Source organism: Solanum verrucosum, unplaced genomic scaffold (assembly GCF_900185275.1).
Source record: "Solanum verrucosum unplaced genomic scaffold, falcon-dt-bn FXZP01000062.1, whole genome shotgun sequence".
In the NCBI taxonomy this organism is placed as follows: domain Eukaryota; kingdom Viridiplantae; phylum Streptophyta; class Magnoliopsida; order Solanales; family Solanaceae; genus Solanum; species Solanum verrucosum.
In genome coordinates this window covers 8,218,885-8,363,063 of record NW_026020477.1, presented here as the reverse complement: position 1 = coordinate 8,363,063, position 144,179 = coordinate 8,218,885, and the positions used below count along the sequence as shown (strand labels likewise).

The 144,179-nt window shown below is 34.7% G+C and overlaps 8 protein-coding genes and 2 pseudogenes across 9 annotated transcripts in view; 3 read left to right on the top strand and 7 right to left on the bottom strand.

Moving 5' to 3' along the window:
* The window catches only part of LOC125809215 (nitrate reductase [NADH]), a 4,461-nt gene extending 2,387 nt beyond the window's left edge, over positions 1–2,074 (top strand). The window contains exons 3-4 of the mRNA XM_049488876.1: positions 1–42; positions 452–2,074. The exon at positions 1–42 is cut by the window's left edge and continues 191 nt beyond it. Of these exons, the coding sequence (XP_049344833.1) occupies positions 1–42; positions 452–1,786 (1,377 nt within the window). The 3' untranslated portion in view covers positions 1,787–2,074. The remainder of the gene's footprint in view (positions 43–451) is intronic.
* A 20,430-nt stretch (positions 2,075–22,504) lies between these two features.
* LOC125809141 (uncharacterized) lies at positions 22,505–27,861 on the bottom strand. The gene is made up of 5 exons (XM_049488794.1): positions 27,548–27,861; positions 26,628–27,367; positions 26,452–26,541; positions 23,517–24,290; positions 22,505–23,102 (listed from the first exon to the last, which is right to left on the bottom strand). Exons 1-5 carry the CDS (start codon positions 27,654–27,656, stop codon positions 22,968–22,970), a joined length of 1,848 nt encoding a protein of 615 aa, XP_049344751.1. The 5' UTR covers positions 27,657–27,861; the 3' UTR covers positions 22,505–22,967.
* Positions 27,862–36,407: 8,546 nt separating this feature from the next.
* Positions 36,408–37,594, top strand: LOC125809455 (uncharacterized; annotated as a pseudogene).
* Positions 37,595–42,752: 5,158 nt separating this feature from the next.
* Positions 42,753–47,279, bottom strand: LOC125809212 (disease resistance protein RPV1-like). The gene is made up of 5 exons (XM_049488874.1): positions 46,719–47,279; positions 44,946–46,044; positions 44,433–44,858; positions 43,376–44,326; positions 42,753–43,276 (listed from the first exon to the last, which is right to left on the bottom strand). Exons 1-5 carry the CDS (start codon positions 47,159–47,161, stop codon positions 42,770–42,772), a joined length of 3,426 nt encoding a protein of 1,141 aa, XP_049344831.1. The 5' UTR covers positions 47,162–47,279; the 3' UTR covers positions 42,753–42,769.
* Positions 47,280–57,435: 10,156 nt separating this feature from the next.
* On the bottom strand, positions 57,436–65,846 carry LOC125809454 (katanin p60 ATPase-containing subunit A1-like; annotated as a pseudogene).
* A 15,878-nt stretch (positions 65,847–81,724) lies between these two features.
* On the top strand, positions 81,725–82,816 carry LOC125809453 (uncharacterized). Its single transcript, XM_049489086.1, has 4 exons — positions 81,725–81,896; positions 81,963–82,150; positions 82,305–82,418; positions 82,475–82,816. The coding sequence occupies exons 1-4, from the start codon at positions 81,725–81,727 to the stop codon at positions 82,814–82,816; spliced, it is 816 nt and encodes a 271-aa protein (XP_049345043.1).
* Positions 82,817–88,844: 6,028 nt separating this feature from the next.
* On the bottom strand, positions 88,845–89,696 carry LOC125809451 (probable transcription factor At5g61620). Its single transcript, XM_049489085.1, has 2 exons — positions 89,268–89,696; positions 88,845–89,012 (listed from the first exon to the last, which is right to left on the bottom strand). Exons 1-2 carry the CDS (start codon positions 89,694–89,696, stop codon positions 88,845–88,847), a joined length of 597 nt encoding a protein of 198 aa, XP_049345042.1.
* A 10,655-nt stretch (positions 89,697–100,351) lies between these two features.
* Positions 100,352–100,984, bottom strand: LOC125809450 (probable transcription factor At5g61620). Its single transcript, XM_049489084.1, has one exon. The coding sequence runs from the start codon at positions 100,982–100,984 to the stop codon at positions 100,352–100,354; it is 633 nt and encodes a 210-aa protein (XP_049345041.1).
* A 1,669-nt stretch (positions 100,985–102,653) lies between these two features.
* LOC125809202 (uncharacterized) lies at positions 102,654–111,440 on the bottom strand. Its single transcript, XM_049488861.1, has 4 exons — positions 111,202–111,440; positions 110,906–110,993; positions 103,447–103,599; positions 102,654–102,879 (listed from the first exon to the last, which is right to left on the bottom strand). The coding sequence occupies exons 1-4, from the start codon at positions 111,332–111,334 to the stop codon at positions 102,843–102,845; spliced, it is 411 nt and encodes a 136-aa protein (XP_049344818.1). The 5' UTR covers positions 111,335–111,440; the 3' UTR covers positions 102,654–102,842.
* Positions 111,441–114,029: 2,589 nt separating this feature from the next.
* On the bottom strand, positions 114,030–139,539 carry LOC125809128 (uncharacterized). 2 transcript variants are annotated; one of them, XM_049488766.1, is made up of 19 exons: positions 138,105–139,539; positions 134,491–134,576; positions 133,894–134,277; positions 133,404–133,487; positions 132,870–133,250; positions 128,681–128,741; positions 120,584–120,710; positions 120,390–120,475; positions 120,064–120,309; positions 119,636–119,883; positions 119,286–119,504; positions 118,986–119,213; positions 118,835–118,888; positions 118,650–118,715; positions 118,424–118,564; positions 118,280–118,333; positions 116,336–116,395; positions 114,711–115,103; positions 114,030–114,564 (listed from the first exon to the last, which is right to left on the bottom strand). In XM_049488766.1, exons 1-19 carry the CDS (start codon positions 139,432–139,434, stop codon positions 114,397–114,399), a joined length of 4,416 nt encoding a protein of 1,471 aa, XP_049344723.1. In that variant the 5' UTR covers positions 139,435–139,539; the 3' UTR covers positions 114,030–114,396. The 2 variants fall into 2 exon arrangements, with proteins under 2 accessions (XP_049344723.1, XP_049344724.1); XM_049488767.1 differs by having other exon boundaries at positions 120,390–120,424.
* Between the last annotated feature and the right edge of the window lie 4,640 nt (positions 139,540–144,179).

Genomic DNA, 144,179 nt, shown 5'->3' with positions numbered 1-144,179 from the left:
ACCCACAATACTCAACCCGAGAAGCTTATTTGGAACGTTATGGTAAATTCACTTTAACTTTTTACAAGTTCTTTGAATTGATGGCGTAAAGTCAAATATATGTAACTAGTCCTTGATGAAAAGTAATTTTCAGTCCTTTTCAACTTTACTCTTTATGATTACTTTACAATATGCAGATTGATAGAGCATGTGATTTCATATGCCAAAACAAATAAACTAGAAAACAAAAAAATTTCATTGGTTATAGTTTTAGATTCTTTTTTTTGAGGTGTGGTCCATAGATGATCAATTTAAGCCACAGACGTACCGAATAATGAAAATTCCTATTACGTAAGCAGATGCATGATAACATGACTTGTCAGACCTCTTATTTTAATTTGACTTGATAGTGTTAGTGAGTAACTTGTTTTACAATTTTCTAACTTTATGTGATGGATGTTGTAATGTTCAGGGAATGATGAACAATTGTTGGTTTCGAGTGAAGATGAATGTGTGCAAGCCTCACAAGGGAGAGATTGGTATAGTGTTTGAGCACCCGACCCAACCTGGAAACCAATCAGGTGGATGGATGGCAAAGGAGAGACACTTGGAGATATCAGCAGTGGCTCCTCCAACACTAAAGAAGAGTATTTCAACTCCTTTCATGAACACAGCTTCGAAGATGTATTCCATGTCTGAGGTGAGGAAGCACAACTCTTCAGACTCTGCTTGGATCATAGTCCATGGACATATCTACGATGCCTCACGTTTCTTGAAAGACCATCCTGGTGGTGTTGACAGCATTCTCATCAATGCTGGAACTGATTGTACTGAGGAATTTGATGCAATTCATTCTGATAAGGCTAAGAAGCTATTGGAGGACTTTAGGATTGGTGAACTCATAACTACTGGTTACACGTCTGATTCGTCTCCAAACACTTCTGTACATGGATCCTCTTCCATTAGTAGCTTCTTAGCACCTATTAAGGAACTTGTTCAAACACCAACAAGGAGTGTAGCCCTCATCCCAAGGGAAAAAATCCCTTGCAAACTCGTCGACAAGCAATCCATCTCCCATGATGTTAGAAAATTCAAATTTGCATTACCCTCTGAGGATCAAGTCTTAGGTTTACCTGTTGGCAAACACATTTTCCTCTGTGCCACAGTTGATGACAAACTCTGCATGCGTGCCTACACACCTACTAGCACAGTCGATGAAGTAGGGTTCTTCGAGTTGGTTGTCAAAATCTACTTCAAAGGTGTTCACCCTAAATTCCCTAATGGAGGTCAAATGTCACAACATCTTGATTCTCTCCCAATAGGTGCATTCCTCGACGTTAAAGGTCCATTAGGTCACATTGAATACCAAGGCAGGGGTAATTTCTTAGTCCATGGTAAACAAAAGTTTGCCAAGAAGTTAGCTATGATAGCTGGTGGAACAGGTATAACTCCTGTATATCAAGTAATGCAATCAATTTTGAAAGATCCAGAAGACGACACAGAAATGTATGTGGTGTATGCAAACAGAACAGAGGACGATATTTTGCTCAAAGAGGAACTCGATGCATGGGCAGAGCAAATCCCAGATAGAGTTAAAGTTTGGTATGTCGTTCAAGAATCAATTACAGAAGGATGGAAGTATAGTACAGGATTTGTTACAGAAGCAATTCTCAGAGAACATATACCTCAACCATCTCATACAACATTGGCATTAGCATGTGGACCACCTCCTATGATACAATTTGCTATTAATCCAAACTTGGAGAAAATGGGATATGACATTAAGGAGGAATTATTGGTGTTCTAAATTGGATGATGATCATATATTTCTGGTGGAATAAATTCCTTTTTGTTTTTCATTTGTACATATTGTACTTCTTGTAGTTCTTACATTTTAATTTTCTATTTTTTCTTGTTAACTTTAGGTATAAAATGTTGTACTCTCTACTAGTATGTGTGTGTCAAAATTAAGTTGTAATATTCATCATGGAATTATAGTAACTTTTATGGTGACATTCCAAGTCTTGTTGTAAGAGATTTTTACCAAATCAATGTATATATATAGTAAATTGCAACTTTTGTGTGTGTGTATTTATTTTTCTCTGAACTTCAAAACTACAATGTTGCTCTTTATTCAATATTAGTGGTGTAATTAGTACTCCATATTACAAGACTAAAGGATAGTAAATGACTGCAATAAGTTTTCTTTGTCCTTTTTCATAAAATTATTATATATTTTTTCTCATAAAAATCGCACAACTTTATTTTGTAACGTAAAAATTACGCAAGACACGTGACAAAAAAGTCATTATGGCCGTATACCCAACTCTTTCAATGCACATAAAAAAAATGGCCGTATAAGGACCTTATTTTTTTCTAATCATCTTTCTTCTTGATTCCTAATTTCCTTTAATAAAAAAAATGACTTTGTGACATACTCCTAACAACTATGTGACTATCTGAGAAGTCAAACTCCTTATTGCATAGGCTTTCTAAATTCTCAAAAGTTGAATTAATGGGATCAAAATACATAATCGTAATCTTATATCATGTTTATACACACATAGTTTTACATGTTTATACAAACAATAAGACCATATATAGGCAACTATATGGTCTATGGCTCTAAAATGGAATAAGAAAATCTACCTCATATATTGTTGAAAATTTAATTAAATAATAAAAATGTGTTCTTTCTAAAAGTTTAAACTTTTAGATGAGATGGACACATAATTCAACATGATATCAGTCTATCAGAGCCGACAGAAGTCCTGAGATCGAATCATCAGTTCACTCGAAAGTAACCTTATTTTACATATATATATTATATACCCTATAGTGCTAAACTTCACGAAAAGACATTTTATCTTGACTTCTCTGCGATCGAAGTGTGACATTGCAAATGTTTAATATAACATGTTCTTTTTATCCGCTATAAAGAGATGGGCATTAGATATACATACTATATATAGATATATCATGTTGTACACACTATATAAAGAAGAAGAGATTTATATTTCGTCCTTTATATATTATTGTCACTTCCCTAAATATTACTTATTAGACTTCTTACGTATATATAGTTCAATTTCATAACAATATTTTTTTTATTACAAGTTTTCTGTACAAAGTAGGCGTTTATAATTTAGACACGAATCTTGTGATATTTGAGAAATGATAGTATTCGAAGTTAAAGCTTTAAAGGGTACAATATTTAAAAACTAAAATTATATTTTAACATGCATTTCACTTGAAAAAGTTATCAGAAGTTTTGTATATAAATATTTTTTTATGGAAAAGTTTGAATCATATTTTCAAACTTAAAAAACTCAATTCCATGTTGAAGTGAAAAAATTGAATACAATATGTAACCAAACAATTGATTATTTGAAAACGATATAAGTTGGCGAAAAACCAAAAAGATTATTAAGATGAAAATGATATTTCTATTTGACTTTATCAATGATTTAGATATTTCTCTAACTTTTTTATAAGGGAAAAATGTTTGAAATATATTCGAACTTTAACTGAAATTGCTGTTATGATATCGAACTTTGGAAATGACCTTTTACCCCTCTGCACTATTTAATAGTGTATTTTAAAGGTACATATGTGTCCACGTGGACATCATAAATATTGCATCATTATAAATATTAATGTGTCCACGTGGGCACATATATACCTTTAAAATACAATATTAAATAGTGCAGGGGGTAAAAGGTCCTCCATAAAGTTGGTATCGTAACAACAATTTCGGTCAAAGTTGGAGTATTTTTCAGACCCTTTTCCCTTTTTAAAACATAATATTTTCGTAATATAAAAAAAACAATTATTATATTAACCTTTTTTTTTGTTTGGGCATCATGAATAATGATTTAAGGTATTTTTTTCTCATTTTGAATAATTTATTTTAAATCATTTTAAAAAAAGATTCTATTATCAAAACATGGATTTAAAAAAAAAAAATGCCAAGCCAAAGGTCGACTAGAAAACAGTATATTTTGCAAGAAATGCCATAATAACACAATGAATTTCTTAATCTCGATCAATAAGACTAATTCCTATTGTTTCATATATATAACAGGTAGGAAAAGTATAATCAATTGAGAAGACTTTAAAGATATTTAATTTTTTTAATGTTGTAATTAAATATATTTCCCCATCAAATATTTTACTCTAATTTTATATACTCAAAGAAAATGGGAAAAGTAAAGGCATGCAGCTAGCATTACTTTTTCTTTTTCATATTAATAGTAATAATTTGTCTCTTTCCCATCTTTTTTGTGACTATAACTTATGATTTAAATATATGTGCAAAAATATCTTTTATGTAATGCAATCAAAATAAATTATTAAAAGTTGAACTAGCTACTAGCTAGTGAAACTACATTGGTTGTGTGAAGGAATAGAAGTCAAAAGAAGGAGAAGAAAGAGATGCATGGTGAATATAAACCATTACATCAAATTCACAATGTAACAAATTATCTATGAACCTTCTCATACAAATCATAGCAACCATTTTTAGGGTTGTTTGATTGGTAGGATCAGAATAATAATTTTAAGTTTTTTTTATCAAATTATTTTATTCTGCTTTTGATACTAAATATTATTTAGATGTAAATTATTTTATCCTATCATTTTAATATAAATGATGGGATAAGTGCTCCCATATAAAAAACAAAACGAAATAATCTCATGAAATGTATCAACTCATACAATATCCTTATTTATTTAGCAATACGAAATTGATTATCGAACATCCAACCTTAAAGAATTGTTAACCATATATATAAGTAACATTAATGATTGATTTAGATGTGTTGATTGATCTATATCGACGAATTCAATCATAATGTTAGAAATTAAGAGTGAAATTTTAATTGTTATACTGATTAATTTCTCTAAAAAATAACATGTCAAATATTAAACAAATTATATACATATTTACCAAAATATCTTCAACTTCAATATATCATTATCAAATTACCAAATACCATACGAAAACTTTCTTATCCGAATCAAACTTTAATAAGTTGATATTTGATACATCTTGTTTGATTTACCAGAATAATCTTAATAGTTCAAATGATTGACCACTAAACTGTTATCTTTTTGATGAAAGTTCAATTTATTTCCTTGTAAACATGAGGTGGTGAGGTGAGACTAGTAGATTTTTTGGAGATAGCAAATGTCCATGCCATGAGACTCAAGAAAAATATCAAAAGAAAAGATGGATGAACAAGTGGGTAAGGGTCCCACTCAATAAACAAATGTTTAGAAGAGAGTATTGGCTAGTTAAGGATTGGAGGGGCAAATGGAAGAAGCACACAAGCATTTGCATTGTTTTACCCCTCATTCTTTGGAAAGGCCATTCCAACATGTCTCCGCGGCCCCCAATTGCCTTGACCCCTACTTTTTTCTATAATTCATATGTCTCTCTTCTCACAATATTCAGAAGTTTATTAGTCTGATTAATTTTGATTTGAATCTTGATAATTACTATATGTGAATTTGTTAGTATGGTTGTTCAATTTCATGACGTGTATTGTTTACTATGATCTAATGATAAATCTTAAGGATTTAACTTTTGGCTATGTATGTTATCATCGAGTATAAAAATATGTGTGTCATGTGAATTTGTGTTATGCATTTATAAAGCCTTTAACTTTGATTTCCTCTCTCAAGAGGTGAGATTCACCAAAATCGTCATGTTTCATCCCTTTTTTGAAAATAAAAATTTGCACGCCGAGAAGTCTGACATACCTTCTTTTTATATCTCCCCTCGTCAACCCATCCTTTCATCCCGAGCGTCACCCACCCCCCTACCCACCCACCATCACCACCACCGTCATCACCAAAGTTTGCCCGCTACCATTCTAAGGGAGCTTTAGGCTCTAATATCATATTTATTACAGACTAAGGGCCTATTTAGATGGACTTATAAAAAGTAATGTACAAGTCAAAAATTAAAAGTCATAAGTAGAGGATATCCTACTTTTGGCTTTTGACTTTTTTTTAAAAAAAAAAATTGATCTAAAAGTGAGTGCTTAAAAACACTTTTTAACATTTCCAAACAAACTTCAAAACTAAAAAAGTGCGTAAAAGTAAAAAGTACCTAAAATTAAGTTAATCTGAATGGACACTAAACCCTGTAAACTTGTCTAATACCACTGGAGTTAAAGAATTAGTATAGCTATTCCGCTTAAAATGAGAATGGACTAAGAGGTCGTTTGATAGAGTGTATAAGAATAATATTAAATAAAGTGTATTAGTAATGCTTACATTAGCAATGCAGTTTTTAGTTATGCTTGCATTAATTATGTATAGATTATTTTTATGCATTGTTTGGTTTGATGCATTAAACATAGCATGCATTGCATAAAAAAATTATTTACAAAGATACCCTCCACTATTATGGTTGAAAAGATGTAAAAAAAAAAGTTTTGAAGGGCAATTGAGTCTTTAATAATGTTAATGCATGCATTAAAACCATTGCATTGCTCCTACCAAGAAATCCATGGTATTAGTAATACACACATTAATACACAATAGAGTGTATAATTAATGCAAGCATTAGTTATACATAGATTGGAAAAGAGTATCAAACAAGATACTAGTAATACACAAGGCTAATGCATGCATTATCTTTCCTAATACATTCTACCAAACGACCCCTAAGATTATAAACTTATAATTTGATGATTGAGTCGATTTCATGATTATAAATTCATTCATACCGCACCAAGTTGGAATAGAAATTTCAATAATACAATAAACATGGAAAAACATAGGAATATGGATCCATGTAAGAATGAATAAAGGGCTTGATAGGCTAATTTGATTCCATGCCAAGCATCAAGGCATGATCAGTCTTACTGTGGGGTGGGGTTGGGTGACAGGTGAGGACAGTGGCGGAGCTACATATACTTGAGAGGTGTCTGTTAAAGTGTATCATGTGCATCTCTTCTAATACTAAAACTTGTTTGCCTTAAAGTTAATTAGTCAATCCTTCACTTTGACACGCCTTCGTTTCATTTATTAGCGCCAATATTAGTTAAGGCCAAACAATAATCATGGGCTAAAGAGATTGAATTAAGTGCTAAGTAATATATGAGCTTCACTACAAAACTAATCACTAGTATAATTTATTTTTGCTTTCCCAAAATGCTTGCAGTGAATATTTCATGCATGTAGTTTGTGTATTACAAATAAGTTTTTGACTTTTATTCTCATAGTTTAATTTTTTTTCAGAATTAATCCTTTAAGTAACTATAGGTACCTACCTATCTGAAAAAAAGAATATGACCAATAACCTAAAAGATAAAAACATATTTGTTAGATATTGCAACAACAAAGATAACAATATTATATTCAGTGTAATTTTACATAAGAAAGATAGATAGATTGTTCCGACCAGACCCGTGAAATATGTTGACTTTCAAAACTCAATAAGATAGGGATATAAAAAAGAAAGTCTCGCTAATTCTTTTATTATGGATATGACTATGAAATTCGCCTATGAAGATTAATGACCAAAGCTTGGTTTGTATTATATATTGCAATAGGTTAAATACACTAATACTTTCAAAAAAAATCTTTATCTAAACAAAATAAGAACTCAAATTTTTTTTATTAACAAAAACATTTTAATTTTATATACACAAGTGACTAAGGAATAGTAGGGATTACTTCACAAAATTAATGATTGTCTTGAAAGCGAAACGAAATTAATTGTGTACAAATTAAATATTCTAATTTATCTCATATCTATTTCTTAAAACATGATTAGTTTCAACTCTCTAAATTTTAATTTTATATAATTAAAATAAACTAATCTAAAGTCCAAACTTCCAAAATATGTTTTACTATTTACAATTGCCAACCGACAAGATTCGTTTTTCCTATATGTATGTGCACCTTTTTCATAGAATATAGGATAGTATATTATAAAAATTAAAATAAATAGCTACACATTTCACTTTCAGAGATCCAAGGAGTTGGTCCAAAGATTCTTCAATTGTTTAATTTATGTCATGCTATAATTATTAGTTATTCCAACAATGAACAAATCAACAATCAACACACACGTGTCTATGTTACACATAGTTATCATCATCATTTTCTCTTCTTCTTTCTTTTAATTCACGTTAAAGATAAAATAACAATCCTAAAAGAACGTAATTCACAATAATATAATAGTTTTTAGCAGCAATAAATATGCATATTAACAAAGAATATTAAAATCCTTTTTTCGCCATTATAAAAACTTTTGAGTTATTTAAAAAAACTAAGAAAACATAATTGTCACTAATTGCCTCTGAAAGAAAATATATCTATTGAACCAATATAGACAATATATGTCCAAAAGATAATCCAAATCTAGATTTAATTTAATTTTTCATCAATAATTATATAAGAGAGATGAAATTTTATTACTAAAACTCAAAAATTAATTAATGTCAAATTTATTTATCACAATAAAATTCTGAGATCCACTCTAGATATTTTGGCCTTTCACAATTTAATTGGGACAATGTCTCCTCCAATTGAAAACTAATTGCTTCATTTTCGTGTAGATTTTTCTTCCATCATTGAAAGAAAATTTCAAGATTTAATATGAATTAATTTTTTTTGTTAACAGCTCATCTAAAAAATTTTCTTAATATTTGACCTGACATCAGCTCCCAAATATATAGTACAGTACATAAATTATATATTTGCATTTTATAAAACCCTATTTAATTAAAAGATTCCATCCAAAACTCTCTCATTCGTTAGATTATTATTAAATAAATATATGTAATACAAATTTAACGGCTGGAATAAACATGATTGCCGTACAAAAATTTGACTCTTCTAATCCAACATCACTAGTGCATTAATGATTCAACAAATTGACTAAATAGATATTTTATAAATGCAAGTAGGTATTTTCATTAAAGACCATTTGTCCATAAAAAAATATTCACTTTTTTTCCGAAATAATCTACTTTATTTAAAAGTTAGTGTTTGGTCATGATATTTTCAAATCCAACTTTGTATTTCAAAATTCAAAAAATAACTTATAATTTATTTTTTGACTGACTTTCATTTTTGAAGTTGTATTTAAGTAAAGTCATTTTTGAAGCTGTATTTAAGTATCACAAATATGTAATAATTTTCTAAGTCATTTTTCTTGTATTGCGTTATTTTCGACGTTTAGAGCGTTTCTTTAGCGATCTCGAGTTATTTATGACTTTTTGGGACTGACTGTTCGGTCACCTGGTCGTTCTTTTGATTTTTTATGCAGGTTTTTGTGTTTTAGAGCTTTTGAAATTTGAACAGTAGACTTCGGTCAAAACTTCTGGTAAACAGCCAAATAATACAATTTTGATGGTTATGTTAGCTCCGAAACGTCAAGTTAGGTCTTGGTGAACCTTTGGTGCAGGCCCCAAGGCTTCCGAACTCATTTCGAGCTATTTTGTGGATTTTGCCTTAAAATGGAGCTGGAATATAGAACACACTTTTATCGAGACGATCTCTGTTGAAAGTTTCGATAAAATATTATCCTAAACATAACTCCACCTTTATTCAAACTCTATAAATTTCAAATAAAGTAAAAAATATTTAAAATTTATCGTCAAATGCCGATTAATTAATTTTTTTAAAATAATAATAATAATAATAATAAATAAAAAATAAAAAAAATAAAAAAATCCTCTACTCTCGTCCCTCCGCATCACCATCCCTACAGAACTTAAAAAGTAAAGAGATGTTAGAGAATATATTTCATTGTCCATAGAGTTTGGGAAAGGGGGCCTCATCCCTAAACATTGGGTGGTTATATTAATATTAAACTCAAATATCTATTAAAATTTTTACAATGTCTTTGGAACATAATGTATGCAAAGCTGTCTTTAGGACAATGACAAATTTATTTGTGCTGTCATTTTCTTTTATAAATTTATTTATATTTTTGAAGAGGTCCGATCCATAGTCCTTTTTTTTTCCTTTAGAAATAACTTGATCAACTCTATTCCTTAAATTAAAATTAATAGATCATAGTAGTAGGTCATGACTCTAAGGAAATTTTCCTTATTTAATTCGTGGGAAGCATGAGTTAATATGTACTCATTATTTGGCAAGTATTAAGAATAGTATTTTATCTGTTCATTTTTACTTGTTCATTATATCAATTAGGAATGTTTAGTTTGAAAAATTAAGAAATAATTTATTAGTTTATATTTCTGCTCGGGGCGGAGTGGAAGAAGGGGGGGATTCTCGAACGCGGAAAATGATCCAATGAATTCGTTTTATGGAATTGAACTCTTTATTCCATATTTCTTTTCTTACTGATTGAATGAAACTTATGTAGTCGATCATGATGGGAAGATCCCGCTAGGATCTCGGCACCCCTCCGCATTCTGGTGGTAAAACCGACGACTACACGGCTCTATACCAAGTCATGAGCGATAGCGAAGCCAAGCCGCCGTCTATAGGCGAAGGGACGAAAGCTATCTTAAGAATTATTATGTCAAGTTAAACATGAAAAAGTAAAAATGAACGGAGGAGGAAGTGTCTATATATATATATATATATATATATATATCCATCCTAATTACACAAGTAAATAATGAATCACTTATTTGGAGGGCACATGAATAATTCCCAAGAGCATATTTTTTTCTTCTTCTTTAGAGTATAATTTGATCAAATTGTAATTAAAATGTCAACTAAGAAAGCTCTTGTTTAATCTTGTAAGTTGTAGCGTTATGGAGTCCAAATTTTAATTCAGAAAAGAATAATGGATAAACTTACATATATGGTTTTTTATTAGTACGTATTCACATTTTTATTTTAACCAATTACATCAAAGAGATGTGACAACTAATATAGTAAAGAATTAACCTGGCATTGGAATATATACTTTCTTATCATTACGTTTTTATATGATATATAGTGTAATTATTGGATATGAAAATTCACATGCTAATTTTACTAGTAATAGTGATAGCATAAGAAAAATATAAGTATCATAATTCAAAAAAGTAGTAAATTAGGGTACATAATTTTTAGTTTGGTTAAAAGAGGAGGTATTATATCGTACCATTAAGCATCGATACAAACAAAGATGGTTGTATTACTAACGCACGATTGTTCAAGCACATAATGAGGTTACAATTAAATTTACATTGAGGCTTATTAGGCCTTAGAAAGAAAAATTTCTACTTTTTCTGCTTCTAGTATCTTCCAAACAAACATAGATGGAACTTTCCATTCCTCAAAAAGCTAGTCCAATTTCATCCTCTGGCTTTCTTTAGCTAGTAGGTCTGCCATCTTATTTTTTCGAGGCTCATACCTGATTAATCAACTCCTTGCATTCATTTAAAATATTTGTGTGAGTATGCCTTGAAAAAAGTTAATTATCTCGAGTGAGTCTGTTGCTATCTCCAAGTGTTGACCTTCAGTTTTTCAACTAAAAGAAGATGAGGGTACATTAGCATTTACCTATATGAATTTTTCTAGTAAGCTCTGCATTTGGGCTCAGCTCTAATATGTCTAGTATCCTTAGCTCATGTTTGGCCCATTAGAATAAAGGAAAATTCATGCCATATACACATTTAAGAGTAAATTTTACGGGTTTTAAACATACTTTTAAACAATTCTTACTTATAACAATTTATTTACGGGTTATGACATATCAATTAAATTTAATTTAATTTAAAAATCAATTTCAATTTATTTAATAAATGATTAATCTGTTTATATTTTATATATTATTAATTAATAATATTTAATTAATTTGATTTCAATTCCTTTTTTAAAACTGAAATCATCAGTTACACATATTAAGGGATTTACATAGATTACACTTCCTTGTTTACTGTTACACTCCAAACCTCTCATACCTCAATCCCACCACCCTCCACCCATGCCTATTCAAATCTACACGCCATCACCCCCACTACCCCACTTTCACCTTGTCTCTCCCATTTTTCTCACCAGCCAACTACACCATTTTCACAATCGTTCGTCCAATTAAATTTTTCAACAAATCATGTCTAAGAAATCCATTGAAACGCCTCGAAAGAGTCCCAGATTGGTTAAAGGAACTTCTACTTATGAAGTTCATGCTCCAACTTTCAATATATTAACTCAAACACCCCCGTCTAAAATTGTTGAAAATCAGGCGACGGGTGATTCATCTCAGTTGAAGGATCAGAAAGAGAAAAAAAATGAAGCAAAGAAAAGGGCGACCCAGACAAATCAAAAGGGAAAGAAGATTATTGAATGAATATTGGCTTAAAAATAAACGTTCATGAACAGTGCATTAAACAAATTGATAGAATGAAATTTATAAACATTCTGTATATATTAAAAACATTTTTAATGGCTTTTCATTTGGTAACAACATGTTAATACCATTATGTATTATTTGCGAAAGAAGGCAAAGTACTCTCCAATATCACTATCATACAGTACAGTTGACTATTGGTTTATGACGTGGGTCGATAACATTGAGAAACAGTGGAGAGAGTCAAATTGCGACATGAGGTCCATTTCTCCCGACCACGATGTTGGACAGTGCATTAGAGGCTTCAAACTGCTTGCCAACATTCCTTGGGACAGTGTTGACGATGTCATTATTCCTGTCAGTATTAGTGAGAAATTTCATTGATTTTTTGTTGTATTCCGAATCAAGCTTAGATGTCTACATGTATATGATTCAATGAGGGGAGGATCTGTTCACACCAAGTTAGTCAATGAAGTTGTTGGTAAACTTGCAACAATGATACCACTACAAGAAATTTGAAATAGTTGATTGCACCTTCTACTTTTTTAGAATTACATGCTATTTTTTTTTACTTTTGGACAATTTTTTTGTGTTTAAGTATTTCATGATATATAATACCATATGTTTTCTTCCAATCAGATATCATCTACATATGAATTACTGTTTGGTTATTATAACTTCAGGATACTAGTAATATACAGACTTCATACCATTTGGATTCACTATTTTAAAATATCAGTGTGTATTCAAATTGTACAATTAATGGATGAAATGTGTGTGAAATTTGATTAATATGTGTATGACACTGAATTTAATGTTTGATGGTTGGATATTGTATTAATTGTGATATAATATTGGTATACAAATGATATGCATTGTGTGATTATATGAAATTGATTTATTGTTGGTATAATATGTGTGATATAAGCTGAAGTTCGTGTTGGAATGAAACTTGAATAAGATTGGTATAAAGTTTGTTATATGTTTACACTATCTTATATATTAATCTGGAACACATTTTATTTCCAAGTATATTAAATTTGTATGAATAATTAATGAATCGCGTATATGAAATCTGGAATCTGAAATCTGTACAAATATTTACACTATCTTATATATTAATCTGGAATAAATTTTATTTCCAAGTATATGAAATCTGTATGAATAATTAATGAATCACATCTATGAAATCTGGAATCTGAAATCGGAAACTTGTACAAATATTTATACTATCTTATATATTAATTTGGAATAAATTTTATTTCCAAGTATTGAAATCGTAAAGAAATCTACATTAGCTTTCTTTTGATCTAAAAAAACCCGCACACCAACATCATTGTGGATACTAACAGGGGGACATCTATCACTAACTATATATTTTATCTCTATAATGTGAATATTAGCATCTATCATTAGCTGCGATGTTATCGCACTTACTAGACCACTATAAAGACTAGAATACTCATATATAATCCCCTCCATCTGAAAACCAACATATTTCCCTGTTTCATTAAAAAAAAAAATAACAATTAGTCTTACATAATACAAAAAAATAAAAATAAAATTATACACACTTATCATTATTTTTTCATACAAAAATCATTCAGACAGTAAACTACAAACAGATCTCATTAAAAAATAAAATTTCAGATTTCATACCCACTTAAATACAAATTTCATACATACAATCATCATTTATACCAAATTTATACATTTCTCATACCAAATTGTTCATTCCTTTCACACAAATTTATACATAATTGACAAAACTTATATAAACAATAACATTTCAAATTTCATACCAACTTAAAACATTTTTCATACAATTATTCAAAATTCTAAATAACTTTTTTTACTAACTAGTTAACACACTTTCATACCAACTTAAAACAACTGTCATACAATTCTTCAAAATTCTAAATAACCTTTTTTTCACATTAGTGATACACTTTCATACCAAATTCATTACACTTATACTAACAAATTCATTCAAAACTATACATTTTAATTTATTTTTTCAGGAAAAAAAACAGTAATCAATATTATAATTTTGATCTACGTACCCAATCTACAACGATAAAAATATTTATATGTTATACATTTATACTCAAATCTTTCATATATTGCGGCAACTTCTCACGAAATCATTGTTTTGCCTGTATAAAAAATAACCAAAAAACAAAAAATATAGTGACATTAAACCCCTACCAAAAAACAGAAACTTACCAAGAAAATTACTAATATTACAGTTTCACAACAACTAATACGTATTATGAACAAAACGTATTTTTTATACAAAAAAACATATCACATTCAATATAGTGACGATGTACAAAAACAAAATCACAAAATGTGATTTACAGTTTCATTTTTTTTTATTTCACTGAAATCCAAATACAAATAGTAAACAATTAAAAATACTAACCTGAAGGATCACATCTTCCTCCATGTTTAATTAATATTGATATGTAGTTGTTCATCACAAAAAAATAGGATTTTTCAAACAAAAAAAAAACTTCAATTAGTCGCCAGTGACAAAATTTGACGAAGAAAATTGAAGAGAGAAACGTGGAAGAAAAATGGATAAAATCAGATTTTTGAATTAATTTTAACAAATTAGAGTGAATTAAGGAAACTGAATATTCTTAATTAGTTTGAGATTCCTTAATTCATGCTAATTAATAATTATCTTAAATTAATTCAAATTTAATTGACACCCCTATTCCGTTTTTTTCATTTTTTTCTTATTAATTAATAATAAAAAACCATAAATAGATTAATCATTTATTAAATAAATGGAAATTGATTTTTAAAATCAGATTTTTGAATTAATTTTAACAAATTAGAGTGAATTAAGGAAACTGAATATTCTTAATTAGTTTGGATCCCTTATTTCATGCTAATCATTAATTATCTACAATACATTCAAATTAAATTACAACTCACAATTTCAGTTTTTTACTTTATTATTTCTAATTCAGTTTTTTTTTTAAAAAAATTGTTTATCTTTTTATTTATTTTTTAAGTTTTTTCCAATTAATAAAAACATTTCTTTTTTTTTAACTTGTTATAACCTGAAATTTTTAATGTTATAGATTGAAAGTTTAAATCTACTGTTATAGCTTGAAAATAGTACTATAATATATGTCATATATGAAATTTACACTAGAATAAACATACTGTTTATGTCTATTTGCATATGTTAGGGTTTGCAATGACGATGGTAAGGACTAGGCGACAATTAGGATTGTGAATTGTGAGTATTTGCTATACTTTTACTACACTAAGTAAAACTTTTGTACTCAATGAGTAATTTAATTTCTCTCTTTTTTATTTCATATCAGATTGTTGAACAAGTCATATATATATTTATTTTGAAAGCATTTTCTTATTGGTTAAACCGAAAACCGAACCGTTAAACACCAAAAACTGATAGCAAATATCTTATTTGGTTTGGTTATCAATTTAGCATATTTAAAAACCAAAAACCGATAATATTTAAAACCGAACCGACCGTTACACACTCATATATATCAGGTATATCAATGAAAATTCGTGTTTGATATAACATGTAATACATTAGTGCAGTGATGCTTTTCCCTGTTGACTTCAGCTCTGTATTTTGACTTCCAAACCAACATCCAATCTTCTTCACATTTTGTATAATTTCATCTAAGTATTACCAATGAATTACAACCATCAGTTCGTTTTTATTTCCATTGCATAATCAACAACAAGAAAGATTCTATTGATTTGCGGCATACAGTGGAAGTATGAAGTTACAGAAAAAAAGTATTTGGTTTATGCATAAAACTCAAAAGAAACGATAAAAATCCAAAATGTGATTTAACACCTAATCTTTGGTTCTTATCTATCAGTAATTAACATCACTGCAATTACACCGGAAAGCAGATTCACAAGAAACCCCGTGTAGATAACAACAGGTGTTGCAGCCCCACAAAGTATCTTCGATTCATCTCCGTAGGGTTCGCTAGATAGCCGAGCTCAAGATGTTAGAAACTGCAAAAATAAATGTATGTAGGAGCTGCTATTGAATCTGGTCTTATTAGATTGTTGGATTTTTCTTTACTTCCCAATGGCTACAACTAATAAAAGGTAAACATAAACATACTCTAGATGTCTCTAGCTACTCTACTGGACAATGTACCAACAAATAGCTGGAATTCTCAGTACCTTTATTCCTCTCTTCATAATTAATGGAAGGAACTCCGTGTGAATCGAAGACGAACAAGTCTTTTGGTTCAAATTAGCTGGAAGTGATCCCAAAGGATAGCCATCCCAGACAAACCAAAGTAGATCTGTCAAAAAAGATTGTCTTCCTGTTTTTTTTAGTAGCAAATGGGGAAAGTAGCACAAAAATCTATTACAAGTCAAATGCCCTCATGCAGGTGTTTGTGTTATTGCACTAGCAGTTTCTTGGGGAGCACCACTGTCAAATTTAAGGTACCGTTCAGGTTAGGTCGTTTCAAAGAAAAGTGTTGCAAGTAAACGAAACTTTGTTTGCTAAGCAATTTATTCCATATTTTTGTTTTCTAAAGTACATTTTTTTGCTGTTGCTTCTATTATAGTAAAACCAAAATGATTCATTGCAAGAGCAGGATACTAGAAGAAAAAATGATTTCCATTTATTCAATAGGCCCTTGGATTGTTAAAGAACTAAGTAATATTGCATTGTTTAGCTTACTTACTTGTATTGTTGATCATCACCACACCATGGTCTCCGATGTTCTCCATTCTCCAAGATCATTTTCATAGTAACTACATATCTACCCATATCTTGTATCCAATCATGCATTTCAATTGTATATTCTCCGGAGAAGAAAACGAGACTTTTCATGCATTTCAATTGTATATTCCACTGAGATGAACACAAGAAAAACAACCACGAAATTTTTCAATTAGGACACTCAATCCAATAGCAAATTCAAATCCAGAACTCACAAGGATTTTAATTTTTTATGATGTAATATTCATCATACCCTCTAAAGAAATATACTATATCTAGAAATACCTCTTGCTCTATGGACTCCACTCCATAGCTTATTTTGAGTTGTCCAACAATTTCTTATCCCAAGTTTTTCTTCATTCTCTCTTTAGCACTACATTGTGTAGTTACACCTTTCCTATGCACGAAAGAAACCCACACTTTCAAGGCTAAAAGGAAGGTCTTTAGCATGATTTACTGTTTCCCATGGGAGTTTCTCAAAACTCTTTACTAGAATTTCTTTTTGAAAGCATATTGATTGAGCGATAGAATAACTTCATGGTCAATCTTTGTGAGCAATCGATTCTCTGGCACCATATTTGTTACACCGGGATTCCAAACCATGAACGCAATCCAAAATTGATCGCATTATTCTTTCTATGATTTCTAAATCAATTTAGGGAGCAAATGTAACTCAGGCTTGAGAGGATACAACTGCTCCCAGAAAACCTAGTTTTTGCTCTCATTAGAGTTTCTCCTCCTCTAATGGCGAGATTTCACATTTGGACTCTTATCAAAGAATCCATGGCTACATACATAGCATTTTTTAATCAAAGTATAGTCACTTCATATACTATGACATCCTTCCCTATCAAACGCTTGTCTCTAGTTGTTGCAATAATTCTACTGCTATTACCAAACCAACCACTCAACCTCGAGAGGATACAAATGCTCCAAGAAACAAACCTACGTTTCACTCTATACTATGACATTCTTCCCTATCAAACGTTTGTCTCTAGTTGTTGCAATAATTCTACTGCCATTACCAAACCAACCAACCAATATCAAGAGGATACACATGCTCCAAGAAACAAACCTATGTTTCGCTCTGATTGAAGTTTCTCCTCCTCTACTATTGAGATTTCACATTTGAACTCTTATCAAATCATCCATGACTACACTCAAAATGTTTTTTAATCTAAGTGTAGTCACTTCATATACTACGACATTTTTCGCTATCAAATGCTTGTCTCTAGTTGTTGCAGTAATTCTGCTGTCATTACCAAACCAACTAGGATTCCTCGCGAAGAACGCATTCTGTTTTTGCATTCTCTAACATCCGCAAGAAAACAAAAATCATTATCTTTCCAACTCCTTCCATACCCCAAATACCAACAATTCGAATATCATTAATACTCATCCATAGCAAGGATTTCACTTGCGGTAAAACAACATTTATACCCCCAACATCTCGGGAAGATGATAAGAGAAGCTTACATAATGAAGACATTTGGCCAACAATCCATTTAATGCTCCCTGATTCAACCCTACAACAAAACCAACAAGATTGTTAACAAGATTTAGAACTACTTTCCTATAATTGGCATCCATAAATCAGACAAAAGTTTAATCACATCAATATGATAAAAGGATAAAATCGAATTAAATGAATGAAAGTATAACTTCCAATTGACAAGACACATGTATAATCTCTCTATTCTTAGATGATTTAGTGCTGATTCTGTTTAATTAACTCATTTCAAACTGTTCTCAAGTTTCAACAAACAAATCTACAAATTATACCAGTTACAGTATTTTTTTAACTCACCGATTGAGTATGTCACAGCCTTTTAGATTGGCCATTTCTGATGGATCCAAATCGTATTTACATGGAGGAACTTGTGAAACACTTGCAAAAGAAGAAGATGTCATGGATTGGATTGTCGATTGATTGAGTTAGGGTTTGAGTTGCTACAGGATGGGGAAAATCAGATCTGAAAATGGAGAAATGGAGTTTGATTCTGATTTTTGGTAAAAGGCATGATGACTATATATCCACAAGGAAAAATGACTATAATACCCTGTAATTCACTTTACTCAATGCACAACTAAAAGTGGAGTACAAGCCAATGAAGCTGAAATTTTTTTAAAAAAACTTATATTTTAAAATATGATTTAAACCACCAATTTCTTAAAACTAAGGGAATCATTCAGCCGGATGAATCGGGCGGATAATTTTGATTAACGGTTTGGCCTATTGGAAATCGGGTTTTAAATTTACTTGTCTGCTATCCAAACTATTAGATATTAGTTGGTTTGATAATGGATTAGCACTTATCGGACGGTCATCAAATAGTGTATCGGCCAATCTCTATAATTTTTCTCCATGACTGAACCTTTTAAAAAGATTACTTTTAAGTGCAATTAAACTATAAAATTCTTCTATATTATAAAAAAAATATAGACTATAGTAATGTAATAGTTAATAATGAAAAAGTAAATAGGTATTCAAATTTTTGGCTTTAAGACTTTAGGACTAACAATATATAATTATATATTACGGAAAAATAATAAATGATGTTGATATACCTAAGTTAAAATTGTAAGTATATATGGTAACTCTTAACGGGTTACCGGTTTATCCGGTAAGGAAATAAAATTATTCGCCCCCACACCAATAAGCCGTTAATTATAAAATTCTAATTCGTTCACCAACCGTTTATTCGATAATTCAATACCAATAAGCCAATAAGATAATTTTACGGCTGGCTTATCAGTTACGGTTCGATTTTGAACACCTTTATGCCAGGGTGAATATTGCAGACTAGAGGATCTGGTGATCGACAATCGTTCAGGCTATTAGTTCAGTAGTAGAGCATGCCCTTGAAAATTATGTCGTTGTGCCTGGACAATGAGGGCTCAAGTCTATTCATAATTCCTTCCTTCACCATCAGAAAGATGAACAAATAGAGAAGAGGAAATAGAGGTCAAATCTATTACTCCTATCCAAAATTAAATTATTTTGGCAGAAGCAAAACGAGCAGCCACACCCCGAATCATTTTGCTATAAGCTAAAATCAAACAGCAAATTTTCATTAAATGGCTACCATATATGCATTTACCAAGTTCAACTTTGATGACTTTTTTTTTTTTTTTAGGGATCAACTTTGATGACTAACATGAAAAAATAAGCATCACCAATCAATCTCTCTTTCAAAAATTGATAAAGGAAATGCAAAAGCTTAAACAACGCCAACATCATAGGATTATTAAGTAAATATTGAATTAATAATGTAATAATAGCTGAAATAAATGGGATTTTTTCGTAAAATAAAAAAGTTGGGACAATAATTAAAAACAAAGTAATGGTTAAAAAGTGAAAACATATTATTGAATTATTTTCAACTAATACAACTTAAAATAGTATTTAAAAACAATTTTTTATGAATAGAGTAAAAAAAATTCATAGTGAAACAACTACTTTGACCATATTCCCCTTTGACTTGGAGAATGTAGATTGGTCAAGAGCAACAACTACACCAACACCACTGATCAATCTACATATGATTGTGAAACTTCCCCTAAGTTGATCACTTTGATTACCCGAATCTTGTTGATTCTATTAGATCGAAGATTTCTAGTATTGTCTCACATAAAATTCTCGATAGTTTCACCGCTCTCCTCTAAGGGGTGACAAGGGAACATAATAGCCCACCATTACAAGCAATGGCAGCCAGAATTTTTGTTGAAACATATCAAAATATAAAGTAGTTCGGACAGCTGACCTACCAAAGATTGAGAGCTTTTGCAACCCCCAACCATTGATCTAATTCTTCACGTTGTGCCAAAAGATGTCAACATTAATATATACAAGTATAAAATCAAAATTTTACATATTTATACAATGTAATTTTCAACGGAGAAGTGTTGCTTAACGCTCCTCGACAAGGGTAGCACCACCCTTGATCACAGGAAATCTAAACACCCCAAGCTTTGTAGTAAGTTCGATAAAGATAACATGTCGAGAAAGACGAAATTGTCGTGTAGAAGGATCATTAACACTAGTAGCCCTTTCGAGAGAGATACACCCAACTCGAGCTCAATTTATCAATTGGCCGGGGGAAACAACTACACCAATACCACTTATCAATCTACATATGATTTGCCACTTAAAAAAAGATGCCATAAAAGTTTAAACTAAAGTTGGCAGTCCATTCAATATCTTCATAGAGATTCACCAATGTCTATAACATCCTTGAACAAAATATGATTGTAGTCCTCTTCGTTTGAATCAAGGTAAACATGTCTAAAGTCAAAATAGACAATTTTCATAGTATCAATTAGGTGAAATTGGCTTTAAAATGTTTTCCTAATTTCATCCATATTGGCCTTTTCTTTATAAAACTAACTACATGTGAGAATAATAGAGTCTTGAGCCAAAGTAACAATATAATTCTGGGCACTAGAACATACTAAAGTTCTTAATTATTGTAACATATTATGAATTGAGATTAGTGTAACACTCTAAAAGTTCTTAATTATTATACATATTATCAAACACTTTTGTCTATTCAAGTGACTCTTTTTTTTCATCTAGTTCCCGCAGTGGAGCCATGGATTCCCGTAAGGTAAATCCCACTTAAGGAGAAATTTATCGCTGCCAAAAATAAGAACATAAACCCGAAACCTGTAATTAGAGATGGAGGGATCATCCCACAACAAATTCTTGGTGATGATGCAAGTTACTACTTAATTATCAAACACATTGTCTACAATAGTAGTTGAATTCTGTAGGAATGATAACCTTGAATGAATTTTTTTCAAACTCAAGTTCACTAGTCAATTAAGTTGGAAAAAACATTCATTAAAGTTAATTGAACTCAAAATTTGTATCACTGAAGGTGAATCAGTGAACTCAAGAAAATTCAAAAATACAAACACAAATTTCCAAAACAAAAAAAAACTCTACAACTCCAATAGTGGGCATTTTAAGATGAACCTAAATAACTTAGATCAACGGCTTTTGAACACTGTATGGTTGAACAAATTTGTTGTTGAAATATAGGCCCAAACGTAAACTTTGATAGCCACACCCAAAGCCAGAACTACCTGGTGAATTGAAGAAACTAAGAAGACAACAATTTTTGTGCCCCCAATATCTTCACTCAATTTAGGTGTGTCAATCATTCTAAGCTCGTGGAGTTATTTTCTTCCAAAAGAATCAACATCATTCATTACCTGCTCAACTTTGACTAGTACCGATTCAACAAGCCATTTTCTACCTACTACAACTCAAAGAAAACCCGAGGGGGGAAATACATGCTCCAACAACAGAGCTACCAGTCAGAGCAACAGAAATGATGCATGCATGCAGTTAATACCCTAAAATAGCATCTTCCCAACCCAGGTCATTACCATTTACTACATGTCCACATCCATTAAAACTACTTTGAGAACTCAGCGGATTGCAATTGAAAATATCAATATGACAAAAAAGAAACATAGACAAAAAGTAAAGAAAATATAATAATAGCTAGGATGATATCAACATGAGCTATGCGATTATGAGATTTTGGCTGAAAAGAAAATTCTATAATGAACTTTGCAATTTTCCTTCTTCCCCGTAAAATTGACCAAAACAACTTAAAACCTTCTCTTTCCTTTTCAAATGAGCACTGGAAAGGAAAAGCACAAAAAAATTTTCCAAAAAGAAGCAATTTGCCCAGCATCATCCACTGCAGACTAACATTTTCCTAACTTCTACTTATAAAAACGCTACCTTAGCTTTCTTTTGAGCCAGCAGGACAGCAGCAGACTAACTTATTTCTCTTCTCTGCACCTTCAAAATTCCAAAAGCCACCCTCCACTTGTGAACAGATACATCAGAGATCCTCCAAACAAAAAGAGACCATTAAAAAAAAAAAAGACATGTATCTCTTGACAAACCAAACTGTATGCATCCCCCATATAGGTGAGAAATCACTATATTCAAGCATCAGATTCAGATGAAGTCGAATTGGAAGAGGCAGTTCCAGGATTAGTAGCCAAGTGCAACTCAGGCAGCATCAAACACTTTGGCTGGGCACCTTTGTAAACCTTCAAGGATGGCTTCAGTTTCATATACTGCAATTGCAGGGGTTGCATTACAAAATTAGTCAAACAGAGTCAGTGAAAAAAGAGCTTTCTCTTCAATGTAAATTTTGACTTTAAATTGAGACCCCCCCCACCCCCCACCCCACCCCCCAAAGGTTACTTAACACTGCTCCAAAATTAAGTCAAAGAAAGCATGTCTAATTTCAGAAGTAGACTGCAAGTCCCACAGCAGAACAACATAAAAGGATAGCATCTATTAAGAACTGTACACAACTAACTTTCTATGGTCATGTTAAGGTACAGTATGCAATGAATCATCTCCAAGAAACCTCACTAGTATCAAACACTCAGGTTTCAAACTTAATCATGGAGTATCTTTAACATAACTAATGTCACGTCGGAAGTGATATATAACATACAAAAATAGCAATTAGAGTTAATTACCTCCTGATAAAAAGCATTAATCTCTTCCTCTGTCAGGCCTTCCTCTTCCACAGCATTTTCATCCCAACCAAGAGAACGTAGGAAAGCAGCCTCTTTTTCATCTGGATATACCGATCCATTTATGGGCGAGTTGTTCTCCTCAACATCATTATGTCTTTGAACATGGTTTTGAGCTTCATGAGGGTCTCCATTGCTGGTTCTCTCACTTCCATTTTCAGAAACACAAGGACTCAAAGAGGCACTATCCTCATCTTTAGTTTTGAGACAAGACTGCTCCCTACTGTTAGATGAAGCCATACCAGAGTCTGGAAGGGCAGTAGAAGAATTTGAAGTCTTCTTCCTCATTAGATTGAAAAAATCACTCCTGCTTTGGGCTTGAGACAGAGAAGATCTCTTCTCTGCAGTAGACCGTGGCTTCAGTGACAATGCAGCAGCCTTGGTTTCAAGGGAAGTTACCCTTGAAGTTGGACTGGTCACAGCAGGAGCTGAAGGAGCCACTGCAGGAGGGCAATTAGCTAGTTTATTGCCAGTGTTGTTAGCTGGAGTTGATGCTTCTTTTGACAAAGAGGTGACACCATTTTCCCGTCCTGACTTCAGAACCAGAAGAGTTTTGCCATGAGAGGTAGCTGGAGTTTCCGCTCTGACTTGTCCACTACGAGCCTGATTAGCAAGTTGAGAGGAAAAAGGTTGTTGCATACTCTTAGTTATTCCAACCATCTCATTTGTCCTAGCTATGGATTTTGGTTGCTTTGATTTATCAGCAGAACTGGATACCTGGAAACAATTGCTTCCCATTAATATGGATATCAACCATCCATCAAGCCTAACCCTTTGTATGTAAATTCTATATCCAAAATACTAGAGGATAATACAACTAAAATTGAAAATAAATAGCTTCCCCAATAGAATTAATATGCGAGATGATTTTCAGCCTATCTCATTTCAAGTAGACATCCTGCTTCCTCTTTTCTACATGAAGACACAAAAACTAAAATGCAATGTGTGCTCAGCAAATAAAAAAGGCTAAAATGTAGTTCAGTAATGTGATTCCTTTAGAACCAGCGAAAAAACAAACAAGTTGTGGAAAACAAACAAAGGGAAGGAAATACAAAACCATTGGCCAAGAGAGATGCACAGAGAAATGTCATCAGGTATTATGCCCTTAAATATGTTATAGTGTTTGAGCTTTAGATGAGGGTAGGCATAATTTAGGTAACAGTAGTTAGCTGAAGATTTGATTCCTTTCTGTCTGTCCTCTAGTATTGATTTTCCAGTGAAATAGAACTAGGATTAGAGCTCCCAACAAAAGAAGCACTCATGTCACAAGCTTCTTTAAACAAGTTAAACATATCGATTACCCACTCCCTGAGAGAGTGTGAGCAAGAGGGACAGGATAATGTCACATAAATAGGTCAAACATAATCAAGTAACCGTTTAATTTCTAATACTTCTATCTTTCGAAAGAACATTAAAGAGACTAAATAACTCACCAATCAATGAATGTGATCAACCACAAGGCTACAACATTACATTGGGGGGAAATAAAAGTCCAGGGACAATTTTACATGCAACTACCAAATTGATTACACACAATTCATAATCATTTAATACACAACTCTGGTTTCCCCAAGATGAATTAGCAGCATTATCCAGTTAATCACACCTCAGAAGTTCCCTTCGCAATTAACCTTTCCGTGATTTGGATTCCTGCAGCGCATCATATAATTGCCATTTTTTCTTCAGTAAAAGCTAGGTCTCTAGCTTCACCAGTATAATCATGTACATGTACAAGCACATCAGCAGGTGGATAGAAAAAAAGTTGATCCTACATGATTCTACTCAATAACCAGCCGATACACCAATATGTGGATTCAAAGATATTAAAGGCAGTGCAGAAGTTGTAACAACATTAAAGTTGACTCGTTTGAATCAAAGGTTTTAAAATACTTCAAATAAAAATTAAAGAAAGACAAGGTCTACAAAGCAAGATAAATGTCTCAATAGTTAGGCAATTATCAGGATCATAAGGATTAACATTGTTCGTGAGATTCAGCAGAATCCAGAAGCTGGAAGTCCTTGGCAACAAGAATAGAGGGGGACAACCCCGAAGTGAATAAATTATAGTTACCACAAAAATCCACACATCCAATGATTCGTGAGTATATACGACAATTCATAAACACAGTATGAAGATTTATCTTGTAAAGTGAAATTAACACATTTTTTTATTCAGATGCAGCCACACCCTGCAATTATTTAAAGCTTGTGTGTTGAAAATAAACTCCCGTATATTATTTTATGAGGAAATTTTGAATAGCCTAATGTCCCTTAAAACTTGCAAACCCTATGGATATCTATAGCCAACTGAGTTTCAATCTTGTTATACAAGTACAGGTTAATAAAATTCAGAACATGGAAACAGGAAATGTCAACAATGCCCGACTACCACCCCATGGCCCCAGCACTAACAATACTTGCATAAAAAGAGGGTTCATAATCCCCTGGGACACATCAAAGATCAATAACCAGCACAAGTTAGTTACACTTCTATTCACACATGAAACCAACAAACCCCTGGCTATCATAATCATTTGTTAAACAAACTTGTTTCATAATATTGACTATGTTATTAGTCGATATTACGGAACAAGAAGCTTGACAAATGATCATGCTAATCTTCTCAATTTGTGTGCGCATTTTATGCTACTCATCAATCAAAGTAATTACAACTACAAAAGATTATTAACATACAATCCATAGCCCAACTGCAAAGAGGGATAAAAACCCGAAATGACTAGAACTTCTATTGCTACATAAAAACAAACCAACAAATGATGACCCATATAGATAAAATCCCAAGGAAAAAAACTAATACACTGTAAAATGCATCAAAAAGATGCCTTTGCATATGTGCATACAGCATGATTAAACATACCGAAACTTTAGGCATTGAAGGTATCACAGGTATCAACTGTCTGGATTGCTTTATAGCTAATTCCTCAAGCCTCTGTGTCTTATCAGGGATCTACACACATGCAAAATTAACACAGATGAACATCTCTCCAAAACTATCAGAATTAGGCAGTAACTAACAATAAAAAAGAAAATTACCTGCATGGTGGAACGAGTGCGCGGCGGTGCTTGCGACAATGCTTCAGCCATGTTCAGACTAGCTGTCCCACTTAGAGCGCTAGGTGTTGGAGCTACAGCAACACTTTGTTGAGAAGCTGAGCTCCCCATACCGATGCTGCCAATTATAGGAGGCACCTCTGCCAATGCTGAGGTCCATTTATCAGCACCAAGCAAAGCCGAGTTTCCAATTGGCAAACTTTGGACTGCTGAGCTCAAACCAGGTGATGAAACTCTGGTTACCTGCCTCTCTTCAATCCCAAGAGAAGGAAAATCTTTCTCAAATGCTGCCTTCTGGTTACCGTTAAAAGTACTACTTCCCCCAGAATGAATACCATTGCCACTACTATGGGTGCTACTAATACCACCTTTCGAGTCCTCAGTCCTGCGGGACAAGAACTCACCAGGTTTCCTGGACACCAGCGACTGAGAGCGCCTCAAGCTGTTCTTATCAACTCTACCAGCTAAGATGTTCCCCAGAGGATCAGATGTGTCATGATCCCATAGATCAACAGTACCCGGTCTTTCTTTCTCTCTTTCCCGATTTTTATCACGATGATTTCTATTAAAACTACTGTACGGATGCTTCGAACTAGTACCACTAGAGCTACGCCTAGAATTTGATGATGAACTGCGATCCAAAAACACAGAACGCGGGCTATCTTTGTCACTAACACTCCTAGGAGATCTATTGCGAGAAGACAGTGTGGATAAAGTAACATCTGCAGCAAGGAAACACAAAAGTACAATATGGTCATGCTTAAAGTTTTAAGTACAAAAATAACCAGAACCGCAAGATAGATAAGTCACTATATAAATCCTCAATATGCATTATGCTTCACTTAAACGCGTGCTTAAAATAAATGTGACTGAAAGGAATTCAAGCAGGGCAGAGTGTGTACCTGAATGCAAAGAAGAGGTTGCAAAGTGGGGACTTGAAGAGCCACCCCCAGTAACACTTCCAGTGCTTCTCAACCATTCTGGAACTAACGCTGGTTCACTCCTTTCCATTGGCGCAGAACATGATCAGCTTACTCTACAAGAAGACTTTTATTCAACCGACTTTTCCTATCTGAACCAATATGTCCAGATTTTTACCTATCTATCCAAGAATTTGCAATAACCAACCACATTACTCTATCTAAAAGTTCCCCAAAAAGAAATTCAACTTCCCTCACAGATTTTAGTCCAAAACAAGTTTCCTCTGCAAAAAATCAACCATGCATCTTCCTTTTCCTCTTTATCTTTGAGGTAAATTAACCCCTGTCACAATCCTTCCTTCGACTTCACAAATTTAAAGCCAACAAAATAAACACCAGTTTTTTTCCAACGGTTAATAACTACACCTAGGAATCAAAAAGTCTTCCGTTACTCCATCTCTTTCACCAAAAAAAGATGGAAGACGAAACAATTGGTGCAATAATCAGACTATCATTATTACTTCAGGAGCAGTTACAGAAAAAAAACACCCCTCTTTTCCATTACCCAACAAGATTTCAACGAGTAATCAACCAAACAAAACCTAAACTCACCGACCCACCATGCCAATTGTGAGTAAAAATTCACAAATCCACAAACCCTAGACCCGCAATAACTTCCCCCAACAAAACTTAGGGTTTCTACCCCAACCCAGATAAGAAAACTAGATATTGCCCACAAAATCACAAAATAGAACACAAACAAACTGATTATAGACGATGATTATAAAAAAAAAACAAGCGATTATCAAGGCAATAAGATCCCCAACAAAACCCTAACCGCGCTAAATAACCCCAAACCAAAACTCCCTCTAAATATATATATAACGCTATATATATCTGTTTTCGCCCGAGGGACAGGCAAAATACCAAATTCTTAACAATAGATGGAATTCCTTTTTCTCAATATGAAACCGCAGTGCTTCACACAAAACAGAGAGAGAAAGAGACGGAGAAGGCGAGAGAGAAAACAGCGAAGAAACAGAGAGAGTGGTTCAAGAGAGACGAGACTAGGGCAAAACAAATAGAGACTGTGTGTGTGTGTATATTAGGGCAGATATAGATTATAGTGCCGTGTGTGTTCAAGATTGGGAAGGAGAGGGTTAGAGGAAAAACTTCAAAGGCTATTAAATTGGAAAATAAATGCAATTTCTCTTTATTCTTTTGTTTTTTTTCTCTTCTCATTAATATGGTTAAATTCTATTTTTGACTTTTTTGACATTTTTGACCCTTTTTTTTTGTTTTTTACCTGTATTGAATTCCGATTAAATTCGAATCGCGCATTATAATGTTCATTTAAAATTGGCGGTCTCAACAGAATTTTGGCTCGAACTCGAAACATCTAAACAGTCTCACCTATTTTTGATATTGTTAGGTGATGAGTTCTCTTTTTGCCATTAGGCTTTTGTGTTCTTTGATGCTTGTACTATTTTAATATAGATGAGGCAATACTAGTCCATGTTTGGAGGGTTGTTATTGGAGTAATTCATAATATATCGTATTATGTTATTGAAGAGTATATAGTTGTTCAAGTGTAGCTAGTTTCTAAGTGAGGGATGCTCTTACAAAAACTTAGAAGAAACACGACCGATCCTAAAAGGGAATGAATGGTAAATATAGTATGTCATATCAATTATATTGTATTGTATTATTTGATGAATATACTATTTAGATAATGTCATCGCATCAACAATTTTGACGCATAAACTTACAAAAAATGGAGTACATAGGTAAAACTATTATAACAAGGTAGGATAAAGAATAAAATATAATTATTATTGGATAATAAATAAAAACATAAGTGATTGAACGGAGAAAAAGCCAACAATACGAACACGCTAAATTAGTTATTATTATACATAAAATCATTATTTTCGTCATATATAACAATAATAATAGCATATCATATCTCATGGCTGACTAATTATATATATATATATTATAAATACAATATTATTGAGCAATAGCAATATATGTAAAGAAGAAACGGAAAAAGAAAGAAGTTTTCTTATTTGTTCAAGTGTTCCAATAAATACTTACAAAAACTTTATTTATATGGAGGAATATCAAAAGATGCCATGTATACAACCACCTACTATTTAGGGGTTATGAATTATGATTGGTATTTTAAAGAGGGGAGTGTTTTACTTAGTATGGGACAAAGGGTAAGCCTTGAGGTGATGGCATAAATCTTATAAATTTTAAAAATTTTATTTATGATATAGGAAAATAATATAATAACATAAAATTATAAAAATATAATTGAGAAAGCTCATAGAAAATAAAAATTTTAACATGATTTTACAGATATAAATAATGTAATGAAAAATATATATATTATGAGACGCATATCAATTCGAATCTCTTACCTTTCAAATAATAAGAGAATCATTATTTCTAAAAATACATTATTATCATACTATGCAATTTACCTCCGTAAAAGAAAATAATGAATAAAAATTTTAGTATTATAATAAAAACACCATTCCATCATGAATAAAAATAAAACTACTTTAAAAAGTGAGATAATAAAATATGATTATTTTGAGACAAATGACAAAAACATGAAACCAGTGATAAGTGAGGATGTAAAGTTTTGCTATGTATTTTTAAGGAAAAAATGTCTGAAATATATCCGAATTTTGGCCGAAATTGTTGTTACGATACCAAACTTTGGAAATGACCTTTTACCCCTGCACTATTTAATAGTGTATTTTAAAGGTATATATGTGCCCACATGGACAAATATTGCATAATTATAAATAGTAACGTGTCCACGTGGGCACATATATACCTTTAAAATATACTATTAAATAGTGCAAGGGGTAAAAAGTCTTCCATAAAGTTTAGTATCGTAAGAGCAATTTCAGCCAAAGTTGAAGTATTTTTCAGACCATTTTCCTATTTTTAAAAGAAATGTTAAATAATAATCCCTCACGATGTTACCAAATAGTAAATATGCGATATAGAAACTTGTTATTGAAGTTATTCTTAATCTGCTTATTTCTATAGATGTAACACTACTATTAAGTATCATTAATTATTAAAAAAAGTATGAGGGTCAACAATGTTAACAAAAGAATTTAACACGTAATTTGTGTAAAATTTATTAGACGAGTCTCAAACGTTGGATGTTGAGTGTGTTTAGAGCGTACAGTTGGACTCTTAGGGGCCGTTTTGATAAGCATTATTTTATTATTATTTTTATATACTCTATTGAACGACCTTTTAGAGGAATAACTTATTAATCTTTATTTCATTACTCTCACAATCCTTCATTATCATAACTGGTGTTTTAAAAGGCTGTGTTGAGACTCATTTCGGGCTTATCCCGAGGCGGGGTTTTCGAAACCAAACGGCCCCTAAGAGTATAAATTTCATAAAACTAAATTCCACGCATGAGTCTCGAGGCGTTTTTCCAAATCCCCGCCTCGGGATAAGCCCGAAACGAATCTCAACACAGCCTTTTAAAACACCAGTTATGATAATGAAGGATTGTGAGAGTAATGAAATAAAGATTAATAAGTTATTCCTCTAAAAGGTCGTTCAATAGAGTATATAAAAAAAATAAAAAATAATGCTTATAATGTTAGTGACAAACACTATCGTATAAAATAGAATAAAGAATATAATATATAAGCATGACAATTAATTGACCCATAAAACTAAAGATCTAAATCGTCTTAATTAAGAATGCAAATGGATATCCGGTCTTAATTTTTTCATGATAAACATAAATAATTTAGTAGTCATGTTATGTAGGAGGAGAAAGGTTTACGGATAGTGACGATTTAGATCTTTATTTTTATGGGAAAATTAATGCCATGCTTATATATATTATTATATTGTTTATTCTCTTTGGGTTTGTAAACAACAATAATATCATATTTAGTATTTATCAAATGTATAGTTTAAAATGTAAATTTGACTCATATATTATATTATTGTAATAGAACATAAATGTAATCAATTGAAATATCATTTGAAAGAGAAAATATTAGGTCAAAAGTTTAAAATTTAAATAGTTAAATCAATTTGTATTTTTATTAATTACTCTCTCCATTTATTTAAACTTGTCACATTTGGATTTGGCAAATTCATTAAATTGACACAATTATTTTATCATATTACTCATATTAATTGATTTTTATAAGTATTAGGTCACGAAAAATGATTTAGGAAATAAGTAATTAATGCTAAGGATAAAACATGAAAATAATTATTTTTTCTTGAAATGTTAACAGTGACAAGTAAAAATAAAAAAAAATATTTTAAAATAGCGGACAAGTAAAAGTAAACGGATGGAATATTAAAGTTATGTAGAATAATAGTGTTATCAATAAAATAATATTAGCAATTTTAGATTGTTCTAAAAAATAATTGATCAAAATATGATTGTTATGCCATATGCATGACCTAAATTTACGTGACTGGCAGTCAACACACAATGTAATCTGAGTAAATCAAATTCATAGGAAAATATACGCAAATCTCATCCATTTATCCTGAATCATAAATGTGAAAGCCCTGGGAAATCCCCATCATTTAAGTATTAACAACGAATATCCGAATAATGTTTAAATCAACGCATTTCATCTTAAACAAAAAATTTACTTTCATTCATACGTGTCATATGAGTAACCACAATTTACAAATCAAAAAGAATAACTATTGTCTATGTAACATTTATGATACGAAATGAAACAATCTATCGAGATAAGTCTTGATAACTTGAAAGAACAAATGTAACAAGTTCCTACGATTATAAGTACGAAGCACACAAAAAACAAAGGACATAGATAATGTGAAGCTATTTTAAATATGTGACACGTGTTGCTTAACATTCATCCCTAATAACAAAATATGAATGGCCAAAAGGTTGATATTTATGTTAATGGTTTCCCAAAATAAAGTGAAATAAGATTTAAAGAAATCATAGGATATATGATTGCTATATAAGAAATGAAACATTTATATCACTTCACAATAAAGACATTGAAATGTTATGATACTACATTAGGTAACCCGGATCACCTAAGAATTCTTGAAACACGATCATGGTATCTCATATGCGATTTCGGTCCACATAAGAATCACCCCAGCCTTTAAGTACATCAATTCGGCCACTCATGGACCAGTATGTAGCAATCACTTTACGAAAAAGTAAATTCGGTTCACTCATGGAATCCACACACAAAAGTTAATGTATCAGGCATGATATTGAGTCAATCGTTAATATGTACCAACATGATACCCGAGCCAACCATGTATACATATTTCTTATCAGACGTGGTACCCGAGTCAACCGTTAATATATATCAAGTGTGGTACCCGAGCCAACAGAAAGATATCATGTACATGTGTGGTACCTGAGTCAACCGTTAATATGTACCGACGTGGTACCCGAGTCAACCATATATATATATATATTTCATACCTGGTATGGTACTTGAGCCAACTGTTAATATATATATCAAGCGTGGTATCAAAGCCAACCAACAATCATAACCACAACCATAATGAATACAAATCACACTTATACACCAAGTATACACATTCATCGCATGCGATTAATAATAGTAATACCTTTCAATTTATACTTCTTCCATTTCCCTAGCCATACAGTAATACTAGTGAAGCAGCTAGCAAACACATATAACATAAATGGAAGTCAAACAACAATTACTTACCCAAAAAGATTCTTTTCCAAATATTTTTCGCTAAAATATCGATTATCCACAATTCACCTTTTCTAGGATAACACACAACAGTCATCATACGGTCAACATTATCTAATCAAGTCAATTATCAGCCTAAATAACAATCAACCACACATTCAACCAATCAGACTCTGTGTCTGAAGGTCTATACATGCAAAGTCCCAGCAATTCACAAGGTATTATGCAATTAAAGACAGGTCTAACTACACAGTTAAGCCTAGCATACCTAGACGCCAAACAGTTGTTGAACAATTCTGAACATGAGCTTTTAGCTCCGTGGGGTGAATCCTAATGGATGTAGACAAACATTTCATGGATTTTAGCCTTCCTTACACAAATTTTCCTCCTCTCTGCTATCTCCAAGCTTGAAGCAGTTTAGGAGAATGTTTGAAGTAGTCCTAGTCTATTTTACCACTGAAGAAGGGGAGAAATACTAAAAGAATATGTATTTTTGAGTTTTTGTCCCGTCTGACTCGCTATTGCGGCTGGTACGTCATCACTAGGAGTGGCAAACGAGCGGGTCGAGTCGAATATGAGCCGATCGAAAATGAGTTAAATAAAAATGGGTAAAATACTCGACTCGACTCATATTTTAAATGGGTAAAAACGAGTTACCCAATGGGTAATATGGGTATCCATACTTACCCATATTATTATAGGGATCATGTTAAAAGCTTCAAAAGCAAAAAATACTCTTCAACCCACCCCTCACCCCATCTCCACGAAAAAATACTTAGAACTTTTAAATTTAACCTGCCCACCCCTAATGCCTCAAAAATTATTATTTCTTTACTACTCCGACTCCCCCCCCCACCCACCCACCCCCACGCCTAAAAATTAAATTTATTTTTTACTACTTTGATTGACTTACCACCACTACCCCCTCCCCCCACCCACCCACCCACCACCAACGCCTAAAAAATTAAATTTATTTTTACTACTTTGATCACCCCCCCTCCAGTCCCCCACCCCCCACGCCCCAATCCCATAAAAATGTAAATTAAAATTTTTGTATTAAAAAAATCTTTTTTACCACCCCACCCCCTACCTCCCCCCCACACCCCATCCCAAAGAAAAAGTGAAATTTTTTAAAACTTTTTTATAAAAAAACATAAAAAAATAAAAAATTTACCACCCCACCCTACCCCTGCCAGTTCCCCCCGCCCCCTTCCCCCTATCTCAAAAAAAAATGTAAAAAGCTTTTTTTACCACCCGCCTCTTATCACTTTTCTTTCTTTTATGACTGTACATTTTTTATCCATATTACCCATTTAACTACCCACTTTTAAATGGGTAAATATGAGTATTACTCGTTTTTACCCATTTTTAAATGAGTTGGATACCCAACCCATTTAAAATGGGTAAATATGAGTGGATACCCATATAAATTACCCATTTTGCCACTTCTAGTTACCACAGTGACGCTGCCATAGCATAAGTATTCTCTCTATAGATGAATGACGTTAATCCGGGTCAATTTCATATTCCAAAAGTTTTATCATGTCACCCCAATTTTAAATTAACGACATATTTTAAAAAATTACTGAAATTTCACACGAAGTGCCTTGAGTAACGACATAACAAGTCGTTACAATCACTTATTTATCTTATTTGTCAAATTTATCGCTCTTGAGTTATTATTGTGTTTCTAGTTAAGTTGTGCTTTTGGTTATCCATTTATATTGCTTATATATTAGAGTTTAATATAGATAGAGGTTGACACTCATAAGACATAAATGGTACATTGTGCATAGGAAAGTAAGATATGCAAAGTTAAAACCTCTTTTGCCATTATGGTACAATTCTACGTCACATGTTTCTCCTATAAAGGCTGCTTATATGATACATTAACATATAATTCTCGATAACTATGTGTACTTTATATATCTTATTGATAAAACTTACAAGTTTTTGTATTAGTAATTCAAGTCAAGTATTCATAATGTTTCACATAACCGTAAGTGTCTTTATTTGAAATTCTTAAAAGTCATATGATATTTTTGTCATATATGTGTTATAAATGAGAATAATTTATCATAGTATAGTCACACTTATTTATTTGATCACATAGCGACATAGCCATAAAGATAAAATAAAGAACTAGCACTTGAATAGCTAGATATCATGCTTAAAGAAGTTAACTGATAAATGAAGATTTCTATATATATAAAAAAGGAAGTGAACAAGAGAATGCTCTTGGCGCATGTTTAGCTCCATTTTCTAACATGCACCTAGCTTCATTATGATGGAGAAACGAGGCTGAGGAAGACTACAGAAGGAGGCATCATGAATAGAGGAAACAAAACCGAAAACTCATACACCACCTACGGGAGGATAAGTGAAGTGTATCAAGAATGAGGAAGACAAGGTGTTGGTGAAAGAGACCTTCATCAAGCAAAGATGGCAAACATACTTCCACAAACTATTAAATGAAGGAGGGAACAAAGACATTGTATTGTGTGAATTGACTCACTCTGAAAGACTTCAAAACTTTGGATATTGTAGGTATTTTAAGATTGATGAGTTAAATGTGTTATTAGTAGGATGAGTAGGGGAAGAGCGATCGAACTCGATGAGGTTTTAGTTGAATTTTGGAAGAGCGCAGATAAGGTAGAAATGTAGTGGTTAATCGAGTTGTTTAATGTTATTTTTAAGACGGCGAAAATGCCCGATGAATAAAGGTGGAGTATAATGATCTCATTATACAAGAATAATAATAATATTCAAAACTGTACCAATTACAGAGGTATCAAATTGCTAAGCCACACTATGAAAAGTTGAGAGAGAATGGTGAAGATGATGTTAAGGTGAAGGGTGTCCATTTATGAGAATCAATTTGGATTCGTGCAGGTACGATCGACTATTGAAGTCATCCATGTAATATGGAGATTGGTGGAGAAATATAAGGGACAAAAGAGATCTTCAAATGGTGTTCAGTTACCTTGAAAAACCTATGACAAAGTCCTGAGAAATGTCATGTAAAGGTCTTTGGAGGCTAAAGGTGTCCCGATGATCTATATTATGGTGATAAATGATAGTATGATGAAGCTAAGACTCGGGCTAGAATGGTGGTAGGTGATTCAGAGCACTTCCCAATTGAGATGGGGATACATCAGGGATCAATTCTTAGCCCTTTTATATTTGTCTTGGTGATGGATGAGTTGACGCAGTCAATTCAGAAGGAGGTTCCAAGATGCATATTATTTGCATACGACATAGTACTAATTGATGAGACATAAGACAAATTAAAGTTGACGTTGATTTGGAGGTTTGGAGACAAACTCTAGAGTCCAAAGAGTTCAGGTTGAGCAGGATCAAAATAAAATATTTGAGTACAAATTCAGTGTTGAGTTGGATAAAACAGATGTGAAAGTAAGGTTTGCCACACAAACTATTCCCAAGAGAGAAAATTTACATATTGAGTCTGTAATTCAGAATATTAGGGGCATTTACGATGATGTCAAACAACGTATTGGGGTGGTATGGTTGAAATAGAGGCTTGCCTCTAGAGCATTGCGTGATAAAAATGTACCACTTAAATTTAAAGGTAAGTTTTATAGAGTGGTAGTTAGACCGTCCTTGTTGTATAGGTTGGAGTGGTGGATAGTCAAAAACTCACACGTTCAAAAGATACATGTTGTAGAGATGAAGATGTTGAGAAGGATATGTGAGCACACTAAGAGTGACAAGATTAGGAATGAGGTTATCTGGGGAGAAGGTGAGAGTGACTTTTGTGGCAAACAAGATGAGGGAAGTGAGATTGAGATGGTTTGAGCATATGCATAGAAGGTGTGTTGATGCCCCAGTGAAGAGGTGCGAGAAGTTGGTTGTAAAGGGTACGTAGAGGGATAGAAGTAGACAGTAAAAGTATTGGGAAGAGGTGATTAGACATGACATAGCGCAATTTCAAAGTGTTGAGGACATGATTCTAGATAAGAACGAGTGGACTTCGCGTATTAGTATAGAATGTTAGCAGAGGTAAAGTGTTGCCTTGCCTTGCATAAGTGTATGCTTGTTAGTGCCGGTCATAGTACTAGTCGTACCCTAGTAGTTCTTGTCATAAGTTGTTAATTGCATGTATTTCAATAATCATACTAGTTTGTGTTGCTATTGTCTTTTTCTTGTAGACTTGACACTATTTTTCTTATTAATTGCCATGCTTTGAGCAGATGATCTTTTGGAAACAGCCTCTCTACCTCCACGAGGTAGTGGTAAATTTTGCACACACTCTATCCTCTCCAGACCCACTTAGTGAGATTTTACGGAATTTGTTGTTGTTGTTGTTGTAAATTCATTTTAGGTATTCCCATGTATGTAAAATTCCAAAAGATGCACACATACAACATTTCCCATAAATAATAAAAATTGATATTTTTTCCTCTTTTTCATTATATACACATACATATGGTTATAATATACACATACATATACTTTTTTCATAACATGAAAAATAATTAAGTATTTTTTGAATAAGAATTAAAATTCAAAATACTACTTTTACAATTTTTTAAATAAAAGTGAGAGCCTTGTAAACATATATTCAATTTAAAAAGTTGTTATGATTATAAAAATAGAAATTAATTTTATAGTAATAAAGTTCTCAATTCTATTTTATATTCAAATAAATTTTAAAATTAATTTTAATAAAATTTCACTAATAAAAATCAAACTCAAAAATTTATAAACAGACACTGACACGCATAAACACACACAAAGAAATGCAAAAATAGAAACTTAATACACATTATATTAAAATAACCATTGTAAGAAATAAAGTTGATATTAATGAACTTAAGGTAAATTCAATAATAAGATGATATAAAATTAATAAAGTTATAGGTGAAAACATAACAAAAATAAAATAAAATATATAAAAATGTATTACATGAATGAGAATTGAAAAAAATTACTGCATCTAATATTTGATTAGTTTTTTTTTTTTTTACAAATTATGTGGCGCAGAGTGGAGAGTGATAAAAAAAAATTTATACTATGTAGGGCAGAGCAGAACAGGTTGAAATCTCAATGGGTTTGTATGAATTTCCCCACAACCGGCTCATCCATTTGTCATTCCTACGAGAATACGATAATGTAAATAAAAATGTGTTATATGCCTCTCTTTACATGAGTTTCGAACATGTTGGTGTTAATTTCAAATAAGAAATAGATTACTCTATCTGTACTATTTACGTGACACACTTTACTTCCGGTTTTATTCCGAAGAGTGTGAACCATTTGAGTTTTGGAATTATATGATCTTATCATCCATATTTTATCTTAATTCGTGAATAGTTTTCATAGAAAATATTCAACGTCAATGTAAGAAAAAGAAAAGAGAAAATGGCCGAATGACCCCCTAATCTATTAGTCAATTTCCAACTACACACCAATACTTCACGGAAGTCCTATTACCCCCTTGAACCTTTTATTTTCAATATTTTGTAGCCCTTAAACGCTGACATGTCCAAGCAGGTGAATGCACTTTTCTTAGGCGCGTAAGAACCTATCTAAAGCATATGATCTGCATTTTAAATCCATGTGTAAGATGAAATCAGCCTAAAATTAAGGCCGCCAGCTGTAGCTTGCACTTTTGGCCATTTTCTAAAAAAAAATCTTCTTTCTTCTTCCTCTTTTCTGTCATTTTCAATGCTTAAGTTTTATCATTTTCCATTTCAAAGCTTCCAATGGTATCTTTCATTTGAAAGTCTGATGTTGTGGGGATTCGTAATCCTTTCTAATGCTCTCCAATTTCAAATTTAGTGTTCGAAATTTTTCTCCCCTATCAAAAATTATAAAAAATTTGGGTACCGAGATTCATCGATAATGTTTGAAATTTCTTCTCCTTGTCTATGTCCATAATATAAGTTATTTCCCTCTTCAAATCATAAATATAAAATCGCAGAAAACGTACACGCATTATTTTCCTCCTCTCTCTAAGAAGAAGAATCATGAAAATACTTTTCTCCTCTCCATCACTTGATCTACCCCACAAGATTAAAAAAATTGTCATTTTTTACTCACTTGGGTCACCATAACTAGGGGTGTAAATAGGTCGGTTTGATTTGGTTTTTCATTAAAAAAAACTAAACCAATTATGTCAGTTTATTAAATCTAAAAACCAAATCAAACTACATAAAGTCGATTTTTTCGATTTTTTATAACTATACGGTGTTTGAAAAAGAGATCAAATATATTTTCACTTATCTGTGTGATAAGCTAAACTTAAAAATGTTAAATGAATAGAAATTTTTGAAAAGACGATAAAATTCACACGAGTACGTACAATTTTTTTTTGAAATATCAACGCTCATTATGTTAAATTAATAAGATTAAAGGCTACATGCAAACTGAATACAAAACAACTTTGAATTTGAAAAACTATAACAATATAATTGTAACTTCGGATCTAAATACAAAATAAAATATTTACAAATTTTACAAGCCCAAATTTGAAATAAAATATATAAACACTGAAAACTATAAACTAACTAAAAATATATTAACAAAGTAGATTATAAATAATATTTTTTATCTATAAATAAATTAAAATTATATATATATAATATTATGTCGGTTTGGTTTGTGTTCGGTTTGACTTTTTTTCTTTTAATGCCAAACCAAACCAAGAGTGGTTGGTTTTTTTTTTCAACCGCCAAACCAACCAAACCAAACCACAAATCATTTTTTTCCGGTTTGATTTGATTCGTTGGTTCGGTTTGACTTTATGATTTGACTTGTACACCCCTAACCATAACTATGTGTTCTTATGCTAATAGAAGAAGCTAAGCAAAAATGAATGTTTGAAAATTAATTCTTGAAATGGTAAAAAGTGAAGTACTAAGAAAAATCATTTCTGGATGTGCAAAAATTACTTGTCATTGGAGTTGTAGAAGAAAGATTGATACACAATTGAATCATACATATTATTGGATAGTTTGAAATTAGAAATTTCATCCTAACTTAAAAAGAAAAGTAAAGGAAGTGGGATCACTGGATCTGAAATACAAAGAAAAATAGAAGTGATAGGAGTGGGCCCCGCACGTTTATATAAACATGTGCATATATCTGGTTAATGAAAAAAGATCAACGTTTAAGGGTTATAAAATATCGAAAATAAAAGCTCAAGGGGGTAATAGGACTCCCGTGAAGTATTAGTGTGTAGTTGAGAATTGACTAATAGGTTAGGGGGTCATTCGGCCATTTTCTCAAAAGAAACGAAACAAAACAAATTTAACTCACCTCAATTCGTGAATAATTTTCCAGCTAAATTTAAATAGGAAAAGTGCCTAATATATCTCTTAATTTTTCAATTTAGAGTTAATATACCACTTATTATAAACATGCCCCACATATATCCTTACTGTTACTCAAATGACCCAGATATACCCCTTTGGTCTAAGGAAGTGAATACATTAATTATTTTTTAAAATAATTATGAATTTATTATTTTGATGGTCAAATTTAATTTTCACTCATTTTTTTGCAAAAATTATCATAGATGTCCAATTCTTTTTTTTTTATTTACAGATACAAAAATAAGTTACAATATAGTCGCAAAATATTTATTTTTAATTAATTTACTTTTTTACCTTTTCTCTTTTTTTCATTCACACTTTTTTCTTTTTATTTCTCATACTTTTACACTAACAAATGAAAGAAAAAAAATTAAATAAGAATAAAAAGCTCAAATAATGATAAACAAATAGTCTATACGAGAGATATTTAATACTCAAATTAACCATTGAATAAAAAAAGTTAAAAGAAAAATCACGTGTTAGAAAGATCAAATATATGCTGAACTTTGCTAGAAGGATCATATATAACCCTACATGGATTTTAAAAAAATAATAGTAAATAAATAAATTTAAAATTATTATTTTTACTTCCATTAGATGAAGAAGTATGTATAAGCTACTTTTGTAATGGTAAAAATATATATGATGTATTTTTGTAGCGGTATGAATATACGTACACCATTTTTATAACAAGGTGTATATTATATTCTAACTTTGATGCACGTGAAAGTGCTTTCTAACAAAGAATTTAGTCATATCAATCTTCGAAGAGTAAATTGTTGAGAACATATCGGGGGTGTAAAAAATGAGCCCAACTATAAGTAACTCGTCTAGAATTGTAAGGGTTGAACTCAAGATAATTTGAATCGGGTTCAATCTAAACTCATTCAAGCCTTAGCCCATTTTAAGAGAATCCTCAATTGAGCCTACATTTAATCTTCAATTTTAACCCGTTTTTAAGACTCTTTATTTTCCTTGATGGGGAAACTTACATAAATATACTATATTAAAAAAATATTTACCATTTATAGCAATAATATTAAAAAAATATTTACCATATAAATATATTTACCATATATTTATAGCAATAATATATATTACACACATAATTCACTTTTAATACATATTGCAGATTTAACATATTATTGTTATGTATTGCTATAAATGATAATAAATAAAAAGTATTGCTACAATCAATAATTATTTATTAAAAGGTACTCATCCAAGTAATTTTTCCTTGATGGTAATGTATATTTATATATTGAAGGTATGAATTACTATATATATTATATCTTTTAGGATTTATCTATCCATTTGTAATTTTTTTTTTTAAAAAAATTTCTTGAGTCGAAATTCAAATTGTGGTTATAAAACTTAAATAATAATATATTAAAATTATTGAGATTAAGCGGATCAAATTGAGTGGGTCAAAACCCAGCCCACTTTAAGCCCATTTGAGCCCAAAACAAATTTGGATTGGTCAGAACCTAATCCAATTTCTATTTCAACCCATTTTAATATATTCAATTTTAACCCAACCCGCTCATTTGACACCCCTAGAACGTACCTTCAAAGAGTAAAAGGAATGACAATAAATTAAGTTATATCAAAAGTATAATGGTAAATAGTTTCGGGCCTCTTAAAGATCATAGTTTCACAAGTGTAAAAACAATACTTTTGCACTATAAGAAGGTAATCATTTAGCAAAACAGGGTGGGGTGGGAGCACAAACAAATTCAAAAAATGATATTATTCTTGTTTGAGCCGAGGTCTTATCGGAAACAACCTCTCTACATCACATATCTTATCGGAAACGGTCTGTCTACATCACATCTGAGGTAGGTCTTACCAGAAACAATGCTCTGTACTACCCTCCACAGACTTCACTGTGTGGGACTACACCGGGTATGTTACGTTGGTGTTTCATGTTTGAATTATTCTTGTTAGAAGAAAAGGTAGAATTATGTTAACTAAACGAGGAAGAAAATCTGCACTTCCATCTCACTATCCAGTGAAGAAGACACCAAATGCTATTATTCTTTCTACTAATATGAAAAAAATATTAATAAGTTGAAATCAGACACCAAAACATATATTATTCAAACATCTTACTAGTTTACTTACCTTTCACATCATTTTGGGAAGACTCTAACAAAGAGCAAATTCTGATGACGTGGACTCGGAAATTCTTCGATGTCAAAATTAGCTGATTCTTGTTGTTCTTCCAGGAATATAATTCTCATCCCAACCTCCTTGATACTGAAACGCGTTTTAGCTTCTCCCACACTGGCTGAAACCTCTATAACATCACCAGGTTGCAATGAGTTTCCGATATCCCAATAACTTAACCACATCATCCGCTCTTGATCACCTTCAGGAATACCTATGAACAAAGGATCTTGCTTCCAATTCATTATTCGCGACAAGTTAGTGATTGAAATGGATGGTAAAAATCCCTCGGATACAATTTCCTTACTCTCCGAACATGTATACACAAAGCAAAAACTTAAGCCACGAATTTGATGATTAACCGGCACCATAAATGATGAATGGAAAGGCTCACTTAACTTTGTGTTAAACCAACTTGGCATGTGTTCACTCAATAAAAATGTGGAGAAGATGCCGTTGCAGTAAAATCCCTGAGACAATAAAATTAAGCAGTTGCAGTATATTAGCATATTTATTATATATATGCTTCAGTCAGTTTACATGCATAGAAACAAATACGAGTACCGTACCTGAGCTGGAAGCCTTTTAGGTGGGAGACACCGTATAGTTGTCATATCATTTCGGACAAATTTTGGAAGTTTCATTGGGTTGGAATACAATGTCTCGATGTCGAATCTTAATCTAAAAGAAACATATCTAATCATTTCTAAGTTTGACAGACTCAAATATCTGAGAATTTCTTCATTTACATTTTCAAGAGGTTCTAACTTGAAATAAGGATCCATCTCAATCAGATTAGCACAATTTATGTAAAGTACGCCACATGAACTAGGTAGGCCACATACTTTCTCCAAGGATATACAATCATTTGCATCCACAGTGTCGACACCATTTGGCAGTTGACTGATTGATTTTAGCCTTGTACACGAAGTTAGTGACAGTTTTTCAAGTCTGCTAAGATGTATGATGCTCTCTGGGGGATAGGAAATTGGATTTCCGCTCAAATTCAAGTCTTTCAGAACATTGAGCTCGCTTAAATCAACATGGAGAAATGCATTATCACCTAAATTGCAGTCAGAAAGTCCCAAAGTAACTAGAGAGGCTGGAAAACTGATTGGGGAAATTCTCCGACATACTTTCTCCTTCCTCAGCCACGACCACTGGACGGGATGCCATGGTAGGACATGCTTGCTAGTTACTATTTGGTTCGTTCCAATTCCATCAGGAATCTTGCCTGGCAAATCCATGGCCGCATATTCAAGATTACAGCAACCAGAAATATCAAGGGTCTGTAGTAATTTTAACATGCAAATACTTTCTGGAATCCTCCTCAACTTTGTACAACCATTAAGGTTTAACAGAGTGAGTCCCTCTAGATATCCGATAGATTCGTCTACCTCTGTTAGATTTATACAGCGTTCAAGGATTAATTGTTCAAGATTCGGAATTTCTGAAAAATCAGGTGTTCTTCTAAGCTGATAAGAGTGGCTGAGATTGAGAAACTTTAGACATCTGATTAACTATGAATAGAACAAAGAAATGAAAAGACATGTTAGATGGCCAATTGATGACTTCAAAAACGAACGACGCTGAAATAGATGATGACAAAGTGATTGGATAAAGTACCTTTGGTCCTTTCCAAAGCTGTTGCAAGCTGCTATATCGAAGGTCTAATGCAATGAGACTTTCCAATGGCATGTCACTTGGTAGGGATTCTAACCGGAGGCTATGCCATGACAACCATCTTAACTTCTTGGGAAATTTCTTGTAACATCCACAGAGTCGTACATTGCTAAGCAATAGAAATTTTAGCTTGCGCATTTTTATAAATGCATCAGTTACCAAATCTTCATTTGGAACTCCCACGTTGTCCATGGTATGACTTGAGAAAATGGACATCCAGCTTCGTTCCGGTTGACATCTTTGAGAATTATGCAGAAATACTTCCAGTTTATGTTTTGTGCCATAATTTTCACTAGATGTTATCCTTATTTTTTCGTGATCCTTAAGCATATTTCCGTCAAGAATGATGCCTTCAATTGTTTCTGTACCCTGATAGAAAATGAAAAAGACATCTAAGAGAAGTGTACACATGGTTTAAAGAAAGGAAAAAAGCCCCCCAGTGATTAAGATTCTTACAGTTTTGTTTTTCAATACATAAAAAGATTCTCCATGACGCCACAGTCTACTACGCCTCCCTGGCTCCTCAAGTGACTCCTGGCGAACAATTTCTCTTCCCATATCTTGAATCAATTGATGCATGACGAGATGACCATTTGGTACTGACAAGAGATCCCTATCGATTAGGTTCTGGATTCCCACTACAGTGAAAATTTCACATTTATCTAGTATTTTGACAGCAAAATCTTTATCCTTCCCGAGAAAGAAACAGGCTATATGAAGGAATACACTCTTATCATGATCATCTTCTAGAGATTCATAACTGATTTTGAGCAGTTCAATAATCCGATTATTAGGAACAACTTTCAACTTATCTATTGTACTTTGCCATACATCCAGATTTTTTCCTGCCAGGGAAGAACCCAAAACTCTCAGTGCAAGTGGAATTCCTCCACATCGTTTCACGACTTCATTTGAACACTCAAGAAAACCTTCTACAGGATTTGGTTTTCCAAATGTATGCCAACTGAAGAGCTCCAAGGATTCATCTCTGTCAAGTGTCTCAACTCTATAAACCTTGTCAACTAGGTGAGGATTTAGAATACGCTTCTGTCGGGTTGTTATGACTATTTTACTTCCCGGGTAAAACAAACTTTTCATCCCCAAAACTGCATTAACTTGATCAGAGTCATCGACATCATCAAGAACAAGTAGGACTTTTTTTCCACTTACAGCATCCGAAATCTTTACAATTCCTTCATCAACACATGATACTCTTTCCTTGTCCTTTTTCAGAATTTCAGAAAGTATTTGCTTCTGCAACTTAACTAAGCCATTAGGTTGCTTAGAAACTTCCCTAATGTTAAGCACACAACTGCTGCCTTCAAAAACATGAAAGTTTGACATGTAGATGAATTTGGCCAGGGTAGTCTTCCCTATGCCACCCATCCCGCAGACAACCAATAGTCCTACATCACTTGATCCATCTTGCATCCACGAGTTAATATGCCTAGCCCGGCGTTCTATGCCAATTAGGTGAGGTGCAACATACAAACCTGACCGACTTATTCTATTTGTAACCACATTAACAATCTTTCGAATAAATTTTGACTCATGCCTGCAATTTTCAATGACAAGAAACAAGAAAAGTGAGATATAACTGAATTGAGTGTAAAATACTTTAGGCCATGAATGATGGATGACTCAGCCTTATTATGCAATATCTTTTGGTTGCAAGCAATATGAGAGTTCCTTTCTTCTCTAATGTTAAGATTTTAGATGAAGTGGTTCACATAGTTCAGTATGGTAGTATCAAAGCACATAGAGATCATCCTCGATCGTTCAACTCTCACCCCAACCATCAACGAAAATGTAGCTGCAGGTCTGGAGTGCTTTGAAACCCGCATTAAATTAATAAATTGTCTCGTATCTAATAATTCAAACTATTAGATGAAATGGTCACATGTTGGGGGCATGCTGCAAACCTGACATTACTAACAAAGGTGTCTTCTCGGATCAAGGATTTTAACTTTATAGGTTCGGATTGAAAAATCCCTCTAATTTACTGGGTCCGAATTCTAATTTAATGGGGTTTCCAACACATCTATAGAGTCTGAGCCAAAGCTACTATGGGCTCATTCACATTATTAAAACAAAATTTCTCAAATGATAACTTAGCTCTTTCACAAGAGGTTTCGAGTTTGAGACCTGAGAATCCGGATTAGTCCCACAAGTAGGTTGCGATTACTAAATGACTAAACAAAATTGAGGAAGAAGTAGAGAGAAATTTACCCATTAGCTTGATTCTGCAAGACCATTCCCCCAAAGTCAGCAATTTCAGCAAGTGCCTGTCTCCATCTTTCTACACTTACCCTTCCACTGCTTTGTTCATGTAAAGCTAATGCTTCACCAATTTTTCCCTTGTGGTTCCTTATATCAGAAGGATCCACATCATAGAACACGGGTAGAATTGATCGATCTAATTTTTCTTTACACTTTAAAATCACATCAAGCTGCTCAAGACATGATTGAGACAAGGCATATCCTTCCGTCAGGATAATTACCGATACCTTCCAATTTCGGTCGATGCCCTGTTTGAAGGTTTGTATTCCAGCTTGAATTAAAGCAGTATAAAGGTGATCAGTGAAAGCCGTAGCAGTGTCTTCTGCTCTGTAACTCAACAATACTTGACGGGATGAAGATGAAGATGAAGATGAAGATGATGGATTCTCCATCAACATGTAAAAAAGTTCAGACTCAATTAGCTTCTGCAAAAATGATTCGCATTTTTCACCGCACAGACACCGACAGTTGGAGATCGGAGTCAATTAGTGTCAACGACAGAGGTCCACTGAAAATGATTGTTTTTGGATAATTAGTTAGACGTTATTACTATGTTCTTTTGTCCCGTATGATATGATGCAAGAGCGTTTAAGGGTGTGTTTGGTACCAAGAAATTTTTTCTCATGTTTGGTTCACTTAAATATTTATCAAATTAACTTATTTTATTCAAATTTAAGGAAAATGATTTTTCTTCAAAAAATTAAGGAAAACATTTTTCAAAACTCTACTTCATCCTTCAATATTTTTTTCAAAACCTCTCCATCCAAAAAAAAAAGAAAAAAAATTTAAATTTTCTTATTTTTTAGATTTCAAATATATTTTTACCCCTACCCTCCAAAAAAAATTTAAAAATTATTTTTGAAAAATATTTTAAATTTTTATATTTTTTATGCCACCCCGTCAATTTAATTTTTTTTATTTCTATTGAAAAAAGAGTCGGTTAATATTAAGTTATTACATTATTTCGGTAGTTTTGTTGTACTATTTAGGGAAAATTATATAAAATAACAAATTATTAATTCAAATTAAATATTATAACCACAATTTCATTTAATTGTAATCTGTAGCAAACACTTGCCATTCGCCTCTCTCCCCAGAGAATCTCGCTCACCATTCACCCTCGCCTCTCACTTTATACTAACACAAATTTATAAATTGCGTTTGTGTTTGTATAAAGCGAGAGAAAAGTGTATATACAAATACAAATACATATATTTTCCTCCTGTACACTTATAATTATACAAAAACAGATCTTCCCCTATCGGTTTTCTTTTGTCTTTCTCTCTTTCTCGCTTTATACAAACACAAATTATACAAAGTGAGAGAGAGAGAGATTTGATATACAAATGTTTTATTTCGATTCAATTGTATACAAATTCAAATTTTATGCAGATATGCAAACACAATCATTGATACATAACCGATATACATATACAATCGCTGCGCTTTTATACAAATGAATGCCTGCCTGCGATTTATACAAACTTGATGCTTCATAGCAAACATAAAATTTGCTATGAAGCGCAATTATGCAAACTATAGCTATAACATACAAATATGATTTTTATGTTTGTTAAACCTAAAATTTACTCTACTATTTATTGGTTGCTATTGTCTCGTAAAATCCATTAAACTTGACAAATGGGTCAAGTTAGCCCATATCTAGCCCGAAACGGCACCCTTAGTCTTGTCGAGGCCTATGTTGGAGAGTACCAATGAGTGGAGCTAGGAGGAACAAGGTACTGGTCTCGGTGGATCGGTGTTGGTGCTAGCCTAAGTTTGACCTGGTATGTTACTAGCCCAACCCAATTAACTATTATTTGACGGCAAATTAAATAAATCACATACTTTTAAGGTAAAATTACAATTTATCACTTAAAAGTTTATAATTATAGAAATCCTTCAAACGGATACAATAATATAAGCATTGATACATTAATTTGATGCGCGAGATACATTAATCGTTAAGTAAGATACATTACATTTTATACATGATACACTAATCTGATGTACATTTTATACATGATACACTAATCTGATGCGCGAAAATGAGAGATTTTGGAGATTTGTAAAACTTATAGGGGATAATGGTAATAAGTAAACTAAAATGTGGTAATTTTTCCATTGTTTAAAATAGATATTAGTGACTTAGCCAATTTAATTTAAAATTTAAAACATAGCCAATTTTGATGAAGACAATCATACTCATAGCAAAAGATTTAATCTTCTGATATATAAATATATGCAACAATTAAAGTTCAATTGTAAAATGGCTTTCCATAGCTTATGCCAAATTTAGTAACTAAGCAAAACCGGAAAACTTTTTTTATTTTTTCGAAAGAAAATTTGCCCAACATGACATGAAATCGGAAGGACTCATCCTTAAGGACTTGGGTTGGGCTACCCATAACTAAATAATTTAACTTTATTGTAATTATTTAAAATTTATTAAATATAAATTTATAAAATGATTCGAATTATATTAAATTCATGAACATATTAGTCCAAATAAATATTATAGATTAATATAATTGAGTTAATTATTTAAATTCAATAAATATGGATTTAATTAAAAGCCCGCTCCATAAAGCCCATATGTCATGTCACTTAAATCTGATTGGCCGAAGGGAATCATGTTCTAATCACAACTCTTCTATTTTAAAACTATAAAAAGGGGTCCTCATCTCTACAAGTTCAAGAATTCAAGCGTTCAAGTTTCAAGAACGATCAAGATCAAGACCACCGGATTCAAGATCAAGCTCGAAGCCCTTGAATTCAACTAGAAGTCAAGATAAAGTTCAAGAAGTCAAGATAAAGTTCAAGTTCAAGAAGTCAAGATAAAGTTCAAGTTCAAGATCAAGAACGATCAAGATCAGGACCACCAAATTCAAGATCAAGCTCGAAGTCCTTGAATTCAACTAGAAGTCAAGATCAAGATAAAGCTGAAAGCTCGAAGCCCTTGAATTAAGCTAGAAGTCAAGATCAAGAAAAAATTCAAGTTCAAGAAAAATCAAGATCAAGCTCAAGATCTCTTGAATTATATCCGAAAAGGCGAATTCAGAGGAATCGTAGAGATTGTAACTCTCACACTTTAAATCAATAAAATGATTGTTGCATAATTTTTCCGTTCTTGATTATTGTTTTCTCGACGCAAATTTTATTGTCTATATTTATAAAACTAATTATATCTATGTACATTAGAAAAGTTCCAAAATATTTTATCTCTCCTGCATTTCTTTAAAAAATTTCTTTAATCTCCACATTATTATTAGGGAAGCTTATCTAGTAGATCGTAAAGATTGTCAAGTAATTTTTCACATTATTTGTTATTTATCTTAAAATATATTCTACACTTTCTTTGATGAGAAGTTATTAGTATCACTAGAGCTTCTTTTAGAATTGCAGAGATAATTAAAAAGTTTAACTAAAAAAATAAAAATTAAACCACTTTTTCATAATTATGTTTCTATATATTTTTCAATTAAAAATTAGTTCATTGAATTTTTATCTCTTTTAATAAAGTTTTTGATGAATTGATTTAGCTATTATGTCGTATTCATGATTCCTCCTGTCATCTAAAAGTTTAGAAGAGTTGAAGTAGATGATTTGGTTTGTTTTAATTTCCCATTACTCTATTCAGAATGAAAAAAAATCTAGTTATTTTTATTAAGTCTTAGCTTCATTTTTTTCTCTAGGAGTGGGTGGGAAGTTCACGGACTCAGCATACGTTTTCACGGTAGATGTTTGGTTTTTGACCAAAAAACTAACCTGAAGGACGACTTATATTATAAATAAGGAATGACTTTTTTGTTCATTATTATATATATGTAACCTATGTTTAGCCTATACATAATAGGTATGTTTAGCCCAAAACTTTTTTTTTTAGCTTTATAATCACTAAATTTAATGACGAAAACAAAAGAACTATCCCTCAACTCCTTTCTGTTACTAATCAGATATCATGAGATTGGACCCTCAACTCCCTTCTGTTACGAATCTGATATTATGACATTAGAGATAAAACTAAAACATATTGATGATATGAGAGATAAAACTAAAACATATTGATGACATGAGATTGAAGATAAAGTCATAAAACTAAAACATATCGATGAAAACTGGTCATCACATATGATATAGATCAATATATATATGATATAATATCTGGTGGATTATAAAGGGAAAAGTTCCACGATTCGTCTAAATTTGAATTAAAATTTGACAAGGAAAAACTCGAGAAGTCATTTAAAGAGCTTGTTCGATAGTGGACAAATTTTCTCGATTATGAAAATGTTGATGTAAAAAGTCAACCATATACTTCTTCTTGACACTCCTTATAGTGTGGTGAACTCAAACTATAGTTTGATTTCATCTTTTAGAGATATTAGTGTCTTCGCCACCAAGTAGCAAATTACCCAAATATAAAGATATATATTATGTATTTACATGCTTTCAAAACTCAAATTTCGAATAAGAATATGCAGCGGGTAACAATAAACATGTATGTTATAAATGTGCAGCGGGTAACAATCATCATGTATGTTGTAACTTTGACCGAGAGTGAGTTGTTTCTCACTGAGTTGGAGATTTCGACTTTTCATCCGTTTAGATTTGATCAAAGTAGTCTAAATGACATCGGAGGAAAAAATGTGTCTGAAGAAGAACTGAGATCGGAGGAAAAAATGTGTCCAAAGAAAAACCGAGGTTGAAAACAAGAAATTGAGTATTTTCTTTGAAAAAGTATTCCCATTACCTTGGAGAATTCGCTTTGTGCAATAATTTAAAATGACTTTCCATAGATTATGTCAAATTTATTAATTTAGCATCAATTTTTTTAGATGACAAGATTAACATGGATATTTTTAGAAGGCTGGAGAAGCGGAAATGATTGATTTGGAGCTTAATATGATGTATGATGCTAGCCTCAGGTTATCTAAATTTCATAAGTGGGTTGTGCGGAGGGTACAATGTACGCCTCTACATCAGGAAAGTAGAAAGGTTGCTTATGAAAATCTCCCATCTTGTAATATTAAAATTTCAATTGGTCTACCGATATGTCCGATGAATTTTTGTCAACGCTCATTTTCATTATCAACAATAATACTGTAATATCTTCAACAATAACCATGTATGTTATAACTTTGACCGAAAGTGAGTTGTTTATCACTGAGTTGGAAATTTCGACTTTTCATCCATTTAGATTTGATCAAAGCAGTCTAAATGACATCGGAGGAAAAAATGTGTCCAAAGAAAACCAAGGTTGAACACAAGAAATTGAGGATTTTCTTTGAAAAAGTATTCCCATTACTTTGGAGAATTCGCATTCGTGGTTTATCCTCAAGAAATTTAATCTTTCGATTTGTAAACATTTTGTGCAATAATTTAAAATGACTTTCCATAGATTATGGCAAATTTATTAATTTAGCATCAATTTTTTTAAATGACGAGATTAACATGGATATTTTTAGAAGGCTGGAGAAGCGGAAATGATTGATTTGGAGGGTACAATGTACGCCTCTACCTCAGGAAAGTAGAAAAGTTATTTATGAAAATCTCCCATTTTGTAATATTAAAATTTCAATTGGTCTACCGATATGTCCGATGAATTTTTGTCAACACTCATTTTCATTATCAACAATAATATTGTAATATCTTCAACTTTCTTTTACATCTTTATTTGGTATTGAAGATACAAACAAGGTAAATGGAAATCCCAAAGCCAAGAAAATGCATAGGATTAATAAATAAATTAATTTCCTACTCATTCTATCTTTCTATATAAAGGTGATACATAATCCATTAATTTCTCACACAACACAAAAAACATTATGGCCAAACAAATTGGTATTAACATAATTGTCATCATGTTTTTCCTAGTAGTGACATCGACACAAGGACTAGTACCAACTCCTTGTTGTCGTCCCCCTGTGTTTTTTTGTTGTCCTTTTAAAGATAGTGGTGTTCACAACATTCCACTGCCTTCCATCAACAAGATTTCCTCACACAAAAAGAATCTGCAGCTTATAAAACATCCATGATGAATCATCTTGTTTGCTTGATTGTTCGATCGACTTCAACTCTACTTTAATAATGTGATCCTTTAATAAGGTTACCTAAAATTGCATCTTTGATTCGATGTAATCATGTATAAATATGGATCTTATAATATACTTGTTTTCAAATTTTGATGCATGATGTATAAAATTATGGTTCCATCTTCATCTAATTTAATATTTCGATCACTTTTACTTGTCTACTTTATCAGAGAAAAAATAACTTATAATGTGACTCGCTGCTGAAAACTAATAAAAAGAAAAATGATGTATAACAACTCCAATTTAGATATTGTACATGTGCATAGAGATTTTATTTCAACTCCTATTTCTCCTGGACCTATTGTCATGACTCATGAGTAAATCTACAAGGCAAATATATTAAGTTGATTAATATAATGACATGTTGTGTTTGGATACCTTGTTTTATCTATGGTTCCTGTTTTGACTTCTTTCTTGAGTTCTATATTATTACTTGTTTACTTCAAGTAAGTTTTAACTATTGCAATTGAGGTTTACAATGTTGTTGAATCATTTTATTTTATTGTAAGGCATATAATAAGAATGGTTGATGCACCCAATGGTGTAGACTAGTGTTTCAATGAAGTGGGTTGAGATATCAGATTCAAATATCATTGGAGACAAAAATACTTGGTGATTTGATCTCTTTGTTCTAGCCTCATTGGACAGAGTTATCTGGTACCTGATACTGGTAGGAAGTGACAGATATCCAATGAAATTAAATGAGGTACGCCCAAACTGCTTGGACACCACAATTATAAAAAAAGAAAAGAATGTCTGAATATATTTATCCATTCATCTGGCATATATTAGTTGGCCGGAACAGCTTACAAGGATGCTTTGGTTAAAAGACTCGTTCTAAAGTCTAAAGATTAGGGAGAATTATGATTTCAAGAGCTTTCGTTCTTGGATTATCTTGGAGGATACATCTACAAGCCTACACTTGAAACCATGTGAAAGCTCCAAAACATGAAGATTTGGGGCAAACCTTTCAAAGGAACGGTCACTATCACTTCCATCATCATCCATCCAATAACCTTCCAATTTCAGGCTTTTTACTTAAAGAAATATCTTTCAGGCAATGAAAACGCGCAATGAAATAAAACATTTTCCAAAGCAGGACAGCCTGACAGTAAGTTCAAAATTTGCGCATCCACTAGCACCCCATCTTCCAAAGTTATGCTCTTCAGAGACTTCCACATTATGATAATATTAAAAACCAAGGAACTTTCTACTAGATGTTATGTTATCAACGGCAAACAGGAGAAGAAGATTCAGGAAATAACAGGTTTCACATTTTTTTTTAACAGCAAAACTAAGCCAATTTCTATTTCTTATTCCCTAAGGTAGTTTTTCTAGTTGGTGATGCCTGGATTACTGTCATTAGGATCAATCAGCTGTCTCACGAAATATTAGATTCACTATACTGGCCATAGTATATCAGTCAGCTGCCACAGGAATTCTGCAAACCCTAGAACCGCTACCGTGGATAATATTCCTTTTCTTTTAATGCAAAGGATAAGTTACATCTTTTAACTCTCCGTAATTAATCTATGTGAACATTGCTAAGTCGTTAGTATATGTAAAATAGGAGAGTTACTTCCACATTAATGGTTCACATTTATCTCAAGTGTCAGTTTCTTAACTTCGTAAGAAAATATTCAGAAGACTTGAAGTTACTTTTGTATTATGACAAATTTGTCATTAAAGTAAGAGTAATGTTTCATTACATTGATTATACGTTGGTTTCTTATATTCTTTTTATGGATGAAAACGTAAATGATTTTCCTATTTAAGGAGTATCATTTGGGAGATTTCTTCCTATTGTGGATTTCTGGGCAATTATTTTTTGTGCAACTCCAAACTTTCAGCCACGAGTGCACGTGTTTGAGAGTAACTGTGGAACCTTAGGGAGTGACCGGCTACAACGATTCGCACCAGAGTCGGGCCAAAATCGCTTTCAAGGCAGTGGCTTGCCACGACACAGTATTTGTGATAAGCTATTTACTACTTTCTAATTCTAGTCTAATATCAATATTGAAGTATTTTCCCAACAGCTACAACTGTCCACTTTGATTTATGGGAGGGAGAGTGCTCTGCCAATCTAGGGGGAGACGACGGAATCGGTCACTGTGACACTGCAGGATGCAGAGATTGGGGTCTCAACTGCAGCTCGAAAGCTGATTTACTCAGCCAAAACTGCAGAGGAAACACCTACTACGGAAGAAGTAGTTCGAGGGAACAGATTGACCGCATGGGCTTAACGCTAGATTACTACCCACCGGTGGTGAAGGATGGTCACAAAGTCGCTACACTTAACCCTAAAGAAATCCAAGAAGAAAGTCAGAAATGGATGGTTTCACTGATTGGATACGTTGTCGGAGGTAACCCAACTTCAACTATCATCCTAGGTGTGAGAGGATGAATTTAGTCCCAACTTCAACTTCAAATATCTTGGGGGTACCATTGTTGACTAAGAAGCCATCTATCCAACAATGTATGCCTCTCACTGAAAGAACGACTTCTAGAATAAGGTGTTGGACTACTAAGTTTTGGTCATATAGTGGAAGGGTCCAGTTGATCACGAGCATCCTATTCGAAATGCAGATATATTGATCCCAAGTTTTTTTGTTACCAAAGAAAATCACTGAATCACTTACTAGTATTTGTCGCACATTTCTTTGGACTGGAAGTTGTGAAATCTCTAGAAAAGCCCTCATCGCCTGGGAGAGGCTGTGTATGCCAAGGACTGCAGGGGGGCTAAATCTAATTGACTACCACATATGGAACAAGGCTGCCATCCTTAAAGTTCTATGGGCAGGCTTCCAAGAAGGAGACGTTGTGGGTGCAATGGATAGACCAATTGAGTCCGGTACCAAGGCAAGCATGCTGAATTGTCAAGAAATTTTTTGAGGCACGAACCTGGTTGGGAGATGACGAGGTTAAGACAAAATTACTTCCATTGACCCTTGCAGGTAAGTTCATGATTAGGAAAGCTTACAAAGCTCTTCTTCTGGTCTATCCTAAAGTCCGGTGGAAGAAATTAGCTTTGGGACAGGGTCTCTTACCTCGACATCAATTCATTATGTGGCTTCCTCTCCATCAAAGGTTAGCAACAATTGAATGACTCGAGAAATGGGGTATCATGGTACCTAGGCCTTGTGTGATGTGCACCAGGGGTACCGATGAATTGTTCTCTCACCTATTCTTTGGCTGCTCCTATTCCCACCAAATGTGGAAGTCTCTATTGTGCTGTATGCAAATTCATAGACAAATTGGGAAGTGGAGATCTTATGGCTCATTGCTGGAACACATAGCTGCAATGCTAAGAATGAGATCTTACACTGGCTATTTGCTGCCATGGTATATTGTATTTGGATAGAAAGAAATACTCGCCACTTGTCATCTCAAAGCTGTCCTTTAAAGCAGCGAGTAAAAAACATAGCCCCTGCAAGATCATATAAAAGGATAATAACATAGCAAGTGGAGTAGAGTTCTTCATAGTTTAAATACTTTTCATATCTAGTTCCTTTATGCAAATGTAATAGATAGATATGTTTTCTTTATCCTGAGGGCTAGCTCTAGAGTCAAATTGAGCTAGATGGTTTGTAAATATCACACTTGGTTAAATAATTTTTTTATTGTTTGGCCAAAAAAAGGGAGCAAAACACAACCTCTAATGATGGAATTAATATAAAAATGTGGTTTGTACTTTGTAGATCTATTCATCATAATACATACAGGAAAACAAGTGTTGCAACTAACAAGAAACTCACAATGCACAACATCTAAAATGAAACAAACAAAAGCTTCATGAGAAACCAAGCTACTATACTATTTGACATACCATAACAGTAAGTTTCAAATGAACAATAATTAATAAAATAAGGGAACATTCTTGTATCCTGAGACATAAATACTTGTAGTCTAGTCATAGAAAACTCACTCTTGGAAGATAATCACAGAATCAGCAGAGGATCTGAGTTTATTAGCCAATCGCCATAAAAATTGGGACACACATTTGATTCCACATATCTCAGCCTATTTGATACGATAACAAACTTCTCCAAAACCCCTACATTCTCTAACAAAAAATCTGAAAGTATGAAAAGCTTCTTGATATACTTCCATTTGAGATTCTTGCAAAAGCTGTATCTTAAGGGAAATTGGTTCGGAGATGTTGGTGTGGAACATTTACTTATCCCTTTGAGCCGGTTTTCTGCGCTGCAATATCAAGCAGATATTACTCTCAAATCACTTCCTTTTGGAGGAAAAAGAAACAAATTGGTATGGATGGGCGTGCAACAATCCTGCAAATGTTGACTAGTAACGAAACCCCAATATATTCGACTCCACCGACCTAGGGCCCACTCACGTTCCTGCTTGTGCAGTCTCACATACACACAAATATCTCTCTATTTTGAGGTTGTATTGACAAATGATTTAATGCATTGGAAACTAGACTCATAGACGTTCAATTTATTAGGTAGTGAACCCTCTAACTTTTTATATATTGGGAGAAAAATTTGGTCTTCACAACGGGACCTCCTCATAAAAAAGATGCACTTTTGAACTTGCATTAGTTGATCTTTCTATGATGATCCAAACTCTGAAAGCCATTTCTCGTATCGTTGAATGTCCCCTACAGAAACTGTGGGCTTTATTTTATCTAAAGCTTCCAGCAAGTCATCCATCGTAACTGGAATATTTAGAATCTCAGATTTGGATATGTTCTTAATCTCGTCTGTAGTTTTCCCTGATATCTTCCGTCTCATCCCATTAAAAGAAGCATCTCTGCAGATGTTTGTTAGATCGTCTCCACTGTAACCTTCTGTTCTTCGTGCCACTTGGTTAATATCCACCCCAGGAGCTAACTGCATTCAATTTTTAGAATAAAAAAAACTTTCATTTCAATAATATGCAAAATAATGATAGCTTACCTTGATTGATTTCAAGTTTATATTTATAAGCTCCTTACGACTCTTAAAATCAGGAAGTGGGATGTAAATCCTCTTTTCTAGCCGCCTCCTACAGTAGCACAATGAATCAGCAATTAAACAAGATCAAGAGATGAAACTGAGCACAAATGAAAGTAAACAAACCAAAAATTCACTACGAATGTAAGTAGTAAAGCTAACCTTAGTGCCTCGTCAAGACTCTCGGGGAAATTTGTTGCTGCCAAAACTGTCACCATTTTACCTGATGTATTATTAGAGTTGTTTAGCCCATCGATCTGAACTAGAAGTTCAGACTTTACCCTACGGGACGTTTCATACTCTGTAGCAGACCTGTGAATCGGCTTCAAAGTAGTACTACTAAAACTAAAAAATTATAAGCTTAACACAATAAATAATTTTTTATTCTCAAATTAATGTTAATTGTTGAGCAGATGCATAAATGATATTGTGTGATGTATGCAAACACAAGAGGTAAGTGAAGTAAAGAGGAGAATGACAATTTATTTAGAGTTTTAAGGTTTACTTACCCTCTGGCAATGCAAAGAGAATCAATCTCGTCAATAAAAATTGTAGTTGGAGCATGAGTACGGGCAATCTCAAATAAGCACCGTGTCAATCGCTCACTCTCCCCATACCATTCTCCAGACAATGAACTACAAGAAATATTGAGAAATGTTGTCCCACACTCTGTGTAATGTGACCTTTTGTATGATGGAAGAAAGTTATTTTATCTTTCTTTTGTGAAAGATTTGGAAGCCATAAATGTGGAAATTTGGTTGCCATATTTGTCAAAGATTTGGCAACTATATCTGTCAAAGATTTGGAAGCCACCATATTTGATATATTCACATTGAGATGTTGAATATTTTGCATCTTCCAAAGACATCATCCATGACATCAACAAGCCTATTTTTCTCTCTATAAATAGGGAGCTTAGACTTTAGTTGAAACACACCTTGAAGCACATGAAAAATATTTCATTGCTTTCTTTCTCTGTCTTTCCATTAAGAGTAATTTTGTAAGAGAGTTTGTGTTTGGAAGCACTTGTGTGAACCCTTTCTTTGGAGTGATCTTGTAAGGTTATTCTCTTTGGGTATTTGGGATTAATTAGCATATTTAAGCTAATTCTATACTCTCTTTTGTACTCTTGTTGATATAGTGTTGTTCCTCTCCGCTTGTGGATGTAGGTCTATTGACCGAACCACGTTAAATTTGTGTCTTCTTTAATTATTTTACTTTCGTTATTATCAACTTACTATTGTCTTTGTTATTGTCATTATAACATTATTTGGCCAAATTCCGCACTACCCGAGTTCTCGATCCTAACAAATTGGTATCAGAGCCGGATTTAATCGGGTTAATTTCAGTAGCCAAAAATGACAGTAACAAAGACTTATGTTGAAAAATTTGACCGAAGTGCAAACTTCGGGTCGTGGCAATTAAAGATGGAGGCTATACTAATTCAAGATGGCCTAGATATGGCACTAGAAGGAAAGGAGAAGAAGCCAGAAAATATGACGGACATGGAGTTTGCCATCATAGACAAAAAGGCAAAATCCGGTATCATTTTAAATCTCTCAAATGAGGTTTTACATGAAGTATATGCAGAATCCACAGCCAAAGGCATGTGGAAAAACTAAAAACCTTGTATATGAAGAGGACAGTGGAAAACAGACTATGCCTAAGCAAAAACTTTACTCATTTCGTATGGCTGGAGGTACTTCTATACTCTCACATCTTGATGCATTTGATTCTATTCTAATGGATTTAAGTAATATTGATGCTACAGTTAATGATGAGGATCACGCCATCTTATTACTTATTTCCTTACCCCAATCATTTAAGCATATTAGAGATACTATGCTTTATGGAAAGGATAATATCTCTTACAGGAAATCAAATCTATCTTAAAATCAAAAGAACAGATAGATAGAGATATTACTGGAGAAAGTAGTGTAACCCATGGGGAAGGTTTATTTGTAAGAGGTAGATCTAATAAGAAAAAATAAAGTAGTGAGAAGTCTAAATCAAAGTCAAAGTCCAGATATAGAAATGTGGTGTGCAAATATTGTCATAAGAAATGTCATATTATTTCTGAATGCTATAAATTGAAAAACAAAGAAAAGCATAAGGAAAACAAACATGAGCATCAAAATACTGACCTCGCTGAAGCAAGTGTACCTGCTGATGAGTCTGATGGAACATTATTTTTAGCTACTAGTAATAGTTTTAAATCTAATGATGAGTGGATTTTGGATTCGGGTTGTTCTTATCATATGTGTCCGAATAAGAATTTATTTGCAACATACGAATTTGTTGGAGGTAGGGTTGTCTTGATGGGCAACAATGCTCCCTGCAAAGTTTTTGGTAAAGGTACAATTCAAATCAGAATGTACGATGGTGTGGTAAGAACTCTCACTGATGTTAGATATGTTCCTGACTTAAAGAAAAATCTCATCTCTTTGGGCACTCTAGAATCTCTTGGGTGCAAATACACAGGTGAAGGTGGAGTTATGCAAATATCTCTAGGTGCTCTAGTGATCATGAAAACACGCAGATCTGGTATGTTGTACACTTTGTTGGGATCCACTGTTACAGGTGCTGCTGCAGTTTCTACCCAATTTGATTCCGACATCACCAAATTGTGGCATATGCAATTGGGGCATATGAGTGAGAAAGGTCTTTCCATCCTCAGCAAAAGAGGTCTTCTGTGTGGACAAAGTACCGGGAACATGGAGTTCTGCGAACACTGTGTGTTCGGGTAGTAGAAAAGAGTCAGTTTCAAATCTCCAGCAATTCATCGAACAAAAGGTACTTTGGACTATATTCATTCAGACCTTTGGGGTCCTTCTTGTACCCCGTCAAAAGGTGGTGCCAGGTATATGTTAAATTTCATTGATGATTATTCAAGAAAGGTTTGGGTTTATTTCTTGAAAAATAAAAGTGATGTTTTCTTAACTTTCAAACAATGGAAAGTTTTGATTGAGAAGCAAACAGGAAAACATGTCAAGAGGCTTAGAATGGATAATGGGTTGGAATTTTGTAATGATGAGTTCAATGAATTTTGCAAAAATGAAAGAATTGCTCGACATCGCACTGTGAGGATGACCCCTCAACAAAACGGTGTTGCAGAAAGGATGAATAGAACTCTTTTGGAAAGAGCTCGTTGCATGATTTCAAATGCTAGGTTGACAAATACTTTTTGGGCAGAAGCTATCTCTACAGCTTGTTACATTGTCAACTGTGCTCCTTCTGCACCCTTGAACTTTAAGACTCCGGAGGAAATGTGGTCAGGTACTCCTGCTAATTATTCTGATTTAAAATATTTTGGTTGTGTCGCGTACATGCATGTGAATGACGGTAAATTAGAACCAAGGGCAAAAAGGTGCATTTTCCTTGGATACGCATCTGGGGTGAAATGATACAGACTTTGGTATCCTGATCCCAAGTCACCAAAATTCATAATTAGCAGAGATGTAACCTTTGAAGAATCCTCTGTGTTACACCCAAGAAAAGAGTCTTCTAGTTCTAATAATACAAATAAGGAGCAGGAAATACATGAGCAGGTGGAGGTTGAACTTGGCATTCCTTCAAAGCCAAACTCATCAACCTTGGAGCAAAATACAGTTGAAACTCCTGAAGTTGAAGCTCCAGAAGTTATGACTTCTGAAGCTATACCAAATGAGTATTCTATAGCCACACACCGACCAAGGAGACAAATTTAAAAACCTGAAAGGTATGGAGATTATGTTGCATTTGCTTTTTCAGTTGCACAGGAAACTGAAGAAATTGGAGAACCATCCAATTTTTCAGAAGCAGTTTCTAATGTTGATTCGCCAAATGGCTGGTTGCAATGAATGAAGAAATTGAATCTCTCCACAAGAATGGTACTTGGTCTCTTGTGAAGCTGCCGTCAGGTAAAAGAATTGTTGGTTGCAAATGGGTCTTCAAGAAAAAAGATGGAATTCCAGGGGTTGAAGATGCGAGGTATAAAGCACGATTAGTTGCAAAGGGCTATAGTCGGTACAAAGAGTTGATTTTAATGATATTTTCTCACCTGTAGTTAAACATAGCTCTATTCGTGTTTTGCTTGCCTTAGTTGCCATATATAATTTGGAATTAGAACAACTTGATGTTAAGAAAACTTTCTTACATGGCGAACTTGAGGAACAAATATACATGCATCAACCTGAAGGATTTGAAATTGAAGGAAAAGAAGATCATGTTTGCTTGTTGAAGAAATCCTTGTACGGATTAAAGCAATCTCCAAGACAATGGTACAAGAGGTTTGATTCCTTTATGTTGGGTCATGGTTATTCGAGGAGCATGTATGATAGTTGTGTTTACTTTCAGAAGTTAAATGATGGTTCATTTGTTTACTTATTGTTATATGTTAATGACATGCTCATTGCTGATAAGGATTTGACAGAAATTCACACTTTGAAAAGTCAGCTGAAAAGTGAATTTGAAATGAAAGATTTAGGAGCAGCTAAGAAAATCCTTGGCATGGAGATCAAAAGAGATCAAGGAACCAAAAGGTTATTCCTGACCCAAAAGAAGTACTTGGAGAAGGTCTGGGAGAGGTTTGGCATGAAAGATGCTAAACCAGTGAGTACTCCTCTTGCTGCTCATTTTAAGTTATTAGCTGCTCAATCACCGCAGATAGAGGAAAAAGAGAGATATATGGCACATGTACCATATTCCAGTGCTGTTGGCAGTATTATGTATGCAATGGTGTGTACACGTCCAGATATTTCACAAGCAGTAAGTGTGGTAAGCCGGTATATGGCTTGCCCTGGTAAAGCACATTGCCAGGCTGTGAAATGGATCCTCAGATACTTGCGAGGTACTTCAAACACATGTTTGGATTTTAGGAGAAATCCTAACACTTTGGTTGGTTTTGTAGACTCTGATTATGTAGGTGATCTTGACAAAAGAAGATCACTAACAGGCTATGTTTTTTGCATTGGTGGTTGTGCTATCAGCTGGAAAGCTACGTTACAACATGTAGTAGCTTTATCTACTACCGAAGCAGAATATATGGCAGTGACTGAGGCGATCAAAGAAGCCTTATGGTTGAAGTGTCTATTTGCTGAACTCAACTTACACCAAGGTGGTATTATTATTTTCTGTGATAGTCAAAGTGCCATTCACTTGACTAAAGATCAGATGTATCATGAGAGGACGAAGCATATTGATATCAAGTACCACTTCATTCGGGAAACCATTGCCGAAAGAGAGGTCTCTGTTAAGAAGATTAACAGAAGAGATAACCCTGCCGACATGTTCACGAAGTCTCTTCCAGTCAGCAAGTTCAAGCTTTGTTTGAACTTGATTGGCATTTATGAAGAATAATTTAGCCCATATGGGCTCCTGCGGAGAGAATGGAGCAAATTTACTATTTTCACCAAACTCAGGTCAAGGTGGAGATTTGTAATGTGACCTTTTGTATGATGGAAGAAAGTTATTTTATCTTTCTTTTGTGAAAGATTTGGAAGCCACAAATGTGGAAATTTGGTAGCCATATTTGTCAAAGATTTGGCAACTATATTTGTCAAAGATTTGGAAGCTACCATATTTTATATATTCACATTGAGATGTTGAATATTTTGCATCTTCCAAAGACATCATCCATGACATCAACAAGCCTATTTTTTCCTCTATAAATAGGGAGCTTAGACATTAGTTGAAACACACCTTGAAGCATATGGAAATATTTCATTGCTTTCTTTCTTTGTCTTTCCATTAAGAGTAATTTTGTAAGAGAGTTTGTGTTTGGAAACACTTGTGTGAACCCTTTCTTTGGAGTGATCTTGTAAGGTTATTCTCTTTGGGTATTTGGGATTAATTAGAGTATTTAATCTAATTCTATACTCTCTTTTGTACTCTTGTTGATATAGTGATATTGCTCCTCTCCGCTTGTGGATGTAGGTCTATTGACCGAACCACGTTAAATTTGTGTCTTCTTTAATTATTTTACTTTCGTTATTATCAACTTACTATTGTCTTTGTTATTGTCATTATAACATTATTTGGCCAAATTCCGCACTACCCGAGTTCTCGATCCTAACACTCTTTAGCAACAGCTTTGGCCAAGAGTGTTTTCCCTGTCCCCGGAGGACCAAACATAAGAACTCCTCTCCAAGTTCTCCGGATTCCCTGGAAATAATATTCAATATTACAAGTTTCATGTTAAGTATCTACTACACGTTTGTTATTTTTCCATGACTGAAAATTATCTGAGATCATTCTATTTCCAACTTATTTTCTTAATCATTTGGGAGGACCATATCCACATATGATGAATTGTTTGTTACGAGCAAAAATAAAAGGAAATATGAAGTGTGTGTGACATTTCCCGCAAAGGAAAACAATTTTTCAGGAAATTATATGAAATATATCACTTCCTTTCGATTTTTGGCTGGTCAATATTAAAGATTAATAATACTGAAACTATCAAATTCGGAAATGTTTTGATGATTATTTTTAAACATAATAATGTCTAAATGTGTTAGTTGAAGCGATTGATATGAAGATGAAAGCTAAGATAGTTATAAGGGGAATGACATAATTTTCCTCGTTTTGAAACACCAGAGAATGATGACAAATAATTTCCTGAAATATCACTTTCGTCATACCAAACATGCACCTGCCCCTCGTGCATTAGAATACTCTTATTCAGAATCAACAAATTATCTGCAGTACCTGGAAATACTCAGGCATCAACAATGGCAATACCATTTAACCCCTGGATTTGTCTCCAATATTTCCTTTTCAAGCCTAGCAGCTAATTCAGGATGAGGTCTATCGTACAATACTGTTGACTCAATGCGTTCTTCAGCTTGTAAAGGAGGATGATAAGAATATTATAAAGAACATAAAGTCTCAGCTTAGTATACATAGAGTAAAGGAGCTTTTGTTAACTGTCGGTACAACATCTGCTCTAAGAAAATTGCATCAATTTAACGTATAGTAACTTATTGATATTATTTATGTAAAAATCAAATACACTACCTTTATCTAAAATCTCATCTATAATCAATTTGGCCTTGTACGACAAAGATTAAGATTATTTAAGATTGGAGTTTGGCAAAATACTCCGTGATTTGAGTCTAGATGATGGCCTAAATGTCAATAGTTTTAAATGTTTGCGTACAGTGAAAAAGCAGAAAATGCATTTGTACCACTTGTTGCGCTGAGTTTTCAATACTATTCACCTGTGCAGTATGCTGATCCATCTTCCCTATAAATTTTTATAAAACAAATGAAGTTTGTTACCTAAAACAAGAAAAGTTGAAAAAAGGAAAACAAATAATATAGCAATTCTGCTGAAGGTTAAAGGCTATTTAAGATTGGAATTTGGTAAAATCATTTGTGATTTGAGTTTAGATGATGACCTATAAAGCAACATTGCTAAATGTTCTCAAAGGGTGTTAAAGGTAGATGAAATATTTGTACCTCTTGTTGCGCCGTGGTTCCGTAACTACTGATCACCTGCACGGTTGAGCTGATCCCTCCTTCCTACAGATTTTTTATAAAACAAATCAACTATATAACCTAAAACAAGAAACTTTGTTGTGTTATGTTTGCGAAATCATACACTAACCCAAGAGAGTTAATCCCTCCGGCCTATAAAAGATTCATAAAAAAAGAATTGTAATCTAAAACAAGAAAAAGTAAAATATCAAAAATTCTTTGAAGGATAAAAATTATTTAAGATTATAGTTTCTTGGAATACAATATGCGATTTGAGTCTAGATGATGGGCCTAAAAAGCAATATTATAAAATGTTCTCAGAGATGTGAGAGTTGTATCACTTGTTGTGGTGTGTTTCTATAATTATTTACCATCCTATCACTGTAAATGTTGTCGATGAGGTTGTTGTTTGAAACAGTAGAATTATGTGAGTAATTAGTTGCCGCTAGACTTGCAACTTGTTGTTGTGCTCGTAGTTGTACTAGTATTTGTTGTACTTGGTATGTTTGAAGCATACGTTGTTGTTGTTGTTGCACTTGAAGTCCTACAACTGGGTATGTTTGAAGCATACGTTGTTGTTGTTGTTGTTGCACTTGAATTACACGTTGGTTGCCTTGGTGTTTTGTGTACCCTCTGTAGTTATACTTTGAGTTTAGCACTTTGTTTATTGTATTGTTTGGGCCTTAGTCCATGGACTTGGACTGATTGGAGTTCCAGGTTAGTACCCGGTGTGTGTGTGTGATATGGTTGATTTTGAGAATGACTTGACTGTGTTTGTGTGAAATCCTTTTCATGCCATACTGTTGGCATAATTGCATATGATTTTTGGAAAGAAAAGAGGTTTTTGAGATATTTATCAGTTGTACAATGTTTTCTATTGATTTTAGCTCCAAGGGAACGTGATTACTGGCTTTACTGATTTTTACTTACGGAAACTTGGTTTTGAAAGAAATGTACCATTTGATATTTATGAGTTGTACTACGTTTTCTATTGATTTTCGCTCCAAGGGAGCGGGATTACTGGTTTTACTGTTTTTTACCGACGGAAACTTGGTTTTGAGAGAAATGTACCATTTTCCCCTTATAAGGCATATGTTGATAAACTTCGGCATCCTGCAGACTGAATTTCATGTTTTACTTTTATCTCATCTATAGTTGAGCTGAGGTGGGTTCTGTAGTTGTCTCAGGGGTGTACAGGACAACCGGCGAGACAATTCCAGAGCTTTTTACTTTCAACATGTATTGGCCACATGTGCATCACATCTCATTGTATGATTGATTGCTTGTGATTGTTTGGATTGTGTGGTTAACCGGTTGTTTCCTTTCTTTCCGGTAGTGTTTGCTTACTTTTAGCGTTTCAGACTCTTGTTAGATCTTCTAAGCTCGGTCGGCCTATGATACCTACTGAGTATCCTGTGTTTTGGTACTCGTACTACACTTTTGCATCTTTTTCTGGTGCAGCAACTTCCAGTACGAGTCACCCTCAATGAGCGTTGGATCATCTCCCGACCGTCACAGACTTGAATAGTGGTGAGCTCCTTGCATTCATAGACATGTTGCTTTCCCTCTTTTGTACTGACTTATATTTTGTATTTTGCTTAGTAAGTTCTCTTGTATATATAACCTTTTGTACTTAGTAGCTCCTGTATCAGTGACACCATGTTTGAGGATTAGGTCTTGTGTTAGTTTGTCTCTTTGGTCACTTTCAGGCCTCTTTTGTATATTTTGTATCGTACATATAGATCTATATACGATGACCCGTTTCTAAATTTTATTCATGTTTCCGTTTATTCTTAGTTAGTTACTAGTTTCACGGCACGTGCGATGCACGTGTGTATCGTATATATAGTATATGATGTTGTAAAATAGAATTAATATTACTAAATTATAGATTTTTAGTAAATAATTATAATTGAACGAACATAGGACAAGTGTTTTGAAATTATTAATGTATAAATTATAGGAACCACATATTATAAGTACTAAATAACATCATATCCCTTCTAGTTTTCTATTTACCAAAAATCCCTTAAAAATGATGTTTGCGGGATACATAGCGTTGTGCACAGGATACATGAGGTTTGATACATTCCACATAACGAGATACATAGCGTTGTGCACGGGATACATTAGGTTTGATACATTCCACATAGCGGGATACATAGCGTTGTGCACGGGATACATAACATTTGATACATTCCACATAGCGGGATACATAGCGTTGTGCATGGGATACATGCGGGATACATAAGTAAATAAGGGATTTTTGAAATTTTTGAAATAAGTAGGGATAAATGGATATTAAAGTAAGTAAAAGAGTGTAGTTAAGTAATTTGTCAATTATTAATACATATTGTCATAGAGTTACTTGTATTTTGAGATCAAAATGACCAGATATCATTAAAACATTTCAAAATACATTCAAAGTTTAAATATGAGAGAAAGTGACATTTCTTTAATAATATATTATTTCTTACTTCACTCAATTTTGTAAACTAATCTAACCAACAAAATAGAAAAAAAATATTCATTAAAAAAATGTCACCAATAGCCTTTCCTCTTGAGGTTATGAACATTAATGACGTACACAATTTAAGAACAAATTTTGTCTTAAATATTCATACTTGAAATTTAGTATGTGCATGACACTAATAAGGATTAGCATAAGTATTTTAATATTTTATCTTTATATGTAACATATCTTTTACAAAATATTATTACTCAATTAATATTTGAGTAAGGCTATCATAGAGAGGCAATTTTACCAAAAAAGTGTACTTGGTTGTTATCATGAATGGTGGTTATATATACTTCAGTAGCATAATTTAATTTTAATATATGAATAATATCACCTATGGTGAAAAATATTTCATTTCATTAAGTTTCTACCTTATCTTTATGAAATTGTAGTCTTCTTTTTTTTCTGCCGCATACATATCATATAGTTGTTGTCTAATGAAAGTATCTAGTAACTTATAGAAGTTGTATCATGATATAAAATGTTTAATTTTTTCAATAATAAAATTTAATAGATGAATAAAATTTAAAGTATTATTTATAGAATCATTAATTTGATTTAAGATCATTTTATGATCAATCACAACTTTCTTATCTATTTTTATATAGCTAGTAAGGAGTGTATCTTGTGACATAAAGAAAAATTATATGGAACAATGCATAGCCAATGAAGAAGGAAGACGAAAATATATGTTCATGTAATATTCACTCTAGTATTCCATTTGATTTAAATCTCTTGCCACCAACACTTTACTTTCTCCGTTCATTTTTACATGCATATCTATTTAAAAATAAGTATTATCATGACTATGTTAACATATTATAAGTAAAAGTGAAAATCTATTTTTGAAATAGTGAATTTAACAACAAAACTAATAATTCAATGGACTACGTTGATATCCACTGTTTTAGCAAAATTAGGAAGAAACTCCTCCGTTTGAGGGAAAAGAATAAAAAATAAAAAAATAAAGAAGAAATATCTTACCCAATTAATCATATGCCTTTTTTCATATCTGTTTAATATTATTGTCTCTCCAAAACATTTTGTCACTGTTAACTCATGAAAATGGTAAGAAAAAATATGAGTGTGAATTGATGAATGATTTGCTACAATTGTTTCACCAACTCTTTCTTATAAGGTACCTGGAATTTTGTTGAATTTCGAACTTGATCAATTTTTGCAAATAACACTTGAGATTTTTTAAGAAGAAGAAGAGTAGAGAACTTAATAAAATTGTAGTTTAAAAGTGTGAGGAAACCCCTCTATTTATAGCTACCAAATAGTAGTATGAATAGGTGTTAATTGTGCCATATCCGAAAAGTCACAACCTTTCGAAAAAGTCATTGCTTATCGGAAAAGTCACAACTCTTTGAAAAAGGCACAACTCATTAGAAAAGGCACACCCTTTAGAAAAGTCACAACCCTTTGAAAAAATTACAACCCTTCGGAAAAATCACAACTCATTGAAAAAGTCACAACCCGTCAAAAAAGTCACAACTCATTGAAAAAGTCAAAATCCTTTAATTTGAAAAGGTATCTACTTTCAATATAATAAAATTAATAAATAAAATAAATTGAATATTTTTAATTAGGGATATTATAGTAATTCAACATTTATGTTTGAGAGTTCATGCTTTTAAGGTAGTATAGATAGATAGATATAGATAGATAGATTATATTGAACTGTTATTTTCCGCAATTTACTTTGGATTTTGACTTGCCTACTCGGGGGTTGTGGTAGGCATCATCATGGCTTGGTTTTGGGTCGTGACAAATATAGGCATGTAGACGCGTCCTCTTTGGTGAATACAAAGTTTGCGTTCTACACTGGATGTCAAGTTTTTGGGACCCTCGTCCAAGATTATCTATAAAAGTTGAGTTGTGCAACTGAGCTAACAATAGGAACGTGGTTTATAGAGGTTTGTTTCTAACTCTTAAGTCCTTATTTTCCTTGATCGATGATTAGTACATAATTGAAGATCGTAAAATATTTTACAATTGAGAATAAATTTCACAAAAGCAACAAGATCAATTACAGAATTTTTTATTACATTGATGTATCTTAAAGTATTTAGATGGTTTTATTTTTTGGATAAAGAAACAAGCAGAGTGGTCGAAAAAAAATGTTAAATGGAGAACGTGCATGATATGGGTGGAAGTGAAATTAAAGATTCTTTTGTGGATAATGAATATGGGAACAAAGAGACGATTAACTTAGTCATTGTTCTAACTTAATGAAAACTAATATAACTTCTAGCGGACTAAAAGGTGTGGCAAACGAGAATCTATGGGATTTTAATATAAAAAAAGTTATTCATGCCATGAAGTTTCTAGATGCATGATGTGAAATTGGCTCGGGAATTGAAAGAAGTTGACGATAAATTCTTGAGCCACACATGAACACAAGAACTATCATGCAAAGCAATAAAAAGATTGGAAGATTAAGATAATTATTGGGGTAAATACACAAAAAATATTAATTACCTAGACATATAAAAATGCAACCAATGATCTAAACTCTAGAATATGTAGAAAGAAAGGATGATCTTGAATTAAAATGCAATCAATTAACTCTAAGAAGTAAGAACCATTGAGTATGATCTAAGAACTAATTAAATTAATATTAGAATACAAGATATAATCCAAAGGGAGAAGAGATATGAACTCATACTTGAATTACTACATGTAATAGTCATTCAAGGGAGGTTCAAGAGTAGATGATATGGGACAAATCCCCAACTCTCCGAGACAGTAACATAAACTCATAATCCAAACAATCTATCTTTAAAGGAGACATAATAACATATTTATACTAGGTTCAATAATTGGAGATATTCAAAAAGATGACTAGTGAAGAATTTGTAAGGAAAAGAATAGTAGGGAGCCAAAATTCTTATCAAGAAATTCAAAATATAAAAAAGTAAATAATGCATAAAAGTCAAGAGAATATATGTTGTGCTATATATACGTCTAAAATAATTTATTTTTATGTATATAATGTAATTTCTAGCGGAAGGGGTTTGAATGAACTTCATGCGTCCCCAAGCTTTGGCAAGGAAAGCAATCATGCAATTGTCAAAGTCTTCAGTGCCACAATAATCTTGAAGATAAAAAATGTCAATTTTAAGAACCTTCAAGTGGGGATTAAGTCTATATTATGGAATAAGATTTTACACATCATAGATCAATACAAAAAAACAATAACAATTACATTTCAATCCAAGTCGTCATCGCTCACCTATATTGTCTGATTCTTGCCTTTCCTCTTTGAATTAACCAAGCTTGTTTTAATAGTCATTTCATGTGTCTGAATATAAATATTTTTGTCAAATTAAATGGAAATTACTATTAGGCATATAAAAGTATAGTTATAATAAGATATAAAAAGAAAAAGACGACATATCTCTTTGGGCTAACATGAAGCTTCAAATTTCCAAAAAATAAAAAAAGGAACAAAATGATGAAGAGAATGATTTAATGAATTCAACTGGAATTTCTAAGATAATATCATAAATTCTACATAAAAACAAAGCACAAATAAATTAAACCTCTGCGAAACAACAAAAATATTGAAAGCAGGCTACAAACTAACATTAAAGCATTAGATCTAAATCAAGCTCCTCTTCTTCTTTATTATCCATTTCTACATCCCCCTCATCCAATTTCATTTGCATATAATTATTTCTACCAAGACTATCATCGATAATATTGATTGGTGAATCCTTTATATTTAAAACCTTTGCACTATTTTTGCTCTCAAAATTATGGGAATTCTCCAACGCATCAGCTCTTGTTCTAATCATATCAATGTTGGTATTACCTAGGTAATTCTTTATACTAAAATATGATGAGCTTAATGATGATGACAACTTCTCGGAGTTCGATTGATAATTGTATCCTGAAAAAAATGGCCCTGTTTGACAAAAAGTAGGGTTATGAACGTCACAACTTTTCATAAAAGTCACAACTCTTCATAAAAGTCGCAACTCTTCATAAAAGTTGCAGCTCTTCATTAAAGTCGCAACTTTTCATAAAAGTCACAACATTATTTCATAAATGTCACAACTTTTCATGAAAGGGGAAGGCTAGTTTTGGAAATAAATAAATTATAAGGGAATTCTTGTTTGTGGTGGCATCACGTAGGCGGGCCTAAGGTTCTCTTTTATATATATACTAGTTACAGTAGCCCGTGCTAGCACGGGCCCAACATATATTTTTATTTTTTATTTTAATTTATGTGATATTAATAAAATTTTAACGGTCAAACATTTAACGGTAATAAATGTCAACTATAAGAACATTCAAATGGGGACTAAAGCTATATTTTGGAATAAGGTTTTACACATCATGGATCAATACAAAAACAATAATAATAACATCTCAGTCTGAATCGTCATATCTCACTTAAATCGTTTGAAATCTTGGCTTCCTTTTTTGCATGTCATGGATTCGAATATAAACATTTTTTTCAAAACAAATGGAAATTACAATTTAGGCTTATAAAAGTCTAGTTCTAATAAGATACAAAAAGATAAAGGCGACACATCTCTTTGGTCTAACATGAAGCTTCAAATTTCCAAAAAGAATACAAAAGGATGAATGATGAAGAGAATGATTTAATAAATTTAACTAAAATTGCTAAAATAGTACCATAGGTTCTAATAAAAGCAAAGCACAAATAAACTAAACCTCTGCAAAATAACAAACAATTCAAAGCAAACTACAAACAAACATTAAAGTTTGAGATCTAAATCAAGCTCCTCTTCTTCTTCAGTATTCTTCTCTGCATCACCCTCTTCCAATTTCATCTGCATATAACTATTTCCAACAAGATTACCATCAATATCGACAATTGGGATGGTCAAAAGGTTGAACAATATCGACAACTTTCTTTTGCCTTTTAGACAATGCCCTCTTATTTGTGCCCGTTTTGGTGTCCCCCTAGGGCTTGCTTAGTGGAAAATTCTTTCTTGCAGAAGTTGCAAGAGAAAATCTTAGTCTTTGTGGAATGCCTCTGTGTGGACGTTGCCTCATTGGAAGACTCACTAGCATGAGCTGGAGTTGAATTAAAAAGATTTAGTCCAAGATTTGAACAATTAATATTCTTGTTGTTGTTGCAACAATTATTGACTTTGAGACTAAGATGTTCTTCAACAACTTCTGATAATTCATGTGTCTTCCATTGATAGCCTTCCACAAATTTTTCTTTCATGAGTTCAGGATTTGAACAATTTATATTCTTCTCGTTGTTGTAATCATTATGGACTTTGAGATCAAGAAGTGCTCTACCAGATGATAGTTGATGTGTCTTTAATTGAGAGTCTTCCATAGATTTTACTTTCATCCTTCTTTGTGTTTGTGATGACTTCATGAGATTCTTCTGAGGATGACAATATGCTAGAAGCCTTACAAGAACATGATTTTTTCATTGCAAAAGCATCCATTTTCCCACTATACTAATGTTTATGTTCTTGAAATTTACTTGAGATAAGAATGAAGAGAATGAATCTATTAAATAGACAATGGTGTAAATACAAAGTCCTTCAAATATGGAAAATTCATTAATGTATGGTGTTACAAATGTAAAATTTTGAGCAACCAAATCATAGTTTTAGTAGAGGATCATATCAACTTGTTAGAAAATCTAATTCCATCAATATATTTCAAATGATGGTAAGAGGAAGAGGAAAATATAAGGTAAAAAGTACGAAAAATAATAATTGAGGAGTCCCAAAATAAATGGTAAGAAAATTTAGGATAATTAATAATTAATAAATTATGGTGTCCTAAAATATATGGTAAGAAAAAGTGGAAAATAAATGACAAGATGTATTAAGAAATTTAATAATTAAGTAGTCCTAAATTATAGAGTAACAAATACTAATTAGGAGAACTAATAATTAAGTAGTCCTAAAATATATAGTAAAAGAAAGTTTATTTTAAAAATTAAGAAATTCCAAAAATATATGGTAAGAGAAAAGATATTGGGCAAGAGATCTAAGATATTGCAAGCAACCTTAATTGTAGGTTATTTTTATCGTGTGCGTACTTTAAAAGGTGAAGGGATCCAATATGTATGATTGTATGTGTAACACCTCGGATTCGAGAAGATGGAAAAAATATAACTTTCCAGGATCTGGTGTCAGAACCAACGGAAGCCACCGACGAACCGTGTGTTAGACCACAGACCGTAGGTGGGGTCCCGTCGTTGGGTTCCAGACTTAGAGGTCTCTTATCCCACCCACGGCCGACCAGTACGGTCTGTGGTTGGACCTACAGACCACAACTCTTGCCGTAGGTGAGGGTCAGTAGGCATGTAGAGAAAAATGGCTTTTGGGTCAACTTCAAATGGTTATATCTTTTGGCACAAAATGAATTAGGTGACCCATGACCTATCAAATTAAAGATAATTGAATCATTTTTTCAACGCCACCGAATTTGATAAATTCAAGCTTGGAGTAAAAAGTTATGCTCATTTTAGTGAAGCCTTGTCGGGCAGGCCACAAACCACGACCCAATTGACGGGTAGTGGTTTAAACGACGGCCCATCAATCCCCTCTTGAGTGGCACTTCGTCAACTTTAAGTCAGGGTCGTTTTTGTCCTTTCCCTATGCGTTGGAACACTTAAACTACATCGTTTGATGCATAAACTACGTCGTTTTACTCAGTCTAAGCCTAATAATCTAGTCAGACATACCCAGAACTCTCATTCTCCAAAAATCATCCAAGTTAGAAGAAAAGAAGAGAAAGAGACGTCAGTTTCTTTCAAGAACAAGCAATAGTGTTCTTCAAAGTTCAGCCCCAAAATCCAAAGGATTTATCTGTAGATTTTGTCACCAGGTATATGAGATATCACTAGTGGGTTCCTTTAACCCATTAGGTCCTTAAAATTCAGTTAGAAAATTCAGTTAGTTCTTCAGATTCTCATAAATTGTTCATACCTAGAGTTTTTAGATTTTCAAGATTTATTGTGATTACGGTTCCTTTGATCTAAATAAACTTGTTTATTGATAATTTACTATAATTTCTTGCATAGAACTCAGAACCCTAGCTTGTGTAAATTTATCCTAATTCATGAATTTTACTTGTTAGGCTAACCAGACAGGAGTTCATGCTTCAGATATCGAATGTTATATTTTCAGTATATAAATGTTGTATTCTCAGTTAGCATATCAGTTTGAGGTATTCAGTATTTAGTGCATTTTAGCTTCATGAATATTCAGTTGGGAGTAGACTTAGCACTGAGTTGGACTAGGGTTCAACATACCCTCAAAGTCCTAGAACTACGTGCCCACGTAGGTTTATAAGTCCCCTATGTTGGGCATCACTTTTAGTGTGAAATTGCAAGAGGGAGGGTGAATTGTTGTTTTTCAATTTTTCCTTAAGAGTAGTTAGCTTAAGGTGATCCTTAGTCGACTAATGATAGCGAGTTAATCAAAACAATGAAAAGTAAACTTGACACAAGACATTTTTATACTGGTTGGGATCCAATGTGGATCTTACTGTCACGCCCCGAGCCTACACCCTGGACGTGGCCGACACTCGAAGATCATTGCTGGCCCCTAAGCGAACCCTTGGCCTGGCTTTCTTAACTCAGCGGAAACTTAACTCGACAGCATAACTCAATGCAATGCAAGGTTATAAACCAACCTAACACTATGAACTCACATACCTTAATAGGGATCACCCCCGACGATATCCACAACAATCTTTGACGAAACCTTGCTTGATCTTCTCTTTTTCCTCTTCTTCTCCTCTTCACTCTTAAACCCTTACTTTCACTCTTTAAAAAATGAGAAAAACTGATCAAAATCAGTCTAACACACTCATATATATCCAAAAGAAAAGGCTAGGGAAAAGACCAAAATACCCTTACAATTTCCGGACAGACTTCCCTGCCAACAGCCCAACTTCGAAAGGGCATAACTCACTCATACGAACTCAAAAACAAGCAAACTCAGCGGTGTTGGAAAGATCATTCCACGGACTTTGCAAACAAGACTGGAACTACACCTAGATCATCCTGACCTAGGAGTTATAACTATTCAAAGTTGGCCAAAAATTCATTATTTTCCATACTTAGCCAAATTTTCCAGATTTTTGAATTCTTTAAAAAAAAATGAAAATTTCCAATTCTAAGCCTCTTCATAGTTATTTCAAATTGTCGGATGTTACAATATCTCCCCCTTGGGAACATTCGTCCTCGAATGAGATTACTCTAACAAGGCTAAGGGTGTAAGTCAAACTCAAACACCCAACAAGCAATCATGCAAAAATAACAGCAACATGCTCACAACAATTTAAAGAGCACTAAGAAGGAAATTAGTAGAAACGCCACAGACTTAAGCCAAAACTCACATTTAGAGAACTTGGCATACAACTCCTTATCTTTCAAAGTCTGAAGGACTAGTCTGAGATGACTAGCATGATCTTCTTCATTCCTTGAATAGATTAGTATGTCATCAATGAAAATGATAACAAACACATCTAAATAAGGTTTGAAGACTCTATTCATAAGGTCTATGAAAGCTGCCGGTGCATTGGTCAAACCAAAAGACATAACCAAAAACTCGTAATGACCATATCTAGTCCTGAATGCTGTCTTTGGAATAACACACTCTCTTACTCTTAACTGGTGATATCCTGATCTGAGGTCAATCTTCGAAAAACAAGTGGCACTTTGTAGCTGATTGAAAAGATCACTAATCCTCGGAAGAGGGTACTTATTCTTGATGGTAACCCTATTCAACTGGCGGTAATCTATACACATCCTAAGGGAACCATCTTTCTTTCTCACAAACAAGACCGGAGCACCCCAAGGTGAGACACTCGGTCGAATGAAACCCTTTTCTAGGAGATCTTTCAACTGCTCTTTCAACTATTTCATCTCTACTGGTGCCATTCTATATGGCGGAATAGAGATAGGACGAGTATCTGGAATGAGATCTATGCCAAACTTTATCTCTCTCTCAGGAGGAATTCCGGGTAGATCATCAGGAAACACTTCTGGAAACTCTCATACTATAGGAACTGACTGCAAATGAGGTATCTCAACACTAGAGTCAATAACTCGGACTAAGTGATAGATACAACCCTTTGAGACTAACTTTCTCGCCTTAAGGTACGAAATAAAATGACCCTTAGGCTCTGCTGAACTGCTACTCCACTCTATGACTGGCTCACTCGGAAACTGAAAATTGACTGCTCGAGTTCTACAATCTATTGATGCATAACAAGCATGAAGCCAATCCATACCTAGAATGACATCGAAATCTACCATGTCTAACTCAACCAAATCAGCAATGGTGCTCTTGTGATTGATGGAAATAGGACAATCACGATAAACTCTTTCTGCTAGAATAAACTCCCCAACAGGTGTAGAAACACAAAAGGGTTCACAAAGTCTTTCAGGAAGAACATCAAACTTATTTGCAACATAGGGAGTTACAAAAGACAAACTTGCTCCTGGGTCTAGCAAAGCATACACATCAAAAGCAAAGACTTTGATCATACCAGTGACAACATTCGGAGAGTTCTCTTGCTCGTGGCGACTGGTGATTGCATAGAGGCGATTTGCTCCTCCACCGGTACTAGAAGTAGCTCCTCTAGGCGCCATCCTGTCTGGTGGGACAACTGAAGAAGATTGGGCCTTACTGCCCAGATTTCCACTACCTTGCTTGTTCTTTGGGCACTCCTTCATGAAGTGACCCTCTTGTCCACACTTAAAGCAACCCATCTGGCCTTGACGACACTTCCCTAGATGAACTCTACCACACCTAGCACATGCAAGAACCTGGTTACTTCCTTGTGCCACACTATTCAGAGACTGTGCAGGTCCAGCTCTGAAATTCTGCAAATTTTGTCCAGTGAACTCACTTTTATTTCTGGTACAGGTGCACTAGCAGATGATGGAACAGGTCCCCTTTGCCTTTGTTGAAAGGACGGACGGTTCGCATTACCTTTCTGCTGCCCGGACTCATTACCGGTCTTAGCTTTCTTATTTATGAACTCTTCTCTGTCCCTCAGCTTTTCTTCCTCAACTTGCTGCACATAGACCATCAACCTTGATATGTCCATGTCCCCGATAAGCATTGCAGCCCTACCTTCTTTACTCGACAGTCGAGACAGTCCAGCAACAAACAAACTCATTCTACTCCTCATGTCCGCAACCATCTCCGGAGCATAACGGGAGAGTAGTGTGAACTTCAGATTGTACTCATTAACACTCAAAGACTCCTGCTTAAGTGTGAGAAACTCACGTACCTCGGCCTCTTTCAATTCTTAAGGAAAGAAACGCCCCAAGAAAGCTTCCTTAAAACAGACCCAACTCGTAGGTGGTGCAACTCTGTCCTCTTTCCATTGGTCGAACCAAGTTCTAGCAACATCTTTCAATTGATACGCAGCTAGTTCAACCCGCTCAGTATCTGCCATATGCATCACATCAAAAATCTTCTTCAACTCCTCAATAAAGTTCTCTGGATCCTCAGTAGTGCTTGAACCCATGAAACTCGGAGGATTCATCCCCAAGAACTCACGAATCTTAGAAGTGTCAGCTCCTTCCTGTCGAACTCCCCTTTGCTGACCAATCTGATTTGTTATAGCTTGACTCAGAATTCTAATTGCCTCTTTGAACTTGGCATTAGAAACTTCCCCTTGTGGTTGCATTCCCGGGGTATATGGTAACTCTTGCTCATCAACATAACGTCTAGGAAGACGCCCTCTGCCAACTCTTCGTGGAGGCATGACATTCTGAAACATGCGTAAGCACGGATTAGACAGAAAATTTTTAGAAATCAACTCTAACGCACGAGATGAGTGTGAAAGAAGTGAGAAATCTTCCTAAATGTTGCAGCCTCCCAATTATAGATGTGGCGCGCTTCACACCGATATCTAGGGCTCTTTAGACACGGATTCATAGACTCTCTAGGACTCCGGAACTTGCTCTGATACCAAGTTTGTCACGCCCCGAGCCTACACCCTGGACGTGGCCGACACTCGAAGATCATTGCTGGCCCCTAAGCGAATCCTTGGCCTGGCTTTCTTAACTCAGCGGAAACTTAACTCGACAGCATAACTCAATGCAATGCAAGGTTATAAACCAACCTAACACTATGAACTCACATACCTTAATAGGGATCACCCCCGACGATATCCACAACGATCTTTGACGAAACCTTGCTTGATCTTCTCTTTTTCCTCTTCTTCTCCTCTTCACTCTTAAACCCTTACTTTCACTCTTTAAAAAATGAGAAAAACTGATCAAAATCAGTCTAACACACTCATATATATCCAAAAGAAAAGGCCAGGGAAAAGACCAAAATACCCTTACAATTTCCGGACAGACTTCCCTGCCAACAACCCAACTTCGAAAGGGCATAACTCACTCATACGAACTCAAAAACAAGCAAACTTAGTGGCGTTGGAAAGATCATTCCACGGATTTTGCAAACAAGACTGGAACTACACCTAGATCATCCTGACCTAGGAGTTGTAACTGTTCAAAGTTGGCCAAAAATTTATTATTTTCCATACTTAGCCAAATTTTCCAGATTTTTGAATTCTTTCCAAAAAAAATGAAAATTTCCAATTCTAAGCCTCTTCATAGTTATTTTAAATTGTCGGATGTTACACTTACGTCCAGTTCCCTTGGATTGCAAGGGTGTTTTCTTCAAACTGTTGAACTTTTGGTGTGATTATAGGGATGAGTGTAAACAGTTTACACTCAGTGTTTGTTTCACTCTCCTTTTGTTTTGATACAAAGCCTTACCAATAATATTTATCTCTCCTCTCTTTTTTGTTTACACAGTAGAACTAGGTAATACAATGCTTGATAAAAGTAGAGAAGGGAATGTGAGATGATTCAGACTTGTTGTACACTTCCTTCTGTCAATCGAGCCTTTATTTATAGTGTTTGAAGTCTCAAATCTTTTCTGTGAAGAGATAGCAACCCAAGAGATTTGATCCTTGGAAAAGAAGGCAAGTGATCCTAATTTTCCAAGAATAAAGCTCAAGACTGACTTCCAGTCTTGATTCTTGTTCAGCTTCCTTGATTGCCTTATTGATTATAGCCATTGTAGCTTCCTTGATTGACTGTAGATTATTGTCGTTGTGTTCTTCAGTTTATCTTTGAATATTCAGCTTCCTTGATTAATTGTAGACTTGGCATCTTCAGCTTTCCTTGATTGATGGTTGGAATATAGCCATTGTATTCTTCATTGCTAGCTGTCGAGATATTTACCTTCCTTGATTAGTGCCTTTCAAGATCTGTGTATTCTGAGGATGTCTACATGGATCCTTGATTGATTGTTTATCAATCAAAATCCTTGATTGGTAATCTTCACTTGATTTATGGAGATCCACGATTGATTCTTTTCCTTTTTGATGATACGTTTGCCCTGCAAGGAAATAGGTTGTTTATCATTAAAACTTTGCTCTAACACCACAATCATGTCTTTATACCCCTGACAAGGTATATTGGGTCCTCTCGATGGGGCGTATATATCAGACTCCATGTTTAGCTTATATGGTTTATGTCGGTTAATAGTAGCTCCCACAGTCAAACTCTTAGCGCATTGACCAGGTTTTTAGCAGTTACTTCAGTATACAGTTCAACATGTTATCTTCATGATTAGTACTTGGTCATTGCATTCAGTTTATCTTTCAGTTATACTTCAGTACATATTTATATCCTTGTTTAGATTATATTATTGCTCAGTTATGCATTGTTCAGCTTATATACTTTGTTCAACTTAGCATATCTATATCTTGCATGCTCAGTACATTCCAAGTACTGACACATACTTTGCGCTACATCATTTCATGATGTAGGTTCAGACACTCAACATCCAGATCACGCTTAGTTTGACTCTCAGCTTATATTCAGCAACTTCAGTGGTGGATCCATACTTCGAGGACAATAGACATGCTTTCTATTTTAATTACTGTGCTAGAACAATAGAGATTAGCAACAAAATGCGGTTCTATGGCGAGAAGATGATGATGTCAAAATTGTTGAAAAACTATTGCGCTCTTTGACGCCAAAGTACAATTATGTTGTTTGTTCCATTGAGGGGTCAAAAGATATAAATGAGTTGTCGCTTGACGAATTGTAAAGCTCCTTATTGGTGCATGACCAAAAGATGAATCGCAGTTCAACTTCTGAGGAGTGGGCCTTGAAATATTCTACTTTTGCTTTTTCCAATTCTAGAGGAAGAGGTAGAGGTAGATGTAGAGGTAGAGGAAGAGGGAGAGAAGACCGTGGACATAGAGATGGAAGCATAAATTTTAGGGTCAATGTTGACTACAACAAATCAAAGGTAGAATGTTATCAATGTCATAAATTTGACCAATATCAATATGATTGCTACACTAGGATACCAAATGAGAAGGACAAGAAGTCCAATTTTGTTGAAAGCAAGGAAACAGAGACCTTGTTGATGGCAATACAAGCACAAGAAGTGCCTGGACAAGATATTTAGTATCAAGACACAGGTTGCAGTAATCACATGAGTGCGAGTAAGTCTTGTTTTTCTTATTTAAATGAAAGCTTTCGTTCTAAAGTTAGCCTTCGTGATTGCTCTATTGTGGATGCAATGGGAAAATGTGATATTAAAATTAAAGCGAAGAATGGTTTTGAAGAAATATATCAAATGTGCTATATGTTCCCGCTTTAAAAGAAACTTATTGAGTGTAGGACAATTGCAAGAAAAAGGATATTTTATTCTCATTGGAAAAGGTGTTTGTGAGATTTATAGTCCTAATAGAGGAGCTATTGCCATTGTGAAAATGAATTCAAAAAGGTTATTTCCCATGAATATTGAGAGTATTCAATCATGTTAAAAAACAAAAGTAAAAGATTCTTCATGGTTGAGGCATTTTAGATATGGTAACTTGGGTTTTGGTGGATTAAAAACTCTCCAAGAGAAAAATATGGTGATAGGCCTTCCTGAAATTCTCATCCCTTCCCGAGTTTGTGAAGAATGTGTTGTTGGCAAACAACATTGTTCTCAGTTTCCAAAAGGGAAGTCGTGGTGGGCGAAGGATTGTTTGGAGATGGTGCATTCTGATATATGTGGCCCAATTAAACCAATTTCTAATGGAGGTAAAAGGTATTTAATTACCTTTACAGATTATTATTCTTGAAAACCTTTGGTGTACTTTTTGCCAGAAAAGTCAGAAGCTTTTGGAGTATTTAAAAGCTTCAAGGCTCATGTAGAAAATTATACGGGAAAAGCCATAAAGACTCTTCGAATTGATCGTGGTGGCAAGTACTGCTCAAAAGTCTTTGAAGATTTTTGTGAATCTAATGGAATTCGTAGAGAGCTCACCACTGCTTATACACCACAACAAAACAGTGTATGAGAGACAAAGAATAGAACCTTTCTCAATATAGTGTGGAGTTTGCTAGCAAAAGGAAGAATGAAAAAGGCATTCTGGCCAGAAGCGATTAACTGGAGCACTCATGTATTGAATAGAAGTCCAACATTTACTGTTCAAAACATGACTCCAGAAGAGGCTTGGAGTAGAAGAAAATCAATTGTTGATCACTTATGATTTTTTGGTTGCATTGCCTATGCACATCGTTTCAGACGAGAAAAGGAAGAAACTTGATGACAAGAAGATTGTAATCAGTACAGATGTTATTTTTTATAAGAAAACCCTTGGGACTGGAGTATACAGAAGTCTACTCCAATCGTATTTGACAGTGAAGTCGAAGAAGTGGCTGAAATGCCTAAAAGTGCAGAGAATTCATCTCCAATAGCTGCTGAAACTCTACCAACTCTTGCTGAAATTTCACCAACTGCTGAAACTTTACCAGCAACTTTAGAAGAAACTGATGCAGTAGCTCATTCTCTTCGCCATGCTAGCAGAAAGTCCACGTGGATGCTGGACTATAAGGTACCAGGAATCAATGTAAATGATGATTCAATTACTCATTTGGCATTGTTTGCAGATTGTGACCCGACAACATTTGAGAGTGTTGTTAGAGAAGAAGAATGGAGAAAGATGATAAGATGCTGAAATTGAAGCTATTGTAAGGAATGATACTTGGGAGCTTGTTGATCTTCATGAGAGGAACAAAACCATTGGTGTCAAGTGGGTCTATAAGATGAAACTTAAAGAAAAAGGTGAAATTGATAAGTGTAAGGCGCGATTGGTGGCTAAGGGATACAAGCAGGAATATGGTGTTGATTACACTGAAATTTTTGCTCCAGTTAGAAGGCATGACACTATCAAAATGTTAATTGTCTTGGCAGCACAAAATTTGTGGCTTATCTTCCAGTTGGATGTGAAATTAGATTTCCTATATGGACACTTGGAGGAAGAGATATTTATCGAACAACCCCTGGTTATGTTAAGATTGGTAATGAGCAGAAGGTTTATCGATTGAGAAAGCTCTTTATGGACTAAAACAAGCCCCGCGAGCTTGGTATAGTCGCATTGAGGCATATTTTCAGAAATGGGTTTTCAACAATGTCCATACTGAAAGTAAAGGGGCGGGATTAAAATTCTTTAGTCGACTTCCTGCGTGGAACAGTCGACTCACCTACTGGTAGTATATATCAGGAATATTCCATATTCCTATTATGCTGATCCTCCTCTTCAATGCTATCTCCTTATTTGGTGTAGAGATATCTCCCTCTTAATGTATATTATTAGCTTTCCTTATTTGTGGATAATTCCCTTACTAGTTCTTTATTTCCTTTCATGTCGATGTACTCTATTATGTATAAAACAAAGACAATTGTACATCAATAAAAGTAAGACTTACATATAACTCTTTCATGGTATCAAGAGCCATAGCCACACGACAGTAATTTTTTTTGGGATTGAGCAGATTGGTTTTTGGTTTCTCATGGGTGAAAACACCTCCACCACTGCTCCCCTTCCCATTACAACTGAATCAGTTGTTTCTACTATTCATCCATTACCAATCAATAATAACTTCATCATCCCACCATTGACAACATCCCAAGCCTACCCAAATTTAGTGTTTCCTTCCCAGCAACCCACTGTAACAACAACTTACTCTATTCCTCCACTTACACCACAACCACCAAATACATCCACAATAATCACACCTTCTTTTTCCCTTTCTCCGTCATCTAATCTCACTCAAGAGTCACAACTTTTATCCATAAATGCATCGGCTCAGGCCCCTATCAAGCTTACACCATCAAACTATCAAGTTTGGTACACTCAATGGCACTCACTGTTGATAGGATATGGCTTTACAAGTTATGTTGTTAATTCCCCTATGAGGCAACAACTGACTTCTGAATTTTGGAATAGACAGGATCAATTGATCCGCAGTGCCTTAGTCGCGTCTTTATCTTCTGAGGTAGTTCCACTGGTTCTTTCAGCGGATACCTCCTTCGATGTGTGGACTACCTTGCATAATACTTATGCAAGACCTTCTCGTGCTAGACTCTTAGGTCTAAAGGAGTCTCTTTCTCAAGCTACGAAAGGTACACAATCTATGTCATCTTATCTCCAGCATATCAAGCAATTGGTTACTACGCTTATCTACACGGTTTGTCACCTGAATATCGAGGGATTTGTGATTCTCTCCGCACCTGTGACTCACCTATCACTTTTGATGAACTCCATGAAAAACTATGCGATTATGAGGCATATCTTTGTCGCCAGAGTGATGCCTCTTCAATGCCGATTACTGCCAACTTTGTTGCCAAGAGTAACTCAAACAACTCTCGCAACAACAAAAACAATCGGCAATCCACTTTTCAGAACCAAAATGCTTCTAGTCACCGTAACAAACAGGAAATGAATTCAAGACAGAGTAGCAAGCAAAGTTCTCGAGTGATATGTCAATACTGTGACAAGCCTGGGCATGTTGTTAAGCAATGCCGAAAATTGCAGGTAGCTTTTCCATGGTTTGCTCCCTCTATGGGATCTTCTGTGACTTCAAATTCAACAGGCAACTCTCAACCACGTGCCAACTTTGTTTCATCTTCCATCGGCTCCGCTGATTGGTTGGTTGATTCGGGTGCATCTCATCATGTTACTAGTGACCTCCAGAATCTGTCACTAACTACTGATTATGATGGTGATAATGTTATGATTGGTGATGGTAAATCTTTGAGTGTGACACATAGTGGTTCCACTACTCTTAATACTTTTGCTTGTCCTCTTCACCTCTCTAATGTTCTGTGTGTTCCACAAATAAAAAAGAATTTGATTTCTGTTTATCAATTGTGCAACCAAAATAATGTTTCTGTTAAATTCTCACATTCTTCATTTACTGTGAAGGATTGTCGCACGGGGGCACTACTGGTAGCGGGAGAACCTAGAGATGGAGTTTATGAGTGGCCTATCAAATCCAAGTCTGTGTCAACTCCTTTATCACACTCAGCATATGTTGTTCATCTCTCGTCGGTTTCAACTTGGCATTATCGTCTTGGTCATCCGTCTTCTCCTATTTTGCGTCAAATTTTTCGTTATTTAGACATCCCTTCCAAGTCTGTTTCCTCTACTTTTTTTTGTAATTCATGCAAATGTAATAAAATGCATAAAACTCCTTTTGCAATTTCCTCAATAAAATCTGTTTCTCCATTAGAGATGATATACTCTGATGTGTGGGGGCCTGCTTCAATTCCATCTGTTGATGGTTTTCATTACTATCTCATTTTTGTTGATCATTTTACCAAGTATGTTTGGTTATACCCCATGAAAAAGAAGTATGAGGTTTCCCAAATTTTTCCTAAATTTAAGATCATGGTTGAAAAAATTTTCAACAGATCTATTGTCTCATTTTACTCGGATAATGGTGGTGAATTCATTCATCTTCGAGAATTCTTTACTGCCAATGGAATCTCTCATTTCTTAACCCCGCTTCACACACCTGAACATAATGGTACTGCTGAGCGTCGTCATCGACACATTGTGGAAACAGGCATTACCCTTCTTCATGTTGCCAAACTCCCTTTATCTTTTTGGTCCTTTGCTTTCCAGACCGCTGTCTATTTTATCAATTGAATGCCGACTCCTTTGCTTCATAATGAGTCTCCACATTTTCGCATATTTGGTAGTGCTCCAAATTATCAAAAGCTCCGAGTCATTGGTTGTCTATGTTATCCATGGTTGCGCCCTTATTCTCAAAATAAATTAGAGCCTCGTTCGAAACCATGTGTCTTTGTGGGATACTCTACTAATCAAAGTGCCTACAAGTGCTTCGATCCCTCCACATCTAAGATATTCATCTCTCGCCATGTCAACTTTGTAGAGCATGAATTTCCTTTCTCTACTCTGGCCTCTACAGCTTCTCGCCCTACCACGGAAACACTTTCGACATGGGCTCCTCATTTTGTTGTTCCTATTGTATCCTCTTCTTCAACTAAATCAGCCCATTCGATGGTCACTCACTCTGTCAATAGAAGTTCTCCTTGCTGCTTGACGTCACCGAGCAATGATCATTCATCAAATGAATTAATGGGAATCTCATCAGGACATGGATCTTCACCTAGTTGTATCAACTCAAGCTCCATCAATGTTCCTCCAGTAGTCTCTACTTCCCCACCTACTACTGTCCAAATCACAAGTCAATGGCAAACTGAATCCTCAAATGCTCCTTCAAGTAGTCCAAGCAACATTACCACAAGCCCAATCCCTCAATCTAAACCTGTTCCACCTTCTCACTCCATGATCACCCGCTCCAAAAATAATATTCACAAACCTGTCAACAAGCTTTGCCTCTCCACTCAAATTACCAACAAATCGCCTCTAGTTCATACATCTACTTCTTCCCACAAACCCGAACCTAAGAATATTTCCCAAGATCTTAAAGATCTGGACTGGAAATCTGCTATAATGGAGGAATATAATGCCTTGAAACAACAGGGGACATGGACACTTGTTCTGAGATCCGAATCACAAAACTTGATTGGTTGCAAGTGGATCTTTCGGGTAAAGCAAAATTCAGATGGTACCTTGAATAAATATAAGGCGCGATTAGTTGCTAAAGGATTTACTCAGCGTCCAGGTATTGACTACATTGAAACGTTTTCTCCTGTAGCTAAACATACTACAGTTCGAGTTATTTTATCTCTTGTTGTTAGTAAAGATTGGAGCTTACATCAATTGGATGTGAATAATGCTTTTCTTCATGGGCATTTAACGGAGGATGTATACATGGCACAACCACAAGGCTTTGTTGATTCTACTCGGCCTGATTATGTTTGTAAACTGCATAAGGCTTTATATGGTCTCAAACAGGCTCCACGGGCTTGGTACTCGGAATTGCGAGACTATCTCCTTTCTCTGGATTTTGCAGTATCTCAGTCCGACCATTGTCTCTTTATTTATTCTAAGCTTGATGTCATCATATACTTGGTAGTCTATGTCGATGATCTGATTGTGACAGGGAATAATCAGAAGGCAATTGATATCTTCATTGCTAAGCTTGCTAAGCGATTTTCAATCAAAGACTTGGGGCAGCTTGCTTATTTTTTAGGTGTCCAAGTGATTTGCACTCTGAAAGGCTTATATCTATCTCAACGGAAGTACATCGAGGATATTGTTGAACGTGCTTCAATGAGTGGTGCAAAACCTGTTTCTACTCCACTTGCAACTACCAATAATCTGGCCTTGGAGGATAGTGTTCATTTGAGTGATTCAAAAGACTATCAAATTTTGGTTGGATGTCTCCAATACTTGGCGCTAACACGGCCTGACATTGCATTTGCTACCAATCGGCTAGCTCAGTTCTCACACAGACCAACTACAAATCATTTTGCTGCTCTTAAACGGGTTATCCGCTATCTTGCTGGAACAATGGATAAAGGGATTTACTTTTCCAAGGACTCTCCTTTGGTATTACATGCCTTTTCCGATGCTGATTGGGCTGGAAATCGTGATGATCGTACCTCTACTAGTGCGTACATTGTCTTCCTTGGTAAAAATCCAATTTCTTGGTATTCAAAAAAGCAGCGAACAGTAGCTCGCTCATCCACTGAAGCTGAGTATAGATCAGTCGCTTCTACTGCTGCTGAACTATGTTGGGTTCAGAATCTTTTGAAGGAGATTTCTCTTTCTCTTTCTGGACCACCAGTGATACATTGTGATAATTTAGGTGCGACTTACCTTTCAACAAATCCAGTCTTCCATTCACGAATGAAACACTTGGAAATTGATTATCACTTTGTCTGTTCTATGGTTCAACGGGGTCAGCTTCGGGTTGCTCACATTTCAACAAAGGATCAGCTTGCTGACTTATTAACGAAGTCGCTCTCCCGCCATGACTTTGAACGGTTTCTTTCCAAGATTGGTGTCTCTGATAGACCACCATCTTGAGGGGGTCTATCAGGAATATTCCATATTCCTATTATGCAGATCCTCCTCTTCAATGCTATCTCCTTATTTGGTGTAGAGATATCTCCCTCTTAATGTATATTATTAGCTTTCCTTATTTGTGGATAATTCCCTTACTAGTTCTTATTTCCTTCCATGTCGATGTACTCTATTATGTATAAAACAAAGACAATTGTACATCAATAAAAGTAAGACTTACATATAACTCTTTCAGTATTATTCTTGATATGTTTTCTGGTGGTATAGAAAATTTGTTCCTTTCTATATGCTGGCACATATGATGCACCAAATTTGATGAGTTTTCTCTTCATTTCTAGGTTTCAAAGATGGAAAACATGAGATATGTCAAATATCATAAATGTAAGTAAAATCACTTATCTGATAAGTAAAATACTACCAAAATGATCTAGACTTGTATTACAGTACATACTTAGAAGGCTCACATTTAAGTCCCGAACCTAGAAGTAAAACAAGTCGATAAGTTGTCATCTCTCCTAGTTTTCATTATTCCAACTGATGGATTTATAGTCACCTAAAGTCTCCTAGTTTTCATTAATGCAGCTAATACCTTCACTATATTGGGAAAATGCTTACTTTCACTATATGATTACATCAAACATAAACTTTTCATTCAGCTAAAATAAGTACTAATACTTAGTATGTACCTCTTAAAAAAAGATTATTTCGATATTGGTGTCAAGAAATGTAATGTTGATTCTCACTAAATTCTTCCTTCCCTTTCTCCTACTGTCTGGGCTTCAATTAATCCCCGATTAATTTTCATTGTCTTAGAATGATTAGTTTGTGGCTTTACTGCCGACTTGCAGAGATTTTGCTTATGCTTATCCTTGTTGGTTTTGGCGCGCCTGTTAACTGATTTGAAGCTGGGCTGAGATAGAGAGAAAGTTAGATAATGTGGATGTGGAATACAGCAAGACGACAAAAGAATCAAGAACTAACTATGGTTTCATTTCATATATCGGAAATATACAACTACAATAAGACATATATCCATACAAAAAAACACATCAAATAATAAGTAGCCTTGTGTATATCTTCTTTGACTATAACTTTAACTCCAAATTGACATAGAGGCATAATGATCATTATACGGATACATGTGAACCCAAGTAAGAGGCATTACTGTTGGAACACTTTTCATCATATAATTTGGTACAAAACTTGGCACATTATGACTTTCTTGATTACGTGTATCCTCTGTTTTGTCAATACGAAGATCGAAAACACTTGATTTCTTACGGTTTTTTCTCTCATTGGAATTAGCATCCAATAATCTCAGGAAGTACTTTTGAGCATGACTAGCAACCTGTGTCGACGTTCTACTAGGCACGAAATCCTTAGCAATGTTAGTCCAATTTCCTTTTCCATGAAAATTCAATCCTTTCAAGAATGCTCTCTGTTCATCCTCTGTCCATCGATTTCCTTTCTTGATTTTCCTTCCCATGAAATATTTTTCAGATGTTAGTGCAGCAGCAGAACTCGTTGTTGTTGTAGTGATCTCAAAACCAAACAATTTGATGCTTTTGCCATTTTCATTGCAATTCCTATCCATGGCTAAAAACAATTTTCTTAATTTGATAAATGAAGAAAAATAGTATTAGTGTATATATAAGGAGGAGAGTTTCCTTTTTTTTTTCCTTTTTTTTTTTTATAGAAAGCGTGTTTTTTCACTTTTTAAGACTAGTTATGGTAACTACTACTACTACTTATTTTATTATTAAGGAATATGTTTTTATGCAGATTCTTACCGTTTATTTTAGGTTACTAATCAATAAATTTACTATTACTTCCGTCCACTTTTAATTGTGCACTTTTCAAAAGTTAATTTGACTAATTTTTTCAAAGTTAAATTAGATTACATTAATTTGATATTTAAAAAAAAATAGATATTCAAAAACTATATGAAAAGTACTATAAATTACAATTTTTTGCATATCAATATGATGAAAAAATACATCGTAAAATATTAGTCAAATTTTTTATAGTTTGACTCTAAAAAAAGAAACTATGACAACTAAAATTGGACGAAGGTAGCACTATGTTACCATCGTATGATTAATGTTATACATCATCCGATATTAAAAGTTTACCTTTTTTATATGGTGTAAAAGCTACCTTACTTTATATTTATTATAATTCAGTGAAAACAAGGGAAAATGTGTCTTTGGATTAAGGAAAATATTTCAGATAGTATTTATGGGAAGGAAGTAAAGGATTATGATTGTACTAACTATAATAACCCTTTTCTTTTACATTGTGTTAGTATCCTACTGCAATAAGTGATAAATAAAGAACATAGTGAAAGTAAAAGAATATCTATAAGATTTGATTTGGAAGTAGATTTTATATTTCTTTTCGTAAATATCAATAGATCTTGTTATTTCATTGCAAAAGTAAGATATCAACTAACCAAATTATTTTGCTTTTGAAACGTTCAAAGTGACTTAAATCTGATTTTGGACTCCGGCAAGTGATATGATATAGCTGATGGGAAATAGTTTCGGTTAGTGATATGATATAAAGCCGATGGGAAATGGTTCCGGCAAGTGATATTGTGCGAAGGAAAATGGTTCCGGCAAGAGTTTGATTGTTGTGATTTAATGCATTTTTATGCCTATGTTTGACCTACTTGTGAACCTTGTCGTTGTGTAAATGGTTTTGGGGTGTGAACAGAACGAATAAGTTTTTTGCTTTTATCTTGTTCTTTCAGTATCTTTCATTTTTCTTTCTTTTCGTTGGGTTGAGGCTGACTTGTCTGGGTAGGAATAGATAAGTTCCATCACGTCCAATTTTGGATCGTGACAACCTCTTCTTGAATTAGTTACTCAGCTTAAAAAGGACACAAATTCAAGGGTTTAATGGGATGATGTTGCTACAGAGTGTGGGACTCTGGGTACTCGAGATAGTTGATTCTCAAATATTAGCATACTAATGATGATGAGTGGATGCATGTTTGGTCCATGGAAGTTATATTTCAACAACATATTTTTCATCATTTTCCCAAAAGGAAGAAAATAATGTCATTTTTTTTATAATTATCTTAACTTTCAACTTAATATCACTCGCTCCAACCGACACATTTTGACATTATTATGCATTCTTCTAAAAAAAGATCAACAAAATATTTCCGAATTTGCTAGTTTCATTATTATTAATCTTTAACAGAGACCCGCAAAAAAGCCGAAAGAATTTGAAACATTTCATATAATTTCCCGAAAAAATATTTTTCTTGGAGGGAAATGCCATACACACTTCATATTCCCTTTAATTTTTCCTCGTAACAAACAGTCATGTAACATGTTGTAATATTGAATATTATTTGCAGTGATAGGAGACCTTGGAGAGGAGTTGTTCTGCTTGGTTCTCCTGACACAGGAAAAACATTGTTGGCCAAAGATGTTGCTACAGAGTGTGGGACAACATTTATGAATATTTCTTGTAGTTTGTTGTGTGGAAAATTGTATGGGTAGAGTGAACGATTGACACGGTGCTTATTTGAGTTTGCCCGTACTCATGCTCCAACAACAATTTTCATTGATGAGATTGAATATCTTGACAATTCTATTATTTACTTACCCATCAGTCTCATTGATGAAAATTGTAGTTGGAGCATGAGTATGGGCAAGCTCGTTTAAGCACTGTGTTAATCGTTCACTCTCCCCGTACCCACACTTTATAGCAATATCTTTGGCCAAGATGTTTTCCCTGTGTCAAGAGGATCAAACATAAGAACTCCTCTCTGAGATCTCCTGATTCCCTACAAATAACATTCAATATTAAAACATGTTACGTGACAATTTATACCGAGAAAAAATTAATGGAAATATAAGGTGTGTGCATTTCCCTCCAAGAAAAAATATTTTTTCAGGAAGTGTTATGAAATGTTTCAACTATTATTTTCACCAATTTCTTTATTTATCATATAATATTTTGGGATACTAAAACACAGTAGAAAAAAAGGTAAATTATAGTTAGTATAGACATAATCCTTTACCTTCTCTTGCCTTAAATAATTTGGAATATCTTCCCTTATCCCAAAGACACTTTTCACTATTTGTACTTGATTGTAATAAATACAAAGTAGCGTTTACGTGGCATACAAAAGAGAACATTTTACATAAAAGCTATTGAACGGAGAAAAACATTAATGATTGTATGATAAAATAATTATTGTGATGTAAATACAGATTGATTTAAGTTATATGCACTGGTTGACGGTATAAAAATTATCCAAATAATCATATTATTCAAAAGATAATTACATATAAATTTATTGATTAGTAACATAAATTAAAGAGCAGGTAATCTTACTAAAAAATAAGAACTGATTACATAACTAATATTAAATATTAGGAAAAGTAAAAATGACACTATTATTCTTAAATTCTCAAATTAAGAGAGAAAAAAATAGCAATGAGGGCATAATCACAAAACCTGCCGTGAGAAATAAAAAGCATAAATTGAAGTTGTAGTTGAGAAAGCACAACTACAACTTGCTGCAAAAATATCTAAAAAAGATTTTATGGGAAGAAAAAACAAGAAAGGAAATCCATGGATAGAGAATGAACACAGGGCGGATTGGATTTTCATGGGAAAGGTAACTGGGCTAAGATTACAAAGAATTTGTTGGCTAGCAGAACATCAATACAAGTCGTTAGTCATACTCAAAAATACTTCGTGAGATTATTGAATTCTAATTCTAATTCAAGTGAGAGAAAAAGGGACAAAAATCAAGATGAAGATCCAAAACACTTGATTTCTTGTGTTTTTTTCTCTCATTTTAATTGGAATGAGTATCCAATCACGAAGTTATTCTAAGCATGACTTACAATTTTTATTGATGTTCCACTAGGCAAGAAATCCTAGTAGTAATAATAATGCTTACTAGCTAAAATGGGCAAGGTTCAGTTTGGAGATGAACAAACAAGACTGGCAACTTCATGTAATATGTATTAGGGGTATAATTTTTAGGGCTATATATAAGAATCAGATGACGAAATTGGGCAAGAAAAGGGTTGTAAATATAGTAAGATATTAATTATTATTCAATTTTTGACTCATAGTCAAATGAAAATAAAGTAAATATGGAAAGATATTAATTATTATTCGGCTTTTGACTCATTGTCACATGAAAATAAAGTAAATATAGAAATATATTAATTATTTTTTGATTTTTGACTCATAGTCAAATGAAAATAAAGTAAATATAGAAAGATATTACTTTATTTTCTGGGCCCAGCGCGTGTTGACAATTTTTTCAAGCTATCTGGTTGATAGTGCCACGTAGGCCGAAAAGGGGTAGAAAATTATTTATAAAATAAGTTCGGGGGGTAATAGGACCTTAGTATAGTATAAGTGTGTCTTTGGAATTTCGGGCATAGTTTGGGGGTTACTTATGCATTTTCCCATTATTATTTGATTTTTGACTCATATTCAAATGAAAATAAAGTAAATATAGATTTATTCATGGTCAAATGAAAATAAAGTAAATATACAAATATATTAATCATTATTTGATTTTTACTCATTGTCAAATGAACTGGAATCTATTTACTTGTGCATTCTTATTCAATCATATATTTATTTATTGGATGTTTATTCAATTAAATGCATATTCGATTGATGGTTTATTCAATAAATTGTGTATATTTATAATACTCCCCTTTTGATGTTCATTTAATAGATAATGTGTCTTACTAAAAATCTTACTAGAAAAAATTTAGTAAGAAAAAATATTAGTTAAGCAAAAAAAAACAATGCATATAATAATAAGCATTTGTTCGTTGCCTCAATAAAAATCTTATCAGAAAATTAGTGGGATAAAATCTTAATTTAAAAAAATAGTACAATGAGTAATTTACTTCCTCCAATAAAAATTGTGATTCAGATGGTTAATCTTCGCATTCTGATCTTGTATAACATCTTCTCAAGAGTTGAACTTAGTAAGAATTCGATGAATAAATCCATTAGATTATCACTGGAAAGAATTTGTTGTATATCAATATCATTGTTCTTCTAAAGATCATGGGTGAAGAATAATTTTGGCGAAATGTGTTGCGTTCTATCTTCTTTTATGAAGCATCCTTTTAATTGGCTTTGCATGCATTATTATCTTCAAATAGAACTATGGGTACATTGCTATCACATTTTAGGCCACTTATTTCATTGATGAAATGTATCACTGATTTCAATCATATATATTCTCTAGTTACTTTATGAATAACTATTATTTCAGTATGATTTGAAGAAATAGTAGTAATAGATTGTTTTGTAGATCATTATGATATAACACTACCTTCGAATATAAACAAATAGCATGTTTGGAGATCGAACTGCCAACTTCTACAAGTACAAGTACCCTTTTTACTTGGTCAACAATAAACCTAGCATCACCCACATTAATCTAAAATCCAGATTACCCATTCGATAATATTTTACACCTCCTAGAGACATTTTTATTTTCTTCTAAAATTAACATTGCCACTGAAGAAACATATGTTATCCAATTATTAACGAATCTTCTCATAACGACATGCCTATTCATAATCTTATGTATGATTTCCTTTAACATAGTAATAATTGACTTATGTCTAGGGTTGATTATCCAAAAAATTAAAGATTTCACACATGTTATTTTCAACAACATCATATTTAGAAGATGTAGAAAAAAAAGACTTTGCACCACAATTCTTTATTCTATGCTAATAGTTCTTCATCAGGTTTTGCAAGTTTTTCAAATTCATCTTTTAACTTCACTTTATATGAAGCCTTAACACAAAGCTAAAATTGTGTTCTTGTTTCTTTTTGAGGAAATACATAATTACCCCATGGAACTTATACCTTTTTTTAAGTAGACACCTTAACTTTACGGGGGTCCTATTACCCCACGAAACCATCCAAAAGCACAACAAATACATCATTTTTTCACCATCAGTGCTCTCAATCCAAGAGCGTGTGCCACACCTCCAACCCATTTAACAAAGGCCGGGTTTTATCCTAACCCATTCATTTTTTAACCCATAACCCAAACCCTAAGAAATTTCCAACCCATTTCACTTTCACCTACCCTCATCTCTCTCTCTTTGACTGATCAAAACCCTAAGAAACTTCATGAGGCGAAGCTAGTTGGTAACATTGCTGGTTGAAATTTGTTGAATAGTGGTGTCGGAACTAAGAAGTGAAGGCTCATAGGTTAGTTATTTGATAAATCTTTGAGAAAAAGTTTATTTTACATTGTAAGTGAATTTTGTAGTGATTAGTCGTTATTTTATTTTACATTGTTTGATGCGTATTTCGTTTGTCTTGCATTTGACATCTCTCCCTCAAAACCTAATCACAGGAAATTGATTTCACAGATTTTAAACAAAAAAAAAGTAATTAAAATGAGAAATTGCAGATCTCCAATGGCTAACAATGGAGAATTTTGGGAAGGTGGTCTATTTAATGAAAAAGCTAATTCAAATTGGGAATGCCACATGGCGTTTTAACATTGGTTAGATGTTGTTTTTTTATTCCTTGACGCGCCCAACTTGCGTGACAACACTGATGGGTTTGAAACGGGTCAAAATGATGTATTTATTGTGCTTTTGGATGGTTTCGTGGGGTAATAGGACCTCCGCAAACTTAAGGTGTCTACTTAAAAAAAGGGTACAAGTTCCATGGGGTAATTATGTATTTCCTCTTTCTTTTTTTTAAAATAATTTTTGGACCAATTAGACCATACATGTCTATTACTGTAACAACCCGAAACTGTCGTTATTTTAGGAGAAACAAAATTCAGGAAAAATTTGGTCCCTTGTCCCGCCATAGCGGGCCAGATGCCTCTAGGGCAGCGGCGCTAGGGCGGGGTAAGCTGGCGCCATGGCGGGATAGGCGAGGCAGAACGTAAATTACGAGAAATCCTATTTTCTCCATCTTTCTAAAATACCTAAATAAGTCGTAAAACACCTTAGAAACCTCAGAAAAGCTGCTCTAAGCTTGGGAAGGAAGGAGAAGGAGATTTCTAGCGTGAGGATGGTGATATCTTGCGGATTCTTGGCCAAATTCACCGTCACGAGGCCTGGAAAACCGAAATCGAGGTCAAAAACTCCGTGCAAGTGCTTGGCTCCTAGGTAGGGTAGGTTTATGAATTGAGTAGTTATAAATATGTGTTTACTACGTAATATATGGAAATCAATGGTAGGGTTATGTGTAGACCTTTGTGCACCAAGTAAATTCCATGAGTAATCCCTAGAAACCAAAGTATGTGGGTTTATGCTTTGAGAAGAGAAATTGATGAATTGTTAGGGACTCTAGAATTGTTATCATGGATAGAATTGGTTCAAGAATAAGACTATGAAATCATGAATGGAACTAGATTTACGAATGCATGCTAGATCATAAATTTGAGTGATTGAATTGAGGATTTATGATGAATTGTGACTAAACCCTAGAAAGAAGGCTTAGATGATGAACTAGGGCTAGGTATAGTCAATTTAATGTATGTATATGAATGTTTCATTGTTGATCACACTTGTTGTAAATGATATGGGTGAACTATGATTGCCATGAATCATGACTTAAATGTATGATCTTAAAGATATACTTGTGATTGTGACTGTGAAGTGTTGAATGGATCAGTTGTCACGTTTCGGCATAGCTAACTTGGATCGGTTGCCACGTTCCGGCATAACTATTAGATCGGTTGCCACGTTCCGACTTAACTATTGGATTGGTTGCCACGTTTGGGCATAACTATGGGATCGATTGTCACGTTCCGGCATAACTAACTTGGATCGATTGCCACGTTCCGACATGCTAACTGTTTGGGTTTGGGTTTGGGTTCCATGAGAGGACCAATAATGTGATATAAATGTGAAGTTGTTCGTTGTTCGTAAATATTGATGATATCATATATGTTTGATATGCGCATGTGAGTATAGTGTTGTATTAACTTGCTTATGTTGTACTTAGTGGAAGGGCAAAGTGTTCAAGGGGAGAGTAATAGATAGTAATGGTTGTTCGTGTGTTGTAATGGCGAGAAGCAGAGGTAGTGGTCGTAATGTAAATACGCTTAGGTGGATTTCACTTTGGGGGAAAGAGATTGGGTTAGTGTTAAGGGAGCTTGATGTAAGGTACTTGTGACTATGGTTGGGCAATGTTGGTGGTTGTATTTGGGGGATTCTTCTACATGTTAGAATGGTTAGGCTATGATCAAGTACCTAGTAAGTAGGTTGACTGGAAGGTGGTTAGTAGTTAGAGTGCTAGTGTAATTTGGAGGTATTTCAAGAAAGGGTAAAGGTGGAGAAGCGAGTGGTTTATTTCATGATCTTACTAGTTGGTTTCTTATGTTATGTGGTGGGAGTCGGGTTGATCGATGATGCCTACTAGTACGCGTGTTTTGTACTGATACTACTCTTGTTTTGTCTTTTGACATAGTCTGGATGTAGGACTGGTGATGCTTCATTAGGTGAAGACGAAGAACTCTCTTGTAGCTTCTATTCTTCCTTCCGCATGTTGGGAGTTGTGTCTTAAATTATCTTGTCCAGATGTACTCTTAGTAGCTCTTGTACCTATTTAGACAAGATTCATGGGAGTTGTTAAATTACTTTACAAGTTTTAACTAAAAAGGGTGTCTAAAGATATTATTTATAAAATCATGTTATTGTAATTACATCTGTTTTCTTTAATTTTTCCGCATGTTTGACTATTGGGATATGAGGGTTCTCCTACTTAGGTATTAGATGGGTGCCCGCACGGCCCGGTGGGTTGGGTCGTGACAATTACACCTTATGTGGTCTGCACTAGATAAAAGTCCATAATTATTTAATTTTATAAATTATACACTCATTTAATTTTATAAATTGTATTAGTTTATATAAATACATGATGCAAAAACGGCCCGATGATAGTTCCCAAAAAGAGGCAACTTTGATTCTAAATATTTATCAAAAAATAAAAGTGGCCTTATTCTTTTCCTATAAAATCATAAATAATAATAATATAATAATAATAATAATAATAATAATAATAATTATTATTATTATTATTATCATCATATATTATTATAAATGGGAAGCTCCAAAGTGAAAAGTTGAATTACCATTTTGCCCCTCTACTAAATTAAAATTTGATTAAATATAAATATTTTAATTAATTACATAATGGTAGAATTTGAAGTCCTTAAGCCCTTTAATAATTAAATTATCATTTTCTTGATAAATGAGTACATTGATATTGCTTTTAATCGTAATCATAAATCTCATAATGGAAGAATTTGAAAAGTTATGATATGGAAAATCATTCATCACTTTAATGTAGAAATCAATTTCAGAATTATAATTTGAATTTAAAGGGTCATTTTCTAATGTTATTTAAGAACCAACTTACGAAGATGGAAGCTCACAATAGGAAATCGAATTAAAGAAATTGCACAATTCAACATGAGAAGATAAGAGAGTTAGAAGTTGAAAGTGAGGATAACCAAAAAAATGCTAAAAATTGGTAATCAAGAAGAAAAAATAGCAGCGGAAAAAAGAGAGTAAATTTAATACACATGTGTAGTATTAAACAGTGAACAGTCTTATGTTGATATGTTGTCTCTAACAATAACAAAATTTTCTTTTCAGAGCATGAGGACTTTCTTTGCAATATCCTCAACTTTGTTCTTGCTTTCTTTCTCCATTATAGAATTTTTCTTCCATGAAGCATTGAGAATTGTATGGGTGTTGGACTTGAAGTATAGATATCAATTTAAGGTATGTGTAGAAATTTTCTTATTGTACATTTAAATGAGAACCATTAATCATTTTTGTTATTCATTTTGCACATACTAATATATCATATGTTTGGACCTAATAACGTAAAAGAGTAACTCATTATTTTAGTTACCAAACTAAATTTTGCAGGTTTATCAAATGTCTAATCATTTGACATACAATAAAGAAGTTATTTCAATACATTGATTGCTCATCGATTTTAAATTATTATTTTTGTTTGAATAGTTTGTGATACTGATTAAAATGTGATTTTGACAGTAATTCATATCTTTCACAGGACTCACGTGCAAAGCACGTGTCCAGGACTAGTATATTATTAAAAATAGGAAGCCTCAAAGTTAAAAGTGGGATTACCAAACTACCCTTGCATTTATATTTATGTTTTTTTGTCTTTTTTTTAAATTTACATCTCTCTCATTTTGCATTTTAAAACATTTGCTGATATTCATTTCTCAATTAAAAGGCAATTAAGAAATAAAGTCTTTCAGTTTTTAAACCCTTTTTTCAAGAGTTGTTCGTCTTCTGTAACTCCTGCCTTTTTATTTTTTCCTTTACTAAATGAAGAAATAGTCTCCACAGGGAAAAATAGTTTAGCCACTTTTATCTTTTGCAATTTGCACCAAATTTCATTTTCATACATTACACCCTAGCAAAAAGTTTTCTACTTTCTTTTTTTTGGTTCAATAAATTTTAGTGTTTAGTCTATTTAGTTCACCAATATTATAACGCTAGAAGATGTATTAGGGTGTTAGTTATAATTTCAAAAAGATAAACCTCTCATCTATGAGTTCATTATCATAAACAGTTGTAATTAGCTTTTTTGGTATTCAGTTATAATTTATTTTCTCGCACTAAAATGTGCAAGGAGGAATCGTGCACACAAACCTGACTTTGTCTCCCAAGTAGCCTCCCAGATCGAACGATGCTTTGACTGCACCTTCACTAAAGCAATCTCCTTTGTCCTTAGCTTTCGAACCTGCCTATCCACGATAGCTATACCGATGTCAAAGGCTCACGTTTAAGTCCCGAACATAGAACTAAAACAACTCCTAGTTTTCATTATTCCCAACTGATGGATTTATAGTCACTCAAAGCCTCCATCTGATGCTAAATTATTTGCCAGTTCAGAACCTTGTTGATTAATTAATGCAGCTAATACCTTCACTATATTGAAGTGTCAAGAAATTCCCCCTTCCTTAGTCGTACAAATGTAATGTCGATTCTCACTAAATCCTTCCTTCCCTTTCTCCTACTGTGTGGGCTTCAATTAATCCACGATTAACTCTCATTGTCTTAGATATATGTCGATGTGGAATACAACAAGACGATGAAAGAATCAAGAACTAACTATGGTTTCATTTCATATGTCGGAAATATACAACTACAATAAGACTTTTCTCCAAACAAAAAAAACATCAAAGAATAAGTTGCTTTATGTATATCTTCTTGACTACAACTTTAACTCCAAATTATTATCCTCAGAAGAAGAAGAAGATGAAGAAATCCCAGAAAGTGGCTTGTCGAATGTAGTAGTACTGATTGATGTAGAGGCATAATGATCATTATACGGATACATGTGAACCCAAGTAAGAGGCATTACTGTTGGAACACTTTTCATCATGGAATTTGGTACAAAACTTGGCACATTATGACTTTCTTGATTATTTCCCAATGGAACAATAGCTTGATGTGTAGTATCCTCTGTTTTTTTTTCAAGATGCTCTGTTTTTTCAATACGAAGATCAAAAACACTTGATTTCTTTCGCTTTTTTCTCTCATTGGAATTAGCATCCAATAATCTCACGAAGTACTTCTGAGCATGACTAGCAACCTGTGTGGACGTTCTAGTAGGCACGAAATCTTTAGCAATGTTAGTCCAACTTCCTTTTCCATGAAAATCCAATCCTTTCAAGAATGCTCTCTGTTCACCCTCTGTCCATCGATTTCCTTTCTTGATTTTCCTTCCCATGAAATCTTTTTCAGATATTATTGCAGCATCAGAACTAGTCATCGTCGTCGTTGTAGTGATCTCAAAACCAAACAATTTGATGCTTTTGCCATTTTCACTGCAATTCCTAGCCATTGCTAAAAGAAAACTCTGTTAATTTGATAAATGAAGAAGAATAGTATAGTGTATATATAAGGAGGAAAGTTTCCTTTTTTATGCAATGTAAGAGATATCTGGGGAAACCGTGTTTTTTCACTTTTATGGTAACTACTAGTACTACTTATTTTATTTATATTTTTATTTATGCAGATTAGTTACTGTTTATTTTAGGTTACTAATCAATAAATTTACTACTATCTTCGTCAAACTTTTAATTTTTATGGTTTCCTTTTTTAAAATCAAACAATAAGCACTGTGACTAACATTTTACGATGTATTTTTTCATCATATTGATATGCAAAAAAATTGCAATTTATAGTACTTTTCGTATTGTTTTTGAATATCTAATTTGTTTGTTTAAAATATCGAATTGATAAAATCTAATTTCACTTTGAAAATTAGTCAAATTGACTTTCGAAAAGCGCAACATGACAATTAAAAGTGGATAAATGAAGTACTATTTTACCATCGTATGATTAATGTTTTGCATTATCTGATATTAAAAGTTTACCTTTTCATGCGGTGTAAAAGTTACTTTACATTTATTACAATTCAGTGAAAAAAGGGAAAATGTGTCTTTGGACTAAGGAAAATATTTCAAATAGTATTTATGGGAAGGAGGTAACGGAATATGCGATAAATAAAGAACATAGTGAAAGTAAAAAGATTTCTCTAAGATTTGATTTGGAAGTAGATTTTATATTTCTTTTCGTAAATATCCATAGATCTTGTTATTTCATTGCAAAAGTAAGATGTCAACTAACCAAATTGTTTTGCTTTAGAAATATTCAGAGTGAATTAAATCTTAATAATGTAGCACATGAATTTATTTTAATAGTCATTTATGCTTTAACATGTAAAGATGGCATAAAAGTATTCTTGATGCCATCCCTATTACACCTCAAATTCAATGGAGCGTTTTTAGTACATTCCGCAAAAAAACTCTGATTCTGATTTTGAATTCACTAAACTCGATATTTTTTTGCCCGGATTAAAAAACCTACTGAACAACTATCAATATTCATTGTAAATCTAGTTACTCTTAATTGTAAATTATTATAGAAACTCATAAACTTCAAACGACACAGTTACTTTTAACTATGTTGGGGTCTCGGACTGACTAGAAATTGTTATTGAAACAATGGATATATGGTATTCATGTATTGTTCCTATCTGAAATAACACTAACTTGCATTTTAGTCTAGCTCCCAAGCTAATTACTTAATGCTTGTTTGGTAATTACAAATATTTTAATTAAATTTAGAAGGCAAAAAATTGTTTTAACAAGAAAATCAACAATAATAACTAAAATAATGATTCATCAAGTTTAGTAATGGGATGATGAAGAATATTGCAGTGTAGCCTCAACTATTTATATCATATTTTGTACACCTTTTTCTTCATTAATACTTCAACTGAATATTGAAATTCCATTGAAGCTAAATCTTTTACTTCTGGAGAGGACAAAAAAAAACCATTTGGATATCGTGAAAGACGTTTGAACGTGAATGGAAGACACGTCTCGAGTCATAAAACATTACGAAACTGCCCTTTCGTTGCAACCCCTGAGGTGTCGGGGATGAAACAGTGCATGACATGCTTTAAGTAAAAGATATACTAATCGAAGTCTTTTGAAACAAACCACTTCACAAGACATATTTCCTTGAGCTTTCCAATGAAATATCAAGTTAATAATTATCATAATGTAGAAAGAAGCGATGAGCGTTCAATATTTGGTGCTTAGCCTCACTGCACAACCAACACACATTTATACAAGTAACTGTAACTCTTTCTTGACAGAATGGATCCAAGTAAGACCCCATCGAGTGTCCTCTCAAGATTCTGAATGTGATGTCCAATAGACCAGACCGCTGAAATATGTCAAAAAGTAAACCCCACAGTTAGCTTACAAGGACCAGAAGCATGATCTCTTTTTTCTCATAATGTATGTGAAAAATGCAGGCTAAGCAGAGCTACATGACACAACTGAACACAACATAGATGTGATGTATTCTTTTTCATGTACAAACCGGAGAACGTGTTTGTTTGTTATTCTTAAATGGGACAAGAAAAGAAGTAGAAAGCTACTTAGAATTTTAATTCGAGCATTCCACTTTATTAGCAACACTGGAGAAGAGAAGTTCACTACACTGAAAGCACGTAGTAAACCTACTTGACTCTGATATTCTTGGTAAGACACAGGTTCAAAACCATTGCTTTCTATTCAAGCACCATTATGGCAAAAAATAAATGTATACAGCGAGGGGGAAGTGAGGAGAAGGCAGAGAGGACAGGTGGATGAACAACAAAGCTCAACTAAAAATTAGTGCATAAAAATAACCTTTAAGTAAAAAACCTTTATGCAACAATCACCCTTTCTCGCATGACATCGAAGGCTCTATAAGGCAGCAAAACCTAATAAATATTAAGCAAATTACCTGATTAAGACAAACACACATTGCAGAACACCTGCAACTCCTGTCCAAGCTGAAGGACCAGATTTTCCCAGTGCATCTTGTATCAATAGACCAACTGATGCCGCCAATGACACGAAGGATACAACATATGCAATAAATAGCCACAGCTTCAACCTGCATTGTCAACATTGAAACAGTTGAGCAATTCAATGTGACAAGGAAAAGCAAATAGAATCAGAAATCTATATTTTTTTGATAATCTCGAAGCATACATGATACATCTATTAAAAGAACTAAAATGTGCAAGGATGGATCAAAGATAAACGACAATACCTAACCAATAATAACTATCATTATGCCTCAGACAGGGAGGAAAAAACAGGAAAGGATTCCGTAGCTCTTTCACAAGCGATAACAAATGCAAATTATGGTGATCAAGCATCATTCTATTCATTCCAAGAGACTGAATAACTAATTAAAGCTTGGCAACAAACCCTTTAGATGATAAGACCAGGCGACCAAAATCGAATTGCTCAAAAGAAGCAACAAAACCTCACAAAAAGCGTCTCTACCCAAAATCATGACTCATCCCCATGAAATTATAGGAGTACTAAGACAAATGAAGATTATATGAAGTGGACAGGAAATAAGCAAGGCCAACTTTCTGTGCAGTCAGTTAATGGTGAATATAACACCTCAAATTACCAGATCGGTTGTTGACCATGGAAGATGATATGGAGAGCCAGTTCCATATAAAGATGCATGCTTCACATGGTTGTTAGCAAAAAAGGCAGTATTAACACACGATAACCTCAGCAAGAGAGGCTATCCTATGTGCCCAAGATGTTACCTATGTGGGGAGTAGTTAGAGACAATGGCTGGTCAGCTATAGAATTTTTTTTATAAACATGAGGGGAATTAGGTGGGCTATGCCAAGAAGAATAATTGAAGTTTGAGCTAGTTGGAACAATGAGGGTAGATTATCCTGTAAGAAAGAGAGATGGCGGATTATCCCTGCTTGTATTTGGTGTACAATTAGAAGAAAAAGAAATCAAAGGTGTTTTGAAGACAAATGTAGCTCTCCGGATGGAAGTCAAAATATTTTTTCATTTGGAGGTAGACTGACCCTGATAACTTCTGTCTTAGATGCTCTACCAAATTATATGATGTCCCAGTTTCATATCCCCCAGGCTATTGTGCACAGGATGGATAAAATCAAGAGATCTTTTCTTTGGCTAGGTAATAAGGAGAAAGGAGAAAAGAGGTTTTTATTTAGTCAAAAAGGAAAAATCTTACCAGAAGTAGACGGTAGGATGGACATCAAGAATCGTAAGAACCAGAGCAAAGCTCTTCAGGTGAAATAGTTATGGAAATACTCTTAGGAATCCCAAGCTTTTTGGAGTAGTGTTATCTAAACCAAGTATGGGGAGCTGGATGATTGGGTTTCTAAAAAAGTTACTACACCTTATGGTGTAACCCTAGGGAGATCTATTAGGCCATACTGGCCTTTGCTTAAAAGTCAGTCTACTATCAAGGTTCACAATAGCAACAAGACTATTTTTTGGACAGACAAGGGGTTACTACAAAAGTTATTTCTTGAATTGTTTCCTGCGGCACAACATCAACACAACACAATAGTTGAGGCGTGGATCCATCAAGGATGGAATTTGATCCTCAAAAGGCATTTGAATGATTGGGAGATCCCAAGGCAATCTAATTTTTACAAGTTTTTGGAAACTCTTCAAGGGCCACAAAGTGGAGTGGACTGCTTAGGGCGGAATAGCAAAGGTATTTACAAGGTGAGGGAGGGGTACAAGAGTCCAAATTAAGCTTAGCCATGGATCACTACCAGACCATGGAAGCACATTTGGAAAGTAAAAGTGCATTTAAACGGGACATGTTTCACTTGGCTTTTAGCTAATGAGGCTGGTCCTAACCCATGGAAATCTATCAAAGAGGGGAATATCCCTATGCACAAGATGTTATTAATGTGATAGTGAGGCTGAGACAATTAATCATCTTTTCCTGTAATACATAGTCATTGACCAGCCAGGGAAGATTTTTATCGATCGCAAAGGCATCTCATGGATAATCCCTAGTAAGATTGTTGACACTCTTTTTAGCTGGGAGGAAGCTGGAATTAGTGCAAGAAACAGAGAAAGATGGAGAATTATCCCAGCATATATTTGGTGGACCATCTGGGAAAGAGATAAATGCCAGATGTTTTAAAGATAGGAGCAGCAATGTGCAGAAGATCAAGCTTAACTGTATATTGTTATTCTGCTTTTGGTGTACAAAGGCTTATTCGGAAGACACTGAAACAATTCTAGATGTTTTGGAGTCTGTTTAGGATTACAATCTCAAATTTGTATTTGGTGCTTCTTTCTTCTATTATTAATATGATTTTTTCAGTACTATCTAACTACGGGCTCTAATACAAATTGTTATGTTACCAGTTCAAGAGAAAAGGACAAATGTAGCTCTATACAAAAGTTGAAGATGAATTGTCTGGTTCTTTTCTATTTTTGGTGCAAGTAACCGTACCTATAAGATTGTGATGCTATTGTTGATGCCTTAGACAACTCACAAGCTATTTTTGATGCCTTAGATAATTCACCCCTTGGATGGTCTTCTCCACATGAATGTCCATGGCATAAGTCGGGAGGATTTTATCTCAAGGAACATTAGTCTCATACAAACAAGGCATAACTCCAGAAGATACCTAATCAAAGTCAACTCGTGTCCTCTATGTCATGAACTGTCCTACTAATGTGCCATGTTCAACTTTAGAAGTGTTAGCGCCGTATAAGCTTTTGCATCAGATCGCATATCGGGGCATCAACAACTTCATAATCAAGTTCATTTTGACCTGGATAGTTAAAGTGCTCATCGATCTTGCCTGGGTTGATATCAACCTCCATGCTCCACTCCACCTGCCTCATCTTCAACAGATCATTTTTATACACGTATTGAATGTTGACATAGAACTCTTCTATCAATATGATGTTTGCATCCCTGGCCTTTTGAGAAAATGTTCCATTTTATTGTGTGCAGTGGATAAGTTTGTCGACAAACTTCGAATATCAAAGCAGACTCGGAGACTTAGTTCTTCTAAAGTTCCATCCTTGATGAACCTTCTCTTCTTGCTCATGTATTTTTTTTTTTGGATAAGTAATTAATGCTTCTATAAATTTGTGCACTAAGCCAGTGCAATAGGCATAATTACAGGCTGTGCAATCTCTCTATTATGTCTAACATTCCATCTACATCATTTACGATAACCAGATTGCAACAAAAAACTACCAAAAAAGACAACTCTGTTTAAGGTTGTGCATGTTACTCTTTTTGCCTTCAAAAATTATATTCTTTCTTTCGAGCTAGATAGTCCACCAAATGACCTGAGGTATGGTGTTCCAAATTTTCAGAGATTTCTTCCTAAACCCTCTCTGTTTCAACCTAGAGATAACTCAATAATGGAATTAGGCATGGTCCAACTTATGTCTAGAATGACAAAAAACATATTCCATAGCTGGCTCGTGATCCTACAATGCAGGAAGAGGTGGTGAACTTCTTCCGAGTGCTCTTCACACAGTGGACATCTGCTGCACAGTTGAATCTTCCTCTTTTGCAGGTTCAATTGTGTGAGACAAGCCTCAATAGCATCTGTCCAAGAGAAACAAGAGACCTTCAAAGGTGCTTTATTTCTCCAAATCTTATCCAAGAGTCATAAGACCCTATCGATGCTAGAATCTAGCATGTGGTAACAATCTCTTACTGAAAAGAGTCCCTGGTGATGGCTTTTTCAACTGATGGAATCTGTTCTGTTGTGGTCTAGTCTTATGCTGCTTAACAACTGAAGCAATTGGCAAAGTCTTTCTAGTTCCCAATCATTAATATTTCTTCTTAGAACAAGATTCCATTCTTGTGTTGAACAAAACATCGCAATTTCTCCCTTTTGATGAGAAGATAAGTTGACGATATCCATGAATTGGTCTTTCAGAGGGGCGTAAACAGCCATGTGTGTTCCCAAAACCTAATTTTCCTCCTATTACCGAGAATAAAGCCCATATGTGACTTGAATTTGTTCCAGTAGCTTCAGTCCTCGGATATGCTTCCACAGTCCAGTAACATGAGGTATTGTTGAGATTTCAGTAATCCAGGGACTCTCAAGTGTGATATTTTACACCAAAACCCTCCTCCAAAGTGCATCTACCTCCTTGTTGAACCTTCCATGTCATTTCATCAACATGCTATCGTTATGTCTCTATAAGTTTTTAGTACCAAGACCGCCTTTCCTTGTCTCGAGTGACTTCTTTTCATTCACAAGGCAGAAAGAATTAGATTGTTTATTTCCTATCCAAAGGAAGATTCATCTCAATCCGTCCAATCTTTTCAGAAGAAGTGAGCTGAGCACACTGTTGATCAGAGTGACACTGGCCCCCAATGAAAGATATTGTCTCTTCCAGCCTGCCAACTTCTTGCTCTTGTTGTTGTGAAGCATTTTCTGAACGTGTTGCTTCAGGTTGGGGGGAATGAACTGGTTACTGGTTAGGGGCTTGAAAGTTTACTGGATTAAGTTGGAGTGCCACTTGATACCCGTTAAAGCTGGGTGAGCTACACTTAAGTGGGCTGGACTCAGTTGCACATATAATTGGGAGAGTGACAATAAACAAAACTTGAAAAAAATTGGTCTGGGAGCTTTTTTGGCTGCATGTTCAACTTGAAAAGGATGAGCCTTAAACTGATTTGACCGAACTGAACTTAGTTCTCTTCGGTGTTGATTTACATTTCCACACATGCAAAAACAGAAAAAGTTCAACCAGAAATTTTCGATGACTGAAGCTTTAGCGTTTTATGGTTTCAGTACTTGATTTTTATTTATTTATTGCAACTATGAAGTCAATGGGCCAAACAATACTATGCCCTTGAGAAAAAAGAGAGGTATATGCCCTCCAGTTGAATCCATCCTTATTACATAGTTGGGACTTTTTGGTGGTGGGCATTACAATTCCATTGCCTGCTAATATGTGTGAATTTCAAATTTTCAAGGAAGTAATATTCACCTGGAATTGCTTTTATGCTTCGTTTATGGGAAAGAATAACCAAGCACCACAGGCATGCATCATATGTTTACTTCCTTTTGTTCATGAAGTAGATGAAGTTTGAACTTAGCATGTATACCTAAAGCTACTCCTTTGAATTGCTCCATTGTGTTTTAAAATTATTTTAGTCTTACAATCTCCCAATCATTGAGTTGCCTTCTGAAACTGAGATTCCAGCCATTGGTTTTTTTTTTCATAAAGGTAAAAGAGATTCCAGCCATTGTTTGCCCATACTTCCCCACAATTGCTTCTTGTTGCGGGCATAAAGTATGAATACTAGGAAAGAGTTCTTCCAAGGCACCTTTGCCTATTCATTTGTCTTTCCAGAAGGAAATCTTCAAACAATCACCTCCATAAGGACTACTGGACAACATTTGTTACTCATCTTCCTTTCATCCCATAGTTAGCCTTGATTACATCTTTCCAAATAACCTCTCCTTCCGTTGAAAATCTCCATAGTCATTTCATCAGTAAACTTTGATACTGCATTCTTAAGTTCCTAATGCCTAACTCGAATCCCCCATTCTTCTTACTAGGTGTGATAGTTTCCGATTTAACCAGATGGATTTTCCTTTTATAAATGTATCCTTGCCAAGAGAAGCTCCTTCTAAATGCATCTATTCTTTTCACCACTTATAGGGATAGGAAATAGAGACATAAATGTACAATTTGCAAATAAAGTAACTAATTTCAACATTCAGTATAAATAAATGTCGATATAAACCCAACTCCTCAAAGGTGATACTCAAAAACTGTCTCTTCTCATTAAGATCACCTTAGTGTATCGTTACTTAAAGCCCATGACTTCACTCATAAAATGATGATCACTTTAGATCGCTTTAAAATACGAAGTAATGGCTTTTAATGAAAATGACTTGGATAGCTTGCATACTGTATTGGCATCCTTAGGGCAACTCAGGTTCTGGAGAAATTTTAGTACTCATGCTAGAAAAACACAGTACTGTAACAGTTCAAGATAGACCATTGGAAGATGGTGTTGATGAGCCAATTATGACATCCTATGAAGTTTCATCCACGGATTTTACAGTTGTGCAGTTTAAGGAGATCCACCTGTTGTGAAGATTACACAAGATGTGAAATTTAAGAGATACTACCTAGCACAACTATTGATACAAATAATAAGATGGTAAACCCATCAAGCTTAGAAAGAGGCTACAAATCCTTTTTTTTGTGAACTTAACTGATCTATCCTTGTAAAGCTTGCATCTTCTTGATGCCTTGAAATGAATCTACTTACTTCATCAAAAAAAAAAAAACACAGTGAGCATGACTTATTTTCTGCAATCGACTCCTTCGCAAATGTATATTTTTCCCCAACTTCAATATACAGTGGTGAAGGAATAAACGCCGGCAACACATCCTACTTAATCTGTTGTGATGCAGTTACCATTTGAGGAAGATTTTAGTGTCTTCCTCAGTTGTCCTATTGGATAGTATATTTTGAATTCACTCATCATGTGTAATCTCTATGTTATATTTCTGCAGCTAGTAGGATCTTCTTAGACATTACAACTGCTATAGTATTGACTGGTGAAGTTTCATGGGACTCAATTAATGGCTCATCTACATCATCCTCCGATGGTCTAGCATGAGCAGTAAGAGTCCAGCACAACTACAAGAACCTTCTCCAAGACTCAAATTAACCTTGATTTCCTTTGCTCGCAGTTGTGCATGTCAAATTTCTATTGCACCAACCAATCATTTTCTCAATTTCTTTTCCAACTAGACAATCTTTAATCCAAGAGGTGATTTGTGATGCTCTCTAACAAAAAGCGTGTGAAGTGATAGATGGAAGAGATTACTCCTAGCCGTTTGTAATCAACTGCGAGGAAAAAAGGAGCACACTAGATCAAGACTTGGAGGGAAAAGAGCTGATCAATTGACATTTTCGGACACCTTTGTTGCTCCTCTCTCTCTCTCTCTCTCTCTCTCTCTTCCTTCTCATCCCACTCTCACACCTAAACCTTTCAACTTGATTGCAGGTGCAAATCAAAAGATTGAGGTGAACTAGTGTAGTCGAAGTAACTGTAATACATTGAACATACTCAAAAATTACCAATAAAAACATTTTTTTCCTTTTAGTTGCACTTGATTGAGTCAATTACACCACTATTGTGTAATTAAACTACAGCGATACAATTGATAATCCTGAATAGCAAACCACTTTCTGTAATCTCTATCTCAGGCGAAACAATTAGAACAAGACATACAAATTACTACTCAAGAAGCTAGAAGGATCAATGTTCAAGCCAATGAAACATCAACACCCAGAAAAAGGGGGTCGATCTTTGAACAAATTTAAGTCCAATTCTCAACAACAAACGAGTTCATTCACATAGAATACATTATTTTCATACCTCCACTCTCCTTCATCATAAGGTGAGTAATCAATATCCTCTTTTCTGACGCAATTAAACATCAAAGCAGCCAACGATGCAAATATACCTACAATATTCCAAATAACAAAAAGGTGAACAAAACAAAAACCTTACTCAAAACCCATCTATCAAAAATCAAGAATCATATCCAAAAACCTACATGTCAAGAATCAAGTCAAAAATCAACCATCTTAGTAAAACCCTATATCAACAACCCAGAAAAATCAAGAATAAACGCACACCCACAAGAAATGAGGGAAATTAAGGAGAAGTACCAGGAAGATAATGAAGGAAAGATATTTTGACGGAGCTACAAACAACGGCGTCAACCCAGAACCACCATCCGGCGCCGAAGACTGCACCGGAGACCCCAGGTCCAAATATAGCCCATAGCTCTGAAAAATCCATTAAATTAACAAGATAACTGATAGAAAAAGTGTAAATTGATCAGAAATTCTCTTTGAGAAGAGGGATTTCTTCAGATTCGTGAGCTCTCCTGGTCTTGTCTTCAATGTCACTTTTACAGTAGTTGTATTATTAATTTATCTTTTCTTAATGCTTTTCAGACAAATTATTTAAGATTAAATAATTCTTGCATAATTTTTCTTTTCAAAAAAAAAAAAAGTTTTGCATAATGTTTTTTTAAACAGTGTCCCTAAATTCTAAAAAAAATTCTACTGGTTTGGTAGTACGAGAAGTGATTTTAATTTGACCAAAATTTGATTATTTAAGAATATTTCTTTCATTTAAAAAAAAAAATATAATGTTTTTTATGAGACTTCAATAACAGTAAAAACTTCGAACGGAATATTTATATCAAATTAATATAATTTATTATTAATGAAGTAAAATACATGCTAATTAATCAATGCAGTAAATTATGAAATTTTATAGGGATACTTTTGTAAATAGTCACCATAATAAATTTAATTATGCTCAACTATAGTTTGCATATTTATGGGGTGTAGGTACAGTTTAAACTGTCTCATTTGTATAATTCATAGATTTGTATAATACACAGGTTTGTATAATTTACGGGTGAGTTTGTATAATTCAACTATTTTTGTATAAACTCGAAATAACAAATCTATACAAACACAAACATTTGAACTTTAAACAGTTATACAAATTATATTATACAAAAATTATACAAATTATATTACACAGATTCTGAATGATACAAATGTGTGAATTATACAAAACTAAAATATTGAGCCGTGTAATTATAGCTAAAAGTAGGTCATGAATTGTAATTAAGGCAAATTGTAACTATGTTAACTAATTAACTAGTATATATTTACTTATCCACGTAATTTTATATTCAAACACTGACCTTAATAACAAGAAAGAAAAAGAAACAAAATAATGGTACCGTTAACAAGATATCAACAACAACAACAACAACATACCCAGTGAAATCCCACTAGGTGGGGTCTGGGGAGGGTAGAATGTACGCAGACCTTACCACTACCTCGTGGAGGTAGAGAGGCTGTTTCCGGGAGACCCTCAGCTCAAGAACATCAAATCTAAGTTACAGGAGAGCTATATATAAAACATAACAACCAATCCAAAAGATAGTGTATAATCAACAAATGAAACAATAACATCAAGAAAGTAATGAGAGGAGTGAAACGCAGTAAACAGCAATACGGCTAGGACTACTCCAAACACTAACAACCCATACCCTCACGAGGGACGGCAACACGCCAACCCTACTAACCTTCCACCTTAATACGCGACCTCCACTCCTTCCTATCTAGAGTCATGTCCTCGGTAATGTGAAGCCTAGCCAAGTCTTGTCTAATCACCTCTTCCCAATACTTCTTGGGCCTACCTCTACCCCTCCGCGTACCCTCTACCACCATTTCCTCGCACCTCCTCACTAGGGCGTCTGCGCTCCGTCTCTTCACATGTCCAAACCATCTCCGTCTCGCTTCCCTCAACTTGTCCACCACAGAGGCCACTCCCACCTTCTCCCAGATAACCTCATTCCTAATCTTATTGCTCCTAGTGTGCCCACACATCCATCTTAACATCCTCATCTCCGCAACATGCATTTTTTGGACATGTGCGTTCTTGACTGGCCAACACTCCGCTCCATACAACAAGGCAGGTCTAACTACCACTCTGTAGAACTTACCTTTAAGTTTTGGTGGAATTTTCTTATCACACAGTACTCCAGAGGCAAGCCTCCATTTCATCCAAGCAACCCCAATGCGATGTGTGACATCAACGTCGATGTCACCACTCCCTTGGATTACAGCCCCAAGATACTTAAAACTTTCCTTCTTAGGAATGATCTGTGCGTCAAGTCTCACTTCCGCATCTGTCTCATCCAACACATCACTGAATTTGCACCCCAAATATTCTGTTTTGGTCCTACTCAACCTGAAACCTTTGGACTCCAGCGTTTGTCTCCACACCTCCAACCGCGCATTAACTCTATCCCGCGTCTCATCAATCAGTACTATGTCATCCGCAAATAACATACACCATGGGACCTTCTCCTGAATAGACCGCGTCAACTCATCCATCACCAAAGCAAAAAGGAAAGGGCTTAGGACTGATCCCTGGTGCAGCCCCATCTCAATTGGGAAATGTTCTGAGTCTCCTCCAACTATTCTAACCCGAGTCTTGGCTCCACCGTACATGTCCTTTATCGCCCTAATATAAATCATCGGGACTCCTTTAGACTCCAAGCACCTCCAGAGGACAAAACAAGATATCAACAGAGAACTAAATATTACAATAGCAGAAAATAGATGAGTAGAGATTTTGTCAAAAGAGTCTAAACATCATTCTCACCAGCAATTTCTCACAAATCAATAAAAGACGCAGATGACGAGAGAAACTGAAAATGAGAGCACAAAGTATAAAACATTAAACAGAGTAAAGTAGCTTCCATAATAAGGATATGAAGCGAAGGACGCAATGCCACAAACTCATATCAGACTGCTGGGTAGTAAGGCGCGGCAATGCACAAAATCCACTAATGAGAACAATGAAAAACTCCTAGATTCACACAACAGCAGCTACCTGAAACCGGTACAAGAGAACACTAAAAGAATCTCAAACTATGATGATAAATTTAATAACTCATTGCTCTGCGCTAATTGCTATCAATTAATATTGCAAGAATATTTACAATAACTTTACAAAGCTTGAGTAGTAGGGGAGATCTTCTAACTACTGTATACAATTACAAGAAGCAGAGCTATTGCCACCAATCAGCTCACAATAAACAACCATTGTGGCAGAGCCATTCAAACCACTTGAAGATCCACTGTACAGTAAGTAAGCTCTGAATATACAACAATCAAACCTAATCTCGATGGCTCCTGGAAGGGCGCTTGTTGTCATCATCTTGTCTTTAAATAGGGCATCCTTCCCGATGGTTCAGATAAAAATGGTGTACCAGCAGCAAAATGCCAGACACATGTGCCAAAATCCTACAATTACTCGGCCTAAACCTATCCATCAGGATCCAGTGGTTCTCCAGAACACTCGTCTGGAGCAGCTTCCTCCTCCTTAGGAAGACACCGGATTGGGACATAGACGTACCCTTTAGGTAATCGCTGGTTCTTCACTGAGGCTTGATCTGAAGTCATTACCAGCTCTTTCTCAAAAGTTTCCATATGCTGTTTATGCAACAAACTGGTTAGGACTGAAATTCCAGCTAAAAATATGCATATCAAATATTTAACCAATACATCCAACTAAAAGCATGGATATTCCCTGTTACGAAGTATGTCATTCTAATAAATCAGATCAAACATAACTCTACCTTTCTGTATCGCAATCGCATGTCCCCGTGATCTGTAGAAATGGAAGAAGCTCTATATGGAATTTGCTTCCCAGAAAATGACGCTCGTGCAGTTTTTTGTGTGACAGGGTTGGGTGATGTAGAGCTATCATCAGTCTTCTGATCATTGTCCATAGACACAGGAAACTTAATGCGCCGTTTTCCTGCTACAGCACTGTCTACCGTTATGTCATCGGATCTTTGTATTGTTTCACTGCCTGATTTATAGCCATCAGTGTAGCCTTTAATGGAAGTCGTAGTAGCTGAATCTGAACTAACATCAGGTTGGAAGTAAGGGTGTCGAGTCAGAGCAGATAAAACAGCATTGTCTCTACTAGAAGCCAGAATATCATGTGAGCAAAGAATTACTTCACGCTGCAAATCAAAGAACCGTCCATCAGCTATGACACCAGAAGAACATATAGCATAAAAGAAAAGAAGCTGAACCCTTCCCCCTTCTCAAGCATGGAAACCATATCATCATATATCTGCCAGGTAACACATACACCAAATAGCAGATAGACGTTCACCTGCTAAGTCCCACTACGATATAAGGAAGGAAAAAAAGGACCCTGTAATAGAGGATGCAAATCCACTTTGAAGCTATTTCTCATGGACATTTCTCACAATGTTTCTTCCTACCATGGTTCTTCTTGGTGTAAAGAGGAATTAGCTAGTGATTCAGAATCCATGGGTACAATTATCTCCACTCTCAATGTGCCTATGATGTAGTGCCTGGTGGGCTGTTAAAATTGACTAAACAAATGCTCAACTTTATAACTACGTAAAATGACAAAGTATAATGATGACGTATTATCCACCTTAATTCATTTTTTTAGTCTTCATAACCTACTCCCCTTTATTTTAGTAGGCGCCAGTCTTCATCCTAGTGATTGGAATTTCTATGCTTAGTCTTTTGTTAGTGCAGTAGCAATAAATGCAAGAATATTTACTTCCATAATCTCATCTGTTTTTACTTCTTAATAACTCGGGATTAGGAATGGAGACAGTTATTCCATCTATTTTGATATTGAAAATCAGATTAATTGCCGCTAAACTACCTTATTATGTTAATGCACCTCCCAATGATACATAAAAAAGGTATTCCTGGGCCACTGATTAAACACATCAAAATCCATACTGTGACAGATAGAACACTGATGTGAAGGTAGTATTACCATTGTAAATATACGTAAAAAGGTATTTCTGGGCCACTCATTAAACACATCAGAATCCATACTATGATAGATAGGACCCTGATGTGAAGGCCGTATTACTGTTGTAAATATTCATGCACACTTATGCAATATCTATAAATAATACTCAACTTCTCTCAAATAAAATATTTCTTCTTACCAAGAAAACAATTGATTCACATCAAACGAAAGTCAATGCAGTCATAAGATTGCAATACTACAAGACACCGTCCTAACAATATCTAATAAATGGAAAAAGTAAATAGTGTGTACCAGCAATGTAACAAAAGTGATGAGTTTGACAAGGCAGCGGCTAATAGTGAGATCAACCAGAAAAAATGCAAGAACAGTATTCACGACTATTTATGCCATATAATCTGCAAAGAGTGTGGAAAAGAAAACAAAGGCTACCTTCAGCTTCTCTCGCTTGACAATTCTTTCGCATAACAGCCGTAATCGCTCCAATTCAACCTGCACAGGAGGATTTGATAGGATTAGGATCTTTGGCCATTCTAAAAACAAAAGTATGTTCATGCTGGTAATAGACAGAAATAGAATGCTTCAATATCATATTGCAAACAGTAACTCATAACTGCAGCATATAATGAAAACGAGCTTCCCAGACTGGGAATAACCACAAAGGATTTACGAAGCCAAGACATAACATTCCCACTTCAGAATGGCACCCAAACCCTGAATACAATGTTATTACAAGTTCCCTAAAAAAAGGGGTTGGGGTTGGGGTTTGGGGGGGGGGGGGGACAACAGGAAAACTCTAAGTACTCATTTTACTTTGATTTCAACTCCATGTTCTGAAACAAGCCCAACAGCAGGAAGTAATGAAGAGGTGATTCACCTTCCAGGTCTCAAAGAGGATTTTAATCGAATCACTCATTTTCAGCAAAAACAAAAAAGGAACAATGATCAAAATTTCTAGGACCCTATTCAACTACTTAAACATCAATGGAAAATTTGCAAGTTACAGCCTGATTCAGGTTCAAATATTATCCAGTAAATGACTGAATTCAAAATTCCAGTATGCTACCTGAGCTAACCTACATCACACAAAGGTAACTTGTTCACAAAGCAACATTTCCCCTGTAAATGATATCATTCCCCTTTTAGATTTCATTAGCTCCCTCTCAATGGCTTAACAGCCTAGCGTTTTTGCTTTAGGTTTTAACTCCCAGAACCTAAATGTTTTTTGTTGCCATGGAATTAGAACCTATTTCTCTCTGTAAATTCTTGCATCTTCTTGATGCTTCTTAATACAACCTCTTAATTCATCAAAAAAAAAAAGAGAAGGGTTGCACACAATTTCTACTTTGGCATGGTTTGTCTAATTGCTTGTTTTTTTTTTAAAATGGTAACGATGTATTATATCACAAGAGTACATGGGTTGTACTCAAACCTTATATACAGATGCACTCTAGACACTCCTACTCTATTTCTATAATGAGTCTAAAACATCATCTATAGAGGCAGTGTCATTTGAGTATAATTGATTACACCAAAAACATAACAACAAAATGCAGTTTAGTTTAACATCCTGCACACTATTTTCTATGCCTTCAAAACATCTGGAATTCCTTTCTTTCCAGATTGCCCACCATATTGAAGCAGGGATAATTCTCCATCTAGGTTTGTCTAATTGCTTGTGTTTCATATTTCTTCGGTCCAGCTGAATTTTTATAGATTCTCTACTTTGAAAGTATTAGTTTGTTTCCAGTAACTTATATGCTCATGCATCTGTATATTAAAAAGACTTCAAACACGTCTCACTTCCAAACGGTCTCTTCTTTTGATACATTCTATGCTAATAGGTTATTGATAATGCTAAGCAGAAACCAAATGTAGTAGCAAAAATAGCTATTCACAGTTATAAGGACAAAACAGCAAGTGAATAACTAAAGAGGACTACAGTTCAAAAGGTCAAGATTGGGGATCCTTTCACCTATCCTTTCTTTTTTTTTTGAAACTGGGGATCCTTTCATCCATTACAACCCAAACAGTCTCCAATTTCTAGAACCATCACCAGGTCACTTTGCCACCCTCTTAAAGAGTAACCTATTGCTAAGTAAACATAGGAATATTATATTGAACTGGTAATATTAAGTCTCAATTCTCCAATTTAAACTTTCAATGTAGAAGATATCTATGTCCCATCTCAACCATCAACTTTAAGTAAGAGCACTACATCAAATAGACTATTTAGTTTTAGCACAGAATCAATTAGCCATGGAGATGAAAAACTGAATAAGAAAAAGAAGATATATTATATGAAACGAACAGGACAGCAAGACAACTGCTGCAAATTGAAACATGATAAATAATCAGGTGAATATCATCACTTACCCTGACTTGCTTCAGACTCTTCAATTCTTCCACCCCATGTCTCTGAGTCTCGGACTGATCACATTTGACACAAAATGAGCATACGACACAGTAGTAGTCATTAAAGAAACTTGCAATCATTCCACTAACAAAGACAAGACCAACCTTAAGTCTCTGTTCCAAACTATGTTTATCGCAATAAGCTTTGTGCTGCAGCTTGCCACCATTAGTTCTCATGCTTAAAAACAAGCCAGCACTTCTAGCACAAGAGGGATGGAATGTGCTCTGACAGTGACCATAACTACACTGCAAATAACAAAAGCAGAATTTAAATAAGCAGACTAAGCTTAACACAACATCAAAAGGAAAAAGGCCCTTCCACATCTTCTACCTTAGTGCATACACCTTTTCTCCGCTGGCAAACAAGGCAGACATCATTACCCTTGGGGACAGTTGCCTGTCATTATCACAATAAGTAATACAGTAACTATTACAGTGACTATCATGGTCCAGCTTTCCAGACCTAAACACAACCGAAATGAGCAAAAGACATTCTTAATTCTGTTAAACACATACCAGACCCTCAATTGGATGTACTTGTCCTCTTCTGAATGTTGATTCAAAGGCCCACTACAGAAGAAACAGAAATTAGAGCAATCATCAATGCAATAAATATATAGAGCTAGTGCGGAATGATGAATACTCAAACATGAAGATCATAATTTACTTCAGCACAGAAGGCGTGAACCCATTGACCATCATCTGACTTTCTAAAAGCACCAGCAGTACCGCCACATAACTCACATTCTGCGACAAAACAAGGTTTCTCCTTCTCCCAAAGATGAGAACCTTGAGCTCCAGAGCCCCCAGATGACAATAATTCCTCGCATAGTTCACAGTACCAAGGACCTGTTGAGTTTCTTACACTTCGATAGCAATCCAAGTGAACAGCAACCTATGAACAAGGAAAATTGAACTTAGGAAAAGATTAATTAAGGATCAACACAGTTGGAGTAGCGCGTCCTACCTTACAGCTGGTACAAACTAAGATAGGATTTAGAATGGTCTCGGACCGTCTGCACACATCACAAGTTCTGGCATGGTCTTTCGAAATATCTGAACTTAGCTGGACAAGATCAGAGTTAGTTTCTGGTAATATGCGCATAGCAGTCGGCCTTGAAAGCGTCTCCTTGACCCGAGGATTCTGTTGGGAAGAAAGCCTAAGTCTTTCGTTGGTAGCATTAATCTTCAAAACATCCAGCACAGAGGGGAAAATACAAACACATTCAGTATGATGAAAACTACGACTGAAATTATGAAATAGTTGTTAATACTGCTTAAGTGACTCATAAGTCCTAACATGAATAGATTTACAACCTCCTGATGCACAGATTCTTCTATATTATCTTTCCTCAATGATGAAATCCTAGACGATGCAGCAGCTGCAGCAGTTGCAGCAGCCAGTACAGTCTGTGCCTCCTTATGTCGTTTTTCTTTCCTTCCTTGCTTTTTGGCTTCCCTAAGCTCATAAAGATACTGGCTAACTAACACAGCATCCCATTCTCGTTGCCTAGCAGCATCAGTCTCCTGTTGGAGACTATTCACAACCTTAACAATTAAATTATCTGCAAAGAAATTAAATGAGCATTAGTTAATTCAACAACAATATCCATGAGTTTTAGCGCATGTAAAAGCACAACAATAGGTGCAAGTTATAGTCTGTGGTCCTCAGACAACACTCACAACAGAAGGTAGCAATAATGTTAACATGCACGATATTAAGAAAGGGGGATTATAGAAGAGACCACTAAAACGTTTCCTTGCAACAGCATTACAAAGCAGTCTGTGCTGGTAATAAACGAGCTCTCCTTCCACCTCATCTGCTGGTGAAAGCTCCAGCAGGCCCATAGCACTCGCCTTTACCAACTGTTCAGAGCAAGCACCATTCATTTTGAAGAGGTTGCCAGAAGTTGAATGTTGTGAATGTTGACTGCAGCAGATTCCTGAACTGGAAGATGCTTCAATCTGAGAAACCTCACCTTGTCTCAAATCTGTGAGCATGATAAATAACATGAATGTTTAATATATAAGTTACATCCTTAAGCTTTTACCATAAAATCACAAACATTACCATCCAAAGGGACCCCGCTCTCCATTTGCCTTAACCTATTTTGAATAAAAGGGTGAATGTGAGAGCTATGGAAAGTTTCCTGCTTACTGCATGAAGAAAATGTAAATGCTGGTAAAGTCCATTAGTTAACACATTTGTAGCCCCAAAAGTAGCCACAAGTCACAGCCAAAAGATATAAAATATAGAATGCTCACAGGACATCTGGTAAGTGATTGAAAGAAACCGAAGAACTAGTGCTACTCATATCAGCAACTGTCGCAAGATTCTGTACAGATAAAGCACCCTGCTCCACTTGACCATTGTCAAGGCAATGGATTGGCACTGCAGCCAAATTATTCACATATTAACTTTTTGAGGATGGCAAAAGAGCAGTAAAATATGCACAGTTAGTGCTTAATACTAGTTCGTCAATGACATTCAAACTGTTAAAGAAATGTACCTTGGGCCAATTCAACTCTAAAAGCTAAGCTCATGAGAGGAGGATTGCCCAAGGCCATATAAAAAGTCCATGTTCCCATCCCATAAGCGATGTGGCATTAAAACACCATCACCACCACCAAACACCCAAGACTAGACATTTGAGCATGGACAACAATCAACAAAAGACGGGTGGCCCAACATCAAAAACGATGAATTGGGGTGGGTCTTGCTTTGTCTCTAATACTATGATAAAGAAATGGACCTTGGGCCTAACTCAACCCAAAGCTAGCTCAAGGGGTGAAGATTGTTCAAGCCATAATAAGGAAACCCAGGACCTCTTCCATCACTGATGTGGGATTCTTCATTCATGACAGTCAGGGTGGTCTCTTTATATGGTCTTGTTGGAGTCTCACATCATTTTCGGGATGAGAACATGGACTCTGGCCTTGGGCAATCCTCCTCTCATGAGCTAGCCTTCAGGTTAAGTTAGGCCCAGGTCCACTTCATTAACATAAATTACCAAAATTGTTAAAGAAAACGCAACGACAGTCACCTTTCCAGATTTTATCATAAGTGGATTTGGTTCCCAACTCATAAACGACCATCGAAAAAATAAAGATGCACCTAGACTATCCCAACTCAACATCTAATGTGGGAAGATTCCCTAAGCAAATGTTGTGAATTTAGTTGGTAGTGACAGCCTTTGTAAGTTTTTATCAAGGACCCACCTGGCAAGGTCATGCATTAGCCTCACAAGTAACCACCTATTTTCCATGGTCCGAGACCCAAGGGGGAAAGGATAAATCCAATATACAAGAAGTATACGTGAGAAGATAGATAAACAAAAATCTCTTTTGCTTCCCTTTATTTTTTATTATCTTAAACCTATTAACCGTTGCACCATATTTTAGTTTCTCTTTAATATTTCATCTTTATTCTGGAAGAACATACTCTTTCAACAATATTATATGATAGATATGCTACTACATGAGTTTGACATAAAATAAATATGAATATATGATTTTGTCCAACTAAAATTAACTTAATCGTCATTAGTTATCATTTACAAAATTGGCCTAAATTTAGAATAAATTAAAATAGAATCAAGGCACACAAAGATGTGGCATAGCAGTCGATGAAGTTAGATAGAAGTGAACACCGCAGCTGGGGGCTTTATAAGCAAAACTTTCACTGGAAATGGAAATTACAAAGGAGCTGTTACAAACAACAAATGGATCCAACAAATCCAAGCTAAAGCTCCGAAGAAGAATTGCCTTCAGGGGGAGAATACTTTGCTCCACAGATGCTTGGTAGGAAGGTTTTCTGGTGAAGATGAAGCCCCTACTCGAAACGACGTGAGGAGATGGGCAAAACCAAACTTGGAAGGGAGTCCTCAACCTTCAGGTGTACGATTTGAATGGGTTCCTATTTCTGTTTGAGTTCCAGACAAGAAGAGACGCCGAACAAATCCTCATGGGGGAGTGGAGGAGACAAGGGCAGTGCCTAAACCTTGAGTGGTGGTCGCCGACCACATGTGCGCTGCCGGAAACCTTCAGGTTTGAATGGTTTTGGATCAGAGTGCTGGGTCTTCCATTGCATTTATGGAACTCAAAGATGATGAAAGAGATCGGGGATGCATGTGGTGGATGGCTTGAGAATGAAGAAGAAACTGAGCTGAAAAACCACCAAAGATGGGCAAGGATTAGAGTTAGGGGACCGAAAGAAAAGATCCCGACATCTATTGAAGTGGCTGACGGTGACCTCATCTACACCCTTCCGATATGGTGCGAGCTAAAAGATCCCGACATCTATTGAAGTGGATGACGGTGACCTCATCTACACCCTTCCGATATGGTGCGAGCTACCGGCACTATACCGGAAAAAGCAAGAGTGATTCGCCGCCTAGAGAGGTGGAGATTGAACCAGGATTCAGATCGTCAAACATCTTGGCCCAACGGTCAGAAGCTTTACACAAAAATGGGAGACTGGCAGATGGAGCAGGAACATCGAAACTCGATGTATATGAGAAAGGGGGAAATTCAGCTGACAGAAATCACATGGCTGGACACGTGAAAATTTTGAATTCACAGGACCACTGGGTGTGCCCTAGAAATCACATGCGTAGAGAGAATATAAGTGGGGCCCATGATTTAATTTCTGATGGCCTCTCAAATGGGCTCACTAAAGGAAAGCCCAATGAAATTCCTTTGAAGCCCAAAGACATCCCTTCTGCAGCCATTAAATCAAGCCCTGAAATTCTCAACTTTACAGAGCCTTTTATTGAAGCGATTATGGAAAAGAACATCCCAGAGAATCGAAACTCTGTGAATTTCGATGGAGCTAGAGAAATTGAGTTCGGCATGGGAGGGATCCCTTTAGCGAGGCGAGGGAGGGGAAAGAAGAATGGCAAGAAACAGAAACAAAAATTTAAAGAGGGAGATAATTTGGCTATACAGAAGACTGCTGAAAGCAAAAAACAGAGAACAGAGGAGGAGATAGATTTCTCTGATGCAATGGTCGTCATGTATGCAGATTCAGAACCGGTACCAATCCAAATTGATAGCAGCAATCAAGAAAGGGATGTTGAAGCTACAGCCAATGAATGGGTCCAAGCTAACATGATCAATTTGAGCCAGCACTTTGGAATTGACCTCAAAGGATGCCAAAAAGAAGCATGCGCCTTGTTGATGAAACTTGACCAGAGAACAGGGAAGGAAAAGATGTCAGGAGAGGGTCAAAAGAGCAACAATACAATCAACTCAATCCCAAAAGAAATTAGAAATTTAATTTTTGATGTGAATTTCAAAGATGGAGAACCGAGATCTAATGGGAGGACTCTATCTCTGAAACAAAAATGAGAGTAAAAATCCTCTCTTGGAATGTAAGGGGTTTAAACGGGGAGAATAAGAGGGAGCTTGTGAGAAAGCTACTGAAGCAATGGGGGACTGATATAATAGTTTTGGTTGAGACTAAATTGAATGGACAAATTGACAACATTCTACAAAGCATCTGGAATAATAGATGGGCAGGGGTACTAATGAAAGAGGCACAGGATAGTAGTGGTGGAATCATGATTTTATGGGACAAGAGAGTTTGGAGGGGGGAATTGCTTTTGGTTGGGAGTCTATGCTTAACTGGGAAATTCTCTGGAATACATGATGACTTCAATTGGTGTATTACTGCAGTCTATGCAGACTGTGATACAGTGATCAGAAGAGTGCTCTGGCAAGAACTTCTACAGATGAAAACTAGCATTAATGGACCATGGGTTGTCTGTGGCGACTTCAATGTCACCAGGTTTGCTTCAGAGAGAACAAACTGCAACAGGCAAAATGGTGCCATGACAGAATTCTCATCTTGCATTGAAGATCTAGAGATGGTAGATCCTCCTTTATTTGGAGGATCTTTCACTTGGAGAAGGAGGGGAGGATCATAATTGTGCCTCCAGGATCAACAGATTTCTCCACTGTGCAGAATGGGGAGAAAATTTCACTCAGATAAATCAATGTAGTCTTCCAAAGATTGCTTCTGACCACAACCCAAGCATGCTGTCTTGTGGTGATGAAGGGTGGAGAAAATCATATTTTAAATTTGAAACATGGTGGCTAAAAGTTGAAGGTTTCAAAGAAAAAGTTAGAGAGTGGTGGGAATCCTTCAATGTGAATGGAAGACCAGGATATATTCTGGCCGAAAAATTAAAGATGCTGAAAGCAAAGCTTAAAGAATGGAGCAAAACCAATAAGGGAAATTGGAAGCAAAGGAAGAAAGATATCCTGAGCCAAATCTCAAGCTGGGAAACAATTCAGGAACAAAGGCCACTCACTGACGACGAGTTGATACAGAAGACTCACTTGGGTATGAAATTTGAAGAAGTGGCAAAGCAGAAAGAGATAGCTTGGAAACAGAGATCTAGAATCCAATGGCTAAAAAAAGGGGACAAAAATACTAAATTTTTTCACAGGATTGCAACCTCTCATAAAAGGTTCAACTCAATGGAACAGCTGGAGGTGGAGGGTGAAATCACTAAGGATCAAATCAGGATTAAAGAAGCAGCGCAGGAATTCTATAAAAACCTCTAAAAAGAGACTGAAGGGTGGAGACCTGATCAAAGAATATTAGATGTTTCAAGAATTACTGAAGAGGAGCAGGTGTGGCTGCAAAGACCCTTTGAGAAGGAGGAAATTTTGGGAAGCTTAAACATGTGTGCAAAAGAGAAAGCACCTGGCCCTGACGGATTCCCAATGATGTTTTTCCAAACTTTTTGGACCCTATTGAAGGAAGATATCATCAAAACTATTCAGTTTTTTCACTCCAATCAAGTTTTTGAAAAGAGTTTTAATGCAACTTTTATTGCTTTAATTCCAAAGAAAGCGGGAGCCTCCAATTTGAAGGATTTTAGACCAATCAGCTAAGTAGGGGGTGTCTACAAACTCATTGCTAGGATGTTGGCTGAAAGATTGAAACAAGTGCTGGATAAATTGATCAACAAACATCAGATGGCTTTTGTGAAGGGGAGACAAATCATGGATGCTGCACTCATAGTTAGTGAATGCATTGACTCCAGAATAAAGGAAGGAAGCCCTGGTTTAATGTGCAAACTGGATATCCAAAAGGCCTTTGACCATGTAAATTGGTCTTTTCTCTTAAATATCCTTAGCCAAATGGGCTTTGGGGACAAATGGCTGAAGTGGATTGAGACATGCATCAAAACTGTCAAGTTCTCTGTGCTCGTGAATGGAGAACCTGTGGGTTTTTTTTAATCAGAAAGGGGACTGAGACAGGGTGATCCTCTCTCCCCTTTCCTGTTCATACTAGCAATGGAGGGATTTAATGCTATGATGAGGATTGCTACACAAAATAGATGGATCAAAGGCTTCAAAGTGGGAGGCAGAGGGGGGGAAGAAAGAGAAATTGGTCATATGCTCTACGCAGATGATACCATCATCCTTTGTGATCCTGTAGAAAAACAGATAAGCTACATTAGAGTGATATTGGTACTTTTTGAAGCAGTCTCAGGATTGCAAGTGAACTGGGGAAAAAGTAGTCTCTTCCCTGTGAATGAGGTACCTCAGATAAAAGAGATGGCAGGCACACTAGGGTGTAGTGTTGGGAAGCTGCCTACCACCTATCTAGGCATGCCATTGGGTAACAATCACAAAGCCTTGGAAATATGGGATAGTATTTTGGAGAAAACTGAAAAGAAGCTTTCTGGAAGGAAGGCTCAATATATTTCACTTGGAGGACGATTGATCCTAATAAACTTTGTTCTTGATTCTCTGCCCACTTATGTGATGTCTCTATTCCCAATCCCAGGAAAAGTAATGGAAAATCTGGATAAGCTAAGGAGAAAATTCTTATGGCAAGGCAACAAGGATGGAAAAGGCTATAGCTTAGTAAACTGGGAAACTGCTCTACTTAGCAAAGACAGAGGAGGGCTGGGAGTTAAGAACCTGAAACTACAGAATGAGAGCCTATTGAAGAAGTGGTTGTGGAGGTACACTGAAGAGAGAAATGCCCTCTGGAAAGAGGTGATCATAGCTAAATATGGTGAGTTAAACCCTTGGTGTACAGAGATCACAACATAACCTTATGGTGTGGGTGCATGGAGATCAATTAGAAACTTGTGGTCACAAATGGAGACAAATTTATATATCAAGGTGGGAAGTGGCACTAAAACAAAATTTTGGAAGGATGTTTGGATAGACCAATCCCCTCTTAGAGATCTCTTTCCAGATCTCTTTCAAATTTGTGGAAATCCTGATGCCAATGTTGGTGATTGCTGGACTGAACAGGGCTGGGATCTAGTTTTTAGAAGACTTCTCAATGATTGGGAGGTGGAAAGAGTGGCTGAGATATTAGGGATGCTAGGCGGAGTGACCATCAACGCAAATGCCACAGACAGGATGTTGTGGAAGCACAGCAAAGATGGCCTTTTCTCAGTCAACAGTGCTTACAGAAGAGGTCTCCAGGTGATGGCAGGGAGACCAAAACACCTCTGGAACTATTTTTGGAAGGGGGATATTCCTACAAAAGTGAAATGCTTCACTTGGCTAGTGATAAAGAGAGCTTGTTTAACACGAGAAGTACTTCAGAAGAAGGGTAGACAGCTGGTCCCTAGGTGTTTTTTATGCAATTTGACAAGTGAAACTAGCAGCCACCTCTTCTTGCACTGTAATTACACTGCTCAAATCTGGAATTTGTTCCTTAGCATCTCAAATCTGAATTGGACAATGCCAGAATGTACATCAAACGTGTTGAAGAGCTGGATAAGGAGAGGAGGTACCAAGAGCCAGAAGAGATGGTGGAGGTTAATACCATCATGTATATGGTGGTCAGTTTGGAAGGAAAGGAACAGTAGATGTTTCGACAATAGATCCAATTCCATACACAAGGTCAAATGGAATTGTATAGTATCTCTACTTTTTTGGTGTAAGCAGTTGTGTATAGTAGATACAGATCAAATTGTAGATTTGATAGGAAGTTTGTAATTGATACTTTTTGGTGGTGGACAGCATGCCCTTAATGCTGAAGAATACACCCTTACCAGTTTCAAAAAAAAAAAAAAAAAAAGACCATAGGAGACGAGAATTCATATCCCCACATAGGAAAATAGGTTAGGTGATTTCTTTCCACCTGTTTTTGCTTCTACTTTTGTAAGTAATTTGCATCTTCTTGATGCCTTCAATGAATTATTTAGTTCATCAAAAAAATATGTAGTGATGGCTGATACAGGAATGCATGTACCCAGTGAAATAGTTGAGGTGTACATAGATTTCCCAGACAGTGGCGTATGCAGGATTTTTAGTAAGATAAACAATTAATATAATGTGATAAAAACTATTTAAAATGTACTAATAAAACGTAAGTCAAGTAAACTACTAAACTTTCCTCGACGAGTTTTCATATTTGAAATGTATTGATAATAGCCTTATCGGAGAATGGAGATAGTACTAAGTACTAAATATTCTAGTGCAATTGGTTTAATTTAGCCTAATTAGATTATAAATAGGAAGTTGGCGGTTTGAATCCCTCTAAAATTAAACTTTTCTCTGAAAAAATGTTTCAAAAATAAAAGCCAAATTCGGCCTCATCGGGGCTCGAAATCGGGCCGCGCCTAGACGAATGACCATTACATTCGTGCTGCAAACCAATGAGCCAAGAAGCTCAGTTGTTCAAGAAGTGTCATTAACATTATTTATTCTATTTTTTAAGATATATAATACTAAAAAATTTCAACGAAGCAGTGTCGGTCGACACCCCACGACATAGGGTGGGTCCTCCCCTGTTCCCATATACTACTGTTATCTAAAAACTAAAATAGGCATTTCAGAAGATCCAACAAGATGACCAGATGTGACCTGAACATTTTTAAAGTTACCATTTTCAAAGATTCATTGCTTGGTGTCATCCTGCACATCACACTAAGCCAACTACCATGTAACGTTGTAACTCTACTCACCAAGGTTTAGGGGGGACAAAATCACCAAACTTTTTTGTCCCTGCGAGGACTCAAGCCATTATATTGATTCCAACCTCATTGGAAGCCAGACTATTTTTTCATTTTTTGTCATTTTAATTCAAAACTTCCATTACTAAACACCAAACCAATGTCAAAAGTATGTACACAAGTTGCTTATGAAACCATATCATTCATAGGTGTTTAAACCGTCTATCTCTACAATAGGTATTCTCTATTTGCCCACAAATATAAGTAAATAAAGACCTTTATCCATCTCAAGAATCTTGACAATTGATATCACATTTCAGCAAGATAATATATGAAAAAGAACAGTAATGCCTCTATGAAATATGAAGGTTAAACTACATATTCTTAGCATGCATACAAAAATCAGTTAATCTATAATGCAAACCTTCATCATCATTGGGATCGCCTGCTAGAGTTGCTTTTGAGGGAATAGTCGCGAGCATAACCTATACAGGAGACAAGATAAGAATGAACATTACCTCTAAACTATTTAAAAGCTACACCACTTAACAAGAACAAATGATCAATCACTGACTAAATCATTCAACAGGTCACAAAATCTAGGTGTCCCTTGAGAAGATCCAAATCATCAAAAGAGCAGCAAAGAAAAGAGTGGTCAGCAGAACAGAATACCAAACAAGTAAAGAAATATAAGATTATCAGAAGACTCAACCAAGATCTTTGCCAAATGGGGAAATTTCTGTTTAACCAGGTTCGAATGGAATTATTTCTCAAGTATTTTAAAAGCCAAATACCCACATTACGGATACCTAAGCAGGGAAAAAAATTACAATGGCAAAAAATGAGAATGTAGGCCCATCAGGAGAATTTCCCGCAGAGGTCAAAGGTCTCAAAATTGATCTCATCATGTTAATCCAGACAAGAATCATGAAGGTGCTATATGGAAAATGGTTGTGACATGTCCGCAACACATTTATTTTGGAAAATAGGGAAGAGCCGAGATGTATCTGTTTCTCGGAAGGCAACATCCATACAATGTGTGAGCCCATTGAAAGGAATTATCAAGAAAAATAAGAGTTCCAGAGATTGTGGACTGTATAGTTGAAAATGGCAATACGACACACCTTTGGTATGACCACCGGTGAACAGAAGTATCACTGAACAAGGAATCCCTATGTGTGTCCGCTCCACTGATAGTGAGATGATAGTATCCAACCAGATGAGGAACTTTCAAGGCATTTAGCGGGTGCGGGATTACAAGGTTCAAGAGGAACAAATAGGACTAGGGAAGGGAGGAAGTTCAATGGTTTTTCCAACAAAAAAAAATGCACCTGCAATATATAGGAAAGAGAGGAAAAGGCTGGGACAGATTGGAGAGGATCAAGGGAAGATGCTTCACAATGAGCTCCAATAACACGGGTTAAACTAAAGGGGCAACATGAGAGAAGTGTGGAAGGCAATGTGGAGTACTAAGGTGCCAAAAAGAATTGTTTTTTTAAAAAAAACTGTTAGCATTCAAAGAATTGGTCTCCTCCTGGTGAGCAGCAAAATATCCATTCCTTACTGATGTAGTTATAGGAACAGTGCTAGAGTTGTGGTGAATTGGTTACTGATGATAATTATAAATTAGGGTGAGAGATATCGTAAATTGGCCTCACATGTGCAAATTTGCTGGTAGGATAGAGATCAAACTATTGTTTTTCACTTTAAAAGACAGTCATCCAACCTGTGGGTCTTCACCTTTGTGATGTTCAACATGAGCATTACCAACATCAGTGGTGGAAACAGTCGAAATCTGACAATGCGAAGAATCAGAAGGAGAACGAAAGCTCCACTATACTTCTTCTTGACAATGAGGAATTAGAAATAGAAAATCATTATAATATGACACTTCTATTATTTTGGCTCTCTTCTACAACATATTTTCAAGCATGTCCTAAGCATTTTAAGATAATAATATTGTGAGGTAAGAGTACTTTTTAAGTAGTTTCCAAAATATTATTTCAAAAACCTTGAGGAATCACAATGCCCAAATTCCCAACAAGTATTGCATGCTCTAACCCTTGAATTTAAGACCCCATCGTCCTTTTCAGAATAAGGTATAAGAGAAAGAGTAACAACATAATATCACTATGCATCTTCAATGATATCTATCACTCATCACCAAGGCTCACATGTGCCTCTATTGAAGTGCAGATAACCAGAAGAGATGTCTGAAAAGAGGAAATAACCTTCCAAAGAAAATTGCATGACTCAAACTACATCTATAGCTAGCTACCATCAAATGTAAAAGACACTAATGGTTCCTACTCAGATTATCTTGTCCATGCTTAACAGCCAGCCCCCAACAACTTGAGCCCTAAGATCATGATACAAATCAGAATACTGTAATCATAAGGATATCATTCTACAGCGCTGCATTTCTGAGCCATGTCATCATATGCTCAATAGGTAACAACTTTTCACAACTTAGGTTCGCTCCTTTTTGCACCTTCAGTCTTTTCTGTCTTTCAGTTACCAAATTCACTGATTTTAATGTTTAATCTGAAATGCCTTATCAATGTCATTCATACCAAAGCCTAAACTGGAAAAAAAAAAGAACCTGTACTTTAGCAACTAATGTGCAGTTTCCTAAACCTTAACCTTAGCACACAACACATAGTCAATCTCAAATGAATGTCGTGTCAAAGTCACTCTCATGAAAGTTTGGCTTGTTTTTAGTTGATGCTTACCAAAGAAAGTATTCATCTCTACCAACCCCCCATCAAGCTGACGACAGGATTGGCCTTGCTCATTCGCTTGCTCGTTGACGAGCTGACGACGTGATGACTTGCTCATAGGCTAAATGCTCATATCAAAGCCAATCATGAAACTCTGGCTTCTTTTCGGTTAATGCTTACCAAAGAAAGTAAATCATCTCAACCAGCCTCCCATGGCTATCAAGTTGGCGAGAGGATGGGGTTTGCTCATTGTCGAGCTGACAAAAGGATGGTGACTGCTCATTGGCTTAGTGCCTACTTTGCCAAAAGGTGGCAGAAGTGCAACAACCTCAACCCAACCAAACTAAGGCCTCATTTGGTTGCACTTGATGAAGGTATTAATCTTAATCATTAAGATTTCAGTCATTAAATTTGTTTGTTTTAGAAAATGAAATAAAGAAAATTCCATGATAGATAGAGTCAACGGTACGACAAGGAGTAGCTGTATAGGTACCAGTTAGGGTGCCAATCTAGTATAGCACTGCTAACAGGACGGTCAGTCGATAGCAAAAGCAAAACTTCTCACATCTCTATTTTGAACATTTGAATCTTAATCATTAAGTACGTTTATTTGTTTTTTTAAAATTTTGCAAGCACTTTATGTGTCTAAAAGATCTGAATGATCAAGATCATGAAACAAGTAGGAGTTTGGACATGCGAATTGGATCATGGTTTAATTCAATGTTAGGACATGCGACTTGGAATCGAGATTTCAAATTGTAAATTCTCCCCCAAAAAAGAATTTGAGATTTCAAATTGTGATTTCAATTTTTTTTAAATGTAAAACATGACCCATAAGTTAATATTTTGCAACAAAAAAAAAACATGTTTGGCGTGAAGAGATTGTTTGTACCATGTCAAAGGATTTATATTAAAGAATACCTATTTACTACTATTGTTGACTAGTGGATCTTAATAAACTAATGTGTATTTGGAAGTTTGTAATCCCAAACATTTATTATATTTAGAAGAGGAACATGGAGATATGCACTTTATAAAAGCGGCACCTTAGACATACTAATATCTTATTTATGAACTATGGTTTACTCATTTGGTAAGATTGTCTAAAAATTGGAATAATTTTGATATTTTTCACAACTTGTGATGTCTTCATGTTTATGAGAAAAATACAACTTAAGAGATCCAAATTGCATATCCAAACAAAACTTTAACTTCAAATCAATCAGATTTCAAATCATGTCCATACATGCCTTAGTATCATTTAGATGTCTGTTCAAAGGTCTCTACAAAGATGGCATGCAGCTCATCACCACTCTATCCATCTTCACCTCTAACTGCCACCATTGTCATTGCCCAACATTGTCAACCACCACCACCGATCACCAAAACCACAATCCCCACCAATCACCAAAGTGACACATAGTGAGTTGTTACAATCATTTACAATCATCACCACCAACCACCATTATAACTGTGATATAATGTTTTTAAAATATTTTATTGATATAGTATAGATTAATTTAGTATTTTATTTAAATTGTATATTCATTGAGCTTTAATAAAGACAAGTTTTATATATTCAGATGTAGAGAAAACAAATAGTCATAATTATGTAGTGCATCTTAATACATCATCTTAATGTTCAAACATCTAAAATCTTAATATTTAGATATGCATTCAGATTCATACATCTCAATCTTAATGAAAACAAATGAGGCCTAGAGCAACCAATATGTTTGGTTTAATTGTAGACATGGAAGAAAATCAAATAGTTAAGGTAGCCTATAACCAACTCAGTAAAACTGATCTCATATCACATGTTATTTGACTGATCTCATAATTAAATAATCAAGATCTACAAAATCATAAAATATTTATGAGTATTTATCATACCTTCTGTACACCAGCAGACAGAAGCTCTCTTGGACAACTTGAATCTTCCCTTCCATTCACACTAGCTTTAGCACCATCTGCTGCTACTCCATCAATGTTTACTGTCTCCTTAGATGAATAAAGTGATTCACCATCTTTCACAACCCTGACATTGTTTTTGGTTCTTCTTCGAGGTGGTACAGATTTCACGGGTACGAAGTCCGTAATCTCGGGTTCGGTTACTCTAATGGAATCCAAATCATCCACCACGCCAGCCCCAACTTTTGGGGCTTTTGTGGATTTAATTTTGACTTTTAAAGTTCTATGTAAACTTCCAATATAAGCATGATTCTTCAACCACTTAGCTACCTTGGACCGTATGTCAGGAACCATTTTACCATCCTGCAATTAGCAGAATTGTAGATCAAGAGAAGTATCAGTGTATTATCAAAAAGAAATCAACTCATCTTCAAAAGAGACAGAATTCTTGAGTTTCTTATCATGTTCATAATACACGAAAAGTATAGAGGAGAATACTAGAACAAAGAATATTACATTGAGCATTGAGGCCAACAAATCTGAAGGTACACCAATCTCCACAGCAACATCTTTTACATCAACCTTTTTCTGCTCTATTAACTACAAAAAAAAGAATGAATATATTCAGTATTTTATAAATTTAAATGGCATATAAAACTAGAATCAAAGAAGAAAAAAACGTTCTCCAGATTAAAAGTACAGATACCAAATCTTGTGGGGTATATACTTCCAGAACAAAATCAGTCACCCATGGTCAAACAGACCATCATATCTTATTTAATTTTCATATTGACAGAATCTGATATCTACGTGGACATTTCTGCACTCCAATGGGCATTCATTGAATTGTGTTAATACACAGAGTATATATACCCGAGAAAACCACACATGCAATGATGCAAAGACTAATATATCGGTGTATCATTTCATCACAGTTTTCAAGATTTGCCAACATGATCTATGAGTATGTGAATGTACAGTTGCTACTTAGCCTAGATGACAATACCTTTTTCAATATCATGGTGAAATCTACTGGATCAGCCACATCACCATCTTTGTTTTCACACAAGTCCCTATTAACAGGCTGCTGTGAAACACCGTATTCTGTTTGGTGTCTAAGATTCAAGCCCTTCTCCAGCAGCCCTTCCTGTTGCAATCCATCATCATTCAACTTATCTAAACCTGAGATGGAACTGTCCGTGTGCAACACCATTTTGTCTCCATTTCTTAAGCCAAGCTTTAACTTGTGTGGTTTGGCTGTGACTGACGCAGCCAACTGATTGTTATCTGTGGAGCAAGAAACAACGTCTACTGCAGTGCCTTTACCTTGTTGACTGCTACTGCTGATCTGGAAATCTGAATGCTTCGAGCAGAATGCACGTAATTCAACCTAAAAGCATTGGAAATAAGTAGGTAAAGAGTAACAAGGAAGACACTTTAAATCAACATGATGTTACAAAATGAAGGATCAAAGTACATTTAGTATAAAATAACATCAATTCGAAAACCGAAAACAGAAAAGGACTATCAGTTCAATATTACGGTTAAAAAGAGCCACGACAGGAAGAATAAGAATTTTCAAAACCAGAAAACAAGAGCTCACATCATCACATCCAAGTTTCCCCCATATCTCCATTCTGTGGCTTGCTTCCCTGGCACATATAGGATGGAAAGAAGTCCTACAAGCTCCTACAATCATTAAGAAAAGAAGTTAACAAAGCACAAGCCCTGGAAGTCTATAGAAATAGAGTAGAACGAATGATTTTGTCAGACCGAATCTTTCAGTTTATTTGGTTTTCCTTCTCTCTCCAAGCAATGTACATGATAGGAGTTTTTTAGAAGAGGGGCAAAGGTAGACTCATAATGCAGTTTTTTTTTATATTCCACCTCTACAAGACTCACTATCAAAATATTTAGCAATGTCACATGAAACTGGACAAATTTAATCACCAATTGCACACAAAATTCAGTGTCTGACTAAGCCGGATAGAAACTAAATTGTCTCAGTTGCTGAAATTGCATTGCTGTGCAAATAGTTTGCCTTGGTAGTTTGAAATTACATTACATCATTGATCAAAAACTCTTCTAAGGATAGCAAACCATGAGAGTATTTTTACAGAAAAGGCATGTAAAACGCCATCTGCAAAATGTGCGCTTCAGTGTCGTCAGTAAAGCTCTAAAACAAAAACTTTTCCTTGTGAACGAATGTTTTCTGCAGCGATGACGCTAAACAATTAGTATTTAATTGTACTGTGAAAAAATCAATTTCTTTGTCCATAGATTGCTATTCATACTTATATTTATTAGCCTTGGACTAAACATATATATATTTGTATTTTTTTTCTATTTGCGCCTTCTTTCCATTAAAGCCCTCATTTTATTTGTGGTTTGGACTTAAATCCCCATCCGGACCTTAGCTTTTTGGCGCTTCTCGCTTTGGACAACACTGGTCTACCACATGGCTAGCAAAGAGCACGTCTATAACATCTGCAAAGTTTGAAGGCAAACTTGACACCTTTCCCACTTATTTCCTTTCACTCATTGTTTCATCTTTCAAAACAAAAAAAAAAACACCTCACAGAGCCACCTTCTAGGCAAAAACCACCACAAAATAACTCCTCGACCCCCCCTCCCTTTTCTAAAAACAACACTAGCAAAAAAAGAGAAAAGGCAGCAAACTCTCACCATCTCTCTTTTCTCACTCCATTGCCAGTATACAACAAAAGCATTGGCCTCTCACATCCATTCCACAGATCCTCCATAACCTCATTCATCCACTGGTCCCGATCGAATTTTCGGACACCCCAAAAAAATATGAGGTGCTGGGAACTGGTTCAAAAGGGGCCAAAAATCCACTAGTAACCCTCTTCCACTCTCCTTTCTTGCCCCTGTCCAGAACCCTTCTAAGAAAATGGCCACGTGAGACCCACGAAAAAAGCTCCACTAGAGACCAAACCCAAAAACAACAACACCCCTCACCATCACCTGTGGTCCCTCACCCCTCACATGAAAAGTACCACTTGCCGACCAACAAGCACCATATATCATCACCGTTCCCTACCAGTGGCCTTCCCCAAAGAGAAAAAAATCGTCAACTACCTTCTTACTACAATAGAACCCACCATAGGAAACTTTCATCACCAAAAACAACCTTCATCAACCAGACCCACCAAAAAAAGGCACAAAAATAACAATACTAAGAACACCATCTTCGAATACATAGGTTGGAGATGGTTCGAGAAAGAACCTGAGTTAAGACGTGGATGATAAAAGGGGGTTGTTTAAAGGTGTTGGTTTTGCGGTGGAAAAGAGCTCTTGGATAAGGAAGTGATGAGGTGATTTTTCACCTTTTTGGAAGAGTGAATGATAAAAACTTGAAGGGAAAAAATAAAGGAAAAAGGGTAAAAGTTGTCCCTAAATTCTGCCAAGTGGTAGATATGCCCTGCATTAATAGTTAGCCATGTGAAGGAATCGTGGAGTCCAAGTTGCAAATCAAAATGATTAGATGCTAATCAGATCCAACTAATGCTCCATTTGCATCTAAGAGCATGTGTAGGCCAATTTATGTAACAACAAGAGCAAAGCTGGCCCTAACTATTCACAAGGCATACTTGGACCATTTCACTTAATTCAAGCACAAACTTGGACATTTTTTCAAACAGGGTAATGAGTATATATATCCAATACAAATTGATCATGATCATAAACCATCCAAGCTCAAGTTAACGATCTCAACTCCTTACTATTCTAGGACAAAGCTAAGCTCAAGTGCAGGCACATATGATATGATAATAAACAAGATTTCTCTAGTTAATAACTAGAAATTCACAATTATAAAGTGTCTTGAGTTAAACGAGAATCCTTGAGGAGTGGAAAATGGCAGCCACATATTTTTGCATTGCTCGGTGGTCGGACAAATTTGGACATTATTCTTCTATTGTTTCAAGATCACTATTGGTATTCCAAACACAGTCAAAGAGCTACTAAAACTCCAGGGGTATTAATAAACCATTAAAAAGGATTTGGTGCAGCGTTCTGTGTCTATATGTTGTAATACATGGAAGGAAAGAAATGTGAGATGCTCTAAAGAGAAATCATTAGTGTACAACAGCTTAAATACAATTGTTTATGGCTTTTGACTTTTTGGTGTAATCTAACACCAACATACCCAATGTAATCCCACAAGTGATGTCTAAGGAGGATAAAGTGTACGCAGACCTTAAACTTATAGCCTCTATTCAACCATCTACAGCATCTCTACCTCTAGGGTAGAACCTACTTTGTGGGTTTACACTGGGTATGTTCTTGTTGTAATCTCTGAACCATCTCAACAAGAAGAAACTACTACAGATCCCCTTCAAATTGCAGAAAGTCTTTGCGTGGTTGACACCAAACAAATTCTCATCACTGAAAAGAAAGTTCTCTACATAGAATGATGTAACCAGTAAAGCTATTCTAGGGACTGCTTAGAAGTTTATCAGCAACTACAGCTTCAACTTTGGCCTGTAACCTATATATTTACTGATCAAAATTTCTGATCCAGTGACCTCCTCATATTCTAATGACCCAAATATATTTTTGCGAAAAGCACCCCAACTCCCCCCAGACTGAAAATGGGAAACAGAAAGGAAAGAGAAATTAAGACAAAAAAAGTATAATCTGCAGAAAGTTTCCACATTCTCTTAACCAATGGAAGTCAACAGCCCCAAGTACATTTCAGAAAAATAACAGGTATATCAAGTTCATAACTGAATCACATCGGCGTCGCTCTTTCCAGCTATCCTACATTGTAACTCCAAAGCCGTGTTTCAAGAAGAGAACATAAGGAAAGATCTACAACCTTTTTCATGAGTTGTAGGAACAGAGTAGACGAAGTGGAGAATGAACACGGCAATCAAAAAAGAATGAACACTGCAACCAAATAAGATTTATTTCTTCTTAATTCTTGCACAATTACAACTGATTGATAAAATAAGATGAAAGCCCAAGAAAATTGATATAAGTATATACAAGAATGTCAAATACGCAAACATTTTTTCTGTAAAAGAATACAGGATGAATTGTATATACACATGCCAACGAAGTCACTGACTATAAATAGAAAAACGTTTATCTATGTCAAATAGTAGCTTCCAATTAACCAAACCAAACATCTTCGAGAAAATCATCAAACGAAGAAATGCAGGAATGGTAAAGTAAGGAAGCAGCAAGACATACCATTACTGCACCGAACACACGCCCCATGCTTCACCTTGCACAGATAACAAATTAACTTCTTCCGTGTATCCTTTATGCCATCAACATTCATTATCGGCTCCATGATCCTAGTATTCTCAACAAATACCTCAGGCATCCACTGACAACAAAACAAGTGAACAAACTCCAGTCCAGAAGATTCTTCACTTCCCAGACCTCTTTTCCTACAAGGTTTCAGAGCACCACCGCTTTTTGGGCAAAGAACACATGGCTTGTCAATACTTACCGTCTCATTATTTTGCTTGCACCAAGAACACAACCAAGTGCCATCAACATCATCCTGCACACCATAGCATCTCTGATGAACAGGGATACTACAAGAACTACAAACAACCAGTCTGTTCAGCACATCACCATGGTCACCTAAACTGCAATAGTGACAAAATGAATCTGACCCTTCTACAGGGCGAGCAACTAGAAGCTTCTCCAACCCTGCATCTCCACCCAAAAGCTTCCTTTTCTTTGAAGGTCGTTCAGAGGCAATATATATCTTATTCCTAGAACCTAATAGCCATTCCAACCCACTGAAAGGCAAAGAGGGGGACGAACAGGGCTTCACATTTCCATCATTTTCTTCTTTAGGCAATTCAGTTTCCTTTCCTCCTTCACTGTCCACGTCCATAAATTGCTCATTCTCCTTCTCTTCTTTAGCCGTCACCCCACTATCATTCACTGCAGTGCCCACATTGTCAGATGTAGGAACGAACAATAATTTCTGATCATTACCCAAAAACTCGAAAGACCCAAGTTTAGACCATCTATCAATATCTTCCACAGATAATACACGAAAGTATTCCTCCACATCATCCCAGAATCCACTATTCCGACCCCCTTTTTGCCGCGAAGACGACTTCTTCTTAGTTTCAGTTCCTGAATGAGACTTCTTATGCCGTTTTCTACTATCAGAATTCTTATTTAACAACTGAGCTAAGTTATTAGGTAAAGTAAGGTGCAGAGTAGATGAAGAAGATGGCTGTGACTGAGAATTAGAATCCTCAGAATCAAAAGGACAACGTAGAGACAAAGCTTTTCTTGCCTGTGTATAAAAGTCTATCCCATTCTCAATTTCTTTAGCTTGTTGTGGCAGTTCCGTAATTATCTCCAACTTTGAGGGCTTTTCTGTAATTTCGTTTTCCGAAACCCTAGGTACAAGAGATATTGAACATGGCTTCTTTTCCTCCCTTTCGTTAATCCTTACCATCATCTTCCTCCGCCGCTGACATCTCCCTCCACCATCACCACCAGTCATCGCCGCCGCCACCATCCACTTCCACAACCACCCTTGCAACATACATCACCACCACCACCGACAACCGGAAAACCTTAACAAATCTACAGCGATACAATACAGATAAACGCTCTGAGATTTGTAATTCGTATGGAGGAGGAACAGAGAAAGACGTTGTTGATGATGAGAGAGAAGAGTTCGTTCGTTCGTTCGTTCGTGCGTGCGAAATAGGAAAGCTAGGGTTAGGGTTTGTTGTTATTTTTATCGGGGCATGTTTTTTGGATCCGTTTTTTTTCTTTTTTGATTTGCTTTTCTTCTCTTTTTTTTTGGAAGAATCGGGATTTTCGGATGAACGTTAGAGAGAGAAGTGTGATGTTTTAATTTTAGTTTCGGTTTTAAAGTAGTTATAAATATAAAATATAATAAATATAGTTGGGGCTATTTTTTAAATAAGAAAAAGACGTGGCAAATGGCATATAGTGGGTAGGAGGGACGAATATTTTTTTTGACCTTTTTGCATGAGAATTCGTATCGGATTCTTTAATTTTACCGCCTTTAATATTAATAATAATAATAGGGTTGGTTGGTTGGTTCGCAAATTAAGTTATCACGAAATTATAATTTTTTGTAATATTAATCTATAACTTTAATGAGATAATATTGTTAACCTTAAAAATATACCGTTGAATTTATATATGAGGTAATTTAAAGATTATGTGAATTGGATTGATTCAAATAACGAAATACGTAAGTAAGTAAAATTTCGTGTAAGAAAAAAAGCTTACGATAAAATTTGAATATGATAATATAAAGTAAAAATAGCAATGTGCTGATTTGATTCCAATAAATCCACCATAGAATTTTTTTTGAACGAACTTGATGAATGCTCAAAATTGACAAACAAAGATAATATTGCTAAAGAAAAATATGAGTAATTAGTTAAAGATTCGATGCAGTATAATTTGAAGATTGCATTGCTTGTATAATGATAAATTTTATGAATCTGATTGTCAAGAATGATTCTTTCTTAATTTATGATTAATTAAATGGCACTTAAGGATAAAAAGGTAATGTGTGGCATTGTTTTGTGGCGATTTTATAACGATTAGTTTTTTTTGTTGACTTTACTTTCGGACACTCGACTTTTTTCGATTATATTCGTGCAAAGTGAATTGTATCATCTGATTTTGATATATTTGCATTGTCCTTTTTTTCTTCCACGTGTCATCATTTAATGACCACACATCTTGTAAATTTTTACTCTATACAGATATGAATATTCAGAATTAAATTTGGAATTAAATTTGTATCTAAGATCAAATAAGATAATATAAATTTGATCTCATACCCAATTTTTAATTTATTCACCAAATAATCCCTTGCTACTTTGTATTAAATTAAAAAAATGCTTTTTTGAGATTACTTGGATTGAACAAGAAATTTTTAGTAAGTCTATATTGTAAATTAAATTTTTAAAAAAAATTAAGATTATTCAATCTAGGCTCATAAAACTGATATTTTTGCTTCACATTCTCCTACATTAAATACACGTCTTGCATTTCGAATTGGAAAAGTCGTGTAGCATCTTTCAATTCAACTTCCTCTCAATAATTTTGAGGTTTATTTCATTCTTTTCCGTGGCACTTCAGTATATAGATAACTTTTTCTTCTTCTTTTGCATAGAAGAAGAGCGTGAATATATTATGTATAGATTTGTGAGAAGTCGATCTTGAACTTGTCACAATCCAACCCATCGGACCGTGCAGGTACTTACTCTAACACATAGATAGGAAAAGCCTTCAACTCCAAATTCAATCATAACATGTGGAAATGAACAAAGTATAACTAACACCCTATTTATATATTGAAATATTCACAATTTGTGAAATTGTACATTGATATTTCTCCCCAAAGAACTAGTCTAAACATGTATAAAAGCTTCTAAGAGTACAATTTTTTAAAGAAATAACACTATAACTCCCACTACAAGGAAAGGGAATGTGACAACCCATAAAATGAATAGGTGAAACTAGAGCCTAACGACTTCGTGTTGAGTTTGTAATGAGGTTTCATGTTGTGTAATGTTGTCCCGAGCTTTGGTTGAGGGGCTTAGTGGTTAAACGTCAAGGTGCGTGCTAGACTCCGTCATTTAGAAGACCTTTTAAAGTTTGGTTAAGGGTTGCAAGGGCAAGTGCCAAGCCAAGGGGGCAAGGCCTAAGCCAAAGGCCAAGGCTACCCAACCTTGGCTAAGCACTGCCCCAAGTCCACGAGCCACTTCACGGCCAGTGGTCTTGACCACGGTCCGTAGGAGTGGCCGTGAAGATCACTTGGTGGTATGAGAGGCAAGACCTTGAGGCCAAGCTACTGCCCCAAATCCACGGACCACTTCACGGCTTGTGGTCATGACCACGGCCCGTAGAAGTGGCCGTGAAGATGTCTTTGCCTCATGAAAGCTTGGCAAGGTTTGGGGAGACATTGCCTAGAGGACCACGGGCGCCACCACGGGACGTGGTCCCCCTTCATGACCCGTCAAGTTGGGCGTGGTCCCTGACGGGGCTGCCCAAAATGAGGGGTTTTAAGTAATTTTGTTTTAAGTTATTATTAAGTGGGGTTGATTTTAAATGGTTTATATCATAAATATATATAGTTTTAAGTCTTGAAACACCTCATTAACTCCATTATTTCCAGTACCCAAATCAAATCTCAATTTCCCTCCTCTCAAATATTTATCTCTCTAAGAAGAAGACCTCCATTGAAGAACAAGGTCAAGGTCAAGCTAGGGGTTCAAGAACCAACCTTTCTCCTCCAATTTCGTGTGGATTTCAACCTAAGGTACGGATGTTTTTTATTCTTGGTTAGCTATCACCAAGGATCCCATTCAAATCATGTTTTCAAATCCCTAAATTCTAGGATTTTTCCAATCTAGTCGGGTCTCTTTCCAAAACGAATTCAATTGTTTAATTAAGGTTTATTATGATTAGTTATGATGATTTATGATTTGATTAATGGAGTATTGATGGATTTTGATGAAAATCTCCCTTGGATCCACGACTCCCCTTCTTCCTAAATTAAGAACTAAAGTGTGACTCGATTGATCATGGAAGCTTAACAATTGATTATGTTTATGTTTATTATGTTGTTGAATCATGATATTTGTTGCTTCCAATTGTACACGCAAGTGTACGCGGTCGCACAAGTAATATAGTGGTTCTTAAAAGAACCGGATTATCGAACCCAAAGGACTTGTCAATTAATTATTCCTACTAAATTATATTAATTCTAATTATTTATTTAAGGGGAGGATTTCAAAAGATGAATATATTAACTAAACTAAAAATAAAGATAAAATAACTAAAAAGCAATTAACTAAGAAAAGATAGATGTTTACACAATTAATGAATGAATCGATCTAGGATTAATTTAACTAACAATCATGTTTAGCATCAATTTCATCAACTTATTTGATTATCTAGTTATTGATTCACAAGGTTAAATGTATGATCATGGTCTCCCGACCTCTAATCGCCTACGATAAATAACACTCTAACTACATTGTTGAGCGGGGATAGGATGGATTAAGTACCGAGCATTACGATTTCTTCCTGTATAGTGACCAAGCATGGTTTCTAGGTATATCCCTATCATAGATACAAATTAACCCTAATTATTAAGAGAAAATCATGCTCCTTATATTCTATGTCCAATCCTCTTATTCCTCTTCCGAGTTCAATTCGGACAATATGTTTATTTCAATGGTGATCAAGCATCAAAATAGTAATCACAAGAATATAAGAACAACTAATATGATAAACAAATCATGTCGAATCAAAATCACTAAACAATCATATTGTAAGTAAATATAATCCAAGAACGAGAAGTTTAACTCTACGTAGCCATAGAGCAATTACAACGAATCATTCAAATAAAATATGTAAAATAAAATAAAAGAGAAGAAAAGAAGAAATCCTAAATCAAAAGTTATTTTCACATTGTATCCTCCCCTTAATAATTATTCTTATGGACTATTTATAGATGTAGAAAACCCTGAATAAATAATTGAATCCAAAACAAATTAGGAACTTAAAACCTAAAAGGAGTTGAATTCCACGTGAACAGTAGACAACTCAAACACTTCATCGTCTCGCCTTGGATAGTTGCCACGTGGCACATGTTTAATTCCTTCAAAATTCGCATTCCGCAGCACTTCGCCCATATATAAAATATATTATTATATTAAAGTTAATCCATTAAGTTGTCCGTTTGATTTTCTTCTTCAATCTTTCATATTTAATTAGTTTTAGCTTCAAACTTCTTCATCTTTCCATCAATTTAATCCTACAAATAAAATATACTATTTAGCACAATTCATAAAATCCATTCTCAAAAAGAACAAATATAAATAATAAATGTGAGGCAAATAATGATTAAAAATATGTATTTTGGCCTCACATCAATATCTCTTTATCTAGTATGGTAATTCTAGAAGTTAGGGTTGATCTTGATTCTTAGACTTGAAAGGCAATTTGCTAGGGTTGTATATGTTGATGAAGATTGTATATGAACTTGTTGATCCACTTGAAGGTGGAGGTGTTTAATTATGATGTAGTTACTTAATGTTAGTATGATTCCACATGTATTTTTGATTAACCTAAGATTCTAGGGTTATGTCATGAAAGAGGCAAATTGAGGGTTTAGATGTGAACCTCTAAGAATGATGAACTTCTTGACGAATTGCCTAAGATTAGCTCATCAAGACATAAATCACTTATGATCAAAGCTTGTAGACATGAACTAACTTGATTAGGTCT

Excerpts from the sequence above, each read along its gene's own strand:
- LOC125809212 (XM_049488874.1), bottom strand. The coding sequence starts at position 47,161 with ATGGAGAATCCATCATCTTCATCTTCATCTTCATCTTCATCCCGTCAA. Across the intron at positions 46,045-46,718 it reads TTGCAGAATCAAGCTAATGG|GCATGAGTCAAAATTTATTC; the intron begins GTAAATTTCTCT and ends TGAAAATTGCAG. Across the intron at positions 44,327-44,432 it reads AGCTTTGGAAAGGACCAAAG|TTAATCAGATGTCTAAAGTT; the intron begins GTACTTTATCCA and ends TTCTATTCATAG.
- LOC125809450 (XM_049489084.1), bottom strand. The coding sequence starts at position 100,984 with ATGGCTAGGAATTGCAGTGAAAATGGCAAAAGCATCAAATTGTTTGGT.
- LOC125809451 (XM_049489085.1), bottom strand. The coding sequence starts at position 89,696 with ATGGATAGGAATTGCAATGAAAATGGCAAAAGCATCAAATTGTTTGGT. Across the intron at positions 89,013-89,267 it reads TGATGAAAAGTGTTCCAACA|CCCAGCTTCAAATCAGTTAA; the intron begins GTAATGCCTCTT and ends TCTCTATCTCAG.
- LOC125809128 (XM_049488766.1), bottom strand. The coding sequence starts at position 139,434 with ATGTTGCAAGGGTGGTTGTGGAAGTGGATGGTGGCGGCGGCGATGACT. Across the intron at positions 120,310-120,389 it reads GAGCGGGGTCCCTTTGGATG|ATTTGAGACAAGGTGAGGTT; the intron begins GTAATGTTTGTG and ends TCATGCTCACAG. Across the intron at positions 119,505-119,635 it reads AAGAATCTGTGCATCAGGAG|ATTAATGCTACCAACGAAAG; the intron begins GTTGTAAATCTA and ends GATGTTTTGAAG.
- LOC125809141 (XM_049488794.1), bottom strand. The coding sequence starts at position 27,656 with ATGGAAAGGAGTGAACCAGCGTTAGTTCCAGAATGGTTGAGAAGCACT. Across the intron at positions 24,291-26,451 it reads CTTCAATGCCTAAAGTTTCG|GTATCCAGTTCTGCTGATAA; the intron begins GTATGTTTAATC and ends AATTGTTTCCAG. Across the intron at positions 23,103-23,516 it reads TTAATGCTTTTTATCAGGAG|TATATGAAACTGAAGCCATC; the intron begins GTAATTAACTCT and ends CTGCAATTGCAG.
- LOC125809453 (XM_049489086.1), top strand. The coding sequence starts at position 81,725 with ATGGTGATAGGCCTTCCTGAAATTCTCATCCCTTCCCGAGTTTGTGAA. Across the intron at positions 82,151-82,304 it reads ATACACCACAACAAAACAGT|AAGAGGCTTGGAGTAGAAGA; the intron begins GTATGAGAGACA and ends ACATGACTCCAG. Across the intron at positions 82,419-82,474 it reads AACTTGATGACAAGAAGATT|AAGTCTACTCCAATCGTATT; the intron begins GTAATCAGTACA and ends TGGAGTATACAG.
- LOC125809202 (XM_049488861.1), bottom strand. The coding sequence starts at position 111,334 with ATGGATTTTTCAGAGCTATGGGCTATATTTGGACCTGGGGTCTCCGGT. Across the intron at positions 110,994-111,201 it reads TTTCCTTCATTATCTTCCTG|GTATATTTGCATCGTTGGCT; the intron begins GTACTTCTCCTT and ends GGAATATTGTAG. Across the intron at positions 102,880-103,446 it reads TGTGTGTTTGTCTTAATCAG|CGGTCTGGTCTATTGGACAT; the intron begins GTAATTTGCTTA and ends GACATATTTCAG.